The 129773-nt window shown below is 39.0% G+C and overlaps 12 protein-coding genes, 2 long non-coding RNA genes and 2 pseudogenes across 25 annotated transcripts; 10 read left to right on the plus strand and 6 right to left on the minus strand.

Annotated features, from left to right (window-relative positions):
* Positions 1–2293: 2293 nt before the first annotated feature.
* On the minus strand, positions 2294–3345 carry LOC126614567 (late embryogenesis abundant protein 2-like). The gene is made up of 2 exons (XM_050282220.1): positions 3223–3345; positions 2294–2923 (listed from the first exon to the last, which is right to left on the minus strand). The coding sequence occupies exons 1-2, from the start codon at positions 3274–3276 to the stop codon at positions 2537–2539; spliced, it is 441 nt and encodes a 146-aa protein (XP_050138177.1). The 5' UTR covers positions 3277–3345; the 3' UTR covers positions 2294–2536.
* Positions 3346–16661: 13316 nt separating this feature from the next.
* On the plus strand, positions 16662–20780 carry LOC126616205 (E3 ubiquitin-protein ligase SINAT2-like). The gene is made up of 4 exons (XM_050284224.1): positions 16662–17005; positions 18183–18501; positions 18955–19341; positions 20301–20780. Exons 2-4 carry the CDS (start codon positions 18283–18285, stop codon positions 20619–20621), a joined length of 927 nt encoding a protein of 308 aa, XP_050140181.1. The 5' UTR covers positions 16662–17005; positions 18183–18282; the 3' UTR covers positions 20622–20780.
* A 1178-nt stretch (positions 20781–21958) lies between these two features.
* Positions 21959–25436, plus strand: LOC126616195 (GTP-binding protein BRASSINAZOLE INSENSITIVE PALE GREEN 2, chloroplastic-like). The gene is made up of 3 exons (XM_050284203.1): positions 21959–23290; positions 23793–23960; positions 24597–25436. Exons 1-3 carry the CDS (start codon positions 22070–22072, stop codon positions 24942–24944), a joined length of 1737 nt encoding a protein of 578 aa, XP_050140160.1. The 5' UTR covers positions 21959–22069; the 3' UTR covers positions 24945–25436.
* A 1028-nt stretch (positions 25437–26464) lies between these two features.
* On the minus strand, positions 26465–31345 carry LOC126616199 (F-box/kelch-repeat protein At1g57790-like). Of its 12 annotated transcripts, none has more exons than XM_050284211.1 (6): positions 31057–31343; positions 30855–30972; positions 30657–30778; positions 30499–30562; positions 27951–28170; positions 26465–27849 (listed from the first exon to the last, which is right to left on the minus strand). In XM_050284211.1, exons 5-6 carry the CDS (start codon positions 28084–28086, stop codon positions 26606–26608), a joined length of 1380 nt encoding a protein of 459 aa, XP_050140168.1. In that variant the 5' UTR covers positions 28087–28170; positions 30499–30562; positions 30657–30778; positions 30855–30972; positions 31057–31343; the 3' UTR covers positions 26465–26605. The 12 variants fall into 12 exon arrangements, with proteins under 12 accessions (XP_050140168.1, XP_050140169.1, XP_050140167.1 ...); XM_050284212.1 differs by having other exon boundaries at positions 27951–28505; XM_050284210.1 differs by having other exon boundaries at positions 27951–28630.
* Positions 31346–33275: 1930 nt separating this feature from the next.
* LOC126616194 (formate--tetrahydrofolate ligase-like) lies at positions 33276–37423 on the plus strand. The gene is made up of 5 exons (XM_050284202.1): positions 33276–33603; positions 33997–34146; positions 35069–36244; positions 36425–36571; positions 36911–37423. Exons 1-5 carry the CDS (start codon positions 33301–33303, stop codon positions 37184–37186), a joined length of 2052 nt encoding a protein of 683 aa, XP_050140159.1. The 5' UTR covers positions 33276–33300; the 3' UTR covers positions 37187–37423.
* A 9372-nt stretch (positions 37424–46795) lies between these two features.
* On the plus strand, positions 46796–48671 carry LOC126616200 (protein trichome birefringence-like). The gene is made up of 5 exons (XM_050284219.1): positions 46796–47140; positions 47355–47547; positions 47656–47849; positions 47935–48093; positions 48169–48671. Exons 1-5 carry the CDS (start codon positions 46806–46808, stop codon positions 48545–48547), a joined length of 1260 nt encoding a protein of 419 aa, XP_050140176.1. The 5' UTR covers positions 46796–46805; the 3' UTR covers positions 48548–48671.
* Positions 48672–53959: 5288 nt separating this feature from the next.
* LOC126616206 (proline-rich receptor-like protein kinase PERK8) lies at positions 53960–54690 on the plus strand (annotated as a pseudogene).
* A 6184-nt stretch (positions 54691–60874) lies between these two features.
* On the plus strand, positions 60875–63837 carry LOC126616198 (protein trichome birefringence-like 1). Its single transcript, XM_050284205.1, has 5 exons — positions 60875–61727; positions 62342–62534; positions 62763–62956; positions 63041–63199; positions 63294–63837. The coding sequence occupies exons 1-5, from the start codon at positions 60955–60957 to the stop codon at positions 63664–63666; spliced, it is 1692 nt and encodes a 563-aa protein (XP_050140162.1). The 5' UTR covers positions 60875–60954; the 3' UTR covers positions 63667–63837.
* A 1445-nt stretch (positions 63838–65282) lies between these two features.
* On the minus strand, positions 65283–67443 carry LOC126616203 (peroxidase A2-like). Its single transcript, XM_050284222.1, has 4 exons — positions 67213–67443; positions 66261–66464; positions 66012–66177; positions 65283–65918 (listed from the first exon to the last, which is right to left on the minus strand). Exons 1-4 carry the CDS (start codon positions 67441–67443, stop codon positions 65464–65466), a joined length of 1056 nt encoding a protein of 351 aa, XP_050140179.1. The 3' UTR covers positions 65283–65463.
* Positions 65675–78336, plus strand: LOC126616207 (uncharacterized). Its single transcript, XR_007621056.1, has 2 exons — positions 65675–65821; positions 78251–78336. It is a non-coding gene; the product is annotated as an uncharacterized LOC126616207 (long non-coding RNA).
* Positions 75995–77281, plus strand: LOC126616208 (uncharacterized). The gene is made up of 2 exons (XR_007621057.1): positions 75995–76836; positions 76957–77281. It is a non-coding gene; the product is annotated as an uncharacterized LOC126616208 (long non-coding RNA).
* Positions 77703–80308, minus strand: LOC126616204 (peroxidase A2-like). The gene is made up of 4 exons (XM_050284223.1): positions 80024–80308; positions 78688–78891; positions 78439–78604; positions 77703–78347 (listed from the first exon to the last, which is right to left on the minus strand). Exons 1-4 carry the CDS (start codon positions 80249–80251, stop codon positions 77893–77895), a joined length of 1053 nt encoding a protein of 350 aa, XP_050140180.1. The 5' UTR covers positions 80252–80308; the 3' UTR covers positions 77703–77892.
* Positions 80309–87106: 6798 nt separating this feature from the next.
* Positions 87107–91621, plus strand: LOC126615376 (protein trichome birefringence-like; annotated as a pseudogene).
* Positions 91622–94243: 2622 nt separating this feature from the next.
* LOC126616197 (protein trichome birefringence-like 1) lies at positions 94244–97088 on the plus strand. Its single transcript, XM_050284204.1, has 5 exons — positions 94244–95096; positions 95595–95787; positions 96014–96207; positions 96292–96450; positions 96545–97088. The coding sequence occupies exons 1-5, from the start codon at positions 94324–94326 to the stop codon at positions 96915–96917; spliced, it is 1692 nt and encodes a 563-aa protein (XP_050140161.1). The 5' UTR covers positions 94244–94323; the 3' UTR covers positions 96918–97088.
* Positions 97089–98509: 1421 nt separating this feature from the next.
* On the minus strand, positions 98510–100721 carry LOC126616202 (peroxidase A2-like). Its single transcript, XM_050284221.1, has 4 exons — positions 100425–100721; positions 99519–99722; positions 99270–99435; positions 98510–99176 (listed from the first exon to the last, which is right to left on the minus strand). Exons 1-4 carry the CDS (start codon positions 100653–100655, stop codon positions 98722–98724), a joined length of 1056 nt encoding a protein of 351 aa, XP_050140178.1. The 5' UTR covers positions 100656–100721; the 3' UTR covers positions 98510–98721.
* Positions 100722–111696: 10975 nt separating this feature from the next.
* LOC126616201 (peroxidase A2-like) lies at positions 111697–114272 on the minus strand. The gene is made up of 4 exons (XM_050284220.1): positions 113993–114272; positions 112673–112876; positions 112424–112589; positions 111697–112334 (listed from the first exon to the last, which is right to left on the minus strand). The coding sequence occupies exons 1-4, from the start codon at positions 114221–114223 to the stop codon at positions 111880–111882; spliced, it is 1056 nt and encodes a 351-aa protein (XP_050140177.1). The 5' UTR covers positions 114224–114272; the 3' UTR covers positions 111697–111879.
* Positions 114273–129773: the final 15501 nt, after the last annotated feature.

Consider the following 129773-nt stretch of genomic DNA (forward strand, 5'->3'; position numbering starts at 1 on the left):
ATTTTTAACTATCTTTAATTGATCTGCTGGCTCAAAACGATGTTGTTTTGACAAGGTCATTAAAAAAAATAAAAAATAAAAACTCTTCTTCTTTGCTAAGTAAGTACTCAGCCATGGACTCCACAACCAACTGCCCTGGTATGATTCCATCGTGGCTTAAAAAGAGTAAATATTTGATGTGTTTGATGTCTAGTTTGTATTTATATGATTTATTTAGAAAGAAGAAATATCAAAGTGAGCGCTACATACATGTATGCACTAGCCTTTAAAAATTATGTGCCTCTCATTTTCCAATGTTACATTTTTGAAATTTTCATGCTCCATTACTAAAACAGTTATTTGCATTATACAATTTTATTACGGAGAACTACGTTAAAAATAATATTTTTAATTCCACCTCTATTAGGTAAGTGGGTAATGTTAGGTAGACCAATTTTTTAAAACTAAATTAATAAAATAAATTATGTGTCATCAATAATAAATAAATACGTTAATTTCTTTTATCAACAAAAAAAAAATTCAAAATTCCAGCATTAGAAAACTTCGACCACCCCATCTCTCCAAACCCGAACCATTCCCAATTTCTACCTATTCGCAACCCTCCACAACCACCTCCCCTACCACGCACAATGAAAACCCCAAAGATGTCAGACATCACTATCTCTCTCCCGACCTTTTTGATGCAGGACAAACCAAATGACCGAGGGAGATAACTCGGGAATCACTCAACCAGGGGCAACGGAACTCACTCGTGTTGCTAATCGTGGATTCGCTCACACGACCAAACCAAACGCTTGATTTTAGAAAGAGGAAACACTCACTTCAAATGCAAAAAGGCAAATATATTTTAATTCATTCCAGTCTTTCAAATGATTATATTACATCATAATTTAAAGGAAGCATAAATGAATTACAACTTCCTAAAAGACTCTCACCATATTCTAAATAGACTTAACAAATTTCTAAGTAATTAAAAGTGCACTGCCATTATATTATTCCAATTCCAATGCATGTGAGCAATTTCCAAGGTTGTATGCTTACCGCATCATTCTCCCTTTCTGAAAGAAAATTTGTCCTTGAATTTCATTTGGTCTTCCTCAATCTTTTGGATGCCCAACCAATTTTTCCCATAGTAGAGATTTTAGTAGGATAATCGCAATTCGTACAACATTGCAAAGAGCACAAAATTCATAATATATTTTTTGTTTCCATTGTGTATAGACTGATCCCCTTTTTCTTCCAAAAGAATTGTGATGCATATAGGCTTCCAAACTTATTGTTTATGGGAGACAGTAAATACTCATGAACGAGAAAAGAAAACTCCAATAATGAGCAAAAGGTAGTTCCTTATCCAAGAAATTTCTCTTAACCAAAGCACCATCAATGAATTCATCCCAAATATAATCATGAAAGCAGAATGCAAGAGATTTCACATTCTTTATAAGTTGTCCACGGGACTCTTCAACCACATCTTCATCGCCTTTGTAGTGATCATAAACTGGAGCGGAATTCCATTCGGCAAAGTTATCGACTACATCATTGCTTCCTATATGTTCCCCTTTTGTGTCAAACTCCATGTTGGAACGTTTTTCAACCTCAATACATGTACAACAAATCTCACACGAACCATCTGGACAACGATTGAATGCATGTGAGCAATTTCCAAGGTTGTATGCTTGCTACCGCATCACTTCTCCTTTCTAGGCCACACAACAACTCCTTTTTCCACGCAGTATTATGTCCAAACTCTGCCAAAACTATCAACCAGTCGAATCTAATTGGTCCAACCAGTATATATGTATAGAAACACAATTTTGATATTATCATGAATTATTCAAAAAAATACTTTCATGAACTCTGTTGGGTCTTTTTAATGCGGGTTGCTAGGGAGATATGATTCTAGTTTCCAAACTGTTGTTGGGGGGCGCGGGGGGGGGGGGGGGGGGGGGGGGGAAGTGATGAGAGTTAGGGAGGGGTAGCAATTGTGGTGGTTGGGGTTAGAGAGATGGAGATGGCCAGAGTTGTCTATTACTGGACTATTTATGTTTCTTTTTTTTTACTGGGTGTACAAGACATTTGTTAGGCACATTCAAATTTTCAAGATAAAAAAGATAATTAAGTATCAAAAAAGAATAAATGAGTCAAAATAAAATTCCCAGTTAGTAATCATCTTCGCCTTTTTAAGCTAGAGACAAATCTATTATGCTTCCGTTTAAGATGAATGAGGCTTGTATATTTTTAAAACAGACGAAAGTAACGAATCAGAATAAAATGGAGAAGCTGCATAGTGGAGTAAACAGAAATTATTCGGCAGATTGCATTTCATAAGTTACTGAAAATTACAATCTGATTCCTACAACACTATAAAACCAAGTGCAACAACATCCCCATCCCCATCTCACATAGAGTGGGAAGCACAGGACTTCAAATACTTGCCCTGACAACGACATAACAAACACGCTAAAACACACACACACACACACACACAACACATACTGAAGAAACAGACAGTAAACCAACATAAGACAACATCAAACTAGTCCCTCTCCTTCCTAGAGTAAACAACATCTTCTTCCTCGTCGTCCTTTGCCATGCCCAACGTATTCTTGACAGCATCAGTAGTAGTCTGTGCCATGTTCTTCACTTTCTCTCCGGTCTGCTGGAGGAACCCCTCCGACTTCTCCTTGCCAGCGTCCGCGGTGCCTTTGGCCTTCTGGCCTACCTCCGAGGCCTTCTCCTCGGTCGCCTCCTTGCTCTGCCGTGCCTTTGCCTTTGTAACTTGTCCCTTCTCTTGGCCCTTGTCTCTAGTTGTTTGAGTTGCACCCTTTGCTCTCTCCTTGGCTGCCTGGGCTGTCTCGTGGGTCTTGTCCTTTACTTCTTGGGCCTCCTGCCCAATTGTGTCCATCATCTGATTTGTCTTTTCCTGGATGTAAAAAACGAACGGAAGTGCATCAACATTATTCAAAATGTAATGATAAGATGTCAATCTGTTTAGACGACAACGATATAAATTAGATTGAAATGACATATCCAACAATTTTACAACATAAACAAGATAACCTAAAGTGTGACAGTTTAACATTCCTACTCTTCCTAATTTAGTTTCTGCCACTGCCTACAGAACTTCAAATACTCAAATTCGATGTGCTAAAAGCTAGACCGAGAGTAACCAATATCAATATATGTTATCAAATGTAGCTATACTATCATGTCAATGTATACCTGAGCTTGGCCCTTGGCTTCACCAGCTCGGTAGGTCTGTCTGTGAGACGCCATTTTTACTTTCGACACTGAGCGATACGTAAATTCTTTGAGTTATAACTGTAAGACTGCTCTTCTTTCTAAGTTTGTGATGCTGAGAAAGATTAATGCCTGCTATATACCTTTTCAAGTTTGCAACGTGATTGACATGTGTCTTACGTGCAGACAGTAGGCAACACGTGCCTTGCTCTAAGACAACCATTGACAGCACTGTAATACTAATATCGATGACTCATAACTTAGCGCCTACACCATGTTGACACGTGCTGATTCCCATTCAGACATATACGATTGTTTACTCGGAAGTTATATATTGGCTGCACTCAATCTTTGGAGCAAGATATTGTGTACAATCAAAACATGTACAGTACAGTAGTATTGTATCTTTGTAATTATATAGGATAGTGTTATTTATATACTCATTTTTATCTTTTAAACACTTTTTTCAAGTTCCAACCATCGGATCGTGTAAATTAAAGAAGATTAATGGATAAAAATTAATAAGGATGTATGAGATGTAAAATGAGGTGTATGAATAACACTTCTCATTATATATCTCCAGATTTGAACTATTGCTCTCAAATTACACAGTTGGTCTTTTCGATCCCATCTTTTAAGTTTTAGGCAATTTGCCATGGTCACATTTTTGTAAAACTCACCATGATCATGTGGTTGATTATCTTCTTTTAAATACGATTAAATGGGTGGACTACTATACACTTATAAATCAACCACTTTAATTTTTGGTAAGGGCACTTCTCCAACAAATATGCAGCTATATTATACACCTTCGTTGCAATTTTTTTTACATTTTCGTCACTAATTTGGTTTCTTATTGGAATTTTTAGTTATAATTTCTGCAACGAGAACAATGTCTTTCTTTTGGTATAAGCCACAGTAGATTGGTTGTAAAGCAAACACATGTGTAGAAGAAAACTGTTGCTTCTTTTTCTAATCTAGAAGCATATTTGTACGTTACAAATCATGATCAAAGTGATATGCATATATTGTCAGGGCCACATCAGCCTCCGCAATTCAACAAATTTGGGTTCATATTTATCTTATGTATGATGACGTTTTTGGTTTTCCACCTTTAGTTGTTTAATAAAGTAGCTAAGCCACCAACTCATGAACTTCCAAAACCCTAGTCCTCATTATCTTTCTAGACACATATAATAGTGGCATTTATAAGATTAAAAAAAAACCAATTCTTTAATTATTTTCAAGAAAAATTAGTGTGATATAGTTACACTGTAACATAGTATTATTGATTCAGATGTTATAATATAAAATGATTATATAATTAATATTTCAAGTTTGAAATGTAACATTAATAAATAAATACATGCATTTTATGAAGAGTGGGATTAGTAATAGTGAGTAACAGTGCAAATATCACATAGAATAATTTATGCGAAGAAAGAGAGAGAAGAAAGAAGTGAGGCCTTTGAAAGTCCTGTGCAGAGTCTATGCCACTGGCTAATTTATTATATAATTACGTATAATTAAGCATGTGTGGTCAAGTAACAACCTTTCTGCTGATTGGCCTAAAAAAGTCTTTAGGAAGCGGCGTCATGGCTGCTGCTCTCTTCCTTTTTCTCCTCCTATACATAGCAGATAATTGAGCAAATTGTATTCATTGCAAGCCTTCTCTCAAACTTTTCCGCAACTACTTCACTTAGAAAGGAAATTAAAAGGAAAACAATGGATGTTGAGATCACTTCCTTGGCGATGGTAAATAATACATTGATGAAGGTTGCTATGTTTGTGCTAGTTCAAGCTTTGGTTTATCTGATCCTTTCAAGTTCATCCAGCCTCTTCTCCAAGAACAAATTGAGGTCACTCAACAGCTTTCGGCCCATTCGTTCTGCTAGCATTAACCGGATTCTGGCTGTCATCTCCGACTTGCCAACCAGCAGCACTGCTGCTGATTAGCCTTCACCACGTACATGATCCCAGCAGGAAAAATTCTTCTATTTATAGATGATTCATGTCCTATATATCATTAATTCTTTTAGAAGCATATATATAATGTTATACAATATATTGATGATAATATTCAGTTTATTCTTTAATGTTACACATAAGCTGCTGTAATATTCCACATGTAACTCTGTAATATATGGTCTTCTTTTGTTGTGTAATTTCTTCTGAAGTATTGTTATATATATGTTCCTGTGATCTGAGGGACCTAGTTCGTAAGTCCGAAAAATCAACTAGGGTTTTCGGTAGAGAAGTTCAATTTTTTTTTTCTTGTACCCTGCGTTAATTAGTCTCTAAAACACATATATGTGAGCATATATAGACACCTTATTTTAAAGGAATTCCTGCCAAGATGACGAATCCTGCCATATGTGCTTCAAGATGAGCTTCGGGTAACTGGTACCATAGGAGACCTTGAAAAGAACAAATTATTGATGAATGCTTTAAAAGAGGGCAAAGAGTGAGCATGATTTCAAAGCCAAAATCTTGTTTGCGATCTAATTTAACTTAATAGATTAATTAGAGTAGCCTCTTCATTCCATTTTGTTTATCCATCAGTACACAAATTAAATGACAGCTGTTTAAAGTATCCCCATCAGTTCCGGTTACTTTAAAAGTGCATCAAAACCCGATCATCTTTTTCGGGAGGGAAAGAAATGATAATAGGAGAAGAGAGAGTCATATTCATTTCTAATTAGCCTTCTAGACCACTGTAAAATTTGGGGCATGCACCATATCATAGACAAAGATTGAAATCCAAGCCCAAAGGCCATAAAGAGCATACGTTTGGGGTGTTTAGGCAATTGGTGGCTCCCTTGCTTAATGCTTTGGTCACCGTAAAATCTCACTTCCTTATAACAACGCCAAAACATTATAACAACTCATTATTTAAGTCATTCTTTTAATACTTACATTAATGGGGTGGAGGAACAAATTGATTGCAAACTCGCCATTTTCGAGATATTAAAGAGGAATATTACTATATTGTAATCGTATAGTACCAAATGACAATTATTTAAGCTAGTTGAGATGCCATTCATATATATATATATTCCTAGAGATGCTAGAGATGGAGATGAAATCATGAAAAAACCAGAACCCTGTGAAACCACAAGCAAACTACCATATGCAATAAGTTCGACCCTAAATAGAAAAAGATTAGAACTTTTGTCATCGATGCGGGGACAAATGTTTCGCCACTGAAATTAGAAAGACAATTTCAATTATTTTGAATTCATGAAAACATTATTCATTCATATATTAAGAAACATTGACTTCGATCCATTACCAGTAAGGATTAGTGATGGCTACTACGATCCATCTTCCGCCCAAAACAACCAAATTACAACATGAAGGAGCAAACGTGGCAAGCACATCAATCGGTTGGCCGGCGGCGGCTTTTGTTCCAGGAACGTGGCATGAAATAGTCCAATTTTAATTATATTAAGATAAAGGAATTGTTATTAAAACTCTACAAATCTCATTTGACATTTCAAATTTTCTATAGTTAGAAAAAAAAAATACACTTGTGAGAAGTGTAGAATGAGATATTTGGAGTGCTAATAACACCTCCCTAGGCTAAACATATCTTCTAGCTAGTGACACATCTTAAACATTGATTTAACTGATATATGTTATCGATGAGAAAATGGATTTTGTATGAACTTATAAGTAAGTTGAATTAGTTTCCATACTGCCAATTGATTTTATGTTGGAACCTCAATTTTATTTATGGTATCAGAGCAGATTATCCCCTATGTGAAGTCCAAATACCACATGAGCTCTACGACACCCCATTTGTATTGTCCACATGTTAAAATTGAATATTTGCCACACATAAAAGGATTTGTTGATAATAAATTATACATTAATAAGAGGAGAGAACTTATATAGACTTATAAGTAAATTAAGTTACTCTTTACATTTTCAATTGATTTTTTTTTATAGAACATCAACATCAACTTTAATGTATAAAGTATAAACAATGCATGCATGTGTAGCTTTTTTCTCTCCGGGCGGCGTGAGAGTCCTTCCTCCTCTGTGAGCTTTCGCCATGGTGCGTGTCCTCGTCGTCTGTTCTCGTGGGTGTTTTGCTGCTGCTGTTTTATCTTGGAATCTCAGGTAGGTGGTTTCGTTTGGTTGCGCTTGGTTTTGTGGTTTGGTTTCTGATTCGTTGTCTTGGGGGAAGGTTTTGGTGGGTGTGTGGTGAAGCTTTTCTCTGGCCCGGTTCTTTGTTTCTGACAGGGGGGGCTTTTTTCTCTGCTGCGGCTTTAAATTGAAATCTCTGGTAGGTGGGTAAGATCGTTTTCTCCCTTCCGCATTGTTTGGGGGGGGGGGTCAATTTTCGTTGTTGTCTTGGGGGAGGGTTTTGGTGGTTGTTAGGTGGAGCAGTTCTCTGGCCCGGTTATTTACTTCTGTCAGAGGGGTTTTTTCTGCTGCTGCTTTTAATTGCAGTCTCTGGTAGGTGGTAAGCTTGATTCCTCCCTTCCGCGCTGGTTGGGGGGTCCATTTTTTGCTGATGAATTTGGGGGTTTTTTTCTCTGTCCTCATCAGGACTGCTCTTGTTCTGAAATTCTCTCAATGGAGTTTAGGGATGTTTGTTTGGCTCAGAGTGAGACTCGGCTTATTGAATATTGGTAGGTTCTCCTCCCGCATGGGCATTAAATGGATGCAGTTAAGGTGGGTGAAGCGATTTATCACTTTCACTTTTCAGAGTAAGGATTACCAAGGGTGCAGCGATTGGGTTGAGTTAACTCACTGGTATAGGTATTTGACTCCTTTCGACTTTCTGGTCATTTCAACGGTTGGTTATCAGCTCTTGCGTGGTACCTTCTGGAATTGTTTATTGAGGCGGTGGGCTTTCTCTGAGTTATTTCATTCTTGTGGGATACAGTGGTTGGTTTTGCTTTTCCTGGGGGACGGAATGACGAGTAGTGGGATTCCAGATCTTGTGATTCAGCTTGAAGAAGCTCTGGATTTGTCTGAAATGGAACAAGGCGTTAAGCTTGTGGGGAAGGTTCTTACGAAAAAACTCCTCAATAAGTGGGGAGTTAGGAATATTCTTAGATCGGCTTGGAAGGAATTTGGGGTGGTAGAGGTTAAGTGGGTGAAAGCAAATGTTTATGTTATCACAGTCGCGGACGACCATATGGCAAAAAGGATTCTTAACCAGGTTCCATGGGGAATCATAAAGAAGCACTTGTCGGTGATGAAGTGGCTTCCGCATCTGGCGTTGGAAGAAATTGTCATGGAGTTGGTTCCATTCTGGATTCAAATTAGAGGTGTGCCACTTGAGCTGAGTACGTTGGCGAACGTCAAGAAATTAACGCAAGCCGCAGGCGAGGTGTTAGAACTGGAGGATACGGCTAAAGCTCGAGGCTTTTTGCAGGTGCGCATTCTTGTTAACACTGTCAACCCTTTGTGTCTTGGATGTTGGCTCAGGAGGGGGTCCAATCGGGACACGTGGGTGGAGTTTCATTACGAAAGACTCCAAGATTTCTGTTATAGGTGTGGGCGTCTTGATCATATAAATACGGACTGCACCTTTGATGCTGCTTCTTCAGGGACTGTGGGGTATGGAGAATGGACTAAAGCGCCACCTATAAGAGAGGAAACGGTCCCATCGAGATCTCTTGTGGTGGGAGTAGGGGAGCGCAGATAAGCTGGAATAGCTCGGGCCTCTACTTTGCCCACCGGTCCTAGACCAGAACAAGGTCTTAGCCAGCAGTTGACAAGGGTGGGGTCCCCGACTAGTGAAGTTGTGGCAGAACCACAGAAGCGGCTTACATCGAGATGGAGGAGACGTGAGCGGGGACATGTCTCTAGTAATACAAGTGCGAATGCTGTTTTAAATGACGACAATCAAACGGTGCATGAGGTATCGACTGTTAGTTCGCTTGCTGGTGAAGAAATTGGAATTCCTCGGGGGGTCAACATGTGGGATTTTTCACCATCCGGGAAGGTTTTGAGGACATGGGCGATTATGGATCCCGCTTACATCGAGAGCAGTGGTTTGAAAAGGGGAAGGTTCCAAAGATGGGACTATCTTCACAACCCTCTTAAGAAAGCGAGAGGGATTGAGTTTTTGTGCAACCCTTCTACAGTGATGGCAGAGAATTGGATGGGTTAGAATTTACCCGAACGCTGCATACTGATTGAACGGGCCGTCTATAAGGAGGGTGAGACTATGGAGGGTTCAAGTGGCAGTCAATGTTTGGGGATAGAGCTGAAGGAAGGCTGTGTAGGGGATCAAGAATAGGACAAGCAATCGGAATCGAGCATTTAGGCTCGGGGTGGAGGCGGCTGGCCCTCAACAGCCGCAAGGTCGCCATGAGTTATATTTTCTGGAATTGCCGTGGTCTAGGGTCGGACACGGCAGTTCGAGCTCTTAATGGGCTCATTCGAAAACATCGACCCTCTATGATTTTTCTTTCTGAAACTAAAATGAAAAATCATAGAATCAATAATTTAAGAAGGCGGTTAAAGTATGCAAATGGGTTTAATGTTGAGCCCCTTGGGAAAGCTGGTGGTTTAAGCTTATGGTGGGAGGAGTTTTTGGAAGTGCAAATTGTTTATTCCTCTAGGCATGTGATTGATGCTATAGCTCGAGTTGAGGGTGAGCATAGTTGGGTGCGTGTTACTGGTATTTACGGTACGCCGTACAGAGGGGAAAAAACTAGTTTTTGGGATTGGATGTATTCACATTTCTCTCCTTCTGACATTCCTTGGTTGTGTGGGGGTGATTTTAACGAATTCCTTTGGGATCATGAAAAATCCGGGGGGGTGGAAGGTACCTATAAAAGACCTCGATTTTTGGCTGATTTCCTGAATAGGGCGGAGTTACTGGATCTTGATTTTCAAGGCCCAGCCTATACTTGGAGGGGTTGTCGGCGTGGGGAGTGGGTGGAAGAAAGATTAGATCGGGGATTAATTAATGGGCCGTGGCAGGAGGTTTGGCCTTCCACTTTTGCTGAGCATGGTCCTGTTCTTAGTTCTGATCATTGCCCAATTGTTATTCAGTCTGTTTTGGGTAGGCCTCTGGGAGGTAAGCTATTCAGGTTTATGGCGTTTTGGGCTCAGGAGGAGGAGTGCAAGAAGATTGTGGAGGAGTGTTAGGCCAGGCAAGGTGTCGGACCGATGCAGGGGCAATGGGTTCAGAAACTTAATGCCTGTCAGTTCTACCTTACCAGGTGGAGCCGGAACAAATTCAAACATCGGGGACAGCAAATTGAGGAGCTTACTGTGCGCCTTGTGGAGCTTCAAAAGCAGTGGGGACCTAATTTGTAGGCCATTCATGAGACGCAGAAGCTCATAGCTGATCTTCAAGCTCAGGAGGCCAGCTTTTGGCATCAAAGATCCCGCGTTAAATGGTTGCGTGAAGGGGACTTAAATACCAAGTTCTTCCATCAGTCTACTTTACAAAGACGGCGCAGAAACATGATATTGAAGCTTAAGGATGAGGATGGGCAGTGGGTTGAGCACCCTAGTCGGGTTCGTCAGATGGTGGAGGACCATTTTCAGAATTTATTTAAATCTGAGGGATACAGGAACTGGGGTGCCTTGTTAGATTGCGTTCCGACTGGGATTACTGAGGAGATGAATAGGGACCTGATTGCGCCGGTGTCTGATGATGAGATTAAGGTTGCTGTGATGAATATGGGAAGGCTTAAGGCTCCTGGCCCAGACGGTTTTCAAGGGATTTTTTACCAGTCTTTCTGGGAAGATTTGAAAACTGATGTTAATTCCTTGATTCGTGCTTTGATGCATGAGGAGATTGGGCCTAAGTATTTAAATGCTACTCATGTGGTCCTTATCCCCAAGGTGCCTAAACCGGAACAGGTTTCGCAGTTTCGACCGATCAGTCTGTGTAATTATTCTTATAAGGTTCTGTCTAAGGTGTTGGCCAATCGTTTGAAGGCGGTTCTGCCGAACATTATTTCTTCGTCTCAAAATGCCTTTGTGGAGGGGCGGCAGATTCACGATAATATTGGCATCGCCCATGAAATGTTTCATTTTTTGAAGGGGCGTAAAGCTAAAACTAAATATGAGTTGGGCCTTAAGATTGATATGCAGAAGGCTTACGATCGGGTCGAATGGGATTTTCTTGATGCTACTATGGGAAAAATGGGTTTTTGTATCAGGTGGAGGCAATTAATTATGGGTTGTGTTTCCTCTGTTCAATTTGCCATCCTTCTAAATGGCCAGCCTGGAAAACGTTTTGCTCCATCTCGTGGGCTCCGGCAGGGGGATCCTCTCTCTCCGTTTCTCTTTCTGTTGGTGGGGGAGGTTTTTTCCTGTTTAATTCAGAAAGCTGTGCACGATAAGCTGCTGGATGGCGTGCAGTTGGGTGCTTCTGGGCCTATAATTTCTCATATTTTCTTTGCTGACGACACTTTGCTGTTTCTTAAGGCTGATGGCAAAAATTGTCGGAATTTAGTGGATTTGATTAAGTTGTATTGTGATGCTTCGGGTCAACTAGTCAACTTTCAAAAATCAAGTGTTTATTTTGGTGCGAATATTCCTAAGCGGGTCTCTGCTGAGTTGGCCAATATTCTTCGTGTTCAGGTTGTGCTTGATCCTGGAGCTTATCTGGGTGTCCCTGCTATTTGGGGACGATCGAAGAAAAGGGGGTTGGCGTATATTAAGGAAAAAATTATGGCTAAGGTTCAGAGTTTGAAGCATAAACTTTTGTCCACTGGGGGGCGTGAAGTTTTAGTTAAGGCTGTGGTGCAGGCTATTCCTGCCTATCCCATGCATATTTTTAAGTTCCCTGCCTCGGTGTGTCATGATTTCGATTCGTTAGTTTCTGATTTTTGGTGGGGGAGTCAGGGTGCTAAGCGGAAAACTCATTGGGTCTCGAAAGAGGTTCTTGGCCTCCCTAAAGACATGGGCGGGTTGGGTTTCCGAAGCTTCTCTGATTTCAATGATGCTCTCCTAGCGAAGCAATGTTGGAGGTTACTTTCTGATCCGTCTTCTCTTTGGGCCCGTGTTATGAAAGCCCGCTATTTCCCGCATTGTTCCTTTTGGGATGCTGTGAAAGGAGGACGCGCCTCTTGGGTGTGGACTAGTCTTTTGGTGGGTAGGGAAGTTATTCGGCAGGGCTCTCATTGGCAAATTATGGGAGGGAGTGATGTTCGGGTGTGGGTGGACCGCTGACTCCCTTCTTTGCCTTCGGGTCATCCGCAGGTGCTCGGAGGTGTAGCTGTCTCTCCCAATCTGCGTGTTTCTTCTCTGATTTGCCATGAGTCGATGGAATGAGATATTGATTTTTTGGTGCCGTTTATTTCTGATGAGGCCCAAGTTGCGATTAAGGGTCTGCCTCTCGGTGATTTCAGGTGTAAGGATCGGTTAGTTTGGGAAGCTAGCAAGAATGGCAAGTACTCGGTTAAGTCGGGATATCGCTGGTTGCAAATGGGATCCTTTGCTTCTCGGGATCATAGACTGCCCAGGACTCGTAATATTCCTATTAAGCTGTGGAAGATGGTTTGGAATCTGGCTGCTCCTGCTAAGATTCGTCTTTTCGTGTGGCTGTCTCTGCATCGCGGTCTTGCTACTAGATATAATTTGTTTCGGATGAGGGTTTCCCTTACCCCCATTTGCCCAATCTGCAAGGGTCATGAGGAAACAATTGAACACCTTTTTCTTCAGTGTCATTGGGTGAATGTCATCTGGTTTGGTGGCGCCCTAAATTATAGGATTGATGGCGAGAGTATTTCTTCTTGGTCGGATTGGTTGCTGGAGGTCGTTGTTCGTTTACCGGGTTGCTCGGCGGAAAGGAAATGGGTCAGCGCCTATGTTGCGTTTACAATGTGGTTTATCTGGCGAACAAGATGCGAGTTTGTATTTAATCAGGTGCCTATTAATCCTTTTCTGGTCTTGTCGGGGCTGTCCTCTGCTTTCAGGTCCTACTGGGAAGCCATGGGGTGGTCGGGAATGGGTGCTACCAGGGCCTCTGCCCGTAATGTTCTAGTCTCTCATTGGATTCCTCCTCCTTCTCCTTTCTATAAAATAAATGTTGATGCTAGCTGGTCCCGTTCGTCTCATTCGGGCTTTGCTGGTGTGGTCATCCGAGATGCTTTTGGTCAGTTTAAGGCTGCAGCGAGATATGCCTTGTCGGCTTCTTCTGTTGCTGTGGCAGAAGCAAATGCGCTGCTGCGTGGTTGTGATTTGGGGTCTTCTTTGGGCTATCATTCGGTTATTGTGGAGTCGGATTCTCGCGAGTCCATTGATTGGCTTTCCGGAGTTGGTGATAATGGCAGTTGGGAAGCTTATCCAGTTCTGACAAGAGTAAAATTGGTGAGTGTAGCTTTTCAGTTCTGTCGCTGGTCTTGGGTGTCAAGAACAGCCAATGGTGCCGCTGACTGCCTTGCGTCGCGGGTTTTTCCTGAGGTGGATTCTCGGGTCTGGATCGACAGGCCCCCATCTTCTCTGGTCTTTGTTTTGAATAAGGATGGTCTTCCCTGCCCTCCTTAATGTAGTTCTGGTGGTGTCGGGGGTGACGTTCCTTGCCGGTGCGTCTGTGTGTTGGATCCCCTCTCATCGCTTTCCTTGTTGTTTGCCTCTGTGGTGTTAGCCTCCTGGTAGGCTTTCCTGTTCTGTTTGTGTTCCTTTCAAAAAAAAAAAAAAAAAAAAACATCAACATCAACTTTCTTATTGTATGCTGTTTTCTTATCTTCGTAAATTATGACCCACAGGAGACCACGATGACATAGAAATCTATAGCCTTCAATCCTAGCTGCCAACTGGTCCTCCAGGATTGGCTTAGGAACCCCAACGTGGAGTGGAGACATAAAATAGTATATATTATATCTTTACATATATAGCTACCATTGGCACAACGAAACGTGTATAAAAGTTCAAAAATTTACATTGTTCAATCACCTCTTGACTTTTTCAAATGTTGTTGTCGATCGCCTGCCGGTATTGTGACACCAGAGGCAGACATGGAATACAACAACTTTACAGGGATGCGTTTTATGTGGTATCCAAGGACAAAGATTTACATCGCTTTCAATGTGAAGGAACTTCTTGATGATCACTAAATCATGACATTTTATTGATGACAAGAAATGATTTATTAAAAAAATATAAAGGCCAAATGATTTTGTTTGTGATAATAATCACTCAAGCCTACGAGAAATTGGAAGTCAAGCATTAATTACTTTACTAAATTATACCAATGCAAGTCATATTATTATGTTAAAAGTTTATTTGGAAGAGTTTTTAAAATGACTGAAAACACTTTTAGTAAAATATTTTTAAAAACAATAATTAACAAAAATACAAGTGAGTCATGCAAAAACAATTAAAATACTTCCAGGAAGCACTTCAAAGTGTTTATGGAACACAAAAATATTTCTTTAAAAACGCTTTCAGTCATTTTAAAAACACTTCCAAACGAATCATAAATTGTCTAGATGGACCAGTGATCCTTGTTAACCTTAAAAAAAAACCTTTTCATGTATACTCACCGTATTTCCTTATACTATATACAAGCATAGGCATAATGAATATCTAATACCTTAATGGCGGAAGTAACAACAATTTTTTAAGTAGAGTTGTAGTTGCAACTTGCAACAGCTTTTTAGAAACTTAAACTAACGATTATAAGTCATTCGTAAAAATGACTATCAATTAATAGTACTTACATTAACGACTGAAAATCATTCACACACTAGCAAACACTGTCCCTAACATTTCTCTTCTATCAAATTTGCTCTCACATTGATTGCCTTAAATGTAAGAGAAATAACAAAAATGGAAAACCAAAATCAAACATTGGATTCGGGAATTCAAGACCACATGGTCTTTTATTCGGGCATTCATAATTCCACAAGCTCAAGTTCACATGAATTCCACAACCCATGAAACCACCGAGGACTGTCTCTCCTTCATAGGAGCTGTATGGATCCAGTGATTTGGGGCTGGTTTGGTATTGCTGTGCTTTAAAAAAAAACTGCTTCTGCTGTGCTGTGAGAATAAGCGGCTGTGAAATAAAGCTGTAGAGTGTTTGGTAAACTTTTTTGTAAAAATGCTTTTGATTTGAAAAAAAAAAAAGCAGTATTATAGTGTTTGATAAACTTTTATATAAAATAGATGTAAAAAAAACCGATTTTTCAAAGCTGGGTTTTGCAGCTTCTTGTTTTTGATTTTTTTTCACCCAAAATTGTGAAAAAAAACTGAAACTGAATATTTACCAAACACAAAAAAACTCCCAACTTTTTTTATACCATCTTTTTTCATAATTACATCAATACCAAACCAGATATTGGTCATGTTGACTCAGTTTCCCTTGGCTTTCTAGAACCACAACCATGACCACATCTCCCATGCACCCCCGCTGTTTGAAATCCACTTTTTTCAACTTTTAACGGCCCGATTGTCAGGAGAAAAACTGGGGTTTCGTTTGAAATATTCAAAACGTTGCGTGCGGGAAATGTCGGACAAGGATTGTCTGCCTCTACTTTCGGTGCTTTTTTCGTGGCCTTTTGTTTGTGTGGTCACGATTAAGCCACGTTAATATTTTATATTACTATTTATTTTTATCTTATTATATCTATAAAAAAACAATATAAAATATTGACGTGGCTTAACCGTGACCACACAAAACAGGAAGACGAGCACCGGAAGTGGAGGGCAGACAATCCTTGTCCGGGAAATGTCACCTTCCCCATGCCACACTGAGCCTGAGCCACCGTTAAGGGCAACAACAGAAAGAAATGAACGAAGAACTTACTTATACCGAATCCATTACAATAAGGTGGTTTAAAAAATAACACAGTATTATGTGTCTTAATTTACTTTTATACCAATGCATTATTGGTTCGGAACATTTATACTGACGTTTTTACAGAATGACACTGGTTGCTAATTTTCAATAAAAATTGGAACTTTAGGAATATTCAGACATCTATAAATGAAAAAGTACCATGATTTTTGTGTGTCTTATAGTCCATTCGTGGCAATTTAACTATATTTTTTATTAAAAGTTTGTAACGAGAGTCGACAATAGAGACATATTGTGGTATATACAAGTGAAACTGGTTACAAGAAAAAAAAAACCAACTTTGATTTGATATAGAAAATAGACTGCGGTATATAAACATGCTTACTTAACACAATTGAGTATACATGTTACTTCTTGTATTTACTATTTGTTTCGTTTACGACGCTGTTATTTATACAATCTGTTTTACCTTTTACACAATCTTATTAATTTTTATCAATTAATTTGTTTTTTTTTTATCGATTAATTTGTTTTAATTCATTCAATTTGATCGTTGAGAAGTAAAAGGGATTGTGTAAGGTATAGCACCATCCTTAGTTTAATGAAAAGTTTACACCTGTGTTGATTTCCTATTTATCAATCAATTAATCAATTATTGTATGGAAATACTATAAATATTGTCCGAAAGTGTGCTTAGGTGTCGGAGGCAGACGCAGAGAAAGGTCGCACTCTCACAAGTGGTGCTAGGCGGAAGGAAAGGGAAAGCAAATCCATAAATGAAAACCCATCTTCTTTGAGAGGGAGAGAGAGAGAGAGAGACGAGAGAGAGTTTGACTCTTGAAACTTGAGAGTAGGAAACTTTGTCATGCCCATATCAATCTAAAGACACGCCAAATCCGGGCCAGCTTTCACGGATTCTCCTCCACCTCAACACCTCCTTCTTCTGCTTGTCTTTCTTTAAGCATTTGGACTCAAAATCTCATCTGGGGATTCGGCAGTTTGCTTTTCCAAGCCATTGGGGTATAGCAGTTCTTGGTAAGGTTTTTTTCCCATTAATTTTTGTGTGTTTTAATTTAAATTTGGTAGTTTTTAGTTGGGAGAGTACAATTTTGGTTGATTTGTTGAATTGGGTTTTGGAGTATGCAATTTGTACTGTTAAATTTCCATTTCCTGGAAGTGCTTTTGTAAAAATGAACTGAAGAATGCCATGAAATTTGAAAAGTAGCAAAGCAGCTTCTGGATTTTGCTTCTGAGTTTTTCCACTTTTTGTTGCATCTTACCTGGAAATAATCACTACCAATCTTGTTTTCTTCCCCTTTTCAATCATTTATTTTTGCAGAGATCATCACTGTGCATATTAGCTTTTAGCCTGTTAAGGGATTCTCAAAAGCATTTGGAAGTTGTTTGATCTGATAATTTTACCTTTCTGATAAATCATGTGAAGCACAAGACTTGTATATGCTTTTTTAGGCTTCATGCTGGCAAAACAAGGCAACTACTTTTACAGTTTACTCTTTGTGCAAATTTTCTTACTTTCCAAGCGGCACGAGGGGTTTATTCTTCTGGTTTTCTTCACACGCAATTTAGGCATTTTTTACTTCTTTTGATAGGTTTTGTTTCTCAAGTAAAATACTTTTTCTCCAATTACTTCTGTTAATAGTTTTGATAGGTTAAGTTGTGAATAGGAAATACCATTGTAGCGGCAACTGCTATGGAATCATTGCTTATAACTTCCGTTCGAGAAAGATCTCGTTGACCATGCTAAATTTGGAACTGCCCTATCATCTGTCATCATCTCTTAGAGAATTTAAGATACTTGGTATATGTTTAGGGGTGGAGTTGTAATGAATCAAGAGGTGTTGTACTAAACAAGGAATTGGATCTCATTGTTTCATTTGCCAATTTAAAAGATGGGATTTTGGGCTTTAAACAATTCACAAATCTGTACTGAAGTTTTCCAAGTAGGATATCGTATCCCTTTCTCACCCGAAACCCTACCTCAAACTCTTCCGAATGCGTGAGAGTTTATGTTTTTTCACTTGCCTAAAGTTTAATTCAATGCTATTATATAGCTTTCTTGAAACTGTAGATTGGCATCTTTATTTCATGCCTTTTTTCTGACAAATACCTTGCTTTCCATTACATCAACTGCATGCATTTTGTTAAAAGAAAAGTTATGCAGAACACTAAACTTTTTAATGGGGGATGACAGGGTATTTTAATTGATACTTGTGGAATGTGACACAATTGGGGAAAAAGACTAATATTGATCCCAATCTGAGAGTACCGGGATTGACGTTTGAGGAAGAAACATGTCTCCTGGAGGTCGCTTCTTTGAGGATGTGGCCGAGTCTCATGTGGCATTTGCAGATTCTGATGTTGCAACTTCCACTGCTGATCTAAGGGCTTCTCCATTCAGAAAAGCGGCCCCTGGTTTGTTTGGAAATCCTGGAATGCCACCAAATAGTAATGTGCACGACCTACTCGAGTGTCCTGTTTGCATGAATTTAATGTGTCCTCCAATTCATCAGGTATGTTTTAGTACTTGTTTAAATTTGAATGATCATGAGGATTCACGTCTTTTTTGTTAATATCAATACGTATTTTCGTTTTGGTAGAAAGTGAAGATAAGTCGTGAAATTGATGCTAATAGGGTTTGAAGCATCTGGTATTACTATAAAGTTACACACATGAAATTTAAAATTCATTGTGCCGCCACAACTATATACAACTCAGAAAATATTCACAAAGTTGTCAATCTTAAAAATGATCTCCAAAACTGGATTTCTTAAGAAATGCTTACTCATCAAATATGAAGGATCAATTGAGAAATACCGTCACACAACATCTAGCATGATGATTATATGCACACCAACCTATTTTGTACATCAATTTCAGATTGGATTGCATGCATACAGGTCTAATATACATATTCTAAGTTGTAATTTTATCAAAATGAGAACTTATTGAAGCTTATATTGTAGTGTCCAAATGGCCATACTCTCTGCTCGAGCTGTAAGGTTAGAGTGCACAACTGTTGCCCCACTTGCCGGAATGAACTTGGAAATATAAGGTGCTTGGCACTGGAGAAAGTAGCAGAGTCGCTGGATCTTCCTTGTAGACACCAAATTTATGGTTGCCAAGATATATTCCCATACTACAGCAAGCTGAAGCACGAGAAAACCTGTAAATATCGCCCGTACAGCTGCCCTTATGCTGGAGCTGAATGTTCTGTCACTGGAGATATCCAATTCCTTATGATGCATCTTAAAAATGATCACAAGGTCGACATGCATGACGGGAGTACTTTCAACCATAGATATGTCAAATCCAATCCCCAAGAAGTTGAAAATGCTACATGGATGTTGACAGTATGTTTCTCTCTCCCTCTCTCTCTCTCTCTCTCTCTCTATATATATATATATATCCTACACGGTACAGACACACACGAATTGCGTTTCTATACCCTGTTAATAAGATTGCATCTTTTAAGCACTACACTCGATCCAGTTTTTGTTTTTGGTTATCTGTCAAAGTGCCTTCATTGATTGCAGTGTGGGAAATTCAACTGTTTAATTAAAAGCTACCCCTTTGTGGGAAATTCATGGGGCCAATGTTGGGACCATCAAAAGACCTACTGAGACAGCTTACTTTGTAGTTCCACGCTTTCTTAATCCCTAATTGCTGACTTTCGTGTTTTTCTTTCTCTATGACTTCTCCGTTTCACTTCTTTAATTCTGAGTAGAAATAGGGGTAAAAACTTTGCAGTCTTAGAAATATCTTTGAAATGGCTGCCTAATCCATAGTCAAATTTCATTCCCTTTCGCCCTTATCGGCAAACTTTGATCCTATTTGTTTGATTGTTTCCCTTTCCTCAGTAACTGGTTATGCATCCTGTTCATATATACACTAGTAGGCAACAATATCTCTTTTCAGTTTTACATGAACGTCATCCGGTTCTTTTGTGTAAGTATATATCTTGAAGTTTTTAAGACATCTTTCCGTAAAGGTCGTACCCAGTGCACAAGGCTCCCGCTTTACGCCGGGTCTGGGAGAGGTGAATGTCGGCTAGCCTTACCCCCATTTATGGAGAGGCTGTTCCCAAGTCTCGAACCCGAGACCTACCGCTCATGGGCGAAGGCACTTGCCATCGCACCAAGTGCGACCTCTACCAAGTGCGACATCTTTCCGTATTAAAAAAAAAATTAAAAATATCTTTTATGTTCTTGTTTAGCACTGAACAGTAACACAAATCGGTCTTCTCATATTTGGTTCCGTTCAACCTCCACCAATGTATTCAAACCCCTCTTTGATTTTGAATGTAGTGCAGATTTTCAACTGTTTTGGCCGTCAGTTTTGCTTGCATTTTGAGGCTTTCCACATTGGAACTGCACCTGTTTACATGGCCTTCCTAAGGTTTATGGGTGACGATGATGAGGCGAAGCAATTCACTTATAGTCTTGAAGTTAGTGGCAGTGGCAGAAAGCTTACATGGCAAGGAATTCCCCGGAGTATCCGAGATAGCCACCGAAAGGTCCGTGACAGTCAAGACGGATTAATCATTCAGAGAAACCTAGCACTCTTCTTCTCGGGTGGCAATAGGCAGGAGTTGAAGCTGAAAGTCGCCGGACGTATATGGAAAGAACACTGAGATATAAAAACTGGAAAACCTGTTCAAAGATATTGTAACCTTGTTACTGTGAAAAATAAAAGGTTGGAAGGAATTGACGGAGCTCTATGTGAAAGGCTGGATATGTATGTTGCTTGATCAAATTAATTTAAGATCTCTTTTGCTGAGTCTTGATATGAATCTCCTGTGTTTTGTCAGCTGCGCATATAATGCAACAGACTTGTAGCTCAAGTTGTTAAGAGCATGTACTGTTGACACACGACATTCTGTGTTCGATTCCTCCCTTATCGTATCGCTTCTTACACCCGAATCTAGAAAGTTCCTTTGATCAAGTAACAAAAAAGGCAGGGATTTCATTCAGATAAGTTTTAACCGAGTCATGGTCTAAAGTATATTTCCGTATCCAATGCATGCAGATAAGTCTTGATGAACGTGGAAAAAGATAAGTCTTGATTAACGTGGAAAAAGAAACTTTACTTGAGTCACGGTCCAAGTATATTTCCATATCACTATCTCATCGGCCGTCGCAGTATAGTGTCCATGACTATCTAGAACGATTATCGACTATTAATGTATGTAAAAGATTTGTCGGTAAAAATTATCTTTTTAAACATAATATATATTTGACTTAATCGTTTAACGATTCATTTTGACCTCCCGACTGCACGCCCGAAATACCGCACCAATATATTTTGGTTGCCCACTCCTGTATACACAGGCTCGAACACAAGAATTTCTCCATACCTAACTCATTCGCACAAAGAACACCAACGTAAGAAGTCTTACATCAGTAAGTGGGCTTGTATAATCCTAGAGCGCTACCTCACCAACTTTTTTTGTTAGTTCCAAGTACTGATCCATGTCTTTTCTAATATTTTTTTTTCAAGTCTTAATGTCTTTTGGCATGAGCCCCTATCTGTTAACCATATTTTCTAATTGGAGCTCTGTAGTAAGTTTTTGGATCATATGTTCAAATCAACTAAATCGATTTTTTTTCATTTTATCTTTAATTACGATTATTCATAATTTACCTTGTTCTTAATCTTGTCATTTCACACATCCACCAAAATATTCTCGTATGTTACGCTCATTTTTTGCATGTGAACCTAGCCCCTCCCCATTAAGGAAAAATTTGTACGACAAACTAGAAGAAGTACAAAGAAAATCTTACCTTCCAATTACAAGCTTTGATTTCTCAACCGTGTGGTTTGATGAAATACCAAAGCCCAAAATCCGAAGTGGCACTTTACCATGTTGAGCCTTTAAATAACAACGGTGTGAGTTCGAATTCCGTCAATTGTTAATCTAATATTTAATTTAACAAATTTACAGTTAAAAATATAAAAAAATCCACCGCCTCGGACACAAAACTCGGTGGTGACCTCCTCCGCCTAAACCCTAAACCTTACAAACTTCTCTCTCTTCTCTCTCTCTTCTCTCTCTCCTCCATCCCAAAATCAAAGAAAGAAATGCTACTGATAGCTCGAACTCACTCTCTCTCTAAGCTCAAACCCCTCCTTTCTCTCTCTCTCCTCGCCCAATCCTTCCCATCCCAAACCCCACTTTCAAATTTCACTTCAATCCTAAAACCCCATTTCCCAAGCCCCACAAATTCTCAACCTTTACCATTCTCCGCCATTTTCTTCAACCCATTTTCTTCGTCTCAATCTTTGCCCTTGGACCGCGAAGGAAATTACGATGAAACCACCACCGCAGCTCGCCATGTCTGCCGTGGGTGTGGGGTTCATATGCAGGATTCCGACCCCAAACACCCGGGATTCTTCCTCAAGCCCTCGAAAAAGGATCCGAGGGCGTATCGATTGGGGACCCATCTCGAGCACGTTGGGCAAGTGCCGGAATTCAACGATTCCCTCAAAAGGGGTCTAATAATCGACCCCGAAAACTTGAGTGCCGAGGTCGATTTGGTGGGAGTCAAGGGCGAAAAGCCGGTGGTCTGCGCACGGTGTCACTCTCTGAGGCATTACGGGAAGGTGAAGGATCCGACGGTGGAGAACTTGCTACCGGATTTCGATTTTGATCATACCGTTGGGAGGAAGTTGGCTTTGACGTCTGGGACCCGATCGGTTGTGCTAATGGTGGTGGATGCTGCAGACTTTGATGGGTCATTTCCGAAAAAGGTTGCCAAGTTGGTTTCGGATACAATCGAGGAGCATTCCACAGCTTGGAAACAGGGGAAGTCAGGGAATGTGCCGAGAGTGGTGCTTGTAGTGACAAAGATTGATCTTTTGCCAAGTTCGTTGTCACCCACGAGGTTAGAGCATTGGGTTAGGACTAGAGCAAGGGAGGGCGGAGCAAGTAAGATAACGAGTGTACATTTGGTGAGTTCTGTAAGGGATTGGGGGTTGAAGAATCTTGTTGATGATGTTGCTAGCTTGGCAGGACCAAGAGGGAACGTGTGGGCAATAGGGGCACAGAATGCCGGGAAGAGTACGCTGATAAACGCAATAGGGAAGCATGTTGGAGGGAAGATTACACATCTGACAGAAGCGCCTGTGCCCGGAACAACATTGGGAATTGTTAGAGTGGAAGGTGTTCTTCCTGGTCATACCAAGTTGTTTGATACTCCCGGGCTTTTGAATCCTCATCAGATTACAACTAGGTTGACAAGAGAGGAACAGAGTCTTGTAAACATTAGCAAGGAATTGAAGCCAAGGACATACAGAATCAAGGTAAGCTTACTTGAGCATCAAGTACCTTACAGTGATTTTTTGTGTATTTGGTTATTAGAAACCTTTGAATAAACTGTGCTGTAGTACTCATTGTAAACTCGCAGTAATGTGTTTCTACCAGTGCAAATAATTCATTAACACAAACCATGTTTATAGATTGTATCTAAAAGCTCAAGTTTTTGTTTGTATTGCTAAGCACCCATCGCTTCAATTGTTTAAGTATGATTCCTTTTTCTGTTTTGCTGGTCGAGGAAAACTCAAGAGGTGTCTTCAATTGTTTAAGTATTGGATGTTCATTTACCACTGACTAGTACTTAACTTTTGCTTCTGATTGTGTGTGTGTGTGTGTAAAGCTCTGCTTTGCTACTTTTTGGATTCTGTTAAAATGCATAGTTCATTGTCAATCTCAGAATATCGTTGTTGCAAAATTATATTCCATGTGATTACTTAATATTTTTTCCATTTATCATAGCTCATTTTTCTTGTCCTTTGGTTGTTACAGGATGGCTATTCAGTTCATATTGCTGGGCTTATGAGGCTGGATATAGAAGAATCATCAGTAGATTCTGTTTATGTTACGACATGGGCATCTCCTTATCTTCCGCTACACATGGGAAAAACCGAAAATGCCTGCACAATGGTAGAGGAACATTTTGGTCGTCAATTACAGGTATTAGCACTAGGTGACGAGTGATAATTCAACAAATTCTTGGTTTCTAGTCTAGTAGTCGTTAGTCTTATTGATTTTCAACATGTTACCGTTGGAGAGATTTGAATTCACAAATACCAATAAGCACAACACACACACACACACACACACACACACACACACACACACATATATATGTATATGTATATATGTAATACCAGTCTGTTTGCTGATTCTTTTTAATTTCTAAATTCAGGGTATAATTTTTCAGTTTTCCTAAATAGTATAAATTTGTTGAGAATCAAGAGATTTGTGTAGGCTTCGGGCTTCCTAACGGCATTAAATCTTGCGCCTAGTTATGATGCTTGAAATTCCATCTTTAGATACGAGGCTATGATAAAAATGAGGTGTGCTCTCCACACACCCATTTTTACTTCTCACACACCCTTCTAATTTTGAGTCATCAGATCGGATGAATTGAAGAAGATCAAATGACATAAATTAACAAGGAGAGTGTGAGAAGTAAAAAGAGGTGTGTGGATAGCACACCCCTAAAGATATGCTTATCATTAAATCTTTCAAGGGAACGCATGATATGGTTGCATACATATATGTAGGTGTAGTTCTGATGCCAAAATGAACTTCCCATTGTTTCAGCCACCAATTGGAGAGAATAGAGTCAAGGAGCTTGGGCAGTGGGTGAGAAAGGAATTTCGAATCAGTGGAAACAGTTGGGATTCAAGTTCGGTGGATATTGCTGCTGCAGGTCTTGGTTGGTTTGCTGTTGGACTTAAAGGAGAGGCAGTTGTGAGTGTTTGGACGTACGATGGTATTGATGTTGTTCTTCGCAATGCATTGCTTCCTCATAGATCATACACTTTTGAAGTTGCTGGGTTTACCGTCTCTAAGATCGTTTCCAAGGCTGACCAAGCTTCAAATAAGCCACAACACAAAAGTGAGAAGAAGAGGAAACAAAGCAACCAGAAGGAATCTGTTGCGTGCTGATTTGGTACTTAATTCCTAACTTACCACCCGAAGCAGGCTCAACTTATTTTGACAACTGGAAGTGTTAGCGAGTAAAAGAGAAAGTTCTTATGGAAATGGAAAACCAGTGTTGTGGCAATTTACAGTTGATATACTACCGGTGAGGAATATTTCAGTAAGCAACGTCAACCTTTTCTAGGAATGAAAAGGGTAGGCATCTTCTTGAGCCACCGACGAAACTGTCGATTCTTTCTCCGACCATGGAAGGGGTGGATGTTCCATATTGGGATGATCTTTCTGCAGTATTGATATTTAAGAATGACAACTCAAAGGCGGCGTTTCTTTTACAGGCCTCAGAACTACGGTGAAAGACGCAAAGGCTTTTGTGACTCACAAGTGCATGCGCCTTGTGTTGAATTTCTTATTCATTATTCTTCTCTCTGTAAATTGCAAGTCTGAAGAGCTGAGTTTAATCAGTTTACAGCTGTCTGGTATGAAGCTTTGTCATGATTTTGTACTGGCTTTTCATAATTTTGGCAAAATGGCCAAAATTTAATGACGTGGGCTAGTTTGGTATTGCTGAGCTTTGAAAAAAAACTGTTTTTGCTGTGCTGTGAAAATAAGCTCATTTTTGCTGCTTCACGTTTTCAAGTTTTTTTCACCCAAAACTGTGAAAATAAGCTGTTTTTTAAGTATTTACCAAACATTTTTTTTATCTCAGTTTTTTTTTATATCAATTGTTTATAAAAGCACCTCAGTACCAAACCAGAACTTGAAGACGTACAGCTTGTTGGCATGAAACTTTTTGTATATTTCATACTGTAATCCTCAAAATTATTTTCTTCTCCTTATTGCCTAATCAGAGGTCACACTTGATGCGATGGCAAGTGCCTTCGTCCATGAGCGGTAGGTCTCGGGTTCGAGACTTGGGAGCAGCCTCTTCATAAATGGGGGTAAGGCTAGCCGACATTCACCTCTCCCAGACCCTGCTTAAAGCGGAGCCTTGTGCACTGGGTACGACCTTTTTTTATTGCTTAATTGCAATAATAATTTCTTCTTAAGTTAAAACAAGCACAACTGTTTGCACAACTCAACACGAATACGTTCAGTTAGCTGACTTCGCATATTGACCTTATTTGCATGGATAATGCGCATAATTAAGGTTTAGCCTCAGTATATAATGTTCTTGCTGGGTTTTAGGTTCAGTCGCTCGCGCATCTGTGGGTTGATGTGTACAGTTGATGCTTCTTCCTAACACATCAACGACGCACAATCAATCATCACGAGCATAAGCGTTTCATAGTCACACAAATTGAACTTTCTTGAGCCGAATTTGTGAAACTACGAGATTAAATAACTTTCGCCTCAAAACGAAGCCCCTGCCGTGTTCACCTTCGCTTCGAAAGAAAATGAAACAAAACGAAATTAGCAGACAGAGACTCAAAATTTGCAGCCAAAATCTTTCTGCAAGCCATCAACTGAGAAGAAATCCTTCAAGATCTCCGGTGAGTGGTTTGCAACTTAAAAGAGGAGAAACTACGTTTTCGGAAATCACTTCCAACAAGAAACAGTAGTACTTACATAACTTTATGAATTGCAAAATACAACACTGGTAAAAGAAGATAAATAGTACATACTAGTAGCATGCACTGAAACAAAAGGAACACAATTTTCCAGCCAAGCTACTGTAAACTCGGACTGTACCAACTCACTCCCCAAGTGAATTCAGTTTCAATACTATCATAAAATTTTTTGGATCTTCCAAATTTCCGGCCATCTAAGTAGAAAGGATGAGAAAAATCACACATGGTGGTTCTACTATGTCCAGAATTCTCAACACAAAACATGTCGTCGTGGTCAATTCCTCCTAACTCCACAAAATAAATGCAGTTTGCTTCCGACCCGTTGGAATTACTCACTGGAAAGGAAAAGGAACAGCCTCGGCGTGTAACAAATAATATTTGATTCCCCAAACTCTGTACCTCGATAAAGCTTTCACCATTCTCCGGATCGATCTTGTAAACTAGAAAATCATGAGTCCTTGTCCAGGTATTCAAATCGGTTTTCATTTGATCCTTAATTTGACGGATCAACAAGACTGCGTTGCTGGTTGTTGATTCTATCAAATATGACTCGTCTTTGACCTTGACATCCAAAAAGTCACCTTCACCCCAGCAGTTGAATGAACCCTTTCGTGATTTTTCTTTGTCATACACCAACTTCAATTCCAGCTCATCACCATCTCCGAGGCATAATGTGCGAGTTACAACGTGTCCAGACTTACTGTTTTTGACAGTGTTTTCGACCAAGACATATATCATGCCACAAGACGAAAACAGTAGGCATGAAGGATACGTTTTTCTATCCCACATCCGAGATATGTTCCAACCTTTTTTTGGCCTGCACACACCAATTTCCCCAGAAGAAAAAATTGCTGCCACCGTACATTCTGATAGATTTGAACTCGATAGTGCAATTTTGTCAACAAATCGGTCGGCTTTTCCACCAAATTTCTTGAAATATGGGATTCTTCTCAAGGAAGGAAGTTCGTGTTTGGCTCCTGAAATAGGGTTTAGTAGAAATACTTCAGAGTGTTCTTCATTGACCATTATCAACCAACCTTTGGAGGAACTATGAAAGCACCCTTGATTTCGCTTAGGCAACCCTAGCTTGATAACTTTACCTTCAGGTGGGATGGAGAACTCTAAGTAACTGGAACTCGGTTGAGTTCCAAATAATAACCAGGAAGCTGCTTCAGATAGGCCTACTAACCATGGGAATGGCGGAGCACTGCGGATAATTTGCATAACAATCATTCTCCAGTACTTGCAGAGGATGCTTAAGCGAATCCGATCAAGTAAGTCGAGGCGTTGTACGATATTCTCCATGATATCCAAAGGTGGTCTCTGCCAACGCCCATCTACAACTAACCATAGCCATGCCAATCGATCAGTTCTAATCCATGAACAACAAAAACAATTCCAAAATTCAAAGTTTCAAAAGAAATAAAAAGAGCAATCGAATTACCTTCAACCTCGTTGACGCTGTTATTCTTCTTCTCCAAGCCCTGCATGCCGATCTCCTTCTCCTCGCCGACGTTGAGAACGGGGCACGCATCGTCGGGGAGAGCCAAGTCCTCGTTCGTCTCCTTCGGCGCCAGCATGTCTTAGTCCTCGTCTATTTTCTCGATAGCGCCAGATAATTCTGACGAGGATTATAGAACGAGTGGGTGAGGAAGACGAGGGTCCTATACATGGTGTGATTTTTGTGAGTTATAGGTTCCAGGTTTCATCCAACGGCCAGATTAATTAATGTTTTCCATGACGGCATGACCCAAAAATTTCGGATCAAACCCAAAAAACAAGAAAAAAAAAATTCTATGACCCCACAATGAACCCTAATTCATTAGCTCCCAGAATCTAGTCATAAACCCTAATTCCAGCTTTTTATACCATATTTAGGTATCACCAAACCAATAGAGCAAGGGTTAACTCCACAGCTGGTCCACATGTAGGTCTATTACGGCCCGCGTTTCAGAGATCACATGATGTGCATGTGTGGTTTCCTTCTCTCTAGCATCACCTAGAAAGAAAACATAAATACATCTATCCTTAAAAAGGCACTCTAAAACCCTAAACCCCCGGCTCATGACACGCCTCGATCCTGATATTCACCAAACACCAGGATGGGCACGTGTTGGCCGACACCTGAGGGCGACGAAACCATTTTAATATGTATGCAAGTTATAAAGAAAGAACGAACATAAATAAAATATATAAATTTATAAATAATGACATGCAAATGCAGAAACATGTTCAGAGCATACGACTAATCAAGAATGCTACAAAAAGAATATTATAAAAAGATATGAACAAAGGAATGGGTCCTACACTGAGAGGATTCGAAGATACCGATGCGTGAGTGCTAAAGACGTTGGGATTGTAAGTCTCGTTTCTAAGTCTTCTAGGATGCGTAAAACAAAACGTGAGTGGACTAATAATAATAATAATAATAATAATAATAATAATGAGAAAACCGTTTTTTCTTTCGAACATACTAACCCCCTGTTTTGAAAACACATATATTACTACATAGTAGGTTTTTTTGAAAACTCTAACATGCCATGAAAACGTTCGTATGATAAAATCATAACTTGAAGTGATATCAAAATCGCCCAAAGGCAAATCCATAAAAACTCGTAACTCAAAACACTAATGTACTCAAATAGGGGTATCATAGTCGCCCGAAGGCATATCCATCACCCGAGGGTGAAGCTGTACCACACTGGGTTACGTCACTAAAGAAATATGGTAGGCCCCATCATCTGAAGATGAAGCTGTACGACTCTGGGTTATGTCAGAGAAGAAAATGTACATAACACACTGACACTCAGTGGCGGATCCACAGTGGGGTCGTCGGGGTCGCACGACCCCTTGGAAACCATGGAAACAACCTTGAAGCTCCCATATGCGACCTCTTGGAGCTGGGGTCGTCGGGGTCGGAGGCACGCCAACTGTTCGACAAAAGCCCTGAACGAAAACTGGGCAGGAAGAGGAAGAAGAAGCAGCCCACTCAAATGAGCTTGGTTGTGTGCTTGGTTGCATGCCTGTTTTTGTCAAGTGAATGATATTTATACATGCTACTTTTTATAACTCTATCCAGTTTAATTGGTCTTTCTGATAAAGAAATGATAGGGGTTGGAGGAGTGCTATATGAGAACGAGAACATTAAGAAGATACGGAAATTAATTTGAAACATCAAGCTGTCAGGGAAAGCAAAAATTTGGATACGCCAGTAACAAGACAATAAAAGAGGAAGTTTAAGTGAATCTTACTTGCATGAATCCACATAAACGAATTATGATGTGATTTATGCCAGAATCTTGGGTCAGTCCCTATACTTTATTATTGTTCCATGCACAGATTAATTCGACACTGCACCAAACGCCCGACTAATGGAGTTAGTACTATCCGACGACTATTTATCTTATCCGACTGAAATAGTCAATACAGTCCGAAGTACCAAACGAGGCTAAAAAAAAATTTCGCACTGCGCGCGCTATGACCCCATAAACATTTTTTCCTGGATCCGCCACTGCTGACACTAGTCGTGGTTAGTGAAGCTGTCTGACACTAGTTTCACAAGTGAAACTGTGAGTATGTCATAAATATCTCACTTATCCTCAATTGTGTCCTATGGCCATATACGTATACATACTCGTGTTGTGTATATGTATCGTATGAATACCCACTAATTAAGCACATAAAACATAATTCAAAATCTCATACCAAGCTTAGAATTCAAAACCTCATCATTCGAAATCATAAGCAATCCGATAACCATGGTTTCCATAAATACAAATTTTCATAAACTTTAAACTAATAACTCATGAATATTTCATAAAAGCATTTTAGATAAATCATAAGTTCTCCATAAATTAAAAGTCCAGAAATTTGTAAAAACATATGATAAAACATAAATAATTCATGAATGTAGAATTATGAAATCATACTTTACGTGAATGCATACCTAATATTTTTATAAAAACATGCAATTTAAAAAGAGGCCCACTCACAAATATTCTGCTACCGGGGAGCTGATCGAACTAGGGAGGATGAGATCACTTCCAACCAACGCATCTACACACAAATAAGGACCATTTATTATAACTCTGTTAAAACGATCGAATTTGGAAAAACGGATGGCAGATTCGGATTCAGAACGTTGAAAAACCTAAGGAGGGATCTCGGGTTCCCCACGTGCCGCCACGAGGCGGCGGCCCTAGTCACCACGCACCACCCCACGATTTTCTGGAATTTTTTTCAGATTTTTCCTCCCAACTTCAAGAGCTGATTCTGAGCTCGATACATGTCCAAATTGAGTGATTCAGAAGCCAAAATGTAGTTAGGAATGTGGAGAAGAGATTCATACCCTTAGAAGGCTCAACGAAGATTGGAGTTGGCTAGAAAAATGGTAGGAAGGTGGCCAAACGACCACGGTTTCAGTTTTCCAGAAGTGAACAGTGACTTCTCTTGTGTTTTCCGAGTTCCTACGCCAGCAAAACCACCCAAAAACTTACTAATCATGAACCTCGACACGATCTACAATGATAGGGACCAATTTCGAGGCTTACCTTGGCCGAAAATGGCAAGAATTCGCCGGAGAAGTTCCTTGTACAGTAACCGCACTGTGCAGCGCGGGGAGGGAGTTTTTAAATGATTTTTCTCCTCTTTTCTGGTTCAAGAACTCACAGGGATTACAAGGGAAGGTGGTGGTGCAGTCTGGTTGTTATTGTAGGTGTGCGGGTGTGTGTGTGTTCGGCAAAGAGAGGGAGAAAGGGTGAAGGAGATGAGTGAGGGAGAGAAGAATGAGAGATTAAAAGAGAGAGGTACACGGGACAGAGAAGAAAACCACAGAAAATGAAGAATTTTTTAGTTGTAATGGGAACACGGTATATCACATGTTTTAATAGGAGTGGTGGAAAATTTTATTTTCTAAGTTATTAACTTTTTAGCACACATATCCCACCATTTGTATAATGACATGTGATGCACCGGTCACATTAAAAAATCTTTCCAAAAAATGGTGGAGAACCTACCACGTGTCATCCCATGAGTGGTCCAAGATGGAGAAATATCTCCTAAAGTGAAATTACATAAATGTCTTTGACGTTCAAAAATTCGTAGAAACTTCGTTTTAACTCTGAATTCAATTTCGTTCGCACTTACTCATTCGCATCGACAAGGGCTACATGAATAAATTAAAAGAATAATTCTTACATGTCATAGAGCGAGAGTCAACGGAAGTGAACGCTTTCATCGTTAGGGATATTTTCATAAATTTATCCACTTAGAACATAAAATTCAAGATGGAATGTTACAGCTCCTATTCGTTTTGATGATCTATACTCAACGTCTTCTACCTTTTCGAAAATTCTGCTGACAAGTGCGATGCAACATCCATTGTCTCTTTTATGACCAGAGGTGGCTACAGGTCTTGGTTATGCTTTTCTCCTAATTGCAGTTGTACTCTTGAACGACACCGTACTTTTGTTGCTAATCTTTTTGTTTGTCCGTCATCTGGTTGGTTGCTGTCGAAGAAAAGCCTTGTGCATAAATGGAGTAGTAGTTCCAGGTAGTGCCCTATTTGCTTGGAAGATTTTGTCGAAGGCGAGTCCTGTCGTGTTCTTGTGACGTGCAAGCGCACCTTCCATTTGATCTGCATCGATGGTTGGCTCAAATCTCAGCTAACGTGCCCTCATCGTCGTAATTTTGTCTGTACAACATAAGACTTGTTGATTAACTTTGAGGTTTTCGGTAACCACGATAGCTTCGCTGATCCATTCACGTGCTAGTCGAACTCAAGACATGCTTAGTCGCACCAAAACAAAGAGGGGCATTATATAGCGATGGCTTGATCTTTGTTTGGTATAGGTTTGTTATGTCTATCGTCATTGTGACAGATTTATAATGGTGCATTTGTTTTGTGTGGTAGTGGTATAAGGGTTTAATACTCTTAGGTGTTTGTGTGAATTTACCTCCAAATCATGATTTTGCTCACTAGAGTTTATGTACCTATGTTAGAACCGCTTGTAACTATTTGTTCATTGATGGAACCATGCTATCGATCGTTTTCTGATCAAATCTCATGCTCAAGGATAAATCTTGAAAAGGAACATTGGTTGTTCCATGTGTGGCAATAAGATGGGTGGTTTAAGGGCATTGGGGGCAATCTACGTATTAGCCAGTGATAATGTGATTGTTATTGTTATTTATTCACCTTTGTTGTATGGTATAATACCATTAGGCAAATACATTTTTCATGATTCTTTTAACACAAGGATATATTTACATAAATAATGTGGGACTAAACTGATTTCAAACTCGTGATTCACGAGATTTGAATCTTAAGATCCCTCACTTAAGTAAACATAAATTGATCATACATATGTGTAATGACTCACTGAGATAATATTTTTTTGATACAAAATATATTCTACTTTAAACTAAATAAACTTTAAACAAAAATATCCAAATTCAATGCATTAAAAAGAATACATCCTCTCTATCCAAATTTAATAATTTGAATGAAAGTATCACCGCTGCCGTGATAATATAGTATCACTGTGTAATTTCTCCCGGCGAAGAGGACTAAACTAAAGTCTGCATAAATTACTCATAATAAGTCATGACTGTGGTCCCTGGCAACACACCAAGACTGTGAAATTCTAATCTAACGGCTCGGATTTCATCTCACCCAAAAGACCTCATGTGACAAACGTTATCCGGGTTATATTTCGGCTCCATCTGGCCCAGTGACCTCCTTAGCCCAGAATCATGGAGTCCCAGATCAGCGTTAAAAAGCGCACCCAATCCAAATGCTCCTCAGAACCCAATCTCTATCGCTCTTCATCTTCAACCAATCAACAACCGAAACCAGAGCGCATAAAACCCAAGCATTTCAGATCAAACCCACCAAGCAAGATTCGAAATTTGACTTTTTCGACGACTCCACGATGAGTTCTTCATCCAAAACGGCGAGGAAGCTGCAGGTGGCGTCGCCGGTGCCGGCGGACATCGACATTGCCAACTCTGTCGAGCCTCTCCACATCTCTGAGATTGCAAAAGAGCTTCATCTCAGTCCCGATCACTATGATCTTTATGGAAAGTACAAGGCCAAGGTTGGTCATTTGATTCGTTTAGTTACTAACTGGTTAGCGCTCGAGCATGTCTGTATATGTAATATGTTCATTTTCTTCATTGGTATGGAATTTTTTTTTTGAAATTTGACTAATCTGGGTTTGTTGCCAAGTTTGGTCATTTTTTCGTTTTACTTATTAACCGATTAGCGCTCGAGTGCGTCTGTATGTGTAATATGTTCATTTTCTTCATTGGTATATAAACATTTTGAAATTTGATTACTTGGGTTTATTTGATGGGAGATACCAGGCCAAGTTTGGTCATTTGATTCGTTTACTTGCTACCTGGTTAGCGCTTGAGCGCTTCTGGATGCGTAATATGTTCATTGATTTGGAAGGATTTTGAATTTTGGATTTGCTGGGTTTGTTTTGTAGGTTTTGTTATCAGTGATTGATGAGCTGAAAGGATCTGGAGATGGGTATTATGTGGTGGTTGGAGGGATAACTCCTACCCCTCTTGGAGAAGGCAAGTCGACCACTACTGTTGGACTCTGTCAAGCTTTGGGTGCTTTTCAGGATAAGAAGGTGAAATTGTCTATTTGTTTTCTGTTTCAAAAGTTTTTTTATTTTTTTATATTTTTTTAATCGGTATCGAAAATTTTGGGCATACGTTGGTTTTCCCTTTTTTTCCTTTTATGGGCAGTTGATCTTGAACATTTAACTGAATAATCTAGAAATCTGAATTGAGTTTACCCCTCTTTCTTACGAAAATTCTCGAAACAAAAAGAATAAATTCAGAGGTTACATTGATTCTTGCTTTGTGTTATTGATTGCACTTGGTGTTGCTTGAACTTTTTATGCTGAGAAACTGAGGCTAAACGTTAAGGTTGGGGTGTTTAATTGATGAGGAATGCTCGTATGAAGGAAAGTGTCGCTGAGCAATACACTGACAATCATTACAAAACAAGATTCGTTGTGATTGTTCTTTGTTATTATGATGTTTTATATGCGTTTTTAACTTTGAATTTAGTTCATTCTGTTTTCCCCTTGTTTCTGTGGGTAGAAGTTAAAAGTTAAGTGGTCTCTGACACAGTCTCTTCTGACCAAGATGTTATCAAGCTGTTTTGAGGCACGGGCCTTGGCCCCTAGTCCTGTTTACTGCATCTGAAGAGAATTTGTTTTATGAGGAAAAAGCTAAACTTTTGGATAAGTTCGAACTTTAGCAGTTAATTTTCGACTTCGTTTTCAAAATGAAAAGCAAAGTATTTCAAGCTTGTCTTGTATTTGTCTACTTTGTTGTCAAGTTTTCTTGCAAGTATTGCAATTTATATGGAAGACTTAAAACCACAGTAGGTCCTGCAAAAGTAGACACATGCAGCTTTTCCGTATTACTTCTTGTTGCTAATGGAAATTTATATTGTTATGAAGACTTAGATAAATTTTATTTCACAGTTGACAGCTATATTTGTATGGTCCTGATCCTGTATTCTCTCCTTTGTGACAATAGGTTGTTACTTGCCTTCGTCAACCATCACAAGGACCAACATTTGGAATCAAAGGGGGTGCAGCAGGTGGTGGTTATAGTCAGGTGATCCCAATGGATGAGTTTAATCTTCACATGACAGGAGATATTCATGCAATAACAGCTGCAAACAATCTTCTGGCTGCTGCCATTGATACTCGGATTTTCCACGAGGCAACCCAATCAGATAAGGCTCTACTGAACCGGTTATGTCCACCAAACAAAGAAGGAAAACGGAGTTTCAATGACATCATGTTTAGACGTCTAAAGAAGCTTGGCATCTCCAAGACCACACCCGAGGAACTTACACCGGAAGAAGTTAAGCAATTTGCTAGGCTTGATATTGACCCAGATTCTATCACTTGGAGAAGAGTAATGGATATAAATGATCGGTTCTTGAGGAAGATTTCAATTGGCCAAGGCCCTGATGAGAAAGGGATGGTAAGAGAAACAGGATTTGATATTTCAGTTGCCAGTGAAATAATGGCAGTTTTGGCCCTTACAATATCTCTAGCGGATATGAGGGAGAGGCTTGGGAAAATGGTGATTGGAAACAGCAGGGCTGGTGACCCTGTAACTGCCGATGATCTTGGTGTTGGAGGTGCATTAACAGTGCTAATGAAGGATGCTATTAACCCTACTTTAATGCAGACTCTTGAGGGAACCCCAGTTCTTGTTCATGCTGGTCCTTTTGCAAACATTGCGCACGGGAATTCCTCTATTGTGGCTGATAAGATTGCACTGAAACTGGTAGGACCAGGTGGGTTTGTAGTCACAGAAGCTGGTTTTGGTGCTGATATTGGTACTGAGAAGTTCATGAACATAAAATGCAGATATAGCGGTTTAACACCACAATGTGCAGTTATAGTTGCAACTATAAGGGCCTTGAAAATGCATGGTGGGGGGCCTGATGTTGTTGCTGGGAAGCCTCTTAACAAGGCCTATGTAACTGAGGATGTGGCTTTAGTTGAGGCTGGTTGTGTGAATTTGGCCAAGCATATTTCAAACACAAAAGCCTATGGTGTGAATGTTGTTGTTGCTGTGAACAAGTTCTCGACTGATAGTGAAGCAGAACTAAATGCAGTCAGAAATGCAGCATTGGCTGCTGGGGCATATGATGCTGTTATTTGCACTCATCACGCCCATGGTGGAAAAGGAGCGGTTAGTCTCTTCATCCCATTAACTGATTAGTTTTCACTTCTCTTGTTTACCTGCTGCTGGATAGTACTCTTGGAAACTTCTGCTATAATCTCGTATTTGTTCCAAGTATTCCATCTTGTGTGTAGCCTTCAACTGCGGTAAATGGTTGTCATAATAAATGAAGTTTACCGTGATCTGCAGGTGGACCTAGGAATTGCAGTTCAGAAAGCCTGCGAGAATGTTACACAACCACTGAAGTTTTTATATCCTCTGGAGTGTAGTATTAAAGAGAAAATAGAAGCAATAGCCAAGTCATATGGCGCGAGCAGCGTTGAATACTCAGAGCAGGTAAGCTTACGTGTTATTATTCTTCAATTCAGTTGACACTATTTATTCAATCTCTCTTGCTCTCTGATTCATTCATAGATAGATGAGCATTCCAATGCCAATGAATACAACTATTCCTCTTGTTTTTCTCATTAAAGAAAAAAAAATATGTACTGTTTGCTGCAAACTGAACATCAACTTGATTCCTCTACAACCTTTGCAGGATAGACATTTTATTTTCTCTTTTCCCCTTTCTTTTGATACCACTGAAGCCAAAGTGTCTTAAACTTTAAACCAGCATAGAAGTTTACTCCACATGCTTATGCTTATTGATACGAGTTTCCTTATTTGTGTGAGTAGGCTGAGAAACAAATTGAGATGTACAGCAAGCAAGGGTTTTCTGGTCTGCCCATATGCATGGCGAAAACCCAGTATTCGTTTTCACATAATGCTTCTGAGAAAGGAGCTCCCACAGGATTCGTCTTACCAATAAGGGATGTAAGAGCTAGCATTGGAGCTGGATTCATCTATCCTTTGGTGGGAACAATGAGTACAATGCCAGGTCTTCCAACTCGTCCTTGCTTCTATGACATTGATCTTGACACCACAACCGGAAGGGTCATCGGTCTTTCTTGAAGATCGTTCTGCATTTGGCTCTCCATTTGCCCACCGAGGCAACTTACCTATACAGTTGTTCAAGCTTCTGTTGTTTGTGTTTTCTTGTTGTGCAAGTTTTCTGTATCACTAGTTATTGATTTTGCAAATAAAGAAATCTCTTGAGGTTAATAATTATCTTATTGTAATTTTACCCCGGATGAATAACTTATTGTAGGGCAAGAGTTGTTTGAATACAACCACGCATTGTTGTTTCAATACGTAGTTCAATCTCGTGACAATTCATAATATCAGTAAGAAACACTATGTTCTGTGAAAAATTAAACTACGAAAAAAGAAACCCCGCATGTGTATTGCAATAACAGTTGGATGGAAGTGCAGTTGGGCCGAAGTGCTTTCATTTTCAGAGCAGTGCTTTAAGTGCTTTTTAACTATAAAATAGTGTTGGAGGAGTACTTTTGAATAACTCATAATACAAGCAATAAAGTTAATTAGCGTGAAGCGTTATTATGCGTTAACTATAACGTAGTCATATATCAATCGAAAAAAACAGACAAACAGAAACAGTTGACTTTCCAACAACAACAACAACAAAGCCTTTTTCCACTAAGTGGGGTCGATTATATGAATCCTAGAACGCCAATGCGCTCGGTTTTGTGTCATGTCCTCCGTTAGATCCAAGTACTCTAAGTCTTTTCTTAGAGTCTCTTCCAAAGTTGTCCTAGGTCTTCCTCTACCCCTTCGGCCCTGAACCTCTGTCCCGTAGTCACATCTTCGAACAGGAGCGTCAGTCGGCCTTCTTTGCACATGTTCAAAATCACCGGAGCCGATTTTCTCTCATATTTCCTACAATTTCGGCTACTCCTACTTTACCTCGGATATCCTCATTCCCAATCTTATCCTTTCTCGTGTGCCCACACATCCCACGAAGCATCCTCATCTCCGCTACACCCATTTTGTGTACGTGTTGATGCTTCACCACCCAACATTCTGTGCCATACAACATCGCTAGCCTTATTGCCGTCCTATAAAATTTTCCCTTGAGCTTCAGTGGCCTACGACGGTCACACAACACGCCGGATGCACTCTTTCCATCCAGCTCGTATTCTATGGTTGAGATCTCCATCTAATTATCCGTTCTCTTGCAAGATAGATCCTAGGTAGCGAAAACGATCGCTTTTTGTGATCTTCGCTAGATTGTTCCGGTCATTAGTGTGGATAAGTATATAAATGGATAGAGATAGGAAAGCAAACACAAGATGTACGTGGTTCACCCAGATTGGCTACGTCCACGGAATAAAAGAGTTATCATTAATTGTGAAGGGTTTACACAAGTACATAGGTTCAAGCTCTCATTTAGTGAGTACAAGTGAATGATTTAGTACAAATGACATTAGGAAATATTGTGGGAGAATGATCTCGTAATCACGAAACTTCTAAGTATCGGAGTGTGGTGTCGTCTTGACTTGCCTTATCTGTCTCATAGGTAGATGTGGCATCTTCTCTGGAAGTACTCTTCCTCCATCCAGGGGTGGTATCTTTAACTGGTGGAGATGCACAAGGTAATGTATCAATTTCACTTGAAGCTTACTTGTAGTTTCAGGCTTGGTCAAGCGCGATACAAACCATGTAGTAGGAGTCCCCCAAGTCGCCGAGCTAGGGGGTCTGCTGAAAGAGGTGACAGACAAGGTAAGCAATCAGAGCTCCGACTGATTGTTCACCTTCTCCCCATCTTGCAGCAGCATGAAGGATAAAGAGAAGAAAAATGAGAAGAGATGATATGAGATACTTTTGCTTTTGAAGAAGTAACTTTCCACAGGCTTATTCTTGAACTGAGCTTGAGGGTTTTCTGGTTTCCTCCAGAGTATAAGGCCGACTGAAGAATTTGAGGGTCAAAACAAGTCCATCAAATCTAGAGTACGTTCCACCCTGCTGATATGGGATACTTTTGCTTTTGACAGAGTAATGAATGTATCGGCACGTGTGCTGTTACGCTTGTCTCCACATGCTTCCTTGTATCCTTCGCACTTGCCCTATCTGTTCCTCAAGCAGATGCGGAATCTTCCCTGGAAACATAAGATGTTGAAGATGAGTACTCGAGAGCAATGCCAGGTAAGTAATCAGGTAAGGGGTTCCAGGCAGTCAGTTCCTGGCTGGAAGCTTGATTCCAAGTGCTGACTGATTGCTCTCTTTCTCCTTGTCTTGCAGGTAAAAACAAGGCCAAAAGAAAAGACAGGGAAAAAGCATGATATGGGATACTCTTGCTTTTAACCCTGATGATATGAGATATTCTTGCTCTAGTATAGCTTGTTTGCAGAGGTATTATCGGGGGGAAAGAAAGCTGAATATTTCGAAAGGCTTCGTTGGGAGTGCCCTCTCAGATATGATGAAGGGTTGAGCATTTTTGCAGGTCTGCCTGTCCGTTGGGGATGGAGGTCGACATATATAGGAGTCTCCCTAACAACAAGTAGTAATGCTATTCCTTTACCCTGCTTGGTCATAGCACGGTAGTGGGAGCTGCCAGTTTCACATGTTTTAACTCTGTCAGAGCACTTTGAAAAAGTGGTCTGTGGTATCTGGCTCTCGAGATTCGGAGAACGATGCCTCTTCGATTTTTGAGAAAGCAATCATGCTGGGGGTATGACTCTCGAGATTCGGAGAGCAGTGTCTCTTCGATTTTTGAGGAAGTAATCATGTTGGGAGTCTGGCTCTCGAGATTCGGAGGGCGGTGCCTCTTCGATTTTGGAGCAAGCAATCTTGTTGGGAGTGTTGTCTCGAATGTGAGTAAAGGTTGGGCATGTTTGCTAGTCTACCTTGCCACGAAGCACAAAGGTTGACACACAGGGACTTTCCAATTATCCAGCAATGGTACTGTTCCTTTACCCTCTCTTCGATTTTGAGAAAGTAGTCATGTTGGGAGTCTGGCTCTCGAGATTCGGAGGACGGTGCCTCTTCGATTTTGGAGCAATCAATCTTATTGGGAGTGTTTTCTCGAATGTGAGTAAAGGTTGGGCATGTTTGCTAGTCTACCTTGCCACGAAGCACAGAGGTTGACACACAGGGACTTTCCAATTATCCAGCAGTGGTACTGTTCCTTTACAGTTGTGGGTAATAATATGGTAGCTAGACCTACAAAATTTATGTGTCTAAACTTTTGTTAGTGCTGTTTCTTTGCTATTCTTTTACCTTTCTTGATCAGAGCGATGTAGTGGGAGCTGCAAGCTTCACGTGCTCAACTTTGGCAGAGAACTTTGGCAAAGTTATTTGTGGTACCCATGAGCTATTGTTGCGTGTGGGAAGTGGGTGATTGAACAGTAAGATTCATGTGCTTTCTACTTCACCAGAAGTCTTCGACAGAATGCCCATAATTTCTGCAAAGCTGAGTGTGCGTGTGACAGGTGCTGACAAGGCTAGAAAAGTAGGTGCCTCTTCGATTTCTGAGATCGGCCCTCGTGGTCTCTGAGCAGCCCAGCTCTTGAGAAAGCGAGCGCCTCTTCGATTGATTCGGAGAACGATGCCTCATCGATTTTTGAGAAAGCAATCATGCTGGGGGTCTGGCTCTCGAGATTCGGGGAGCAGTGTCTCTTCGATTTTTGAGAAAGTAATCATGTTGGGAGTCTGGCTCTCGAGATTCGGAGGGCGGTGCCTCTTCGATTTTGGAGCAAGCAATCTTGTTGGGAGTGTTTTCTCGAATGTGAGTAAAGGTTGGGCATGTTTGCTAGTCTACCTTGCCACGAAGCACAGAGGTTGACACACAAGGACTTTCCAATTATCCAGCAATGGTACTGTTCCTTTACCCTCTCTTCGATTTTTAAGAAAGTAGTCATGTTGGGAGTCTGGCTCTCGAGATTCGGAGGACGGTGCCTCTTCGATTTTGGAGCAAGCAATCTTATTGGGAGTGTTTTCTCGAATGTGAGTAAAGGTTGGGCATGTTTGCTAGTCTACCTTGCCACGAAGCACAGAGGTTGACACACAGGGACTTTCCAATTATCCAGCAGTGGTACTGTTCCTTTACCCTTGTGGGTAATAATATGGTAGCTAGACCTTCAAAATTTATGGGTCTAAACTTTGTTAGTGCTGTTTCTTTGCTATTCTTTCACCCTTCTTGGTCAGAGCGATGTAGTGGGAGCTGCAAGCTTCACGTGCTCAACTTTGGCAGAGAACTTTGGCAAAGTTATCTGTGGTACCCATGAGCTATTGTTGCGTGTGGGAAGTGGGTGATTGAACAGTAAGATTCATGTGTTTTCTACTTCCCCAGAAGTCTTTGACAGAATGCCCATAATTTCCGCAAAACTGAGTGTGCGTGTGACAAGTGCTGACAAGGCTGGAAAAGGCTGGAAAAGTAGGTGCCTCTTCGATTTCTGAGATCGGCCCTCGTGGTCTCTGGGGAGCCCAGCTTTTGAGAAAGCGAGCGCCTCTTCGATTTTTGAGATCGGCCTTCGTGGTCTTTGAGCAGCCCAACTTTTGAGAAAGCAAACGCCTCTTCGATTTCTGAGATCAACCCTCGTGATCTCTAAGCAGCCCAGCTTTTGAGAAAGCAAACGCCTCTTCGATTTCTGAGCAGGCGCCTCTTCGATTTCTGAAGCTTCGTCGAGTGCAGATTTTTATAGGGGCTGGCATTAAGTTCCAAAGCACACTTGAATCTCCACCAGTAGAAGCTTCATTCTTGCACTTCTAAGATCTTGATTTGTCCGACCTCTTCTCTCTTCAACACCTTTGAAAATGTCTGGCCCCTCCGACCGTCGTTTTGACTTGAACCTTGTTGAAGAGGCAGCCCCGCCTTCTCCAGACAACATATGGCGCCCATCCTTCGTCTCCCCTACTGGTCCTCTTACCGTTGGGGATTCCGTGATGAAGAATGATATGACCGCTGCGGTGGTGGCCAGGAACCTTCTCACTCCCAAAGATAACAGACTACTTTCCAAACGGTCAGATGAGTTAGCTGTTAAGGATTCGCTGGCTCTCAGTGTTCAGTGTGCAGGTTCTGTGTCTAATATGGCCCAACGCCTATTTGCTCGAACCCGCCAAGTTGAATCATTGGCGGCTGAAGTGATGAGTCTCAAACAGGAGATTAGAGGGCTCAAGCATGAGAATAAACAGTTGCACCGGCTCGCACATGACTATGCTACAAACATGAAGAGGAAGCTTGACCAGATGAAGGAAACTGATGGTCAGGTTTTACTTGATCATCAGAGATTTGTGGGTTTGTTCCAAAGGCATTTATTGCCTTCGTCTTCTGGGGCTGTACCGCGTAATGAAACTCCAAATGATCAACCTCTGATGCCTCCTCCTTCTAAGGTTCTGTCCAGTACTGAGGCTCCAAATGATCCCCCTCCGGTGCTTTCTCTTTCTGGGGCTCTACCGACTGCTGAGACTTCTCCTAAGCAACCTTTGTGAAGGCTCCCTCTTGTGTGCTTATTTTGACTCATGTATATGTACATATTTGTAGCTTATCGGGGATATCAATAAATAAGCTTTCCTTCATTTCAACGTATTGTGTTAAATACACCAAAGCCTTCTTCGCTAAGTTCTTTGAATTTTCTTTTGTTAAAGCTTGTATGTTGAAGCTTTCTGAGTGGAGCATGTAGGTTGGGGTAGTGTTCCCTTAATTTCCCGAGTGAGGAAAACTTCTCGGTTGGAGACTTGGAAAATCCAAGTCACTGAGTGGGATCGGCTATATGAATCTTAGAACGCCATTGTGCTCGATCCTGTGTCATGTCCTTCGTTAGATCCAAGTACTCTAAGTCTTTTCTTAGAGTCTCTTCCAAAGTTTTCCTAGGTCTTCCTCTACCCCTTCGGCCCTGAACCTCTGTCCCATAGTCGCATCTTCTAATTGGAACGTCAGTAGGCCTTCTTTGCACATGTCCAAACCACCGTAACCGATTTTCTCTCATCTTTCCTTCAATTTCGGCTACTCCTACTTTACCCCGGATATCCTCATTCCTAATCTTATCCTTTCTCGTGTGCCCACACATCCAACGAAGCATCCTCATCTCCGCTACACCCATTTTGTGTACGTGTTGATGTTTCACCGCCCAACATTCTATGCCATACAGCATCGCCGGCCTTATTGCCGTCCTATAAAATTTTCCCTTGAGCTTCAGTGGCATACGGCGGTCACACAACACGCCGGATGCACTCTTCCACTTCATCCATCCAGCTTGTATTCTATGGTTGAGATCTCCATCTAATTCTCCGTTCTTTTGCAAGATAGATCCTAGGTAACGAAAACGGTCGCTCTTTGGTATTTCTTGATCTCCGATCCTTACCCCTAACTCGTTTTGGCCTCCATTTGCACTGAACTTGCACTCCATATATTCTGTCTTTGATCGGCTTAGGCGAAGACCTTTAGATTCCAACACTTCTCTCCAAAGGTTAAGCTTTGCATTTACCCCTTCCTGAGTTTCATCTATCAACACTATATCGTCTGCGAAAAGCATACACCAAGGAATATCATCTTGAATATGTCGTGTTAACTCATCCATTACCAACGCAAAAAGGTAAGGACTTAAGGATGAGCCTTGATGTAATCCTACAGTTATGGGAAAGCTTTCAGTTTGTCCTTCATGAGTTCTTACGGCAGTGTTTGCTCCTTCATACATATCCTTTATAGCTTGGATATATGCTACTCGTACTCCTTTCTTCTCTAAAATCCTCCAAAGAATGTCTCTTGGGACCCTATCATACGCTTTTTCCAAATCTATAAAGACCATGTGTAAATCCTTTTTCCCATCTCTATATCTTTCCATCAATCTTCGTAAGAGATAGATTGCCTCCATGGTTGAGCGCCCTGGCATGAACCCGAATTGGTTGTCCGAAACCCGTGTCTCTTGCCTCAATCTATGCTCAATGACTCTCTCCCAGAGCTTCATTGTATGACTCATTAGCTTAATACCCCTATAGTTCATGCAATTTTGTATGTCGCCCTTATTCTTGTAGATAGGCACCAAAGTGCTCATTCGCCACTCATTTGGCATCTTCTTCGTTTTCAAAATCCTATTGAAAAGGTCAGTGAGCCATGTTATACCTGTCTCTCCCAAAAGTTTCCACACTTCGATTGGTATATCGTCTGGGCCTATTGCTTTTTTATGCTTCATCTTCTTCAAAGCTACAACCACTTCTTCCTTCCGGATTCGACGATAAAAAGAGTAGTTTCTACACTCTTCTGAGTTACTCAACTCCCCTAAAGAAGCACTCATTTCATGTCCTTCATTGAAAAGATTATGAAAATAACCTCTCCATCTGTCTTTAACCGCGTTCTCTGTAGCAAGAACCTTTCCATCCTCATCCTTGATGCACCTCACTTGGTTTAGGTCCCTTGTCTTCTTTTCCCTTGCTCTAGATAGTTTATAGATATCCAACTCTCCTTCTTTGGTATCTAGTCGTTTATACATATCGTCGTAAGCCGCTAACTTAGCTTCTCTGACAGCTTTCTTCGCCTCTTGCTTCGCTTTTCTATACCTTTCACCATTTTCATCAGTCCTCTCCTTGTATAAGGCTTTACAACATTCCTTCTTAGCCTTCACCTTTGTTTGTACCTCCTCATTCCACCACCAAGATTCCTTTTGGTGTGGGGCAAAGCCCTTGGACTCTCCTAATACCTCTTTTGCTACTTTTCGGATACAACTAGCCATGGAATCCCACATTTGGCTAGCTTCCCCCTCTCTATCCCACACACATTGGGTGATTACCTTCTCTTTGAAAATGGTTTGTTTTTCTTCTTTTAGATTCCACCATCTAGTCCTTGGGCACTTCCAAGTCTTGTTCTTTTGTCTTACTCTTTTGATATGTACATCCATCACCAACAAGCGATGTTGATTAGCCACGCTCTCTCCTGGTATAACTTTGCAATCCTTACAAGTTATACGATCCCCTTTCCTCATTAGAAGAAAATCTATTTGTGTTTTTGACGACCCACTCTTGTAGGTGATCACATGTTCTTCTCTCTTCTTAAAGAAGGTGTTGGCTAAGAAGAGATCATATGCCATTGCAAAATCCAAGATAGCTTCCCCATCCTCGTTTCTCTCCCCAAAACCATGGCCACCATGAAAACCTCCATAGTTGCCTGTCTCCCTGCCCACGTGTCCATTTAAATCTCCTCCTATAAATAACTTCTCCGTCTGAGCAATTCCTTGCACCAAGTCCCCAAGATCTTCCCAAAATTTCTCCTTCGAACTCGTATCCAACCCTACTTGAGGTGCGTACGCACTAATCACATTGATAAGTTCTTGTCCTATTACAATCTTGATTGCCATGATTCTATCTCCTACCCTCTTGACATCTACAACATCTTGTACCAAGGTCTTGTCCACGATGATGCCAACACCGTTTCTCGTTCTATTTGTGCCCGAATACCAAAGTTTAAACCCTGAGTTTTCTAGATCCTTTGCCTTACTACCAACCCACTTAGTTTCTTGTAGGCACATAATATTTATCCTTCTCCTCACCATAACTTCCACTACTTCCATAGATTTTCCCGTTAAGGTTCCTATATTCCACGTTCCTAAACGCATTTTGCTCTCTTGAACTCTACCCTTCTGTCCTAGCTTCTTCACCCTCCCCCGTCTAATAGGATCAAAGTACTTCTTTTGTGTGTCCCGGGTAAAGTTGATAGGAGCATATGCTCCCAAACAACTTTGAGTGGAGTCGTTCGAAAAGAAGATCGTTCTAACCGGGGATTAACTAGGGGTGCTAAACACTTGACTCAAATAAATAAAACTAACTTTTAAAACACTAAGACAAACCAAAAGACTCAAAACAAGTTCAAAAGACTCCAAATACTTGCGTGCTTACATCCAAAAAAAGCCAATATTACCTAATTAATAATTAGTTAACTAATTAACCACAACGTTAACTGAAAAGTTGCAATAATTCTCACAACAATTGAATCAAACCAACTCCAAAAATTCCGTTGTGTCTTCTCTACCATCTCCTTCTCTCTATTTTGAGACAATTAGGGTTTGCAATTAAACCAGACTCACAGCATCCCTGTCCTCAGTTAGTTTTCATTGTAACTTACAGCACAAGTAATACCTTAACCGAAAACGAAACAATCCAAGTTATATAACAATGGCGGATTCTCCTCGGTCAAATTCAATCAGGCATCCTTTGCTTGCAAAACCAATATCAGAGTCAGTGACGGCGGTCTGTCCTCAGCCCTCAGCCCTCAGTCGCACACAGCCCGCCTTCCATGAAGCACTCATCACCTACGAAAGCAGAGCCGAAGGCCCCTTTGCTTTCAATCTTTTTCTCCAAAAGAAAATCCATGGCCCTCACTTATGTATTCATGTTTGCCTTCATTGCCTGCACTTTCTTTTTGGTTTTCAGCCCGTCTGGCCAAAACGGCCCTCTTCCTCTCCGCTTCAAGAACCTGCTTCATGCCTCCTTCCACTCTTCTTCTCAGAACCCTAATGCATATTTGGTGCTTTCTCGGAGAGACCCTTTTTCCGGGAAACCTAATTTTTCGCCACAGTTTTATGAGATTGCAAGTTTGAAGGGTCATAAGGTGGATAAGCATGAGATTGGTCTCTCTCAATTTCCGGAGAAAAACGAAAGCTTGAAGGGAGATAATAACAATGCTCAATCATCCAACCCCATTCTTTTATTGTCCAACAACACGGAAATTGAAAATTCTGGGAAAATGGAGGGTTCCAGGAGAAGAAACGAGACCAAGAAGCATGCACATTCGCATTCTCCTTCTTCGAAAGATTCAAATGGAAAACGTGGCTCGAAGAAGAAAACTGATAGTAAAAAGATGTCAACTAAGAAGCAAGGGAAACAAAGTGAGTTGAAGTCCAAGTTGACGAATGGCTGTGACATATTTGATGGAAGATGGGTGAGAGATGATTCGTACCCACTTTATGCTCCGGGGTCTTGTCCTTGGATCGATGAGCCTTTCGATTGTTTTCTGAATGGAAGGCCAGACAATGGATACGAGAGGTATAGATGGCAACCAAAACGTTGCAATATCCCAAGGTAATTAATTTGCGGACTTTTCTACTTATAATTGGAGTACGCTTTGTTCATACTATGTTTTATTTTCTTTTACTTCTAAACCAAGGCAACCTCTAAGAGTGTTTATACTTCAAGTTGCTCTAAGTTCAAACTGATTTTCGTAATGGCGTGCATTTATATTGCATTTGCTACATTGGTTCTGTTAATAAAGCTTCTTGGTTTCGGTGTTGTGCAGGTTGAATGGTAAGAAGATGTTGAGATTGTTGACGGGGAAGCGTCTGGTTTTTGTTGGCGATTCTCTCAACAGGAATATGTGGGAGTCTTTGCTATGTGTTCTTAGAAACTCAGTGGATGATAAGAACAAAGTCTATGAAGTTTCTGGTAGGCAAGAATTTCGCACAGAGGGCTCTTACTCCTTTGTTTTCGAGGTATGTTAGTTTCGATTTCATAGCCTCATAAATTCTTCCTTCTTACCTTTCGGCCTTGTTCATCTTATTAAGTAATATTAATGTATTTGTTGTTCAATGGATCAATAGGAGTACAACTGTTCCGTGGAGTTCTTTCAATCACGGTTTCTAGTTCAAGAATGGGAGATGCCGGAACCAAGTGGATCAAAGAAGGAAACGCTTCGCATTGATTTGATTGAGAGATCCTCTGACAACTTCAAAAATGCAGATGTTCTCATCTTCAACACAGGTCACTGGTGGACTCATGAGAAAACTTCCAGCGGGTAATTCTCCTGCTCACTCTACGTCATGGATTTTTTGGAAAGTAGTCACTACGCAGCGAAGTTAAAATATTTATAAATCTTGCAGGAAGGGTTACTATCAAGAGGGTAGCCATATTTATGGTGAACTGAATGTTGACGATGCATTTCGCAAGGCTTTAACGACATGGGCTCAATGGATAGACACCAATGTAAATCCTAAGAAAACTGCTGTTTTCTTCCGGGGCTATTCACCTTCTCACTTTAGGTACATTTTGAAGACATGAAATACTTCAACTTGGTTAACAAATGTATTGCATCTTGCTAATCTTTTTACTCACAGAGGCGGAGCATGGAATTCTGGAGGGCATTGCCATGGCGAAACAAAGCCAACTACCAGCTTGGAATCCACGGAATATGGAGGAGAGTATCCAACAAACATGAAAATCTTTGACTCGGTACTCAAGGGGATGAAGACGCCAGTCAACTATCTGAACATTACAACAATGACTGATTTTCGGAAGGATGCTCATCCATCGATTTACAGAAAGCCGAATTTAACTGAGGAGGAGCGAAAACGGCCTATGATCCAGGATTGCAGTCACTGGTGCCTCCCTGGCGTTCCTGATACATGGAACGAGCTTATATATGCTCAACTCCTCAAACATAACCAGAAACAGCATAGACAGAAGAAACAGCAAAATCAGAGGACAACTTCTTAAATATGGAGAAAAAAAATTATATAGTATACATGTTTTGTTGGAAAGCTCACCGTATGGAGAATATCGAACAAGTATGCTCAAACGAAGGATAAGAGCAATAGTTGTAGACTTGTAGTTAGGCAAAGAGGTGGGGCAATGTGGTCTAGTGAAAAATTGTGTTTCCAGTTGTGGGATAGAGGTGGTGAGGGAAACAGGATTTAGCCCTTGCGTCCTCTCTGGTGCATTTGAAGGAGAGGCTTGAAAAATCGGTGACTCGAAACAGCGAGTGCCGGTGATCATGGTGGTCGCAGAAGCTGGTTTTCGTATTGAGAAGGTCATGAATATAAAATTCTGGTATAGTACTGGTTTAACGCCACAATGTGCAGTTGTGGTTGCAACTTTAAGAGCCTTAAAATGCCTGCATGACTGAGACTGTGGCTCTGGCTGAAGCCGGTTACATGAAATTTTCCAGGCATGTCTCAAACACGAAACACTAGAGTGTAAGCGTGGTTGTTACTGCAAACAAATTTTCGATTGATAGTGAAGCAGAACTAAATGCAGTCAGAAATATGCAGCATTGTGCAGCCGGGGCATGTCAGCACTTAATTATACTCATCATGCACTTTGTGGAGAAGCGGTTAGTCACTTCATCCCATTAGTCTTATTATTGGCTAAAGGAATTGGACATCAATTTCTTGTATCAGAAGAAATGAGTCACTATTAATATCGACACATATGAGATCGCCAGCCCTTCGGGAGTTCCTCTATTTTCTTCTTGCTTGCATTGCAGATCCTACTAAAACTTTCAATCCCAGTTTTATATTGTGGTTGGAACAACGAGCACAATGCCGGATTTTCTGACTAGGCCTCGTGTCTATCACATTGATCTTGACACCACCTATCGGAAATTAGGTTATCAGTCTTGCTTGAAAATCAATGTATATGTTTGTGGTGGAATTTTCCCGTGGGGGATGTTTCCTGTCCGACGAGCACACAGCTCCCCGAGAGGTTTGGCGTCGGTTGAGGGCTGCTGTCGGGTTTCTGTTTCACTGTCGGGCAAGTCTCGTCGGGCAAGACTAGTCGGGCAAGTCTCGTCGGGCAAGTCTCGTCGGGCCGGGCTGAAAGAGAAGGACAGAGTTAACTTTGAGAGGTGCCTTTGTGGGGCCTTAGGTGTAGGCCTTGAGGCTCACAATCAAGGTTAACTTTTAGGTGCTCAGGCGTGCCACTGCCATCTTCAGTATGGCAGATGTAAAATGGATGTCGAGTTTTAGTTGTATATATGTATAGTATATATCCAAGAAACCGTGTTAGTTATAACATGGTGCCTTTGTGGGGCCTTAGGTGTAGGCCTTGAGGCTTCCCATAAATAACTAAACCAGTGCTTGCACACATAATATTTATTCTCGTGATTGTAGGAGCTTTATAACTATTATATTTCTGATTACCCGAATCTGAGAGGTAGAACGAACCCAAATAGGTGCCTTTGTGGGGCCTTAGGTGTAGGCCTTAAGGCTTCCCATCAGAATTCATTCTTATACTCAGACTCTCTAGATCGTAGAACGGAATGAATCCAAATGGGTGCCTTTGTGGGGCCTTAGTTGTAGGCCTTGAGGCTTCCCATCAGAATTCGTTCCATGGTCTAACGTTCTACAATAATCATGATATAATAGAAACAAAACTAAAGGTTAGGTCGATTACTTACGCCCCAAGTAACTTCGGACTTCTCGTTTATCAAGGACTGTCGTGGATGGGTTAAGTCCACATAAGGCTCTTTTTTATGCCTTGAGGCCAAGGACTTTTAACTGATCAGATTTACATGCTCGAGGGCTTAGAACTTGGATTTGGTTTGAACACTGAAGATATATTCAAATCGGATCCAAGTACTGAGAAAGCCTTTTAATAATCATTTTGCTAGAAACAACTTGAATATAACTGGAAGTATACAACATATTTCTAGGCTAATGAATGAAAAGACACAAAACAAAGAAGGTCGGGCAACATTTAACCTTATCGGGTAAGGCTGCTCGTCCTTCTGGTTCCTATCTTTGTGGTTTAAGGGTCTGTATCTTTGTGGTTTAAGGGTCTGAAAGCTTTAGAGAGAGAGAAAGAGAAAGTTTTACAAGAAATGAATCGATACTACAGCAAGGTTGAACAGGGTAGCAGAGCTATAACAGAGGTTTAAGAGAAGGTTTATCCCGAGAGGGATGAAGGCTTGGGCTGACTACAGCTTCGTTTTGAAGGCAAATCTGGCTTTGAGCAGAGTTTGTGCTTGCATTTGTTTGTTTGATTGAGTGTCCTCATTCCTGGTTTTTCCTTCTCCTTATATAGGCAACTCGGCTTGGCATTCTGTAGCAGCAGCTTTGCCCGAATGCGGTTTGAGGGTGATGACTCATCAGTTATTTTACATGTAATGCCACCATAAAGTACTTTATGGGTTGTGTAGCTGTTCAGTCTACACCACTTGGCCTTTGGGTAGGTAAGCAAGTGGTCTTTATGAGTTGTACCAAGTCAGGAAAGGCCTTGTCTGTTTTTCTGAATTTCGGCTGGGCTTCGGCTTCAGGCCCTTTTTTGGGCCAACCCCTTTCTTGAGCCCAAAGTTCAAGTTTTGATCCAAACAGTGCCCCCTTCAATTGATATTTAGCCTGGAATTCCAGGCGCCAATATTAATTGAAAAAGCTCTGTATTAAAACCCACAAATTCCTTGCGTTTGAACTCTCTAATCCCCTGTGTTCCTAGCAAGAAATTCCTCCGTAATTTTTAGAAATCTCCTAATCATCCCAGCCATTTTCTTCCTTTAAATTTTTCAGACTTTTCTTACTTTGTTGCTTGATAAGGTTTTTACCTTCATCAATTTCTTTGGTATCCCCTTTCTTGAACAACTGCATCAAATGGCTTCAGGATCTGGCCAAACCCAACCCTTCTATAAATCTGGCGAAGGAATCACCACTCTACGTCGTCTACTCAACGGGCTACATCGCCCTTGGGCAGGTTTGCATTCCGAGCTATTCTTTGAGGCGCATGGGGCACAATTATTGGGTCCCGCCTGGATTTCTCGGGTCCCTTCAGTGGTCGAAAGCAATATGCCCAGGGATAATTGGTTTTCCCCAAATCCCTATTCAACTAGGTTGGGCATCTCTTCATCCAAATGGTCATCATACCGACGAGGCTTTCCTCTGATGAACGACCCTGCTTGGGCTCAGTGGATTGACGAATTAGAGCCTATCTTTAAGAAGAAATGGATGGATAATGGTATCTATGAATTACTCATGCTCTCGAAGATTTCCATAATTCCTAAGCCTGAATTGCTTACTTCTGCCCTCCTCTTCTGGAATTCGGGCACGAATACCTTTGACTTCCGTATGGGCCCCATGTCTCCAACCATTCTTGATATGGCCCAGGTCTTTGGATTAAGGCCCTCGGGCAGGATAGTGGATGTCACCCAAGACTGGGCTCTTCCTTTAACTGCTGAAGGCTTGAGTTCCTCCTCATCTGTCCTCTCCCTGGAATATAACTCTGCAACCTTCAAGAGTTATGGAACCTCTTTCAAGGGATTTATCCCTTTTGTAAAGGAGAGCTTTGGGGCAGAGTCTTCTCATGCTGATAGAGATTAAGAACAAATGTACTTTCTTCTGTACTGGCTAAACAAGCACATTTTCCCCAACAAGTCAAAAGGAGTGAGGGTCGAATGGATCCCCTTAGTAGAAGCTCTCTATAATTTTGATGATATAGCTACAGGTCCGTTTCTCCTTTCCCATCTTTATCATCTCCTCTTCGAAATGACTCAAGACGAGCCATTTGAGACCAACCTGAATGGGCCAATCTGGATGATACAAACCTGGCTCTAATGGTACTTTCCGGCTGCAAATTTGGAGTTTTTGGAGGGTGTGGCCCTTGCCCGAATCTTGGCTGAAGCTGTCCCTGTAGACCATTCCACCTTTGCCTGCTTCTATTTCTTTAGAGTTTGTAGGACTCGATCAGATTTAGAATGGGGTGCATCGGTCTTGAGGAGATATCCTTGGTTCTCTGACCAAGTCTTCCAAGATGCCCCTGGTGAGGATGCTACCCCCTTTTGTAGGGAAAAATTTATTAGCTGCATTCAACCGAGAGACTTGGCCTGGGGAGTTCGAGGTAATAGATATGATCGAGGCTTGGAAGTGTACCATCCTAACTTCTGCAGCAGGCAGTTAGGATTTAGGCAAGCCATACCTGTCCCATTCTTCGACTCTGTCCATTGTGGCACCTCATTCCGGTTACCAACTCCACCTGAAGTGACATTCCGAGCCGTCCGACGCAGTCTTGATGTAATGAATCAAGCAGCCCGAAATTCCATCATTCTCAATTTTGAATGTATTTCGCTTTTTTCTTCTTGGTGGGAGGACAAATGGACTAGGAAGTATGGAGGAGATTTGAAAGAGACTCACGATCGCATCTTCAACCAGCTTTCTCTTAAATCATATCCTGGCTCGGGCGAGCTTGAAAATTGGAAGGAGATGATCCAAGAGAAAAACCGGTCACTTCTGATAGGTACTTCTTTTTCAATCTGATTTTGTTTTTTCTCTGATGTCCATCTTCCCTTACTTTTGCTTGATTCTGTAGCTCTAGTGGATATTGACTCGGAAGCCATTGAATTAGAGAATGACTCCGCTGATGCTGCAGTTCTTTATGGTGCTGCCGCAGAGGCTGATAGACGAGAAGCCAGGGAGGGGACGGACGTTTCAGGATCCATTGGGGATTCAGGAGCTGAAGAAACGCTCAAGGCAATCACTAAAGCCCACAAGCGAAAGAAAGCGGCCATGACTAAAACTTCAAATCCTGATCCTGCACTGCTTCGGACAACCCCACAACCAACTCTCACCAGAAAGAGTAAGAGGGCAAAGATTACTATTCCTCCTAAATCAACAGTCCCATCTGCTCCAGTTCCTGAGACAGGCAGAAAGAAGCAACAATCTTCAAGTGAGTTTCTATTTTAAACTGCTACCTTTCTCCTTTATCTAATTGTCTTTTCTATCGATCAACAGGACCTCAAGCATCTAAAAGGCCAATCCTTGCTTCCAAGGAGGGACCACTAAGAGCTGCTATGCTTAAAAAGGCAAAAGATTTGCAGAACACCACCCTTAGAGAACTTGAGGTATGATTTACATGTTATATGTTTGTACACTCCTTACTTTCATATAACTCCAAATCTGATTACTCTGACTCAGGCTGCAAGAAAGGAAATGCTCTCTTCGCCCGAGGCTTCTCCATAATTTACCCGAGAGACAAGTCTTTCCCCCTCTCAGACCAATCCTGCTGAGGTACTTTTTCTCCCTTTCTACTTCTTGGATAACACTCCAGTTTACAGACCTAATGGCTAAGTTTTTTCACCTCCTCTATTTGTTTTTCTAGGCTGGCGCATTTGCCCCCTTGCCTAGTCATGGCCCTCCTCTGAGATCTATGACTTCTTCTACTGCTCTAGATGCAACCCCCTCCTCTCAATTTGATCCGTCTACAGGAGTTATGTTGCACTTTGTGGATGAGGACAATATCTTAGTGAGCTATTTATTTTCTTATTGAAATTCTGCACATTACTACCCAACTAGCTATCATTCACGTTTTCTGCAGCCGTCCCCGGTATATGAGCCACCTCCCTCACTAGTGGTCTCGGATAAGGAACCCATAGTTCATGAGATCCCTGTAGCTTCAGATGCAGCAATTTCGCAAGTATTTGCTTGCCCGACAGTTGATGAACCTCCTTCTCCTCCTCAAGATCGGACTCAGGTACGGGAATATTTTCTTCTTGCTTCTCTCTTGTAATCTTTTTACTGACAATTACTGCTTTCTTTGGATATCTCTAGGACGCTGGTACAGGCTCAGGCGCAGCTCTTTCCTCTCCTGCTGGTGGTGAAGAATCTTCCCCCCAACAAAGAGTTAGTACATTCTCTGGTGAAACTCCGGGGCTGAGTCAGGTAGATTTCTTCTCTCTAGAGCCTCTTTTTGCTTCAACCTATATTCAGATTATCGTGACCTAGTCCTTTGGTTTTTGCAGCAAACTCCAAAAGAAGCTTCCCCTCCTCCATTGGCCTGTAAATCAAAGCGCCCCCATCCTCATTCATCTTCTGGAGGTACTGATACTTCCCCATCTGGAGTTGAGCAGGCTAGACAGTCAGAGATTGCCCCCTCAATAGCATTGTCTCATCGGAGGAAATTGTCACGCCGGACCCTCCTCCTTTCCCATCTTCTGACCCTGCTAAGTTGCCCAAACTCTTTGAAGCGCTCAGGCGACTTGAGACGCGGTTGAAATCTTCAAGGCAGCCTTCGGCAACCTCCATTTCTTCAGAGCAACAGTAAATCTTTCAGGAATGGGCAAAGAAAGAATTCACCGCGTCATTCAGTCTCAAGGCTCTTTGTGACCTTGAGAAAGTCATAACTGAATCTTTCAAAACCGGTCATTTATCCAAGTCTCAGCACGATTTTTTTCTCTCTTTCTTCGAGAACTTGAGGGCTCTCAGGGAACAATACCAGAGAGCGGACAGACAAGCTAACCGGGCAAAATGCTTTATGGAGAAAGAATCAAGCTCCTCTACTCAAGTTACCCGGTTGATGGAAGAAAGTTTGCAGACCAAAGAAAGGGTTAAAGTGGTTACTTCTGAAATCCAGAAGTTGGAAGAGCAACTGATTGCCCTTAAAGCAGAACAAGCAACTCTTCTTGACAACCTTGAACACCAAATCGAAGGAGTAGAGAAATCAACTTCAGAGTTAGAGCAAGCCAGGTCCCAACTTGTAAACAGCGATACTGTCTTGGCCGAACCTAGTAGGATTTTTGCCATCATGCGAACATATCATTCTCGAATAATCACCCTATGTGAAGATGTAAATTTTTTAGAATAGAATGATTTGTAACTCCTTTTGTATCGGAATGAACATGTAATTTGCTTCCTGCTCTGCTTTTAATGTTGTTTTGAATTGCCTTCGGGCAACTCTCTGTCCTTTTGCTTACTTTCCTCTTTCTTCTACTCTCCTTGTTAGCACCAATCTTGGGACCTGATCTTGATCCCCTGGTCCCCTTTATGGCATTTTTATTCATGCAGGGGTGTTGGGACAACCTGGGATCTCCCTTTCTCTGCAGTACCAAATGATGATCCTGGTTTCCCTAGAGTGAGGTTGATCATATTGACAGGCACCTCAGGGAAAGGGTTAGTATCCACCATCATACTGGCTTGAGGCGAGTCCAGTAACAGCTTTCCTTTCACTATAAGATCTTGTACCCAATCCCTAAACTGGACACAATTAACTATGGAGTGGTTGAAGGTATAATGCAGCTTGCAATACTTTTTCCCCCTGAGTTCTTCGGGTTTGGGCATCTTTTTGGCACTGTCGGGCAAAATTACTCTTGCCCGCACTAGTTCTTCGTAGATCTCAGGTGCCTTGGTTAAATCGAACGAATAACTCTGGTACTTTGGGGGTTTCATGGGGACGAAACCACCATCGTTCATCACGATCTTCTGATCTTTGACAGGTTGGACTAACCCTTTGATCGTCAGTGGTTTGAAAGGTGTGGTCATTTCAGCGGCACACACATCTATGTTTTCTTCATCATGGCCACATTCATGCTCTGGCCTGGTTTCTCCCACTTCCACATGGTGAATAGTGGCCTTGTTTTTTTAGAAGGGAGGAACCTTGGAAGTATGCTTCACTTGCTGTTCTTTTTGCAACAGCCTCTCATACTTCGTAGCAGCAATCACCAATTCTTGCAGTTCATTAAACTGCGCGTCATAAAACCTTTTTCTCAAAGGTAATTTTAAAGCCCTTTGAGCAATGGATATGAGCTGCGCTTGGTTGACGGGGAATTGGCATCTCATCCTTGTTCTCCTGAATCTCATCATGAAGTCCTCAGTGGATTCATGATCATATTGTTTTACTTCCACCAGATCATTGATGGTCAATTCTGGCTCCATTATGTAAAATTGTTCGTGAAAAGCCATCTCCATTTGCCCCCAGCTGGCAATAGAATTAGGGGGTAATAGAGAGTACCACTGAGATGCTAACCCTGCTAGTGAATTCCCAAACAACCTCAATTTGTAATTCGGGTTGTCTTCATATGCCACACAATGGTTGGAAAATTTGAATATGTGGTCTCTGGAGGACACACTGCTGTCTTCACCCGTGAAGGTTGGGAATGCGGGCATCTTGAAGTTGAGAGGAAATGGATTTAGTTCGTCAATATATTCAGGATATGGCTTTTGGTAAGTGACCCTGAACACTGGGCGAGCCCGCGGCTGGGCGTTTTGAGTCACTGTCCTTCTTAACTCAGCCAATTCCTCCCTCAGCTGCTGAGTGGCTAAATTATCATTATGACCGAGGATAGCAGATTCAATCTTCGGGCTCCGGTCGTTGCATGCACTTGCTTCTCTCCTTGTTTCGGGCTTCCTCCAGTTAGATCATCCACCTTTATTGACCAACGGGGGTGGCCTATAAGGTGGAGGTTTATCTGAAGTGGTAGTGCCCTCCTTCCTGCTGGTTTCTCCCATCATTGCTGGCATCCCGTACCTCGTTCTTTCTTGTTCGCTCGGCTTCCAATTATTAAATGATAATAATGGGAAGTTGGGAAACTCCTTCTCCAGAACTGGCTTTATTACCGGTTGACTCCCTTCAGGAATTACCTTCTTCTTTCCCTTATCTATTTCTTCTTCTAATAGTGGGAATAAAGGGATGATTGGTTCGTTTCGTGTGATAATCTGGCTCATCCCACTTCCTTGAACCCTTTTTGGAGTAGAGAACTCTAAATCAAGCATTCTCTGTAGATTCCCTGTTAGTGTACAGAGTCTGCTCACTTCTCCCTTAGTCTCCAAGGAGATTCTTTCCATGCTTTTTAATACTTGGATCATAGTAGCTTGTAGCTCTTCACTAGTTCCCTTTCCTTGTGATCTCTCCGATGCAGTCGGGCTATCTGAGACCACCTGTCCAGATGGGGAAGAAGGATTTTCTGCTTGTTCTGCCATTTGGAGAAGACCTTCCTTCGGATTCTTTTTGCCGAGTCTATGGTTTTTCTTTTTGGTCATGCAAGATCAAGAAGTTCAAGATCAGATCCCACTGGGCGTGCCAAAACTATGTTCGTGGTGGAATTTTCCCGTGGGGGATGTTTCCTGTCCGACGATCACACAGCTCCCCGAGAGGTTTGGCGTCGGTTGAGGGCTGCTGTCGGGCTTCTGTTTCACTGTCGGGCAAGTCTCGTCGGGCAAGACTAGTCGGGCAAGTCTCGTCAGGCAAGTCTCGTCGGGCTGGGCTGAAAGAGAAGGACAGAGTTAACTTTGAGAGGTGCCTTTGTGGGGCCTTAGGTGTAGGCCTTGAGGCTCACAATCAAGGTTAACTTTTAGGTGCTCAGGCGTGCCACTGCCATCTTCAGTATGGCAGATGTAAAATGGATGTCGAGTTTTAGTTGTATATATGTATAGTATATATCCAAGAAACCGTGTTAGTTATAACAGGGTGCCTTTGTGGGGCCTTAGGTGTAGGCCTTGAGGCTTCCCATAAATAACTAAACCAGTGCTTGCACACATAATATTTATTCTCGTGATTGTAGGAGCTTTATAACTATTATATTTCTGATTACCCGAATCTGAGAGGTAGAACGAACCCAAATAGGTGCCTTTGTGGGGCCTTAGGTGTAGGCCTTAAGGCTTCCCATCAGAATTCATTCTTATACTCAGACTCTCTAGATCGTAGAACGGAATGAATCCAAATAGGTGCCTTTGTGGGGCCTTAGGTGTAGGCCTTGAGGCTTCCCATCAGAATTCGTTCCATGTTCTAACGTTCTACGATAATCATGATATAATAGAAACAAAACTAAAGGTTAGGTCGATTACTTGCGCCCCAAGTAACTTCGGACTTCTCGTTTATCAAGGACTGTCGTGGATGGGTTAAGTCCACATAAGGCTCTTTTTTATGCCTTGAGGCCAAGGACTTTTAACTAATCAGATTTACATGCCCGAGGGCTTAGAACTTGGATTTGGTTTAAACACTGAAGATATATTCAAATCGGATCCAAGTACTGAGAAAGCCTTTTAATAATCATTTTGCTAGAAACAACTTGAATATAACTGGAAGTATACAACATATTTCTAGGCTAATGAATGAAAAGACACAAAACAAAGAAGGTCGGGCAGCATTTAACCTTATCGGGTAAGGCTGCTCGTCCTTCTGGTTCCTATCTTTGTGGTTTAAGGGTCTGAAAGCTTTAGAGAGAGAGAGAGAGAAAGAGAGAGTTTTACAAGAAATGAATCGATACTACAGCAAGGTTGAACAGGGTAGCAGAGCTATAACAGAGGTTTAAGAGAAGGTTTATCCCGAGAGGGATGAAGGCTTGGGCTGACTACAGCTTCGTTTTGAAGGCAAATCTGGCTTTGAGCAGAGTTTGTGCTTACATTTGTTTGTTTGATTAAGTGTCCTCATTCCTGGTTTTTCCTTCTCCTTATATAGGCAACTCGGCTTGGCCTTTTGTAGCAGCAGCTTTGCCCGAATGCGGTTTGAGGGTGATGACTCATCAGTTATTTTACATGTAATGCCACCATAAAGTACTTTATGGGCTGTGTAGCTGTTCAGTCTACACCACTTGGCCTTTGGGTAGGTAAGCAAGTGGTCCTTATGAGTTGTACCAAGTCAGGAAAGGCCTTGTCTGCTTTTCTGAATTTCGGCTGGGCCTCGGCTTCAGGCCCTTTTTTGGGCCAACCCCTTTCTTGAGCCCAAAGTTCAAGTTTTAATCCAAACAGTATATGGCTCTCATATGCTCACCGAAGCAACATTTTCCAACGTCCATCAAACAAAAGCCGGCCACCATCTCTTCCCCCTTACAAATTACACTTCTGCAAACTTCTGTTATTGTGCTCTTTGATTGTTATGTCAGGTTTTTGCATTACCGAATAACAATGTCACAAATAAAAACAAATTTTTGTGTCACCTTTTTTAGCTTGTTACGTATAAATGCTGTTAAAATTTTACCACATTATAATTTCCTCTTTCAAACATTGACTCCACTCTTTTTTTAACTATTATTAAGGAGAGAGAAGACTCGAAACTATTACATTAATTTAAGAGAGGTGGAGTTTCAAACCCGAAATGCATGTAAGGTTGGAAGCTTCTCGGGTTCGTAACATCGAATCCACTCTGCATGCCACTCTTACTACGAAAAGGGGAACCACTTTAATTTTGTTTTATTATCATTCTTGGCTGTTCATGATTTCACCTTAACTACATAACATTTAATTGATAATTACTCAAATCATAAAAATATTAGTCCAGTGTTAGAACATTTATCTTGGTATTCTAATGAAAGAAAAAAATAATTGACCTCATACTGCTATCATATTTATGATATGGATAAGTGTGTATAATAACTGTATATAAAAATCAGACAGCTTGAATTTAATATCTATAACCCTACTGATACACTAATGTTAGTTTACTTCGTTAATATCACACTTATGAGCGTTATTTATCACAAACATAAGTTCAATATATTGCTATCAAATTCAAATTTTTTGACCAACTGCAATGCAAGAGTGTGACTCCTATATATGTAAATATATTGGTACGACGCTCATCCTACTAGCCCAGTGATAAGATTGTTAATAAATGGATATACTGTTATAAACGAATGAATTGGTAAAATTATTAAATAATGAGCTGGTCACGCAGAAAAATTACTCCAAATCAAAGTGAGAGGGACGTGAGATTTTTTTCTTACAAAAAAAAATTAAAAAAATATGCCACTTGTTCATAAATTTTTATTACATCTGCATTTTTTTTAAAGGAAAACTAATGAAAAAGACTTGAAAACTTTGAGTTTTAATGATAAGGACAAAATAAAGGGTAAAGTAAATAGTACCAGGATTGACTTTTTAGTGTAAAAATGTGGTTTTTCGTTAAAGTGAACAGTACCGAGTGCTTTTCGTTAAAGTTCCATTTTTTTTATGGTCAATTACATATGCATTCTTATATTCAAAAATAGCAACTTTCAACCGTACAAGTAGACTAAGGGTTGATTTGGTATTGATGTACTTTGAAAAAAATTTACTTCTGTTATGCTGTGAGAATAAATAGTTGTGAAATAAAGCAGTAGAATGTTTAGTAAACTTTTTTGTAAAAGTGTTTTTGAAAAAAAAAATAGTATTATAGTATTTGATAAACTTTTATGTATGTGAAAAAAACTGTTTTTTCAAAACTGGACTTTGCAGTTTTATGTTTTTGGCTTTTTTTTTTTTACTCAAAACATTGAAAAAAAAAAAAACTAAATGTTTACCAAACATAAAAGCTTTTTTTGATAAGACATTTTTTTTTTTTAGAATGACCTCAATACAAAAGGGTAACCACCAAACTGAAAAGTGGTCTTCTCACAGCAGAAACTGTATGGAAAAGTAATTCTTCCACCGACACAGGTCACAGGCTCTCAAACAATGGCGGATTACCCAACCCAGACAACCACAAAACCCACCAAGCACCACCACTCCCCCACAATCCCAAGACCAGAGGCCTTCTCCAAGCCCTCTCTTTCTTCCCCAATCTTCTTCCCCTCCAGAAGAACCGCCGCCTTTGCCTATGGCTTCTCGTTCGTCTGCATGGCTTGCACTTTCTTCCTGGTTCTCAACCCATCTGGCTACTCTTTCCCTTTCGGCTTCAAGAACATCTTCAAAACCCCTTTTGAACTTTCCCGGGAAACCCCATTTTCCTGGAAAGCTGAATATTTCCCGCGTTTGGATGAGAGTGGAGGTTTGCAGTCTGATATGGCTAGTGCCCAACTGCCGAACCCAATTCTTTTCTTGCCCCAAGAATCCAATCAGACTTCGTCCCAGAACACTACGATTCAAGTAACTGGGAAAATGGGATTTTCCGGGAAACTGGAGGGTTCAAGAAAAAATGAATCTTTTGCTAAAGATTCTGATGGGGTTTTGGGGCAAGCAGTGGCATTGACCTCGAAAGAGAGTGATGATGCTAGTGAGGCATTGTCTGAATCCGAGAAGCAGAGCAATCAAACTCAGCCCGGTTATGAATTTTCGACGGATGATTGTGACCTGTTTGATGGAATGTGGGTGAGAGATGATTCGTATCCACTTTATGCGCCGGGTTCTTGTCCTCTTATTGATGAATCCTTCAATTGTTTTCTTAATAAGAGGCCTGATAATCGCTACGAAAAGTATAGATGGCAACCCAAACATTGCAATATTCCAAGGTGCAGGGCTGTTTTTACTTCTGATTTAAAAGCATGTTTTGTTTGTACACTGCATTGCATTTGGTTTTGCTTCTAAATTAAGGTAATTTTGCATGACTAGTTCGACTTCTAAAGTTAGCAATTTTAGGAATTTGTGCTTGTTATGGTTGTTTTTCATAAGTGCAAATTTACTTGTTTGCAAATTAATCTTGTGAAACTCCGCCTGTGTAAATTTATCTTACATTGTCGGTCCCAAGCTTGGATAAAGAAGGAGGGGGAGGACGTTAGGTAGTCGACAGCTGACATTCCTCGGTTACGTCGAATCCTTATGAAAATGAATCTAGAACGAAGTTCTAGGATTCATATAGCCGACTCCACTTAGTGGGAAAAGGCTTTGTTGTTGTTGTTTGCAAATTAGTCTTGTGAGGATCAATATAACAATTACTTGTTATGACAGTTTAAAATTCACACTGAATTTCTTTTTTTAAAAACAACGGAGTTTCGTTGTGTGTACTAATGTGTCTGAGTGTGTATGTTTATGTTTTATGCCTAAGCATTCGATGTATCGTTTTTGTTGAATAAAGCTTGTAGGTTCAGATTTGGTGATGCTGGTTTCTGGTTAACTTTTTGTGCAGGTTGGATGGTAAGAACATGTTGGGACTATTGAGAGGAAAGCGACTAGTTTTTGTTGGGGATTCTCTTAATAGGAATATGTGGGAGTCTTTGCTTTGTCTTCTTCGAAATTCAGTGGATGATAAGAGTGGAGTTGTTGAAGCCTTGGGTAGGAGCGAATTTCGTTCAGAGGGATCTTACTCTTTCGTATTCAAGGTATGTTCGCTGTCCATTGTCTCTGAATTGGAATTCATAGCCTGATAAATTCTTCCTTCTCTCCATTGGATTTGTTTTGTTGTTGAATTTCATTTTGACCAGAGTGAATTAGATAGTTCACAACACTAGACCAGATATAATTTGCTAATGACTTGAGATTTCCAATTCAAACAAGTAGAAATATTTACGTGTTGTTTTTTTTTTTTTTTTTCTGGAGTGGATGAATAGGAGTACAATTGCTCAGTGGAATTCTTTCGATCGCCATTTCTAGTTCAAGAATGGGAGATGGCAGATGCAAATGGATCAATAAAGGAAACACTTCGCCTTGATTTGATTGAGATATCCTCCGATAAGTACAAAACTGCAGATGTTCTCATCTTCAACACAGGTCACTGGTGGACTCATGAGAAAACTTCCAGAGGGTAAAACTCATTCTCCCTCTCACTCTATGTCATTAATTAATTTTCGGAACTCGGAAATACTAAACGAATATAAGAATCTTGCAGGAAGGGTTACTATCAAGAGGGTAGCTACATCTACGATGTATTGAACGTTAAAGAGGCATTTCGGAAAGCTTTAACAACATGGGCAAGATGGGTGGATACCAACATAAATCCTGAGAAAACTATTGTTTTCTTCCGGGGCTTTTCACCTAATCACTTTAGGTACATAGACCACATCCAGTACTTTTTAACTTTTAAAACCTCACAGTTCGTTCACAAATATACAGCATCTTCATAAACCTTTTACCCTTTGCAGAGGTGGAAGGTGGAATTCGGGAGGGCAATGCCATGATCTAATAGAGCCACTTGCAAAGGAGACAAATAGAGGAAAATATGCATCAAAATTGAGAATACTTGACTCGGTAATCACTGGAATGAAGACGCCAATATTCTATCTAAACATTACGAGAATGACTGATTTCAGGAGGGATGCTCATCCATCGATTTACAGAAAGCAGAATTTTACAGAGGAGGAGCAGAAATCGCCTTTGAGACACCAGGATTGCAGTCACTGGTGCCTCCCTGGTGTTCCTGATACATGGAATGAGCTTCTATATGCTCAGCTCGTTCGACATAACCAGAAGCAACAACAACAGCAGCGTCAAGACCCACAGCGACAGAAACCCTAGATAAATGATTAGACAGATGCCTTGTATAGATGGGATCATGTCAAAATAGTTTTGGAGAAAATGTTTTCTGTTGCATCTTTCTATAGGATTGTAGGAGGAAACAAAATGATGTGATATTCTTTGTAAAATTGAGTCTCGGTAATATAAGCTGATAATATCTTTTTGTGCAAATGGAAGTAAGATGATAATTGTGAGTTCTGTCATATGAGTTAGAAGATGAGATCGTTGCTCTCGTAGCCATGGTCGTCACAACCATCATACGAAGCAAAAGCTTAACTAGGTTTACGATTACACAACCTTAATTATTTCAAATAATGCTCAATACCAGAGTAGCAGAAGATACATATGTACGGTGTTAAATAAACAAACTGTTCCACATGAAGCAAGTGAATGAGATCAGTCGGTAGACTCAGCACAGCCTTAGGAGAAAGGCTTAACTACCACCAAATAGGCGATCGTGATGGTATTTCAAACTAATTTCGCACTACATGTGAGCGATCGATATTTATTTAGAAAATAGTCACAATGGCGTACACGTTGTAGCTGTAAGTCCTTCTCCACCCCCGTGCAAAGAACACGTGAAATATGCATATATGAATCTCTGCGGTGTGAAGGAAACAAAATGCTCCAATGAAGCAAGTGAGATCACTCAGCACGGCCCAGGAAGAAAGACTTGCCAACACCGAATGTGCACATCTGATCTGACCATTGTGTTAATTTAATTTGTAGAAATGAAACTAGGGGCTTCAAAAATTGAGGAATATTCAGCAGCATAAAGGTGATGTTACCACTAGTTGTAGAAACATGGGGGTCTTTGGATTGTTTGATGGATGTGTTTTGAGTCAAACAATTACTGGAAGAGCATAGAATTTCCGTTATGTTGGTTTATGATGAACTTCTTTTGCAGGTTGGATGGTAATGGGATTATAGTGAGGAAAGCGCCTAGTTTTTGTTGGTGCGTGATTCTCTTTGAGGGAATATGTTAGATCATCCATCGGTCTGTGTCTTGTTAGAAGTTCATTGGATGATGAGAGCGGAGTTGTTGAAGCCTCTCGTAGGAGCAAATTTCGTACACAAGGATCTTGCTCGTTCATATTCAAGGTATGTTGTTGAGTTGTTCATTAGCCATTTCGTTACAAGCAGAGTGAATGAGAAAGTTCGCACCACTGGATACAATTTGCTATGACTTGAGATTTCCAATTCAAACAAGTAGAAATTTATGTTTGTAGTGGAATGGATCGATAGGAGTATAACCGTTGGTTGTAATTCCTTTAATCACCATTTCTAGTTCAAGACTAGGAGATGCCTCCTAGTTAACTGAGCTTTCTTCTGCCATTCTTTGTAAGCTGAAAGAAACTCAAGAACAAGGACATGCAGAGACTGGCCTGAGGATACCCGCTCTGATACCATGTGGAAAAATGATAAAAGTGTGTGTGCGCGTGTATATATATTCAATAACATTTCAATTATATGTCACACTGATTGGAGGACGTTTAAGTTGCAACAAGGAGAAGATGTACACACCACAACTTTCTCCTTAAGTTAAACCTTGACTGCGGGATTTGTCTAAGCAACAAACATCCATGAATTAAGGCAAATGATTTCGAGAGTAAGAGTGAAACAAAGAAAACCCGAGTTTCCATGATATAAGCTGATAATACATATCTTCTTCAAATATATGTGGTTGATTACTGTGAATTCGATCTGTCTTTTTTCAAATATATGTAGTAATGATCATCACCATCATCACATGAAGCATCAAGCTTAACTAGTTTTACATAACCTTAATTAATTTAATTAATATGCAGCTACCAAAGTAGCAGCTGATCCATATGAATCTCCATTAACCCTACGGCAGTTCAATCGAATCTCTCCATCAGTACCGGTCAAGGGGCTTATATTCCCCATTTTAATCATGGATTCCACGAAACTCTCAAAGAATGCGCTCTGATTAGTGCTGAAGTCGTTGACAATGTCGATGGTATCAGCCCCGCTAGTTGAAAACAGCTCTTGATCGCTTTGGAGCAAGCCTTTCTGAACTTGAAGATTTGAGAAATAATTTGCATCAAAAGTGTCGGGAGTTACAGGATCAAAATTGGTTAGCACACTGCTATTCCCATTCTGCGGGCATATCTCACTCAGTGTTTCTAAGTAGGTTGAGTTCAAGGTTTGATCAGGACTGCCTGTGCCGCTGAAGTTATACAATCGATTGGTGAAAGATTGACATCTAGCACGCCCAAATGTGTGAGCACCTGTCAATTTTGCATGTCAAATTTTGTTAATATAAAGTAAAGCAACATAGTGAGGATATTTTTTTTTTGTAGCCGTGCGATCTGCTTGCTTACCAGATAATGCAACCAGATCAGTGGTGTTGAGGCCTACAGCTAAGAAGTTGGCCTTGAGTCCATCAAGTGTTAAAGTAGGAGCTGGAATGGCTGCGTTGGCAGCCGTGCGATTCGCTGTTGTGCTATCCCTTCTTCCTAGTAGCACTGTCCATGAAGGACCTCCAGACTGTAACCATAGATTAATTACTCAATTACAAAATCTCATGAAACAAAATGCTTTAAATTGTTGTTGAAGCTTGAAATATATACCAAAGCAACAGATTCTTCGGCAGCAATGGCGAGAATATCAGCACAGGAAACGATGGCGGGACAAGCATTCTCCAATGCAGTCTTGATACTGTCCACAACATCAAATCCTCTGGCTGAGTTGTTATTTGCAAATGCTGTTTTTTCGCTGTCTATGGTACTGGTAGAACTGGTACTATTGTCCAACAGAATTGATCCATCGCAACCCTGAAATAGAATCAACAAGTTCTTTTCATCTCAAAATTGCACGTTTGGAATTTTACTTCTTCTGAAGTTCTATAAATAAAGAAGCAGCTGCTAATAAAAGCACTTTTGTGCTTAGGCATTGTTCCGAAGTCCTGTAACATAGAAGCTGCCATATATACAAAGTAATCTTGGTTGGTATTTCAAAGTTGAATATGTTGTTCAGCTTAAATCTTTGAAGAACTAAAAGCATTGCATCTGATACTATGATATATTTTCAGGGAAAAAAAGGTCGTACCCAGTGCACAAGGCTCCCGCTTTACGCAGGGTCTGGGAGAAGGGAAATTAATATTAATAAGGAAAAGAAAACATGGGCAGATCTTTTTGTGCTCCAAGTACAAGTTCTATTGCTACATTTTAATTAAAAGGGTCCTTTACAACTACAGCCGTCAAAACCGTTGAGAATGAATCCTACATGGATGAGAAGATGGACCTTGCATAGATTTGTATGTAAGTTGGTTTATTCCCCATATTGCCAATTAATTTTATGATGAAACCTCAACTTTCTTAAAAAGCTATCTTAAATAGTCAAAGCACTTAAATCTCCTTGCACTATACACTAAATAAGCATAATACCATAATCGTATTGGTACACTGACTACCGAGGCCATTCTTAAAACCAAAATGCTGGACTGGAATTCGTGATAACAACACCGGCCAAAGAAAGATTTGTAACAAACAAAGGGATCAGAAGCAAAGAAGTGAATTATACGTTGACAAAGCAATCGTGGAAGTGAAGCCGAATGAGGCTGGCAGCAATCCGGGGATCCGTCTGCAGAGCCTCTTGAATGACTCCACGCACAATGCTGGTGGCATTCGGGCATGATTCATCATAAAACGTAGGAGTCAACTGAGCATCACCAGATCCTGCACTTGCACACAAGATTAGTAATATTACAAACATATATTTGTAACAAAATTGAGCGCTACAAGAAGAATGCATCATGTTCATCAATGCATATGTGAGCCAATTAGTAGGCCTATTTATGGAGTGACAGAAAGTGGATTGGCACCAAACTGACAAGCTTTATTGGATATAAAAATGAAAGGCGTGCGTTAGGTAGATAAGTCGAACATGGATTTTAAAGTTCTAATTTAACTTTGATAAATAAATATCTAAGCCCTTTTACCCCTTTACAACCATGCAGATACGCTGGAATCCAGAATGTGGTCCCTGGATGCAATATAATCTGCCATGTGAATGATAAAATGTTGCGCCGGAAAAAGTTGAGTTTTCAATTCAAAAAGCACCTAATAATTAGAGGCGTATTGAAATTGAAGTGTGTGCAGATAAAAAAAAAGTTTTTTGGTCAATATTGTATCTTGATTGAAATTCAAGCTCCACATTAGAAAACAATGTAATAACTATCACTGCAAGAAAATGAGACAATATTTGTAAATTATCTTTTCTTATTAAAAAAGAAAATGAGAGTAATTCTAACATTAGTTGAAGAAGTTGATATATAAACTAATGAGTTGAAATAAAGAAGTATCAAAGATATCGTTGCTCTATTAATTAAACAAAGATGTATAACATCTCTAGTATTTAACGTATATATACTGGGATAGGATCAAGGGACAAACATTTTTACACTTTTTATAAGCTCTTGGATATTTATTTACATCTAATGCTTCTAGTTAAGGTTAAGATGCTACTAAATGACGGCATTGCTTCAGGTAAAATATTTGATAAAGGAATTTCATGAAGTTAAACTAGGTCCAGCCTTCATCTTCCTCCTCTGCCATTTAGGTCAATAACTCTCCAACAGCAAAAAATAAAAGGTCTGCAATATGCCATTGACGAAATTCATCTTTATCTTTAATGCAGTGAATATTTCCTAACATGGCTATATAATACCATTTGTATTAGGGCTGGTTCGGGTCGGGATCCCGAACCGAAACCCCGAACCCGATTCCCAAACCAAAACATTTCGGGATGGGATTTTATATCCCGAAACCGAACCAAAACTATTGGAATCCCGAAATTCGGGATTCCCGAAAGTGTTTCGGGATTTTCGGGAAACTTCGGACCGAACCGATGAAATATTTAACTCAAGACAGTTTGCTAGTTCCTTGGCCCTACGGCTATTTCAAAGAAATTAGGGGGAAATTGTGTGTATAGATGATATACCTTTTGTTGGCTCTGTTAGTTACAATGCTCTGGAAAGAAGAGAAGCTTGCAAAGGAGGGAAAGAAGCTTGCAAGGTTGGGAAAGAAGGAAATAAGAGAGGTGCCCAATTGCAATCATCAGCTAAGGGTGCAGCAGCTACCCAAAGATCTCAGTCCACCCACATTGCTCGAAGAAATGATGTAGCACCTTCGGTGAACCCCACAAGTCAATCAGGGAAGACCTCGAGGCTTTCTTCTAGTGGAGGCCCTACTCCCCCTGCATATGATGAACAGGTACTTTCAGTAAGTACAGGAGGGAGAATTCAGTCAACAAATTCCGTGAAGAGAAGTTCATGATGATGAACAGGTACTTTCAGTAAGTACTGGGAAAGCTTCTAGGCCTACTAACCTGGATTTTGGGACTCGATTGGTGTCGGATTCGAGTGTGTGAGTGTGAGTCGATGGAGAAGCGTCAGTCCATGGAGAAGCGGCGTGAGTCAATCGACGACGAGGACCGGCATGGATTCGATGGAAGAGTGGAGCGGCGTGAGTCAATGGAGTGATGGACGATGAGGAGCGGCGTGGATTCGACGGAGGAGTGGAGCGGGGGGACTGTGAGAGTGACTGTGAGAGTGAGAGTGTGTGTGAGTGAGGCCAGTGAGGTAAGAGAGCGAGAGCGACTGAGAGAGTCTGATACCTAACAAACAAATGACCTAACTATGGACGGTTGGATTTGATTTTAACAAATCCAACGGTTCAAGTAATTTCTAATTAAAAATTAAAAATTAAAAATAAATAAATATATATATATATATATATATATAATATTCGGTTCGGTTCGGGATTCCCGAAAGCTTTCAAAGGTGTGGCCGAATCCCAAACCGAAACTTTCGGGTCGGGATCGGTTTCGGGAAATTCGGTTCGGGAATTTTTCGGGCTAATTTCGGGACGGGATCGGGACGGTTCGGGATTTTCGGGAAAAAATTCCACCCCTAATTTGTATGCCAAGAAAAAAAAAAGCTAAAAGCAAATCCAAACAAGAATATATCCCATTCCGAAAATTTATTCTATCTGCAAAGAAAATATGGGTTGCCTTCCTCATTCAATTATAATTTTCCTCGTGAAATATATCCAATTAACCATCATTTATCATATGGTTATTTATTTTTTAGAATTTTGTTGTAAAAAAATCCATGTGATAAACATTTTACATGCATATATGGTTATTTGTTTTCTAGTTTTTGTTGCAAAAAATCCATGTTACATGCGTATTGTGATGACTTACCACCAAAGCATTAATGGAGGGCTTCCTCCCTCCTTGTTTTTTTCTTTTGCTTTCCTCCCAATTTTAATTTTTTTGCAACAATATATTAAATAGCAAACAATAAACTACTCAACATTGTATCATTAATCACATAGTTGGAATTTAACTGAATCTCCATCCCCCAATCTCCACAGATGTACTAGACTTTGGCTGCGAATCCACAAGATCAGTCAAATAGGCTTCTAGGGTTTTTGTTGTTTGAGCGAAATTCCCAGTTTTAATCTTTATTTGTTTATATATTATATTAGTTATAATCCATGTCATCATTCATGTTATTTAAGACTAAAAGCCTCCACATTATTCTTAATCAAAACCTTTGGATGTTATAAAATTTAAAAGTTCAAAAGAAATATTAATGTAAAAAATATTTGTCTCTTGATCGTATTCCACATGTACATGAGTTATTTATATAGAAATTTAAACTGAATAAGCAAAACATGACTAACATCTCTAGAAATTTAACCTTTCTACAATAGCCACTACTTACTTTAATTTAGTCCTGCATCATGGTCTGGTTTCGTGATGTTATAAGGGGTGTAACGTCATTGCAACACATACCATGCCATTATTGAAGATGAAAGGGTTTCTGATGGCCTGCCATGTCCTCCCCTCCATTGAGTTTTTCAGGGCTTAGCTAGGTGGGAGGTTTAAAGCTTGACCATGTTGCTCTTCCCAGCTTTTCCCTCTTGCCTTTGTCCTTGGGAGCTGCTGTCTCTCTATTTTTTGCTCCTTTTTTCACGTTCTGTTTTTGTCGTTAGCTTGGTTTGGTCCGTATTATGTGACCTCTCCTAGTTGTTGTGGGATTTTTTACAATATTCCGAAATATGAGATATCTTGAATGTTAAAAAAAAAAAAAAAAAAAATCTAGCTGTTAAAACATTCGGAGTTCTATACTCCAAAGCACCCTAAAATTTTTGTTTGTTGTATGACTTGGGATTTGTGCCTTTTTTCCGATATTCTCTACGGACTCCATGAACAAACTTTACAATTTCCCCCTTCCATCACAAGAATACTACAGAAATTAGACAAATAAGGAGAGATATCATGCTAACCAAAGAAAATCATAACTTAATTACACATACGATTACCTCTAATCCATGTCCAAAGTACACTAATAGGAGCAGTCAAATTACTAAAAATCTGGATAATTAAAATGATATAATTTCTAAAATAGCCCAGGGGTATATAGTGTGTTCGGAAAAATAAATTCACAAAGCATAGCTTTAAAGTTGCCACATACTCATCACCACAAAAAAAAGAAAAAAAAAAGAAAAGGATTATATGGATCAAAGTCAATGAACTTAAATTGATAAGTAAGTTTTAAGATTAAACATAATAATTTTCATAGGAATTGGTTCTGTATCGAATTATCACAAAAATATATGCCTTGACTTTAAAGTTTAAACTAGTGGGAATTCGTAGTATACTGGAATATCTTAGGAATTTATACCTCGACTTTAAACTAGTGTACTAGCCCCGCCCACAGAGTTGTGAGGGGTCTCTGGCTGCTTTTAGGTCATGCAACATTTCTACACGTGAAAGTGTAGTGCTAGCTTTACTTAAAGGCGGGACTAAAAGTCTTTCCTCATAAAAAGGGGGCAGGCCCACTTATCGAGTCTCACCTAAAGTAAGAATCATGCCTCAGGTGTCTGTTGGATAAATATTAATAATCAATAATAAATTTATATGTGTTAATAAATAATAAATACTAATAAATAATTTAAGAGAATATGAAAAAATCAAAATAATATTAGCAGATAAACTGAAGATCGAGGCTTGCGTAATGCAATGTCTTTGAAACAAAATTTTCGTCCCTACTCAATACTTGTAGTTCTACGGATGTCTGCTGTTTCACCAAGATTCAACAATCTAAGTTAGAATTCCAACATCGGAAAACTTGATTTTTGGCGAATTTCTTTGTGGTTCTCTTAGTAAGAATGTTTGGGATTGTAGAAGAATTTTATTTTTCTGTGTTCTAAATACCATGCAGATAGATGTCTATATAATAAGCTTCACCAAGATTCAACAATCTAAGATGTATATATAATAAGCTTCACCAAGATTCAACGATCTAAGTTAGAATTCCAGCATCGGAAAACTTAACTTTTGACGAATTCCTTTGTGGTTCTCATAGTAAGAATGTTTGAGATTGTAGAATTATTTTATTTTTCTGTGTTTTAAATGTCATGCAGATGGATATATATAATTTTATTTTTATGTGTTCTAAATGACATACAAATGGATTTATAAATAATAAGTTTATGAGTCCGTTGATATATTAATTATATTATATATTAATTATCAATTAATTAGTACACCTCAAAGCCCAATCTCAAGGTTGAGCCTAATTTTCTTCTTCATGTTCCATCACTTGAATCACTTTCTATAAAGAACAAAACCTTATAAAGTAAGGTAACCTTTTGATAGTGACCAATGTGGGACAATGAAATTTCTACTTAAAATTTCCAACAGTATCCTTGTTAAGAGAGTTTCTTAGTACGTATTGTGTAACAAACGGAGCATAACTGTAAAAGGAAAATATATATCTCATGATTATATAATTGGACGGTGATTAGCTAGTCGAGTATATATCTTTATAGGTTAATTACATAATACCCCCTTAGGTTTGAGGTCTATTACAATTCCATACAACATTTTAAAAACATTTCACTTTCATACATAACCTACTATTTTATTTCAATATAGTACCTCTGTTACATTTTCCATCCATTGATCCATTAAGAGCTGATGTGGCAGCCACATTTGTACCACATGGCTGCCACCTATGTGCCAAGTGGCAAAAAAAATAATATTTAAAAAAAAAAACCTGAATCTTCTCAACCAAAAGAAAAAAAAACCATATCTTCTTCCCCGTGCCCTTCCCCTTCCCTGCAATCCAAACACCCCATCCCCCCCACCCAAAACCAACCCGTCTCCTACCTCATCACCCAAAACTAGAACCACTCCCCCACCGCCGTCCTCTCCTCCTCTATCTTCGATTTGAGCTCCATTTTAAAAAATTCCTCCCTAAATCGACCCAGACAACCACAAAAAGCAACGGCAATAAAGGTTATAAAACCTCAGATCCCATGCCAGAACGAGATTCGGGAGATGATGGAAGAGGTCCGGCGGAGTATGTTATTCGTCTCGTCAAAGGAGAAGAAGGCGTGTACAGACGAGTGGGAGGAGGACAACGCAGGGTCGTTGGAGGAGATGGAATCGTTGAGGTCGGTGAGGCGATGGTGGAGGAAGACGACGAAGGAGAGGTGCGTGTTGCACAACCAGGTCTTGAGGATCAAAGAAGATGACTCACATCTCGGTGAGAGTACGGTGTCCATCCTGCCAAAGGCGATGAGGCGCCAATAGAGGTGAGGCAGTCGGCGGCCCTGTGGGATCTAAGGAGGAGGGCGCTATTTTTATGGGTGTGAGTTCTTCTGGGCGTCGGCTGTGGAAGGAGGGAGGTGGGGTGCAAGAGAGGGAGGTGAGTCGGAGGGGGGAAGATGGGTTTTGGGGATTATATATATATTTTTGATTTTTTAAATAATTTTTCTTTAATTATTTATTCTTAAATGTATATAATAAAAAAAATTTGCCACCTGACATAAATTTGGTAGCCAAGTGGCACAAATGTGGCAACTATGTTAGCTCTTAACGGATCAATTGATGGAAAATGTAACGGGGGTACTATATTGAAATAAAATAGTAGGTGAGGTATGAAAGTGAAATGCTTTAAAGATATTGTATGAGGTTGTAATAGACCTTAAACCTGATGAGGTACTATGTAATTTACCCTATCTTTATTGTAAGACAATTTGCGTATTTACCTATTTAGTTCTGGATTAGACATGCATGCATGCACATTTGTGGAAAAGGTTTGTTCGAAATAATTAATGTGTTGAAAGGTTATTTCGGAATCTTGAAATGCATGCATGGGAAGCAGCAGGGAGTACTAAAATTATAAGGGGGCGTTTGTTTGCCTTCACTAAGTGTTATTGGATTAGATTGGACTAACTATTAGACCAGTTGTTTGTTCCGTAGTGGTATTATGTTTAATGAGATTAAAGGGGACTCGCATGGACAAACTCCTTCACTAGGAGTTCTTAGCGAGACCCCCCATACCCATGGGATTGCTAAGACCTCGTCTGATCTGTTTTCGTATGCTCCCTCTCATCCTTTTTCTGCTCTTTGTTCTCTTGAGCACCGACAACCACCATCACACCACAACTCGCCAACTCTAGCAAGATCACACCAACAGCCCACCACCACTCTTTCCCTCTCTCCTCACCTTGAACCCAGAATTTCAAACTGAGGAAGATCCCGCTCTTATCGTTGTCCATCCAACTCTAGCCGTTTGCTTCGCTGCGCTTTGAACTTGACCTCGGACTTGTCGGCTTCGCACAATTGATCGGATCTTGTGAACCCAATGGTGGGTGAGCCATCCAATGCGCTTGAAGGAATATGGGAGGCCAAAAACGCCAGAGCCACAGCGGCGTGTTCTCCGCCAAGGGCAATGGCTTGGGATTCTTGTTTTCATTTGGTTTTGATTTAAATTGGGTTTTGATCTCGAACTGGATTTGATGTGATCTGGAATTGGCATTTGATTTGCTCTGTAATTGTTTGAATGATCTGTAAGTGTGGAATGAATTTTCAGGAGAGAAGAAGAGAATTTAGAAAAAAAGAAAAAGAGACTAAATAATAAAATATTAATATATATTAGATTAAATAATATTATATTAGAATATGTTATTATTCAGTTTTTTAGTCCGACACTACACCAAACGCTTCATTAAGTTAGTCCAGCTTAGTCTAGTATAAGTCAGCCCAGCTTAGTCCATGAAGCTAGTTCAGTCCGAAATAATGATCAGGTGCAACAAACGCATCCAATAGTATAGAATTTGTTTCGTACTAAAGTCAACAAAGGCATGCATGCGTGTCTTCGGTTACTAGTACTAGCTCTTGGGCAAATTTGGCAGTCTCTCTCATCTCAATGAGAGAGAACATTGTCTATGGGTCTTAAATCCTGTTATATTATAATTAATTGAGTTTTTTTATTAACACCCCACACGTTGTTGAATATACCTTACTTTAAAATGTAATACTAAACAACTTGTAACTCTAATATGAAATGACTATTCGAGCCCTTAGAGTTACTCTTACTCTCCATTGTAGAACAAAACCCTAAAAACACAAACAAGTTGATGAAAATATATCTTTTGATGAATGGAACAAAAAAATTGAGTTTTGCTCCTCGTTCATTCGTTGGTTTTCATATTCAAGAAATTATTTAAACAATGGAATAAAAATTTGACTTTTTGCAAAGCCCTGCTCTAGTTGGAATCCAAGAAATAGGAAGAAAACTGTAGAATGTTGTAAATTTTTAAGATGTAATAAATGTAATATTCTTGTGGTTGTTTGATGATGAAGAAATTCAATGTTTTTTGGCTGGTTGGAACTGACATGACCTTATAAGAACAGTTCATACCATTTGTCCTTCAGGTTTCTTAGAATCCAACGTGATTGTTCAAGAAAATTTGATGGATGTTTATAAATCAAACGACAAGATGGAGATTTTATACAATTTAATTCATCTTTCTTGTAATGTGGATTATTCTATTGTGTGAAAGAGATGAAGAGTTTGACGTGTGGTTAATTAGTTGATGATTGTGGGGGTGTGTGAGATGTGAGGTCTGGGGTGTACGAGATGTGAGGATAGTATTGGAAAATATGTGGCATGTGTTAAAAAAATTTAATTTAAAAAGTAAATATAGAGTGTATTAAGTATGTGAGGTATAGTCAACAAATTGTGAGGTGTTAATAAAACAAGCCTAACTTTTCAAAAGTGTATTTATTTTTTTATATAGAAAGTTTAGAGTGCAAAATGAGATTTTTAGAGTGTCAATAACAATTTCCTTAATTGAATAGAAATTCTCTTTGTAATTATAGCATGTATTATAAAAATGTGATTTTCAATTGTAATTAGTGTAGAATTTCTACCTCAATAGGAATTAATATATCGTATATATATTGTAATATTGTTCACACATCAATACAAAGAGTAATTATTCTACATGGTATCACTCGTCTAAGTTTTCTTAAGTCCTAGGTTTCTGCTCTCCCCTTCTTCCCTGGACGTCCCACCATTATTCCTCATGGCATCACCTTCTTCCTCTTTATCCGATCAAAACGCTGCAACCTTCCTTAAACTTTCTATCACCAAGTATATTGTTTGGGTTAGTCAACTTATCTCATTGGTCAAGATCTCTGGAAATATGTCTATGGTTCTTCTCCCTCTCCCCTCCTTTCCCTAAACGGCCCCATGTCTGCTTCAAGGCCCACGCCCTTCATTCAGCATCTGCGCCTGCCTCTGCTGCTTCATATGCGCCACAATCTGGACCTGTGCCCGTGCCTATTGGACCTTGTGCATATGCGCCACTATTGGATCCGTGTCCACCACACCTCCAACCAGCTCAATCTCCAGGTCCGTGCCTCCATATGAGCCTGCTATCGATGATCCTCCTCCACTGCTTCCTCGGCTGTCACGTCTACTCATTCAATGGTCACTTGCCGTACTAGATGAGCTATAGCAAGTTTTCTCCTCTTAGATTTAATTTTTACAGGATGTCTGCCATCCAAATAGATTTGTTGACAGTTTTAGCTTTCTCTCTGACTTCCTTTTTAGCCTATGTATCATGGGTGGCATGAATTCAACATTTTACAAACTATGCCTACTTATCACAAAAATGTTCTTTCGTTATGCTTATATTTCTTCGACCCTTCAGACATAGTAGTTTCTTAGGTTTTAAACCTTGCAATATATTTAGACATGTTAAAGTCGCCATCTTGTCCATGGCTGGTCAAGTTTTAGAAGCATAACATCCTTCCATTATGTCGTCATGAATCCAGGTTAGGTGATTCATTTATGTATTCTTTCTAAATTGCTTGATACGATACTATTTACAATAATATAAGCTAACTTGGATAGTTATTGAATATTTGTTTCTGGTTTCCTTCTCGATGCTGAAGATCTTCATTCACAAAAGAAGTGAGCTATGGAAGAGTTCATGATGGATTGCTGCGAAGGATTAGACATATACATATATTTATATTTTTTTTGGGCATTCCATATCTAAAGTTACCTGATGCACAGGCCATAAGAACCTGTTTTATTATTTTGTTTTTACTTTTTTTGCAATTGCTAGCACGACAACAGAGCTTGCAGGACATGTATTTTGTCATGTTGCATGCACAAACAAAATTTATGTGAACTGCGTGCTACTTTTATTTCTGATGCAAAGAAACTATATTTTATCATTGCAACTTTTGTTAATAGAAACTTTCGAATTCACCATTTTGATTGTATATTGGCTCTTGATGTCAACTTAATAGAATGTAAATGCAAACTGAACTACTTATTTTACTGTTTCGATTCACCTATCTCTTGGTTTTTCAATTATTTGGAGATGACCGTGTTAATTTGTGGTTTTGTGGTAATTACTCAAGTAAAATGTGCGTCATCTAGATTGCTGCATTTGAAAATGCGAGTATGTTGTTGCTGCCATTTGAGTGATTTTTTTAGGATATTATTCATTGCTATTGTTATTATAGTTTGAAAACGCCCAGCAGAGCGCTGACAGTTTTTCTAGTAAGTACTTAAGTTGTAATTAGGGAAGGGGTGGGGTGATTGCCTCATGATTGTTGCATTGTAAAATTCACATTCAGTCTCTAGTTAAAATAACACAATCCTTCGAAAACCCTGAGATCCCGTGATATAAGCTGATAATATATATCTTCTTCAAATGGATGTGAAGTCGATCTGTCTTTTATTTAAGTTTACTGAGCAAAGGGGACTAGCCATAAAAGCTCGAAGGTGAGCTCGGTACTCGTAGTCATGATCATCACAATCATCATATGAAGCATAAGGCTTAACTACTTTTCCATAACATTAATTTATTTAATTAATTAGTACTCAGCTACCAAAGTAGCAGTTAATCCATATGATTCTCCATTAACTCTACGGCAGCTCAATCTAATCTCCCCCTCGGTTCCGGTCAACGGGCTTATATTACCCATTTTAATCATGGATTCCCCGAAATTCTCAAAGAATGCGCTCTGATTAGCGCTGAAGTTGTTAACAATGTCGATGGTATCAGCCCCGCTAGTTGAAAACAGCTCTTGATCGCTTTGGAGCAAGCCTTCCTCGACTTGAAGATTCGAGAAATACTTTGCATCGAAAGTGTCAGGAGTTACAGGATCCAAATTGGTCAGTACACTGCCATTCCCATTCAGTGGGCATATCTCACTCAATGTTTCTAAGTAGGTTGAGTTCAAGGTCGGATCAGGACTGCCTGTGCCGCTGAAGTTATACAATCGATCGGTGAAAGTTAGACATCTAGCACGCCCAAATGTGTGAGCACCTGTTAATTTTGCATGCCAAATTTTGTTACTATAAAGAGAGGGAACATAGTTAGATATATTTTTTTGCAGCCGTACGATTTGCTTGCTTACCAGATAGTGCAACCAGATCCGTGGTGTTGAGGCCTACAGCTAAGAAGTTGGCCTCGAGTTCGTCAAGTGTAAAAGTAGGAGCTGGAAGGGCTTCGTTGGCAGCCGTGCGATTAGCTGTTAAGCTATCCCTTCTTCCTAATAGCACTGTCCATGAAGGACCTCCAGACTGCAACCATAGATTAGTTACTCAAATTCCAAATCTCATGAAACAAAATGCTTTAAATTGTTGTTGGAGCTTGAAATGTATACCAAAGCAACAGATTCTTCGGCAGCAATGGCGAGAATATCAGCACAGGAAACGACGGCGGGACAAGCATTCTCCAATGCAGTCTTGATATTGTCCACAACATCAAATCCTCTGGCCGAGTTGTTATTTGGCACTGCTGTTTTTTCGCTGTCAATGGTACTGTTAGGATTGGTACTGTTGTCCAGCAGAATTGATCCATCGCAACCCTGAAATATAATCAACAAGTGTTTTTCAACTAAAAATTGCATGTTTTTGAATTTTGCTTACGTCTTCTGAAGTTCTATTAACAGAGAAGCAGCTGATAATAAAAGCACTTTTGTGCTCAGGCATTGTTCCGAAGTCCAGTAACTTAGAAGCTGCTAATATATACAAAGTAATCTTGGTTGGTATGTTTTCAAAGTTGAATAAGTTGTTCAGCTTAAATCTTTGAAGAACTAATTAAACTTCGCATCTGATACCACGGAGATATTTTCAGGGAAACTAATATTAATTCCATTTGGATAAAAAGAAAAGAAAACATGGACAGATCTTTTGGTACTCCAACCAAAGTTCTAAAAGACGTTAGGCGATAGTCGAGCGGCGGGCTAGAGCCTAACAGTTAGGCGGGGCCCTACGAGAACTAGACCAATTTAAGCAATTTATTGTATATTGTATAAATAAGTGTCTATTTATACTTCAAAAGACACATAATTGTATTGGATATGTAAATTGCTAGATAAAATAACATACAAATTATAAAGTATTAGGACATATTGTAAATATTGGAAACAAACATATAATAAGTGTTTATCCAAGTATTCAATGAGTCTCTTACATTTTATTGACAAAAATAAAATGCAAAATGAAAGTTATCAATTTTATGTCTAGGTGGAGTCGCAACCTAGGCGATGCATAGGCAGGTTTAGGAGGGCTAAGTGGGCGCCTAGGCGGACACCTAAGCGGGTTTAGGCACACTTTCTTAATTTTAAAACGCCTAGGGACTAATTGGGACGGTAACCAGTTGCCTAGTGTATAAGCAGGAATTTTCAGAATAGTGGCTCCAACTACAAGTTCTACTTATTTTAATTAAAAGGGTTCTTCACAAATAAGCTCCCTCAAAACTATGTTAGGTCAAAGGCACTTAAATCTCCTTGCACTATACACTAAATAAGCATAACACCATAAATCGAGCTGGTGCACTACTACTGAGGCCATACTTAAAAACCAAAATCCCGGACTGGAAATTTCCAAAAAAAAAAAAAAAAAAAATCCCGGACTGAAATTCGTGATAAGAACACCGGCCAAAGAAATATTTTTTTTACAAACAAAGGGTATCAAAAGCAAAGAAATGAATCATACGTTGACGAAGCAATCGTGAAAGTGAAGCCGAGTGAGGCTGGCAGTAATCCGGGGATCGGTCTGCAGAGCCTCTTCAATGACTCCACGCACAATGGTGGTGGCATTCGGGCATGATTCATCATAAAACGTAGGAGTCAACTGAGCATCACCACATCCTGCACTTGCACACAAGATTAGTAACACTGCCAAAACATATTTGTAATACAATTGAGCACTATAAGGAGGCATTTTTCTCAGGTGGTGTTCGATTTTTCTAACATATGTTGATCAATGCATATGTGAGCCAAACGGTATAGGTCTATTTATTGAGTGACAGAGTGAACTGGTAGATGAGAAACCCGCGTTAGGTAGATGTCAAATTAGGTTTATTTTTTTGGTAAAAAGTTCAAATTAACTTAAATAAATAAAAATCGAAGCCCTTTTCTCCCTTTTCTCCCTTTTTCTTCTTTACGTGAAGTGAACCATGATGATATACTGGAATCCAGAATGTGGGTCCCTGGATGCAATATAATCTGTCATATGGAGTATCTGTGGAGTATGATTTTCTCTCCTCTTATTCTCATCTTATTCCTTCTCCTTCTCTCACATATTGTTTTTTGTCTTATTGTCTTTATAAAAAAATCAATATAAGATGTTGACGTGATTAAACCGTAACCATTCAAATAAAAGAAAAGGAAAAGGGAGAGAGATTAGGAGGGAGGGAACCTCCTAAATGTTACTACCCTTCCCGCGAAAAAAGGTGAGGTTTCAATCCAAAAGTTAGTTAATAATTAGAAGTGTCCCGAACTTGAAGTGTGTTTAGATAATAAGTTTTTTAATTCGATCAATATGGTATCTTGATTAAAATTCAAAGTCCAAATTAGAAAACAATGTATAATAATCACCGCAAGAAAACGAGACAATAATTGTAAATTCTCTTTTCTTATAAAAAATAGGAAAAAGAGAGAAGAATAACATTAGTTGAATGGGCGGATGAATAAACTAATGAGTTGAATAAAAGAAGGGATAGTGCTATTCACACTTTTGTTTTTATTTTTCACACATTCTTCGTAATTTTCGGTTGTCAGATCAAATAAATTGAAAAATATCACTAATAAAAAACTAACACGGGTGTGCAAATGTAAAAATAAGTGTGTGAATAGTACTTTCATAAAAGAAGTATCAGATATATCATGGCTTTGTTAATTACACAAAGACATACCTAATTATAACATCTCTAGAAATTTAGGACTTGTTTGGAATTTTTTTTAAAAATGACTGAAAATAGTTTTAGAAAAAAATATTTTTGAGTTTCAAAACAACTTGAAGTGTTGCTTCTTGGGTTTATTTATAGAAATTATACCTATACCAAAATTGGGTTGAAAAACGTTATTCACCAAAAGTGTTTTGACAAAAATACCCTTTGTTTTTCTTTCCATTCCTGCTTTGTTTTATAATGTGGAACATGTTGTAAAATCGACAGTGGGTGCAGTGGAATAAATGAAACAAGACACAAAATTTACGAGATTCCTCTACAGTCAGTGTGACTGGAGTACGTCCTCGGGACAGCAGTGGTGCTTTCATTATAATTTAGAATAATAGGAGTACAAAGATAACTCTCTCTATTATCTCCTCTCCTCTTCCTCTCCTTTCTCTCTTCCTCTCATTTTCTCTCATCCTTTCTTTCTTCCTATCTCTCCGTGAGTCTTCCCACTTTGATGTTGTGTGAGGTTTGTATTTATATAGAAAATAGGAGTAGTGTGTAGCAAGCTTCAGCAACCAAAATGAAGGGCCAATTATTTAATTTTTTAAATGGACATCCACTGTTCTACAACACTCCCCATTGGATGGCCATAAGTCTTCGATTGACTCGTTAAAATCTGGATCTGTTTTGAATGCTTCCCCTGATGAGTATCTCCCCTGATTTCAAATCATTTAGGCTGATCGTTGATCATTCTGCTTCAGTCTCTTAGCAAAAAGAGTTTCCAAAAGAAGTGCTTTACTTGTTGTTAACTTTCCACAGGCTTGTTCTTGAACTGGGCTGAAGGGCCTTCTGTTAGACTTCCTCCAAATGTTTGAATTTACTTTTTTTATTTGGAGCTAAATTTAATTCAAATGTGGTGGACACTTGATCTTGAATCGGACTTGTGATTTCTTCAAGGACTTCGAAACTTGATCTTGAATGAAGTTATACCGTGAGAAGCTTCATGTGGCAAATGATCTTCGGCTTTGTCGGGGATGAATTAGCACGTGTTTGTTGCGCTTGTCTCCACATACTTCAATGTATCATTTTCACTTGCCTTACTTGTTCCCCTTGCTTAAGTAGTATTTTCCCTGGTTTTCCCCTATGCATGTGTGGCATATTCTCCTGTAGTATTTGCCTTTTGATGCAGGAGTGGAATGCAACCCTTGCATTTGGATGGTTCATCACTTCTTGGTGACTGGAGACCCAGCTCCAACAACAGTTGAAGATGGCTACTCGAGAGCAATACTAGGTAAGCAATTAGGAAAGGTTTCAGGCAGTCGGTTCCTTACTGGGAGTTGGAGTGGAGGTTCCGACATATTTATTTCTTTATCCTTGTCTTTGCAGGTAAGAACAAGGACAAAGGAAAGGACAAAGATATTGCATGATATGAGACACTCTTACTCTCGTCCATGAAGATATGAGATACTCTTGTTTCGGTGTGACTTGTTTGAAGAGGTATTCTCGGAGAGGAAGAAAACTGAGTATTTCGAGATGCTTTATTGAAGATGCATTCTCGGAGATGAGAGAAAGTTAGGAGTTTTGGATGTGTGCCTTGCCATGGACGATGAAGGTCGACTTATATAGGGATTTCCCCAATAGCAGGTAGTGGTGCCTTTACTCTTGTCAGCAACTGTGGTGTAATTAGAACAGTAAGATTTACGCGTTTTCAACTTTGTCAGAGATCTTTGACAAAGTTGCACGCGATAGCAGAAAAAGCTGAGATTGTGTCTGAAAAATACCAACGAACTTTATTCAGGAAAATCTGGCTTTTGAAATTCGGATAGCAGTGCCTCTTCGATCTCTGAACAAGTAGTTCTGTTGCCTCTTCTTTTATCGAGATATCAATTATGTTCAAGAGTATGCTCAGAAAGTTGCTGCCTGTAGAAATTTTCCCCTTCTTGCACTTCTGAGATTTTATTTAACCTCTTTTGTTTTTCATCATTTCTGAAAATGGCTTACCCATCTAACATTTGCTTAGATTTGAGTCTTAGGAGTGATACAGACGAGCAGCGTCAGGATAACATATGGCGCCCGTCCTTCTTATCTTCTAATGGTCCTCTTACAATTGTAGACTCTGTGATGAAGAATAACATAACCGCTACTGTGGTAGCTAGAAATTTTCTCACTCCAAGGGATAATAGAATCATTTCAAAACGATCTGATGAGTCGGCCGTTCAAGACTCTTTAGCTCTCAGTGTTCAGTGTGCTGGCTCTGTTTCTAATATGGGTCAACGCTTACTTGCTCAAACTCGCGAAGTTGAATCATTGATGGCTGAGGTGGCAAGTCTTAAATAAGAGATTAGAGGGCTCAAGCACGAAAATAGAGTGTTACACGTGCTTGCAAATAATTACTCTACGAGCATGAAAAGAAAGCTCAACCAGCTGCAGGAATAAAAAAGTCGAACTCAAAACAGTCACCAAAAGTTCGTTGCTAGATTTCGAAAGTAACTGATGCCTTCCCCTTTTGGTGTTTTGCCGAGTACTAGGGTGTCATATGATCAATCTCCAGTGCCTCCTCATTATGGGGTACTTCCGAGTACTGAGGCTTCACATGAGCAACCTTTGTGAAGGCTCCATCCTGTTTATTTGTTTTGACTCATGTGTATGCACATATCTGTAATTTCTCGGAGATATTAATAGATAAGCTTTATTTCATTCAGTGTATTGTGCCAAATACAATAAAGCATATACTTCACTAAGATGTGGTACTTTTGGACCAAACATTAATTTATCTTTACCCTCACGAAGATAAATGATCTTTCTTAGTGTTTACATCATTTGAGTATTCAACTCATAATCTTTAATCCATATGGTTCTTTTAATATCATAGACATCATGGATAAGATTCGTGTTGGTATATTGTTTGATCTGCAGCTCGAGACAATATTTCTCTCAACACTTTATAATCTTTCTTGACTCTTTAGGAGTCTCAATTTAATATCATCAACTCTTCAGGAGTTCTAATTTAATGTCATTGACTCTTGCAAGAGATTTTAGTATGTTGCAACAATATCATAATGATAGTACTCACTAAGGCAATTTATACCATCCATTGGTATTGAGTACATAATTTAGGCTTTACCCTTCGGGGGCTTACTTCAAGCAATTTGAATCATTCAGGGATTTTCTACACTTTATGACACATTTTCCTTTGGAATTTATACAGTGCAATTTGCTCCCATGTATACTTGAGGGATTTACTTATGGAGATATGATGTGGGTGACTCACAACCCTTCGTATATAATTCTCCATTCATATGAACTCGTTTACAAGAGTATAATTAGTAACCTTGTGTCATATCATGTAAGTGTATTTCATTGTATTACAAATGCTTATATGTAACCTTATTGGTTCAACATATTTTGGCTATTCAAATATATATAGGTCCATTTTTCCACGTTCTTACAAAATTGTAATGGAATCGCCTTTCTCCATTTTTGGCCAATAATTTTGTTGACGAAAAAGAATGAGACTCAATATCAACACAGCTCATTGATGAATTTAGTAGCTACTTATAAAAACCAAAATTACCATTGGTTATCATCAATCCGTGATCCCATATTCTCATGTGCATGCGCATGCATAAAAACTTTTCATTTATTTGGATATCCATTGCCTCTCCAAGGGCATTACACTATCTATTTCAGGATAGTCATAATTTAGAGAATGCGGATCATAACCTCTTCTTGAGCGTTATAGAGCTTGAATTTTAATTTCCACTTCTAGGAGTTGAGTCATTGGAACCTATGCATCTACCATGCTTCATGCATGAGACATTAATATTCCCATGTCCGTGGATTGTCCTTTTTGGGACGTATATCCATACGGCGACTGTCATGCTTCTGGCATGCAACAATTATGCTTCGGGAATGCAATAGTTCAATAGTGCCATATTCTTCTTCTTTCGAATGACTGAACGTTTTGAGTCTAAGGGTCTGCCATGCTTCAGGCGTGCAACAGATAAATCATTTATCGCCTCATTATATTGTCTAACAGGGACATTAATTCTTGTAGGCACATTTGCAGCAAGTATATGTGATTTTATCACTTTCGTTGCATTATTAAATGCATCTGGCATTTGATTGAAACATCGTTGCATCATTCAATTATTCTTACTTCATTTTCATATTGATTGCTTCGTGAATCAAAATAAGACAAATTCTCTTCGTTCTTCTGGAACGGTCTTTTCTTATCATTCTTCTGGAATGATATAACAGCGGGAATATTGTCTTATCAAAATGACAGTCTGCAAACCACGCGGTAAACATATCCCTAGTCAAGGGTTCCAAATATTGAATGATAGATGGTTAATCAAATTCAACATAAATTCCCAGTTTGTATCGATGCCTTATTTTAGTACATTATGACAGTGCAATAGGAACGTAGATAATATAACCAAAAACTCGTAAATGTATAATGTTTGGCTAGTGCCTAAACACGAGTTGTACTAAGAAATATCGATGGTTGGTAACTGGTCTCAACCAAACTTAATAGTGAATTATGTAAAATGGCATGTCCATAAGTAGAAAACTTGCAATTTCGTTTTCATGAGCAGAGCGTGGGTAATCAATTTCATCCGCTTAATAAATGCTTCTACTAAACCATTTTAAGTATGGACATAAGGAACTTCTGGTCCTATTAAATAGTTTGTGGATTGAGACTTTTATGACCTTTATTACAATTAAGTTGAGGCACTGCGGCACTTCAAACTTAAGGTAATTATCAAGAAACTTCATGTCCGATCTTGAGGATCTAGGGATTTCATGCCTGATCTTTTTGCATGATGGAACTTGGGGTTCAATCATTTTATGTGATGAGGATCAAGAAACTTCAGGTTCTGATCTGATCAAGGAACTTTGGGTCTTATATATACTTATCGTAACAAAAGGTAAGTACAATAAATAAATTAAAGCAATAGGCAGTAATTCCAGACATAGTAAATAAATTGCATTTAAGTAAATAAAGCTTGTGACAAGGGCTTTAATTTAACACCATTCATATAAATCAAAACTTAAAGCAGTAGGCAGTAAAACTGTCCATGATAAATAAATTGCTTTAAAGTAAATAGAACTTGTGAAAGTGTTTTAAACCAACACCATTCACATAAATAAATAAATATATATATATATATATATATATATTTTCTTTCTTTTCTAATGGTACAACACCATCCAAAAGCTTTTATGTCACATCCCGGCCTGGGGTGGACCACTTCCCAGGCCCGCTCCACCACCGTAGCACGATATTGTCCGCTTTGGGCTTACCACGCCCTCACGATTTTGTTTCTGGGAACTCACGAGCAACTTCCTAAGGGGTCACCCATCCTGGGAGTGCTCTGGCCTCATTCTCGCTTAACTTCGGAGTTCCTACGAAACCTAAAGCCAGTGAGCTCCCAAAAGGCCTCGTGCTAGGTAGAGATGAGAATATACATTTAAGAATTACTCCCCTAGGTGGGTGATGTGGGATGTTACATTTTATCTTTTTTGTTTTTATTATTTCTTTTTCACATGTTGTGTCGGCATTATGCAACGAGATTCCACCCTTTTTTCATATAGCACCAAAACCCTTTTTATTATTTTTCATTCAAATGGTGCAGATGCATCATTAGAAACCTTTGTCCAAAAAGTCCACTTTTCCAATTCTTTTTCACACGGTGCTTGAAACACCATTCCATAATCCTTCCTTCATTTTTCTTATCTGTCTGTCTGTACTAGTCTTAAACCCAGGGCCATTTGGGTTGTTGTGGAGGTCACACAGAACCTATTCAATCCAATAAGGCTACCAGAGACTGGCGTTATTCTTGCATGGCCCAGAGAACATGGCGTCGCAAAGCAAGAACTTCCCTATAGGGACATAGATGACAGCGGAGTTGATGGAGGTACAAGAGAGGGAGGCATGTGTGGAGTCAGTCATGCCATCACCATCTCAGACAACCGATTATTCATGGGAGTTCTCGAGATCTGTCAAAAACGACGCTATCTGGGTTTCCAAGTCTGATGAGATTCTTCTGGATCTCTGGAAACCAATTGTCAAGTACGAGTTTTCTCATCTCGTGACGACTTCAGGTCGTTGTAAATTTCAATTCTTACTGGAATTTGGTGGGGCGCTTCAGGCGCAGTGGAGAGACAGAAAATGGACATACCTTTTATTATGTGATATTTTGGCTAGCAGAGGTAAGAGGTAGGTAACGCTTTACCAGATTTATGGCGTTGTGCTTTCCATTGACATGAGAGCTTCTCGTGCTGATAACGTGTTGTAAAATCGACGGTGGGTGCAGTGGAATAAATGAAACAAGACAAAAAATTTACGAGATTCCTTTACAGTTAGTGTGACTGGAGTACGTCCTCGGGGCAGCAGTTGTGCTTTCATTATAATTTAGAATAATAGGAGTACAAAGATAACTTTCTCTATTATCTCCTATCCTCTTCCTCTCCTTTCTCTCTTCCTCTCTTTTTCTCTCATCATTTCTTCCTTCCTATCTCTCTGTGAGTCTTCCCACTTTGATGTTGTGTGGGGTTTGTATTTGTATAGAAAATGGGAGTAGTGTGTAGCAAGCTTCAACAACCAAAAGGAAAGGCCAATTATTTAATTATTTGAGTGGACATACACTGTTCTACAACATAACATGGTATTTAGAAATTTTCCCTTTGATACATGTTGGCTACGTGTGCCAACGTGGGACTTCCAGACATCATTGATAATCTCGGAAGGGAGAAATTTTTAATTGTGATATGAACATGAGTGGTACATCATGTGTTTTTATGTAACTGATGAGAAATTTTACTTTTTAAGTTAGTAGCTTTTTAACACACATATCCCACTATTTGTATAATGACACGTGGTGTACCACCTCGTGTGTTGGTCACAATGAAAAATCTATTGAAGTAAGGGGTATTTCCCCCTTTTTTTTCTCTCGAATTCTCTCTATAAAAAACTAAACCACGGCCGCCACTTTTCTTATCCCCCAACCGCCGATCTCGTCACAGTTTGGTATGAACCAAATGGATTTCTTTTTAAAACAAATCGACATGACTATGAATATATCAACCGACTTGAAGGATTCGATGGTCACATACATTATTTGAGTATATCATGTGTGTGTTTTTTTTTTATTGGTGAATTATCATGTGTGTGCTTTAAGTAATAGTTGGATCACCTGCAAAGAACTCTATGGTCTCATTTTCTAGAAAGTAATGACAACTATCATGCATAAGACTAAGGGCTGGTTTGGTATTGCTGTGCTTTGAAAAAAAGCTGCTGTGGGAATAAGCGGCTGTGCTGTGAGAATAAGCGGCTGTGAAATAAAGCCAGTAGAGTGTTTGGTAAACTTTTTTGTGAAAGTGCTTTTGAAAAAAAAAGCAGGATGATAGTGTGTCTTTTCATTAAAGGAGCACTGTAACTCCGTGTGCTTTGAAAAAACTGGCTTTTTTTCAAAGCAGCAAATAGCAGCTTCACCTTTTCCTTTGATTTTCAGCTTATTCTCACAGCAGCTTCCAAAATAAGCTTTTTTTTTCAGTTTACCAAACACAAAAATGACCCTCAGCTTTTTTTCACAGTGGCTTTTTTTAAAATCACCTCAATCCCAAACGAGGCCTAAAAGCAACCACACAAAAGTCTTTTTAGCCACCCACAAGTCGAAAACTACTATTGTGCATGTCACATAAGCAAAATTTTCACTCTTCCAACTTTATAGCCAATCGTGCAAATTATTGGTAAATTTGACGCTGATCGCATTAACCTTCTCTTCAATGCATGACATGTGGAAAAAATCATCATCAAACAGAAGTTTGATATTATGCACGTGTCCCATCTTTATTTGCGCGTTTGTGTTTGTTTTTTATTTCAATAGGTTGAAGAAAAAAAGCACTGGCTCGAGCAAGAAGGCTGCAAGGGTCCGAACAAGCTTAAGAGGATTGCAAGTTGCAAGTACCTTCTTCGTTTTCATGTATGTTTCACTTTTACTATAATTTAGTTTTTCTAGTTATAATTGTATAAATTTTTCGTTCAATTTAATATAAAGGTTCAGCTCAAAAGTTTAAGATTTATAATCCACTTTGTTTCGATTTTTGATCTCTTGGTGTTTCAAAGACAAAAAACAACACACGATCCACATATCAATAAAAGGCTTTTAGTCCATTCCCATTTATAGAATTTTGCCGACTCTACTGCTGTAAAAGGGGCTTAATAGTGCAAAAGTACGAAACGAAACAAAAAGAGGAAGGGCGAGAGAGAGATGCAATTGGGTATTTGTCGGATCGAAGCTCTTCCATACCCTTCCATTATCTCCACCGACTCCTTGACTAAAAGAGAGTGTTTTTTGTCTCATTTTCTCATCATAGCTAAAGCTAGAAAGTATGTTTCATATTTTCCCTGTCCGCAACTGGGATTAGGAGAAAGAGATTGAGAGAACAGAGGTTGATCTAAATCATCAAACACAAGCATATGCCTGATTCCATTTGTCAACTTACAATTTGAATAGCTTGGGTAACGATTCTGTTGATCCTAAAAACTATCAGGTTTACGTGGCTCACAGACCGAGTAATTAATAAGCTAACTACGTCATTCGGTTATGTGCAGGGCGTGCCAACTCGACGGCCAAGCTCGATCGGGAAGTAAAATGTGTTGTTGTGTTGGGCATTGCTGACTTCTTGATCCTGCTATTGCGGCCGAGGTAGAAACACATCTAGCCTTTTGGGTTCCAGAGCCTGAAGACACGGCTGCTAGTTCTGTGAGTTCACAAATCGTCAGCGCCGGGTTCGGTCATGGTGATTATATTCGTAATAGTATAACCACACCGAACTAGCACCAGACTATATGGACACAAGTACTCGAAAGTGACGTATGTCTTGATAGTAAATGTGGTTCAACCGTCGGAATGTCGGACTCTGAATCTCACTTGCGAATATCCAATCATAAAACAACTCGGCGTTCAATGTGCCGAGCCTAGTAACCTGTAACACCTCACTTCGTTGAGAAGGTTGATGAGATGACCTCTACCAGCAAGAACTCGAAAGTCACTATCGACCGGGACTTGGATAAATAACCAGTAGGTCTCGAAGCAGTGCTGTTTATCCAAACTGAAGGAGGTGCTCCTCGGTCGGTTGATTCTACGGCTCCAGTACTGTGCTACATTGGTTCTGTTAATAAAGCTTCTTGGTTTCGGTGTTGTGCAGGTTGAATGGTAAGAAGATGTTGAGATTGTTGACGGGGAAGCGTCTGGTTTTTGTTGGCGATTCTCTCAACAGGAACATGTGGGAGTCTTTGCTATGTGTTCTTAGAAACTCAGTGGATGATAAGAACAAAGTCTATGAAGTTTCTGGTAGGCAAGAATTTCGCACAGAGGGCTCTTACTCCTTTGTTTTCGAGGTATGTTAGTTTCAATTTCATAGACTCATAAATTCTTCCTTCTTACCTTTCGGCCTTGTTCATCTTATTAAGTAATATTAATGTATTTGTTGTTCAATGGATCAATAGGAGTACAACTGTTCCGTGGAGTTCTTTCAATCACGGTTTCTAGTTCAAGAATGGGAGATGCTGGAACCAAGTGGATCAAAGAAGGAAACGCTTCGCATTGATTTGATTGAGAGATCCTCTGACAACTACAAAAATGCAGATGTTCTCATCTTCAACACAGGTCACTGGTAGACTCATGAGAAAACTTCCAGCGGGTAATTCTCCTGCTCCAATTCACTCTATGTCATGGATTTTTTGGAAAGTAGTCACTAGGCAGCGAAGTTAAAATATTTATAAATCTTGCAGGAAGGGTTACTATCAAGAGGGTAGCCATATTTATGGTGAACTGAATGTTGACGATGCATTTCGCAAGGCTTTAACGACATGGGCTCGATGGATAGACACCAATGTAAATCCTAAGAAAACTGCTGTTTTCTTCCGGGGCTATTCACCTTCTCACTTTAGGTACATTTTGAAGACATGAAATACTTCAACTTGGTTAACAAATGTATTGCATCTTGCTAATCTTTTTACTCACAGAGGCGGAGCATGGAATTCTGGAGGGCATTGCCATGGCGAAACAAAGCCAACTACCAGCTTGGAATCCACGGAATATGGAGGAGCGTATCCAACAAACATGAAAATCTTTGACTCGGTACTCAAGGGGATGAAGACGCCAGTCAACTATCTGAACATTACAACAATGACTGATTTTCGGAAGGATGCTCATCCATCGATTTACAGAAAGCCGAATTTAACTGAGGAGGAGCGAAAACCGCCTATGATCCACGATTGCAGTCACTGGTGCCTCCCTGGCGTTCCTGATACATGGAACGTGCTAATATATGCTCAACTCCTCAAACATAACCAGAAACAACATAGACAGAAGAAACAGCAAAATCAGAGGACAACTTCTTAAATATAACAACAACAACTTCTTAAATATGGAGAAAAAAAATTATAAAGTATACATGTTTTGTTGGAAAGCTCACCGTACGGAGAATATCGAACAAGTATGATCAAACGAAGGATAAGAGCAATAGTTGTAGACTTGTAGTTAGAAAAAGAGATGGCGCAATGTGGTTTAGTGAAAAATTGTGTTTCCAGTTGTGGGATAGAGGTGGTGAGGGAAACAGGATTTAGCCCTTGCGTCCTCTCTGGTGCATTTGAAGGAGAGGCTTGAAAAATCGGTGACTCGAAACAGCGAGTGCCGGTGATCATGGTGGTCGCAGAAGCTGGTTTTGGTATTGAGAAGGTCATGAATATAAAATTCTGGTATGGTACTGGTTTAACGCCACAATGTGCAGTTGTGGTTGCAACTTTAAGAGCCTTAAAATGCCTGCATGACTGAGACTGTGGCTGAAGCCGGTTACATGAAATTTTCCAGGCATGTCTCAAACACGAAACACTAGAGTGTAAGCGTGGTTGTTACTGCAAACAAATTTTCGATTGATAGTGAAGCAGAACTAAATGCAGTCAGAAATATGCAGCATTGTGCAGCCGGGGCATATGAGCACTTAATTATACTCATCATGCACTTTGTGGAAAAGAAGCGGTTAGTCACTTCATCCCATTAGTCTTATTATTGGCAATAGGAATTGGACATCAATTTCTTGTATCCGAAGAAATGAGTCACTATTAATATCGACACATATGAGATCGCCAGCCCTTCGGGAGTTCCTCTATTTTCTTCTTGCTTGCAATTGCCTTCGCCTATGAGCGGTAGGTCTCGGGTTCGAGACTTGGGAGCAGCTTCTCCATAAATGGGGGTAAGGCTAGCCGACATTCACCTCTCCCAGACCTTGTGTAAAGCGGGAGCCTTGTGCACTGGGTACGACCTTTTGCATTGCAGATCCTACTAAAACTTTCAATCCCAGTTTTATACTGTGGTTGGAACAACGAGCACAATGCCGGATTTTCTGACTAGGCCTCGCTTCTATCACATTGATCTTGACACCACCTATCGGAAATTAGGTTATCAGTCTTGCTTGAAAATCAATGTATATGGCTCTCATATGCTCACCGAAGCAACATTTTCCGACGTCCATCAAACAAAAGCCGGCCACCATCTCTTCCCCCTTACAAATTACACTTCTGCAAACTTCTGTTATTGTGCTCTTTGATTGTTATGTCAGTTTTTTGCATTACCAAATAACAATGTCACAAATAAAAACAAATTTTTGTGTCACCTTTTTTAGCTTGCTACGTACAAATGCTGTTAAAATTTTACCACATTATAATTTCCTCTTTCAAACATTGACTCCACTCTTTTTTTAACTATTATTAAGGAGAGAGAAGACTCGAAACTATTACATTAATTTAAGAGATGTGGAGTTTCAAACCCGAAATGCATGTAGGGTTGAAAGCTTCTCGGGTTCGAAACATCGAATCCACTCTGCATGCCACTTTTACTACGAAAAAGGGGACCACTTTAATTTTGTTTTATTATCATTCTTGGCTGTTCATGATTTCACTTTAACTACATAACATTTAATTGATAATTACTCAAATCATAAAAATATTGGTTCAGTGTTAGAACATTTATCTTGGTATTCTAATGAAAGAAAAAAATAATTGAACTCATACTGCTATCATATTTATGATATGGATAAGTGTGTATAATACCTGTATATAGAAATCAGACAACTTAAATTTAATATTTATAACACTACTGATACACTAATGTGAGTTTACTTCGTTAATATCACACTTATGAGCGTAATATATCACAATCATAAGTTCAATATATTGCTATCAAACTCAATTTTTTTGACCAACTGCAATGCAAGAGTGTGACTCCTATATATGTAAATATAGGGATGTGATATCTACACACCATTTTTTACTTCTCTCACACCCTTTTAATTTTCGGCCGTCGGATCGGATGAATTGAAGAAGATTAAAGGACAAAAATTAACAAGAGGTGTGATACCCTGTAAATAAAAAAAGGTATGATAAGATTGTTAATAAATGGATATACTGTTATAAACGAATGAATTGGTAAAATTATCAAATAATGTGTGGTCACGCAAAAAAATTACTCCAAATCAAAGTGAGAGGGACGTGAGATATTTTTCTTACAAAAAAAAAAAAAAATATGCCACTTGTTCATAAATTATTATTACATCTGCATTTGTTTTTTATGTTCAATTACATCTGCATTCTTATATTCAAAAATAGCAACTTTCAACCGTGCAAGTAGACTAAAGGTTGATTTGATATTGCTGTTATTTGAAAAAAAATTACTTCTGTTGTATTGTGAGAATAAATAGTTGTGAAATAAAGCAGTGTTTGGTAAACTTTTTTTGTAAAACTGCTTTTGAAAAAAAAAACAGTATTATAGTATTTAATAAACTTTTATGTAAAACAGATATAAAAAAAAGTTGATTTTTCAAAGTTGGGTTTTACAGCTTTGTGTTTTTGATTTTTTTTCTACTCAAAACTGTAAAAAAAAACAAAAACCAAATGTTTACCAAATATAAAAACATTTTTTTATAGCCATTTTTTTTCACAATTACCTCAATACAAAGAGCTAACCACCAAACTGAAAAGTGGTCTTCACAGCAGAAACTGTATGGAAAATTAATTCTTCCACCCACACAGGTCACAGGCTCGCAAACAATGGCGGATTACTCAACCCAGACAACCCCAAAACCCACAAAGCACCACCACTCCCCCACAATCCCAAGACCAGAGGCCTTCTCCAAGCCCTCTCTTTCTTCCCCAATCTTCTTCCCCTCCAGAAGAACCGCCGCCTTTGCCTATGGCTTCTCGTTCGTCTGCATCGCTTGCACTTTCTTCCTGGTTTTCAACCCATCTGGCTACTCTTTCCCTTTCGGCTTCAAGAACATCTTCAAAACCCCTTTTGAACTTTCCCGGGAAACCCCATTTTCCTGGAAAGCTGAATATTTCCCGCGTTTGGATGAGAGTGTAGGTTTGCAGTCTGATATGGCTAGTGCCCAACTGCCGAACCCAATTCTTTTCTTGCCCCAAGAATCCAATCAGACTTTGTCCCAGAACACTACGATTCAAGTAACTGGGAAAATGGGATTTTCCGGGAAACTGGAGGGTTCAAGAAAAAATGAATCTTTTGCTAAAGATTCTGATGGGGTTTTGGGGCAAGCAGTGGCATTGACCTCGAAAGAGAGTGATGATGCTAGTGAGGCATTGTCTGAATCTGAGAAGCAGAGCAATCAAACTCAGCCCGGTTATGAATTTTCGAGGGATGATTGTGACCTGTTTGATGGAATGTGGGTGAGAGATGATTCGTATCCGCTTTATGCTCCGGGTTCTTGTCCTCTTATTGATGAATCCTTCAATTGTTTTCTTAATAAGAGGCCGGATAATCGCTACGAAAAGTATAGATGGCAACCCAAACATTGCAATCTTCCAAGGTGCAGGGCTGTTTTTACTTCTGATTTAAAAGCATGTTTTGTTTGTACATTGCATTGCATTTGGTTTTGCTTCTAAAAAAGGTCGTACCCAGTGCACAAGGCTCCCGCTTTACGCAGGGTCTGGGAAAGGTGAATGTCGGCTAGCCTTACCCCCATTTGGTTTTGCTTCTAAATTAAGGTAATTTTGCATGACTAGTTCGACTTCTAAAGTTAGCAGTTTTAGGAATTTGTGCTTGTTATGGTTGTTTTTCATAAGTGCAAATTTACTTGTTTGCAAATTAATCTTGTGAGGATCAATATAACAATTACTTGTTATGACAGTTTAAAATTCACACTGAATTTCTGTTTTTAAAAACAACGGAGTTTCGTTGTGTGTACTAATGTGTCTGCGTGTGTATGTTTATGTTTTATGCTTATGCATTCGTGTATTGTTTTTGTTGAATAAAGCTTGTTGGTTCAGATTTGGTGATGCCGGTTTCTGGTGAACTTTTTGTGCAGGTTGGATGGTAAGAACATGTTGGGACTATTGAGAGGAAAGCGACTGGTTTTTGTTGGGGATTCTCTTAATAGGAATATGTGGGAGTCTTTGCTTTGTCTTCTTCGAAATTCAGTGGATGATAAAAGTGGAGTTGTTGAAGCGTTGGGTAGGAGCGAATTTCGTTCAGAGGGATCTTACTCTTTCGTATTCAAGGTATGTTCGCTATCTTGGAATTCAAGGTATGTTCTCTGACTTCGAATTCATAGCCTGATAAATTCTTCCTTCTCTCCATTGGATTTGTGTCGTTGCTGAATTTCATTTTGACCAGAGTGAATTAGATAGTTCACAACACTAGACCAGATATAATTTGCTAATGACTTGAGAATTCAAACAAGTAGAAATATTTACGTGTTTTTTTTTTTCTGGAGTGGATGAATAGGAGTACAATTGCTCAGTGGAATTCTTTCGATCGCCATTTCTAGTTCAAGAATGGGAGATGGCAGATGCAAATGGATCAATAAAGGAAACGCTTCGCCTTGATTTGATTGAGAGATCCTCCGATAAGTACAAAACTGCAGATGTTCTCATCTTCAACACAGGTCACTGGTGGACTCATGAGAAAACTTCCAGAGGGTAAAACTCATTCTCCCTCTCACTCTATGTCATTAATTAATTTTCGGAACTCGGAAATACTAAACGAATATAAGAATCTTGCAGGAAGGGTTACTATCAAGAGGGTAGCTACATCTACGATGTATTGAACGTTAAAGAGGCATTTCGGAAAGCTTTAACAACATGGGCAAGATGGGTGGATACCAACATAAATCCTGAGAAAACTATTGTTTTCTTCCGGGGCTTTTCACCTAATCACTTTAGGTACATAGACCACATCCAGTACTTTTTAACTTTTAAAACCTCACGGTTCGTTCACAAATATACAGCATCTTCATAAACCTTTTACCCTTTGCAGAGGTGGAAGATGGAATTCGGGAGGGCAATGCCATGATCTAATAGAGCCACTTGCAAAGGAGACAAATAGAGGAAAATATGCATCAAAATTGAGAATATTTGACTCAGTAATCACTGGAATGAAGACGCCAATATTCTATCTAAACATTACGAGAATGACTGATTTCAGGAGGGATGCTCATCCATCGATTTACAGAAAGCAGAATTTTACAGAGGAGGAGCGGAAATCGCCTTTGAGACACCAGGATTGCAGTCACTGGTGCCTCCCTGGTGTTCCTGATACATGGAATGAGCTTCTATATGCTCAGCTCGTTCGACATAACCAGAAGCAACAACAACAGCAGCGTCAAGACCCACAGCGACAGAAACCCTAGATAAATGATTAGACAGATGCCTTGTATAGATGGGATCATGTCAAAATAGTTTTGGAGAAAATGTTTTCTGTTGCATCTTTCTATAGGATTGTAGGAGGAAACAAAATGATGTGATATTCTTTGTAAAATTGAGTCTCGGTAATATAAGCTGATAATATCTTTTTGTGCAAATGGAAGTAAGATGATAATTGTGAGTTCTGTCATATGAGTTAGAAGATGAGATCGTTGCTCTCGTAGCCATGGTCGTCACAACCATCATACGAAGCAAAAGCTTAACTAGGTTTACGATTACACAACCATAATTATTTCAAATAATGCTCAACACCAGAGTAGCAGATGATCCATATGTACGGTGTTAAATGAACAAACTGTTCCACACGAAGCAAGTGAATGAGATCAGTCGGTAGACTCAGCACAGCCTTAGGAGAAAGGCTTAACTACCACCAAATAGGCGATCGTGATGGTATTTCAAACTAATTTCGCACTACATGTGAGCGATCGATATTTATTTAGAAAATAGTCACAATGGCGTACACGTTGTAGCTGTAAGTCCTTCTCCACCCCCGTGCAAAGAACACGTGAAATATGCATATATGAATCTCTGCGGTGTGAAGGAAACAAAATGCTCCAATGAAGCAAGTGAGATCACTCAGCACGGCCCAGGAAGAAAGACAACTACACCGATTGTGCACATCTGATCTGACCATTGTTTTAATTTAATTTGTAGAAATGAAACTAGGGTCTTCAAAAATTGAGGAATATTCAGCAGCATAAAGGTGATGTTACCACTAGTTGTAGAAACATGGGGGTCTTTGGATTGTTTGATGGATGTGTTTTGAGTCAAACAATTACTGGAAGAGCATAGAATTTCCGTTATGTTGGTTTATGATGATCTTCTTTTGCAGGTTGGATGGTAAGAACATAATGGGATTATAGTGAGGAAAGCGCCTAGTTTTTGTTGGTGCGTGATTCTCTTTGAGGGAATATGTTAGATCATCCATCGGTCTGTGTCTTGTTAGAAGTTCATTGGATGATAAGAGCGGAGTTGTTGAAGCCTCTCGTAGGAGAAAATTTCGTACACAAGGATCTTGCTCGTTCATATTCATGGTATGTTGTTGAGTTGTTCATTAGCCATTTCGTTACAAGCAGAGTGAATGAGAAAGTTCGCACCACTGGATACAATTTGCTATGACTTGAGATTTCCAATTCAAACAAGTAGAAATTTATGTTTGTAGTGGAATGGATCGATAGGAGTATAACCGTTCGTTGTAATTCCTTTAATCACCATTTCTAGTTCAAGACTAGGAGATGCCTCCTAGTTAACTGAGCTTTCTTCTGCCATTCTTTGTAAGCTGAAAGAAACTCAAGAACAAGGACATGCAGAGACTGGCCTGAGGATACCCGCTCTGATACCATGTGGAAAAATGATAAAAGTGTGTGTGCGCGTGTATATATATTCAATAACATTTCAATTATACGTCACACAGATTGGAGGACGTTTAAGTAGCAACAAGGAGAAGATGTACACACCACAACTTTCTCCTTTAAGGCAAATGATTTCGGGAGTAAGAGTGAAACAAAGAAAACCCGAGTTTCCATGATATAAGCTGATAATATATATCTTCTTCAAATATATGTGGTTGATTATAGTGAATTCGATCTGTCTTTTTTCAAGTTTACCGAGAAAAGTGGACTAGTAGCCATAGAAGCTCAAAGATGAGCTCGGTACTTGTAGTAATGATCATCACCATCATCACATGAAGCATCAAGCTTAACTAGTTTTACATAACCTTAATTAATTTAATTAATATTCAGCTACCAAAATAGCAGCTGGTCCATATGAATCTCCATTAACCCTACGGCAGTTCAATCGAATCTCTCCATCAGTACCGGTCAAGGGGCTTATATTCCCCATTTTAATCATGGATTCCACGAAACTCTCAAAGAATGCGCTCTGATTAGTGCTGAAGTTGTTAACAATGTCGGTGGTATCAGCCCCGCTAGTTGAAAACAGCTCTTGATCGCTTTGGAGCAAGCCTTTCTGGACTTGAAGATTCGAGAAATACTTTGCATCAAAAGTGTCGGGCGTTACAGGATCCAAATTGGCTAGCACACTGCTATTCCCATTCTGCGGGCATATCTCACTCAGTGTTTGTAAGTAGGTTGAGTTCAAGGTTGGATCAGGACTGCCTGTGCCGCTGAAGTTATACAATCGATTGGTGAAAGATTGACATCTAGCACGCCCAAATGTGTGAGCACCTGTCAATTTTGCATGTCAAATTTTGTTAATATAAAGTAAAGCAACATAGTGAGGATATTTTTTTTTTGTAGCCGTGCGATCTGCTTGCTTACCAGATAGTGCAACCAGATCAGTGGTGTTGAGGCCTACAGCTAAGAAGTTGGCCTTGAGTCCATCAAGTGTTAAAGTAGGAGCTGGAATGGCTGCGTTGGCAGCCGTGCGGTTCGCTGTTGTGCTATCCCTTCTTCCCAGTAGCACTGTCCATGAAGGACCTCCAGACTGTAACCATAGATTAATTACTCAATTACAATATCTCACGAAACAAAATGCTTTAAATTGTTGTTGAAGCTTGAAATATATACCAAAGCAACAGATTCTTCGGCAGCAATGGTGAGAATATCAGCACAGGAAACGATGGCGGGACAAGCATTCTCCAATGCAGTCTTGATACTGTCCACAACATCAAATCCTCTGGCTGAGTTGTTATTTGCAAATGCTGTTTTTTCGCTGTCTATGGTACTGGTAGAACTGGTACTATTGTCCAACAGAATTGATCCATCGCAACCCTGAAATAGAATCAACAAGTTCTTTTCATCTCAAAATTGCACGTTTGGAATTTTACTTCTTCTGAAGTTCTATAAACAAAGAAGCAGCTGCTAATAAAAGCACTTTTGTGCTTGGGCATTGTTCCGAAGTCCTGTAACATAGAAGCTGCCATATATACAAAGTAATCTTGATTGGTATTTCAAAGTTGAATATGTTGCTCAGCTTAAATCTTTGAATAACTAAAGCATTGCATCTGATACTATGATATATTTTCAGGGAAATTATTATTAATTCCATATGGATAAAAGGAAAAGAAAACATGGGCAGATCTTTTTGTGCTCCAACTACAAGTTCTATTGCTACAATTGAATTAAAAGGGTTCTTTACAACTACGCCAGTCAAAACTGTTGAGAATGAGTCTCATATTGATGGAATGAAGGATATTGCATGAGCTTATAAGTAAGTTGGTTTATTCCCCATATTACCAATTAGTTTTATGATAGAACCTTAACTTTCTTAAAAAGCTATCTTAAATAGTCAAAACACGTAAATCTCCTTGCACTATACACTAAATAAGCATAATACCATAAATCGTACTGGTGCACTGACTACTGAGGCCATTCTTAAAACCAAAATGCTGGACTGGAATTCGTGATAAGAACACCGGCCAAAGAAAGATTTATAACAAACAAAGGGATCAGAAGCAAAGAAGTGAATTATACGTTGACGAAGCAATCGTGGAAGTGAAGTCGAATGAGGCTGGCAGCAATCCGGGGATCGGTCTGCAGAGCCTCTTGAATGACTCCACGCACAATGCTGGTGGCATTCGGGCATGATGCATCATAAAACGTAGGAGTCAACTGAGCATCACCACATCCTGCACTTGCACACAAGATTAGTAAGATTACAAAAATATATTTGTAACAAAATTGAGCGCTACAAGAAGAAGGCATCTTCTTAGGTGGTAATCGATTTTTCTAACTTATGTTCCTAAATGCATATGTGAGCCAATTAGTAGGTCTATTTATGGAGTGACAGAAAGTGGATTGGCACCAAACTGACACGCTTTATTGGATATAAAAATGAAAGCATGTGTTAGGTAGATAAGTCGATCATGGATTTTAAAGTTCAAATTTAACTTTGATAAATAAAGAGGTGTGTTATCCACATATTTATTTTTACTTCATACACATCTTCTTAATTTGCAGCCGTCGGATCAACTGAATTAAAGAATATCAAAAGGCAGAAATTAACAAAGAGTGTCTGAGAAATAAAAAAATATGTGTGAATAGCACACTCCTAAATAAATATCTAAGCCCTTTTATCCCTTTACAACCACGCAGATACGCTGGAATCCAGACTGTGGTCCCTGGATGCAATATAATCTGCCATGTGAAGGATATAATGTTGCGCAGGAAAAAGTTGAGGTTTCAATTCAAAAAGCACCTAATAATTAGAGGCGTATTGAACTTGTAGTGTGCAGATAAAAAACGTTTTTTGATCAATATTGTATCTTGATTGAAATTCAAGCTCCACATTAGAAAACAATGGAATAACTATCACTGCAAGAAAATGAGACAATATTTGAAAATTATCTTTTCTTACTAAAAAAAGAAAATGAAAGATTCTAACATTAGTTGAATAAGTGGATATATAAATTAATGAGTTGAAATAAAGAGGTATCAGAGATATCGTTGTTTTGTTAATTACACAAAGACTTATAACATCTTTATAATTTAACGTATATTTACTGGAATAGGATCAGGGATAAACATTTTGACAAATATTTTTACATTTTTTATAAGCTCTTGGATATTTATTTACATCAAACACTTTTAGTTAAAGTTAAGATGCTACTAAATGACGAGATTGTTTTACGTAAAATATTTTGATAAAGGAATTTCGTGAAGTTAAAATAGATCCAGCCTGCATCTTCCTCCTCTGCCATTTAGCTCAATAACTCTCCAACAACAAAAAAGAGGTTTGCATTATGCCATTGACGAAATTCATCTTTAACTTTAATGCATTGAATATTTCTTAACATGGCTATATAATACCATTTGTATGCCAAGAAAAAAAAAGAAGCTAAAAGCAAATCCAAACAAGAATATATCTTATATCCCATTCCGAAAATTTATTCTATTTGCCAGGAAAATATGGGTTGCCTTCTTCATTCAATTACAATTTTCCTCCTGAAATAATATCCAATTAACCATCATATATCATATGATTATTTATTTTGTAGAATTTTTTTGTCAAAAATTCATGCGATAAACATTTTACATGCATATATGGTTATTTGTTTTGTAGTTTTTGTTGCAAAAAATCCATGTTATAAACATGTTACATGCGTATTGTGATGACTTACCACCAAAAGCATTAATGGAGGGCTTCCTCCCTCCTTGTTGTTCACTTTTGCTTTCCTCCCAATTTTTTTTTTTTTTTTTTTGCAACAATATATTAAATAGCAAACAATAAACTACTCAACATTGCACCATTAATCACGTAGTTGGAATTTAAGTGAATCTCCATCCCCCAATCTCCGTAGATGTACTAGACTTTGGCTGCGAATCCACAAGATTAGTCAAATAGGCTTCTAGGGTTTTTGTTGTTTGAGCGAAATTCCCAGTTTTTATTCATTTTAAGTTTTAATCTTTATTTGTTTATATATTATATTAGTTATAATCCATGTCATCATTCATGTTATTTAAGACTAAAAGCCTCCACATTATTCTTAATCAAAACCTTTGGATGTTATAAAATTTAAAAGTTCAAAAGAAATATTAATGTAAAAAATATTTGTCTCTTGATCGTATTCCATATGTACATGAGTTATTATTTATAGAAATTTAAACTAAATAAGCAAAACATAGCTAACATCTCTAGAAATTTAACCTTTCTACAATAGCAACTATTTACTTTAATTTAGTCCTGCATCATGGTCTGGTTTCGTGATGTTATAAGGGGTGTAACGTCATTGCAACACATACCATGCCATTATTTTTCAGGGCTTAGCTAGGTGGGAGGTTTAAAGCTTGACCCGTTGCTCTTCCTAGTGGCGGAGCTAGAATTCTGAATGAGGAGGGGCATTTCACAAATATGTGTGTGTGTGTGTGAGTGTGTGTGTGTGTGTGTGAGTGTGTGTAAAAAGTTGAATTCATAACATGTTGACATATGCAATTTGTGTAATCCTCACAAAACTGAAAAAAAATCTCTTAAATTCAATACTAAGAAGAAAAAAATGTAAAAATCTAGACAACCAAGTAAGAGGTAGGTTGTGGAAGGCTAAAGAAAATACAAAGAAGTAGAAAAGGAAGGAAATGGGGGAGAGGTTTGCAAATCAAGAATGTGGGTTGCCTTAGAAAATTATAAGGTGTCTATTACTGTTAGGTGAGAGAATCGAACCAGAAGTGAGGTTGCTTTTTCCATTAAAATTGCACATCTCCTTTAAAACTTCCCTGCCAAACTTATCGTTTCATTAGACAACCGAAAAAATTTAAAATCAAAACAGCTTAACGACGTTGTTTGCTTCATCTTCTTCTATGAGATTCACACCTCAGATGAAGTCAGGATGGGCCGGGACTACCCTAGTCCCTTTGTGGCTCCGCCCCTGGCTCTTCCCAGCTTTTCCCTCTTGCCTTTGTCCTTGGGAGCTGCTGTCTCTCTATTTTTTGCTCCTTTTTTCACGTTCTGTTTTTGTCGTTAGCTTGGTTTGGTCCGTATTATGTGACCTCTCCTAGTTGTTGTGGGATTTTTACAATTTTCCGAAGTACGAGATATCTTGAATGTTTTAGATTTTTTTAAGAAAATACAAAAAAAAAAAAAAGAAGATCTAACTCTATACTTCAAAGCATCCTAAAATTTTTGTTTGTTGTATGACTCGGGATTTGTGCCTTTTTTCCGAGATTCTCTACGGACTCCATGACAAACTTTACAATTTCCCCCTTCCATCACAAGAATACTACAGAAATTAGACAAATAAGAAGAGATATCATGCTAACCAAAGAAAATCATAACTTAATTACACATACGATTACCTCTAATCCATGTCCAAAGCACACTAATAGGAGCAGTCAAATTACTAAAAATCTGGATAATTAAAATGATATGATTTCTAAAATAGCCCAGAGGTATATAGTGTGTTCGAAAAAATAAATTCACAAAGCATAGCTTTAAAGTTGCCACAGACTCATCACCACAAAAAAAAAAAAAAAAAAAAAAAAAGGATTATATGGATCAAAGTCAATGAACTTAAATTGATAAGTAAGTTTTAAGATTAAACATAATAATTTTCATAGGAATTGGTTCTCTATCGAATTATCACAAAAACATATGCCTTGACTTTAAAGTTTAAACTGGTGGGAATTGGTAGTATACTGAAATATCTTAGGAATGTATACCTCGACTTTAAACTAGTGTACTAGCCCCGCCCACAGAGTTGTGAGGGGTCTCTGGCTGCTTTTAGGTCATGCAACATTTCTACACGTGAAAGTGTAGAGCTAGCTTTACTTAAAGGCAGGACTAAAAGTCTTTCCCCATAAAAAGGGGCAGGCCCACGTTTTGCTTATCGAGTCTCACCTAAAGTAAGAAATGCCCCAGGTGTCTGTTGGATAAATAACAACAATTAATAATAAATTTATGTGTACTAATAAATAATAAATACTAATAAACAATTTAAGAAAATATGAACAAAACGAAATAATATTAGCAGATAAATTGAAGATCGAAGCTTGTATACTGCAATGTCCTTGAAACAAAATTTTTGTCCCTACTCAATGCTTGTAGTTCTACGAACGTCTACTGCTTCACCAAGATTCAACAATCTAAGTTAGAATTCCAGTACCGGAAAACTTGATTTCTAACGAATTTCTTTGTGGTTCTCTTAGTAAGAATGTTTGGGATTGTAGAAGAATTTTATTTTTCTGTGTTCTAAATGCCATGCAGATAGATGTCTATATAATAAGCTTCACCAAGATTCAACGATCTAAGATGTATATATAATAAGCTTCACCAAGATTCAACAATCTAAGCTAGAATTTCAGCACCGAAAAACTTGACTTCTGACGAATTTCTTTGTGGTTCTCTTAGTAAGAATGTTTGGGATTGTAGAATAATTTTATTTTTATGTGTTTTAATTGTCATGCAGATGCATATATATAATTTTATTTTTCTGTGTTCTAAATGTCATACAAATGGATTTATAAATAATAAGTTTATGCCTGAGTCCGTTGATATATTAATTATATATTAATTATCAATTAATTAGTACACTTCAAAGCCCAATTCCAAGGTTGAGCCTAATTTTCTTCTTCATGTTCCATCACTTGAATCACTTTCTATAAAGGACAAAACCTTATAAAGTGAGGGAACATTTTGACAGTGACCAATGTGAGACAATGAAATTTCTACTTAAAAATTCCAATAGTATCCTTGTTAAGAGAGTTTCTTAGTATTGTGTAACAAACGGAGCGTAATTGTAAAAGAAAAGTATACATCTCATGATTATATAATTGGACGGTGATTAGCTAGTCAAGTATATATCTTTATGGGTTAATTATATAATATTCCCTCAGGTTTGAGGTCTATTACAATCTCATACAACATCTTTAAAACATTTCACTTTCATACCTCACCTACTATTTTATTTCAATATAGTACCTCCATTACATTTTCTATCCATTAATCTATTAAGAGCTGGCGTGGCTGCCACCTGTGTGCCAAGTGGCAAAAAATTAATTATTTTTTATTTCTTTTAAAAAAAACCTGAATCATCTCAACCAAAAAAAGAAAAGAAAAAAAAACCACATTTTCTTCCCCGTGCCTTTCCTCTTCCCTACAACCCAAACACCCCATCTCCCCCCCCACCCAAAACCAACCCGTCTCCTACCTCATCACCCAAAACCAGAACCACTCCCCCACTGCCGTCCTCTCCTTCTCCATCTTCGATTTGAGCTCTATTTTAAAAAATTCCTCCCTGAATTGACCTAGACAACCACAAAAATCAACCGCAATAAAGGTTATAAAACCTCATATCCATGCCAGAATGAGATTCGGTAGATGATGGAGGAGGTATAGCGGAGCATGCTGTTCATCTCGTCGAAGGAGAAGAAGACGTGTACAGACGAGGGGGATGAGGACATCGCGGGGTCGTTGGAGGAGATGGAGTCGTTGAGGTCGGTAGGGCGACGGTAGAAGAAGACGACGAATGAGGGGTGCGTGTTGCATAGTCAGGTCTTGAGGATCAGAGAAGAGGACTCCTATCTCGGCGAGAGTACGATGTCCATCCTGCCGAAGGCGATGTGGCGCCAATGGAGGTGAGAGGAGGGCGCCATTTTTATGGGTGTGAGTTCTTCTGGGCATCGGCTGTGGAGGGAGGGAGGGAAGGAGAGGTGCAAAAGAAGGAGGAGAGTCGGGGGGGGGGGGGGGGAAGATGGGTTATGGGGATTATATATATTTTTAATAATTTTTTTTAATTAATTATTCTTAAATGTATAAAAAAAATTGCCACGTGGCATAAATTTGGCAGCCACGTGGCAGCTATGTCAGCTCTTAACGAATTAATTGATGGAAAATGTAATGGATGTACTATATTGAAATAAAATAGTAGGTGAGGTATGAAAGTGAAATGTTTTAAAGATATTGTATGGGGTTGTAATAAACCTCAAATTTGATGGGTACTATGTAATTTAGGGCTGGGTTTGGTTCAAAACGGTTCGGTTTTTTGCCAAAATCGAAACCGAACCGAAATTTCGGTTCAGTTCGGTTCGGTTCATTTTTTTCGGTTTCGGTTTTTTCCGGTTCGGGTTCGGTTTTTTTTCGGTTTTTTATTTTTATTTTTTAAATGATGTAAATGGAAGGAACCTCCCTAGCAACCTCCCAGTTCTCATATATCAGAGAATTGAGAGCCTTAAAATCCTGAATATATTCAAGTAATTCAACTTTATGATCATGAAATAATACAGAAACATATATTCAAAATTCTCAAAACTTAAGCAAATACAGAAACATATATTCTTCAAGGAAATGTACATCGTCATGATTCAAAATTCTAAAACTTTAAAATTTACAAAATCATGAAATAATTCAACAAATTAGTTGATTGATGCAGATCGAAACAAAAAAAAAAAGCAAATGGGTTCGTCTAAATGCCATAATCGGACTCCAATATTGCATGCCCAGGGCCCACATTCAAATTCATAGTCAAGTCCACAATAGATCTAGAAAATTCCAAAACTTATTCAGAGAAAAATACAAACTTTTTCACCTTAAATTACATAAATTTCAAATGGGTAACCATAAAATTAAAAACCCATGAACTGACAAATAAATTAAACCCTCAACCTTTGCTGCAGCGATATCACCATGACCGTCGCAAGCTCTTACAATTCCTCTTTTCGTCGGGTCTCGAAATGGGCGAGGGAAAATCATGGTTTGGAAGAAGGAATCCGCGAGGAGGATAGGAGAGGACTGGAGAGAGAGTGATTTGGAGGAAAAGAGGAAGGAGAGAGAGAGAGAGAGAGAGAGAGAGACTGAGGAAGCATAGGTAGAAAGGAAGCAGCGAACGGACAGAGAGAAATAGAGAAGTGTTTGAGATCTAAAATGAAATGGGAGTGAGACGGCTAGGGTTTGCAAAGTTAGAAAATTTTATAAAGCATTAAACATAAGAAACCTATAAATATTTTACTGGTACAATTATAACCACAAGGAGCCTACAGCAAGTTGGCTTGCACCAGCTAACCCCAACCTACAGGTTCAGGGTTCAAACCTTGATGCCGACATGTATTTTTTTAGTATTTATATATGATTTTTTTTCGGTTCGGTCTGGTTCGGTTTCCGGACCTCAAAAACCGAAACCGAACCAGTTAGTTTCGGTTCGGTTCGGTTTGACAATTTCGGTTCGATTTTTTTCGGCCTCGGTTCGGTTTGGTTTTCGGTTTTCGGTTTTTTTAACCCACCCCTAATGTAATTTAACCTATCTTTATTGTAAGACAGTATACGTATTTACCTATTTAGTTATGGATTAGACACGCATGCATGCACATTTGTGGAAAAGGTTTGTTTGAAATGATTAATGTGTTGAAAGGTTATTTCGGAATCTTGAAATGCATGCATGGGAAGCAGTAAGGAGTACTAAAATTATAAGGGGGCATTTGTTTTCCCTCACTAACTGTTATTGGATTAAATTGGACTAACTATTAGACTAGTTGTTTGTTCTGTAGTGGTATTATGTTTAATGAGATTAAAGGGGACTCGCATGGACAAACTCCTTCACTAGGAGTTCTTAGCGAGACCCCCAATACCCATGGGATTGCTAAGACTTCGTCTGCTCCGCCTTCGTACGCTTTTTCTCATCCTCTTTCTGCTCTCTATTCTCTTGAGCACCGACATCCACCATCACACCACAACTCGCCAACTCTAGCGAGATCACACCATCAGCCCACCACCACTCTTTCCCTTTCTCCTCACCATGAACCCAAAATTTCAACCTGAGGAAGATCTCGCTTTTACCGTTGTCCATCCAACTCTAGTTGTTTGCTTCGCTGCGCTTCGAACTCAACCTTGGACTTGTCGGCTTCGCACAATTGACGGGATCTTGTGAACCCAACGGTGGGTGAGCCATCCAGTGCGCTTGAATGAATATGGGAGGCCAAAAACGCTGGAGCCACAACTACGTGTTCTCCGCCAAGGGTAGTGGCTTGGGATTCTTGTTTTCATTTGGTTTTAATTTAAATTGGGTTTTGATTTCGAACTGGATTTGATGTGATCTGGAATTGGTATTTGATTTGCTCTGCAATTGTTTGAAAGATCTGCGGGTGTGGAATGAATTTTCGGAAGAGAGTAAGAGAATTTAGAACAAAGAAAAAGAGATTAAATAATAAAATATTAATATATATTAGATTAAATAATATTAAATTAGAATATGTTATTATTTAACTTTTTAGTCTGACATTACACCAAACGCTTCATTAAGTTAGTACAACTTAGTCTAATATAAGCCAGTCCAGCTTAGTCCCTGAAGCTAGTTCGGTTCGAGATAATCAGGTGCAACAAACGCATCCAATAGTATAGAATTTGTTTCGTACTAAAGTCAACAAAGGCATGCATGCGTGTCTTCGGTTACTAGTACTAGCTCTTGGGCAAATTTGGCAGTCTCTCTCATCTCAATGAGAGAGAACATTGTATGTGGGTCTTAAATCCTGTTATATTATAATTAATTGGGTTTTTTTATTAACACCCCACTTAAATATGTAATACTAAACAACTTGTAACTCTAATATGAAATGACTATTCGAGCCCCAAAAGCTACTCTTACTCTCCATTGTAGAACAAAACCCTAAAAACACAAATTAGTTGATGAAAATATATCTTTTGATGAACGGAACAAAAAAATTGAGTTTTGCTCCTCGTTCATTCGTTGGTTTTTAAATTCAAGAAATTATTTAAATAATGGAATAAAAATTTGACTTTTTGCAAAGCCCTGCTCTAGTTGGAATCCAAGAAATAGGAAAAAAACTGGAGAATATTGTAAAATTTTAAGATGTAATAAATGTAATATTCTTGTGGTTGTTTGATGATGAAGAAATTCAATGTTTTTTGGCTGGTTGAAACTGACATGACCTTATAAGAACAGTTCCTACCATTTGTCCTTCAGGCTTCTTAGAATCCAACGTGATTGTTCAAGAAAATTTGATGGATGTTTATAAATCAAACGACAAGATGGAGTTTTTTTACAATTTAATTCATCTTTCTTGTAATGTGGATTGTTCTATTGTGTGAAAGAGATGAAGAGTTTGACGTGTGGTTAATTAGTTGATGATTGTGGGGGTGTGTGAGATGTGAGGTGTGGGGTGTACAAGATGTGAGGGTAGTATTGGAAAATACGTGGGGTGTGTTAAATTTTTTTTTTTTAAAAGTAAATGTAGAGTGTATTAAGTATGTGAGGTGTAGTCAACAAATTGTAAGGTGTTAATAAAACAAGCCTATAATTAATTACGAGAATTGTTATTTTAACATTTCAAAAATTTTATTCTACACTTTTCATAAGTGTATTTTTCTTTCTTTATATGGAAAGTTTAGAGTGCAAAATGAGATTTTTAGAGTGTCAATAACAATTTCCTTAATTGAATAGAAGTTCTCTTTGTAATTATAGTATGTATTATAAAAATGTGATTTTCAATTGTAATTAGTCTAGAATTTCCACCTCAATAAGAATTAATATAATGCATATATATTGTAATATTGTTCACACATCAATACAAAGAGTCAATAATTCTACATGCTATCACTCGTCTAAGTTTTCTTAGGTCCTAGGTTTCTGCTCTCCCTTTCTTCCCTGGACGTCCCACCATTATTCCTCATGGCATCACCTTCTTCCTCTTTACCCGATCAAAACGCTGCAACCTTCCTTAAACTTTCTACCGCCAACTATATTGTTTGGGTCAGTCAACTTATCTTATTGGTCAAGATCTCTGGAAATATGTCTATGGTTCTTCTCCCTCTCCCCTCCTTTCCCTATTCGGCCCCATGTCTGCTTCAAGGCCCACGCCCTTCATTCCACAATCAGCATCTGCGCCTGCCTCTGCTGCTTCATTTGCGCCACAATCTGGACCTGTGCCCGTGCCTATTGGACCTTGTGCACAATCCACATGCTCCTGTACTGGACCCGTGTCCACCACACCTCCAACCAGCTCAATCTCCAGGCCCGTGCCTCCATATGTGCCTGCTATCGATTATCCTCCTCCACTGCTTCCTCGGCTGTCACATCTACTCATTCCATGGTCACTTGCCGTACTAGATGAGCCATAGCAAGCTTTCTCCTCTTAGATTTAATTTTTACAGGATTTCTGCCATCCAAATAGATTTGTTGACAGCTTTAGCTTTCTCTCTGACTTCCTTTTTAGCCTATGTATCATGGGTGACATGAATTCAACATTTTACAAACTATGCCTACTTATCAGAAAAATGTTATTTCGTAATGCTCATATTTTGTCGACCATTCAGACATAGTAGTTTCTTAGGTTTTAAACCTAGCAATATATTTAGATATGTTAAAATCGCCATCTTGTCCATGACTGGTCAAGTTTTAGAAGCATAACATCCTTCCATTATGTCATCATGAATCCAGGTTAAGTGATTCATTTATGTATTATTTCTAAATTGCTTGATACGATACTATTTACAATAATATAGGCTAACTTGGATAGTTATTGAATATTTGTTTCTGGTTTCCTTCTCGATGTTGAAGATCTTCATTCGCAAAAGAAGTGAGCGATGGAAGAGTTCATGATGGATTGCTGCGAAGGATTAGACATATACATATATTTATATTCTTTTTGAGCATTCCATATCTAAAGTTACCTGATGCAAAGACTGTAAGAACCTGTTTTATTTTTTTATTTATATTTTTTTTGCAATTGCTAGAACGGCAACAGAGCTTGCAGGACATATATTTTGTCATGTTGCATGCACACACAAAATTTATGTGAACTGCGTGCTACTTTTGTTTCTGATGCAAAGAAACTATATTTTGTCATTGCAACTTTTGTTAATAGAAACTTTTGAATTCGCCATTTTGATTGTATATTGGCTCTTGATGTCAACTTAATAGAATGTAAATGCAAACTGAACTACTTATTTTACTGTTTCGATTCACCTATCTCTTGGTTTTTCAATTATTTGGAGATGACCGTGTTAATTTGTGGTTTTGTGGTAATTACTCGAGTAAAATGTGCGTTGTCTAGATTGCTGCATTTGAAAATGCGAGTATGTTGCTGCCGCCATTTGAGTGATTTTTTTTTAGGATATTATTCATTGCTATTGTTGATTATGGTTTGAAAACGCCCAGCAGAGCGCTGACAGTTTTTCTAGTAAGTACTAAAGTTGTAATTAGGGAAGGGGTGGGGTGATTGCCTCATGATTGTTGCACTGTAAAATTCACATACAGTCTCTAGTTAAAATAACACAATACTTCGAAAACCCTGAGATCCCGTGATATAAGCTGATAATATATATCTTCTTCAACTGGATGTGAAGTCGATCTGTCTTTTATTTAAGTTTACTGAGCAAAGGGGACTAGCCATAAAAGCTCGAAGGGGAGCTCGGTACTCGTAGTCATGATCATCACAATCATCATATGAAGCATAACTACTTTTCCATAACATTAATTTATTTAATTAATTAATACTCAGCTACCAAAGTAGTAGTTAATCCATATGATTCTCCATTAACTCTACGGCAGTTCAATCTAATCTCCCCCTCGGTTCCGGTCAACGGGCTTATATTACCCATTTTAATCATGGATTCCCCGAAATTCTCAAAGAATGCGCTCTGATTAGCGCTGAAGTTGTTAACAATGTCGATGGTATCAGCCCCGCTAGTTGAAAACAGCTCTTGATCGCTTTGGAGCAAGCCTTCCTCAACTTGAAGATTCGAGAAATAATTTGCATCAAAAGTGTCAGGCGTTACAGGATCCAAATTGGTCAGTACACTGCCATTCCCATTCAGTGGGCATATCTCACTCAATGTTTCTAAGTAGGTTGAGTTCAAGGTCGGATCAGGACTGCCTGTGCCGCTGAAGTTATACAATCGATCGGTGAAAGTTTGACATCTAGCACGCCCAAATGTGTGAGCACCTGTCAATTTTGCATGTCGAATTTTGTTACTATAAAGAAAGGGAACATAGATATATTTTTTTTTGCAGCCGTACGATTTGCTTGCTTACCAGATAGTGCAACCAGATCCGTGGTGTTGAGGCCTACAGCTAAGAAGTTGGCCTCGAGTTCGTCAAGTGTAAAAGTAGGAGCTGGAAGGGCTTCGTTGGCAGCCGTGCGATTAGCTGTTAAGCTATCCCTTCTTCCTAATAGCACTGTCCATGAAGGACCTCCAGACTGCAACCATAGATTAGTTACTCAAATTCCAAATCTCATGAAACAAAATGCTTTAAATTGTTGTTGGAGCTTGAAATGTATACCAAATTAACAGATTCTTCGGCAGCAATGGCGAGAATATCAGCACAGGAAACGACGGCGGGACAAGCATTCTCCAATGCAGTCTTGATATTGTCCACAACATCAAATCCTCTGGCCGAGTTGTTATTTGGCACTGCTGTTTTTTCGCTGTCAATGGTACTGTTAGGATTGGTACTGTTGTCCAGCAGAATTGATCCATCGCAACCCTGAAATATAATCAACAAGTCTTTTTCATCTAAAAATTGCATGTTTTTGAATTTTGCTTACGTCTTCTGAAGTTCTATTAACAGAGAAGCAGCTGATAATAAAAGCACTTTTGTGCTCAGGCATTGTTCCGAAGTCCTGTAACTTAGAAGCTGCTAATATATACAAAGTAATCTTGGTTGGTATGTTTTCAAAGCTGAATAAGTTGTTCAGCTTAAATCTTTGAAGAACTAATTAAACTTCACATCTGATACTATGGAGATATTTTCAGGGAAACTAATATTAATTCCATTTGGATAAAAAGAAAAGAAAACATGGACAGATCTTTTTGTGCTCCAACCAAAGTTCTAAAAGACGTTAGGCGATAGTTGAGCGGCGGGCTAGAGCCTAGCGGCTAGGCTGGGCCCTAGGAGGACTAGACCAATTTAAGCAATTTATTGTATATTGTATAAATAAGTGTATATTTATACTTCAAAAGACACATAATTGTATTGGATATGTAAATTGCCAGATAAAATAACATACAGATTATAAGTATTAGGACATATTGTAAATAAACAAACATATAATAAGCGTTTATCCAAGTATTCAACGAGTCTTTTTCATTTTATTGACAAAAATAAAATGCAAAATGAAGTTTATCAATTTTATGTCTAGGTGGGAGTCGTGACCTAGGCGGTGCATAGGCAGGTTTAGGCAGGCTAAGTGGGCGCCTAGGTGAACACCTAAGTGGGTTTAGGTGCACTTTCTTAATTTTCAAACGTCTATGGACTAATTGGGACGGTGACCAGCTGCCTAGTGTCTAAGCAGGAATTTTTAGAATAGTGGCTCCAACTACAAGTTCTACTTATTTTAATTAAAAGGGTTCTTCACAAATAAGCTCCCTCAAAATTATGCTAGGTCAAAGACACTTAAATCTCCTTGCACTATACACTAAATAAGCATAACACCATAAATCGAGCTGGTGCACTACTACTGAGGCCATACTTAAAACCAAAATCCCGGACTGGAAATTTCCAAAAAAAAAAATCCCGGACAGGAATTCGTGATAAGAACACCAGCCAAAGAAAGATTTCTTTACAAACAAAGGGTATCAGAAGCAAAGAAATGAATCATACGTTGACAAAGCAATCGTGAAAGTGAAGCCGAGTGAGGCTGGCAGTAATCCGGGGATCGGTCTGCAGAGCCTCTTCAATGACTCCACGCACAATGCTGGTGGCATTCGGGCATGATTCATCATAAAACGTAGGAGTCAACTGAGCATCACCACATCCTGCACTTGCACACAAGATTAGTAACACTGCCAAAACATATTTGTAATACAATCGAGCACTATAAGAAGGAGGCATTTTTCTCAGGTGGTGTTCGATTTTTCTAACATCTGTTGATCAATGCATATGTGAGCCAAACGGTATAGGTCTATTTATTGAGTGACAGAGTGAACTGGTAGATGAGAAACCCGCGTTAGGTAGATGTCAAATTGGCTTTAATTATGGTTTTAATCATGATGTTATCTTTTAATGGTGAATTATTTTGACATTTTCTAATACGGGATAAATGAGTTTCAAATTATCTCCAATTTAGAAGCAATAACATAGTTCAAATTAATTGGGGTTTGCTGGCAGAACGTGCAGAGATCAGCGCTTGGCGTGATCAGATAAGTCTTGAAGAATGGGATGGCATGATCAGATGGGCCTTGAAGGGATAATGAAAGAATATTCTTTTATTTTCCTATTTGGTCAAACAAATTTGTCAGATAAGTAAGTAGGTGATAGGTTTTAGCTTATCATGATGGGACAAGGATTGTCTGCCCTCCATTTTTCCATGCCCTTTTATGCCCTCCTGTTTATGTGGTCACGGTTAAACCACGTCAACATTTTATATTAATATTCATTTTTGTCTTATTATCTTTATATAAAAAAATAATATAAATGTTAACGTGGCTTAACCGTGACCACACAAAACAGGAGGGCATGGAAGGGCATGGAAAAAGGGAGGGCAGACAATCCTTGTCCATCATGATGACCACGTGGAATGCATCCAAAATATAAGAAAGGAAAAATAGGTTTTTGGATAAAGGTGATAATACTGAAGCAAAGTTAGGCTATCTATTTATGTTATTTGCTAAAGGATAAGCTCTCGCTTGTCTAGTTGGGATTGAAGTCAAATTCTACTCGAGGATCATGCCGTGCCAAGCAAGCATACAGTCACTATAAATACAGATGCAATGACAACGGAAAAAGGCCCTCAAACTCAACATACAAACTGCCCTGCGCAAACCCTCGCTCTACGCGAAACCTTTCAAACATCTTGAGATTTTTTATTTTCTTTTTTGCCAACACATCTTCAGTTTGGATAAACAGCACTGTGAAGGTAATCGGCGAACATCTTCAGTTTGGATAAACAACACTATTGCCGTAGAATCAGCCGACCGTGGAGCACCTTCAGTTTGGATAAACAGCATTGCGTCGAGGCCGACTGGTTATCTATCCAAGTCTCGGTCGAGAAGGATTTTCGAATCCTTATTGGCAAAGGTCATCTCATTAGCTTTTTCGGCGAAGTGAGGTGTTACAAGTTATTACATTCGGCACATTGAAAGCCGAATTTGATATTAAACTTCGCAGAACTAGCAGTCTTGTCTTCAGGCTCTAGAACCCGAAGGCTGAGAGTGTTCCTTCCTCGGCCGCAGTCGCGAGATTCAAAAGTCAGCAGCGCACCTAACACAACATCAACAAATTTTACTCCTCGGCCAAGCTCAGCCGTCGAGTTGGCACGCCCCGCACACAACTGAATAACGTAGTTAGCTTATTAATTACTCGGCATGCGCGCCACATAGTTTTGGTAGTTTTTAGGATCAACACGGTCATAATGAAAAATATCTCGAAGTTAGGGGTATCACCCTTTTTTTCTCTCGAATTCTCTCTATAAAAAACTAAACCACGGCCGCCACTTTTCTTATCCCCCAACCGCCGATCTCGTCATAGTTTGGTATGAACCAAATGGATTTCTTTTTAAAACAGATCGACATGACTATGAATATATCAGCCGACTTGAAGGATTTGATGGCCACATACATTATTTGAGTATATCATGAGTGTTTTTTTTTTATTATTGGTGAATTATCATGTGTGTGCTTTAAGTAGTAGTTGGATCACCTGCAAAGAATTCTATGGTCTCATTTTCTAGAAAGTAATGACAACTATCATGCATAAGACTAAAAGCAACCACACAAAAGTCTTTTTACCCACCCACAAGTCAAAAACTACTATTGTGCATGTCACATAAGCAAATTTTTCACTCTTCCAACTTTCTAGCCAATCGTGCAAATATTCTTGGTAAATTTGACGGTGATCGCATTAACCTTATCTTCAATGCATGACATGTGGAAAAAAACATCATCAAACATAAGTTTGATATTATGCACGTGTCCCATCTTTATTTGCGCGTTTGTGTTTGTCTTTTATTTCGATAGGTTGAAGAACAAAAGCACTGGCTCGAGCAAGAAGGCTGCAAGGGTCCGAACAAGCCTAAGAGGCTTGCAAGCTGCAAGTACCTTCTTCGTTTTCATGTATGTTTGGCTTTTACTATAATTTAGTTTTTCTAGTTATAATTGTATAAATTTTTCGTTCAATTTGATATAAAGGTTCAGCTCAAAAGTTTAAGATTTATAATCCACTTTGTTTCGATTTTTGATCTCTTGGTGTTTCAAAGACAAAAAACAACACACAATCCACATATCAATAAAAGGCTTTTAGTCCATTCCCATTTATAGAATTTTGCCGACTCTACTGCTGTAAATGGGCTTAATAGTGCAGCTGCATACAAAAGTACGAAACGAAACAAAAAGAGGAAGGGCGAGAGATTGATGCAATTGGGTATTTGTCGGATCGAAGCTCTTCCATGCCCTTCCATTATCTCCACCTACTCCTTGACTAAAGAGTGTTTTTTGTCCCATTTTCTCATCATAGCTAAAGCTAGAAAGTATGTTTCATGTTTTCCCTGTCCGCAACTAGGATTAGGAGAAAGAGACTGAGAGAAAGAGGTTGATCCAAATCATCAAACACAAGCATATGCCTGATTCCATTTGTCAACTTACAATTTGAATAGCTTGGGTGACGATTCTGTTGACCCTAAAAACTACCAAGCCTACGTGGCGCACAAACCGAGTAACTAATAAGCTAACTACGTTATTTGTTATGTGCAGGGCGTGCCAACTCGACGGCCGAGCTCGACCAGGGAGTAAAATGTGTTGTTGTGTTGGGTGCGTTGCTGACTTCTTGATCCTACTATTGCGGCCGAGGAAGGAACACGTCTAGCCCTTTGGGTTCCAGAGCCTAAATACAAGGCTGCTAGTTCTGTGAAGTTCACAAATCGTCAGAGCCGTGTTTGGTCATGGTGATTATATTTGTAATAGTATAAGCACACCGAACTGGCACTAGGCTATATGGACACAAGTACTCGAAAGTGATGTATGTCTTGATAGTAAATGTGGTTCGGCCGTCGGAATGTCGAACCCTGAATCTTACTTGCGAATATCTAATCATAAAACAACTCGGCGTTCAATGTGCCGAGCCTAGTAACCTGTAACACCTCACTTTGCCGAGAAGGTTGATGAGATGACCTCTACCAGCAAGAATTCGAAAGTCATTGTCAACCGAGATTTGGATAAATAACCAGTCGGTCTCGAAGCAGTGCTGTTTATCCAAACTGAAGGAGGTGCTCCTCGGTCGGTTGATTCTACGGCTCCAGTATTGTGCTGTTTATCCAAACTGAAGATGTGTTGGCGGAGGGAAGGATAAAATTTTAAGGGTTGTTGAGAAGCTTTGCACAGGGTAATTTATATGTTGATTTGGAAGAGGCCTTCATATAGTTTGCAGCTTTGTATTTATTGTCGATTCTCCTTGATCGCTAATCCAAATAGAATCATTTTCCGAATATACCCCAAAAAACAATATCAAAATAACTAATATTATCTTTTGACATATTTCGGCAAAAATCCCGCTAGTCTCCTTGTGCCCACAGATTTTCACAAAAGGACTTTGAAATTTAAAAGTACCCTTATCATTTCAAACCCAGACAACATCCACCACATTGCAACACAAAAAGCCTAGCCTACCTAGGTTTCCTATGTCATCATTATCCAGGAACATTATTTTTCTTTAGGGGATGTCAAATCCCACGTGCTGATCTCCTATCAATCTACACGTCCACTGCCAGCAAATCCAAGTTAATTCGAACTCTGTTGTTGTTGCTTCCCATTGGAAATAAGGAGAATCTCATTTATTCCGTTGTATAAGAAAATATCAAAACGAATCATATTAAAAGATAATTATTACGATAAAAATCATAATATTATCTTTCAATAATAAAAAATTATCTTCACTCTTCCGTCCGACGGTTGGGAATTATGCCTACTTAATTGCCTTGATTGCACAGGCCGATGATGTAATTTTGGATCCAAACAGATTCACATATCTCTACTGTTTTGATAATTATTTATGTCCTGTCCTGATTGTTGAAGTTATGTTGTAGTATAATTTATCTATGTTGTAGATTACCTATTTTGGTAATATATGGAAAAAGGGGTACACGATATCAGTTTGGTTTCTAATTAATTAGTTTCAAAGGAAAGTCCATTTTGAAGAAACTACTTAAGTGGAATGTGTTGATCTAATCCCTTTTGTACATAAATAGGTTATATACAATTTTTATGTGGACTGATCGATTAATTTTTTTGCATATGTACAAATCTTCCTAATTTTTTCAATATAAATAGTATTAATTGTTGGCGTGAGTCAACATTTTAGGAGGATTAGGAATATAGGCAATATCCTAGGAGGATTAGGAATATAGGTGTGTTTCCTACTTTGATTGTAAATCATTTAATATTCCTTGTATCAAGGATTGGAGTTGTATAAATATTACCTCCCAACGGGAGAAGAATAACAAGAATTATTAGAACTCTAAACTACAATTTTATCTTTAATCTTCTATGACATAATCTTTCGTATCTTTCAAATGTAATGTTCTAGACAATTTCTGTTTCCACAGCAATGCGCGCAACATTTTTATTAACATTTCTAATAATTTATACTGTAACCTGGCTACTTTATTAATATCTCGAGAAATTTAACCTGGTTAGAAATTTATACCGTAGCATGGCTACTTTATTAATATCTCGAGAAATTTAATTTGGCTACCGTATGATAAGTGGTGTAACATCTTCAGGGCTTAGCTAGGTGGGAGGTTTAAAGCTTGACCATGGTGCTCTTATGGGTCTTCCCAGCTTCTCCCTCTTGCGTTTATCCTTGGGAGATGCTGTCTCTCCATCTTTTTGCTGATTTTTTCATGTTATGTTCTTGTCGTTGGCTTGGTTTGGTCCGTCTGTGACCTCCCCTATTTGTTGTGGGATTTTTACATTATTTCGAAGTATGAGATGCTCTGAATGTTTTAACTGTTAAATTTTTGTTTAAAAATATTAAAAAAATCAAAATCTAATAGTTAAAATACCGAAATATTTATTCTATACTTGATAGCACCCTAAATTTTTTGTTTGTGGTTTGGCTTGGGGTTTTTGCCTTTTAGTAATGGAATCTCTTTTTGGGACTCCAATAGAAAAAAGGGGTTTCTGATGAACAAACTTACATTTTCTTCCTTCCATCATAAGAATAGTATAGAAATTAGACAAATAAGGAGAGAATATCATGCTAACAAAAGAAAAAGAGAAATTTTATTTAAACCCATTTAACCTCTTTTTACACCCCACTTAAATTTTAAATGTTAATTGTCTATTTTACCCTATTGCATAATTACTATTAAGTACAAAATGAAATTAATAATAAAACTCAAATTTATCAATAAACCCAAACACTATAATTAAACCATACGATCACTCTTTGTTTATCCTACGTTCATTTTGGCTAAAACCCTAATAACTCTCATAGAGAAAAATAAGTTTTTTTTATTGATAGACAGTGATTTCGAAGTTTTGAATCCTCCAACTAAGATATGACTTACTTTATGAATTTTTTGTTCGGTTGATGCCCAATTTCTTTTGTCGACTGCTCGAGGGGGACATCAGTGTGGTAATACCGGGCTTGTATGCTGCAAGTACCTTCTTCGTTTTCATGTATGTTTCGCTTGTACTATAATTTAGTTTTTCTAGTTATAATTGTATAAATTTTTCGTTCAATTGAATATAAAGGTTCAGCTCAAAAGTTTAAGATTTATAATCCACTTGTTTCGATTTTTGATCTCTTGGTGTTTCAAAGACAAAAAACAATACACAATCCACATATCAATAAAAGGCTTTTAGTCCATACCCATCTATAGAATTTTGCCGACTCTACTGCTGTAAATAAAAACCAAGGGGTTTAGCAGTGCAGCTGCATATAAAAGTACGAAACGAATCAGAAAGAGGAAGGGCGAGAGAGAGAGAGAGATGCAATTGGGTATTTGTCGGATCGAAGCTCTTCCATACCCTTCCATTATCTCCCCCTACTCCTTGACTAAAAGAGAGTGTTCTTTGTCTCATTTTCTCATCATAGAAAAAGCTAGAAAGTATGTTTCATGTTTTCACTGTCCGCAACTGGGATTAGGAGAAGGAGACTGAGAGAACAGAGGTTGATCCAAATCATCAAACACAAGCATATGCCTGATTCCATTTGTCAACTTACAATTTGAATAGCTTGGGTAACGATTCACAGACCTATAGTCTTTGGTAATTATTTATGTCGTGATTGTCGAATTTATGTTGTTGTATAATTTATCTATGTCGTAGATTACCTACTATCAGCATAAATATATGGCTATTTTGGTAATATATGAAAAAGGGTTACATGATACCAGTTTGGTTTCTAATTGATTAGTTTCAAGGGAAAGTCCATTTTGAAGAAACTGCTGAAGTGGAATGTGTTGATCTAATCCCTTTTGTACATAGATAGGTTTATACAATTTTTATGTGGACTGTATGGATTAATTTTTTTGCATATGTACAAATCTTCCTAATTTTTTCAATGTCAATAGTATTAATCTTCTATGACATAATCTTTTATATCTTTTAAACGTAATGTTCCATACAATTTCTGTTTCCGTAGCAATGCACGGGCAACATTTTTATTAGCATCTCTACAAATTTATACTGTAGCCTGTCTACTTTATTAATATCTCGAGAAATTTAACATGGCTAAAAATTTATACTGTAGCCTGGCTACTTTATTAATATCTTGGGAAATTTAACCTGGCTACAGTAGTCGCTACTTACTTTAGACTTGTCCTGCATCATGGTCTGGTTTCATAGTCTTATAATGAGTGCTGTAACATCTTCAGGGCTCAGCTAGGTGGGAGGTAAAGCTTGACCATGGTGCTCTTATGGGTCTTCCCAGCTTTTCCCTCTTGCCTTTATCCTTGGGAGATGCTGTCTCTCCATCTTTTGCTCATTTTTCATGTTATAGTCTTGTCGTTGGCTTGGTTTGGTGCGTATGTGACCTCCCCTATTTGTTGTGAGATTTTTTACAATATTTCGAAGTATGAGATGCTCTGCATGTTTTAACTATTAAATTTTTGTTTAAAAATATAAAAAAATCAAGATCTAACGGTTAAAATACCGGAATATTTATTCTATACTCTATAGCACCCTAAAATTTTTGTTTGTGGTATGGCTTGGGGTTTTTGCCTTTTAGTGGAATCTCTTTTTCGGACTCCAAAAGAAAATGGGTTTCTAATGAACAAACTTACATTTTCTTCCTTCCATCATAAGAATAGTACAGAAATTAGACAAATAAGGAGAGAATATCATTCTAACAAAAGAAAAAAACATAATTTAATTACATATATGATTACCTCTAATCCATGTCCAAAGCACATTAATAGGAGCAATCAAATTACCTAAACTCAGGATAATTAAAATCATTTATTCATTTAATACACTAACATCAGCCCAAAGGGTAATAGCGTATTAAAAAATAATAATCCACAAAGCAAAGCTTTAAAGTTAGGTACTGACTCACCATCACATATGATTTTAATTAGTGTAGTAAGTGATTATATAATTTTAATTATCCTGAGTTTAGGTGATTTGATTGCTCCTAAACTCACCATCACGCAAAAAAAGGGATTTGCTTAATTGAATCAAAGTCAATGAACTTAAATTGATACGTAAATTTTTTAAGATTAAATTTAATAATTCTCAAAGGAATGAGTAAATTGTACAAATGGTCCCTCAACTTTAATCAAATTGGAGCAATGGTCCCTCAACTAAAAATCCATTACCATTGGTCCCTCAACTTATCAAAATGTGTAGCTATAGTCCTTTTCATCAATTTTGTCAAAATTTTGTCAAAATAAGCTATGTTGGAATGGCTATTTATATAATTAGGGTCCCTTAACTCATCAAAGTGTATAATTATGGTTCTTTTCGTCAACTATGTCAAAAAATTTGTGAAAACGAGTTATATTGGAAGGACCATTGCTACAATTGGGTTAAAGTTAAAGGACCATTTCTCCACTTGAATTAAAGTTCAGGGACCAATGGTAATGGATTTTTAGTTGAGGGACCATAGCTGCACGTTTTGATAAGTTGAGGGACCAAAGGTAATGGATTTTTAGTTGAGGGACCATTGCTCCAATTTGATTAAAGTTGAGGGACCATTTGTACAATTTACTCCAAAGGAATTGGTTCTATATGGAATTATCTTAGGAATATGCCTCGACTTTAAACTAGTGGGAATTGGTTCTATATCGAATTATCTTAGTAATTTGTTAATCATTAATGTGTTGAAAGGATATTTCAGAATCTTGAAATGCATGCATGGGGAAGATGCAGGGAGTACTAAAATTGTAATTGTATTGAATTTATTTCGTAGTAAAGTTAGCAAAGGCATGCATGCGCGCATATTGAAATGGTCTTTGTGTTATATTTATTCGGTTGATTTGGTTCTCGTGCTTTTAATTTGACCGATTGAGTTTTTGTGTTTCACTCTATCAGTTAATTTAGTACTTTCCATCCAGTTACTGTTAAAAGAATTTATAAATATGTTTCGAATTGATTAACAAATAAGAATAAAAGATAAGAAAATAAGAGAATTCAAAAATAAAAGCAAATTTTGAAACCCCCCTAACACCGCCATCATCAAACATACCCAAACAACTCCAATCACCGACCACCGACACTCCTTCTCGTAAATTTTCAACCAACGGTTCCGAAGACGACGTCGCGTTGATCATCATCCCTCATTTGTGTCATCTTCGTAGCATCAATCTGCACCTCTTCCCTGATCTCCCTTTCCTCGTACCCCTCATGGGTATGATGATTTTTGGATTGTTTTATATCTAAACTTTTATTTATTTTTGGCAAAAATCTTATCATTTCTGTAATTGGAGTCTATTTCTTTAAATAAATAGAGTTTTTAATGTTTTAAAATGGATTTTTTAACGCTAAGATAAAGAAATGAATTATATTGGCCAACGGTGTAAACACAAATACTAAATTGGTCAAATTTAACATATGGAAGTTAAATTAACTATAGGATTAAAACACAAGGACGATTGTGACATGTAAGCCTAGTAAAGTTGTTGCTGCATAGGTTTTAAAATTAGTCTTCGGTAACTGGTACTAGCCCTTGATCAAATTTGGCCGCTCTCTCATCTCAATGAGAGAGAATATTGTCTTTGGGTCTAAAATATACATCATATAGGTGTGTTTTTATTTTTTTGAGTAAAAATACGATATTCATTGAGAAGAAAATAAACGTATAATAGGAAGATAGTGGTGTATGACGATCCGTCCCGAATAAATATTTATTTTATCACCGAAAGCGTGGAAATGTCGATTTTACCCTTGAGCGGTTGGGTTGTGAATGTATAAATGGGCTAAGAAATGGACCAATTATCTTATGTCCTATTTCTTTGGACCCAATGAACAATTTGTAGGGTTGTTAGGACTAAATTTGGTAGCCCAATTGGAATTTAAGTTGGTTTATATGTGTGCCCAATCCAGTCCATCACACGCACACTTACACGTGCACACGTTGACTTCACCATCTCTCTCTCTCTCTCGATTCTTCATCATCCGTACAATATGTACTGTCATTCACCCAACCACCCTCAAAACGTTGCAAATCGAGTTAGACTAGGTTGTTTCTGGACTCCTTGCAAGCTCAGGAGTCAAACCATACCTTTAGTTTGACGTGAGGACTTCGGAAACTCGAGATACCCAAGCTCCGGCAAAGGGTGCAAATTGCTCCGTGGTGATCGCGAGTGTTTCGTGGAGTTTTAAAGTTCTAGGAGGTCTTAAAACTACTTCACGAAGTTTGTAGAGGAATTTTGGAAGGTTTTGGACATCGGGACACTCGAGTTCGTCGAGTTACAGGTGTGGCCTAACTATCGAGACTTTTTTGGCCAGTTTCCGTTGGGTTTAGGACGTAAAAGTGGTAAGACATTGTTCTCCTTATCTAGAGCTTCATTTTGGTACAAATTTCATGGAATTTGGTTGAGAAATGAGTGAGATATTAAGGTTCAAAGTTTTTCCAGAAACCGGCGAGTGCAGCGGTGGCCCGCGCTAGACTTCGTCGAACCAACGAGGGAGAAGGAGAATATTTCGTCAATTTTGACGGAATATGCTAACGACGTCAGGTAAAATAAACGGAATATGTTGTTATTTAACGGAATAATCCCTAATGCTGTTAGGGAATCCGTCAATGTGCCAGGCACGTGCTTGCGTGTGGGCGGGGTGTGTGGCTGTGCCTTGGCCGATGCGTGAGAGCTTGTGGGAACTTAGAAATTTTTTTCTAAAAATATGAGGATGTTCGTGAGGTTGAGTAGGCCACGATGGTACATTCAAATACCCTAATTGAGCAATATATGAGAATTTATTTCCTAGTTTTGGTTATGTGCTTAAAATAACGTTAAAATAGTTGTTTCACATATAGGCGAGACGTTTCCAGAGGACGAGCGCAGTCAAGCGAGACTCGGGGACTACGACCCTTCCACATATCAGTGAGTGGGCTTTTGGTTTTTAGTGTGTATATATATATATATACACACACACTTGGTATTTTTCCCAGAAAACTTAGTTAAGTGGTTTTATGTTTTGAATGCCATGCCAAATGTTTTATACTTAGAATATGCATTTAGTAGTTGCATATATTATTGTTGGTGCTGCAAAAGCTCAGGTAAGTTCCAGGTAAGTTTATAGATTGTGGATGTGAGTTGCATGGTTATGATTACATTTGATGCATTTAGAGCTCATAAACCTACACCCCGGTGTTAGTGCTCCCGCCCGTGGACAGGGTACAGTCCTTCATGTGATGTTTACCTTCCGCACCGCATGCTTACCTTGGATCCAAGTTAGGTGCACAGTCCTGTCGTACAGACCACTATAAGTGGTTCCGACTGGTAGGTGACCCACGATTATTCGCACAGTCTTCACGTGATCGTAGCACTTGAGCATATTTATTTACACCCAATCCTGTTGTATAGACCACTCTAGGTGGTTCTGACTTGTGTGCAGGCATATTTGATGAGCTATAGGTTCAGCCGTACAGGCCACAATAGGTGGATCCGGCTGATATACTACTTTTCATTGATTTACTTCACCTGGTTTACTTATTTCATTATGTTGAGATATTTGGCATGACATACATGTTGATTTGGCTATTTCAAGTATGGTTTCAATATAGATATGTATTTTATTTTCTGGGAAATTATATGGGTTTTACGGCGAGGGGTTATTACTTTTAATAAGTGAAATGGTTTTGAAAAGCTTTGTTTTTGCCCACTCACACTTTCTGTTTTGTGCCTTTCTAGGTTCTAGATAGGTGTGCTTGTTGGTGGCTTGCGAGGAGTTGACGGCAGTTCTGATCGACTGTAATTAATGTAGGACCATCTCTTTGGTATTGTATAATTAGTATTTGTCATGCTGGACTGCACTTAGGTTACCTATGCTCTAGTTATGTGTAATTATACTTAAATCTTGTCTCTAGCACCTATATTTTCGTTTAGTGTAAATTAGTTAAATTGGTTTTTTCTTTATTCGCATTCTTATATCATTATCACTTCCGCACTGCGCACATGGCTACGTCACCCTCATGTGACGCCCAACATGCCTTGATTTAAGTCGAGGTGTGTCAATGCATGGGTCTCAATAAAAATTTGTCAGGACTTTCAACCTGGTCAAAGAGAAAAAAAGTGCCTCACACCTAACAAACAACTCAAAGTTAGCTATCCTCACATTGCAAAAAACCATTACAATTTAGTTGGAAGCATCCTCAAATAGAGCATCAATTACTTTATACTCAAGAAATAAGAGGGTTTGATCTCAAAATATAATGAATCAAAAATAAAGATTCCAACCACTAGAACAAAACTCAGATAGCCTAACTAAAAAGAAAATAACATATATGTGTGTGTGTGTATATATATATATATATATATATGTATGTATGTATATAAACACACATATATAGGAATCCATTCTTCACTAAAACTTGTAGCCATTATGCATCTTAGACTTGTACGTAATTGTAGCAATATGATTTCTTGCCATTTGTAATTCTCTGTACAACACAAGTGTGTGTGTGTATGTACCTATGAGATATCCATATAGCAAAGACTCATCAAGTCATGCCCAGTGTTCTAAAAATTGGTTTAGGCGGCCGCCTAGGCGTTGGGCGGCGGAGCTCCGACTCGATTTAGACCAAAACATTCAGTTAGGCGGGGAAGACATAGGCAGCAATCTAGGCGCTTACTAGGTACCTGAGGCGGGCTAGGCGGCAGTCTAGACGGTTTGAATCTCACTGTAAATCCTAAACTTGCTGCAATTTTCGCAGAGGATCTACAACTTCCGATCTCGTACGTAGGAGCAGAGCTAGGCGAATTTCTGCAGCTCGTCTCTGTGAAGATGAGGGAAGGGAGAGTGCTAAGAGAGAAAGATAGAGAGATTGCCAGTGAATTTCTACAGCTTGTCTCTATGAAGATGAGGGAAGAGAGAGTGTTGCCAGCGAATTTTTGCAAATCGTCTGTGAAGATGAGGGAAGAGAGAGTGCGAACAGGGAGAGACTTAAACATCTTTATTAATTAATGAAACCCTCTTTGTCAACAAAAAAAAAAGGTGAAAAGACTACTTAGTCTTCTATCACACAAAAAAATGATAGGCAATAATGTAATTTCGTAGGTACAAATTTTACTATTTTTTATTGAAGCATCACCTACAGGTGATGTTAAAATACCTATAATATTAAAAAAAAAACAAAAACAAAAACCTCTCACTCCCCCCCACGTTATCTCTTTCTCCCTCTCTCATTCTCATTTTCTAGAAAAAAAAGGTGTTCATACACACAAAATGTGTAGGCAAATGCTAGTTTCAATTATGAAAACCACTCAAGGTGGACAGGTGATGTGACAACCACCCAAGGTGGATGGGAGACTTAAACATTTCAATTATGAAAACCATGGACTCTGATGTTTTTAATCATAAAAACCACCTAAGGGGGACAAGTGATGTGAAAGAGGTGAGGTGGACAACTGATGGTTTTAACTTTTAATAATGTTAACCACCCACCATGTGGACTTTTTATATTTTTTAAATTTTCGAATATATATATATATATATTATATAAATTATTTAGATAATATTTTGTTTTTTTTCCTAGGCAAGCATATTATATATGTACATAAAACATTCATATATGTATGTTCTTCTATAAGAAATAACATATTAGTCAATAATTATTTACATTTGATATAATAAATTTAATTAATTCATAAATATATATAAGAAATTTACCTAAATCCATCTAAGCTGCCTAGGCGTCCACCTAGACCCTGCCTAGCCACCTAGGCACCCAGCGCCAGCCCGTAGCGTCTAGAGTTTTTTAGAACCTTGGTCATGCCACTTAGTAATACAGTCTAGTGGTATTCTTTTTCACTTGTAAGTGAGAGATCTTAGGTTCGATTCTCCCCAATAACAAAGTTGAACCACATATTATGACTGACTTAGTATGAGGCTTAGCCCATTCTCCCACTCTCCTTAGTATAGATACTATCGTTTGTTTAAAATAAAAAAAATAAAAAAAAGTAAAAAAATAAAAGACGACTCATCGAGTCATATACATCAAATTATCTACCCTAACCTGCTTCCCTGGTCCTAATCTAATAGAGCAAACCTTGTGTGATATGCACGTCAAAGACGTTGTCCTAAAGTCGTTGCAGCCTCCCTGTGTCCAAGTACGTACACTAACAACTTACAAGACTTGAACATATGACTCCATAAACAAGCTCAAAGTCCGTTGCGAAGGAGAGTCTTCTTAATCAACTAAGAATTCTAGTAACCTCCTCTCATAAAGTATTTTAGTAAGTTAGTAACCTTCGTTCAAAAAAAAAAAAAAGGAAGTTAGTAACGCCCACAGACTAAATGTAGAAATTAAAATATTAATTATGTAAATTGAAACTCTCATAATCCTCAAAATATTATGTGTAAATAAATTATATCAGTTAAACATCAAAATAAAACAAAACCAAACTGAAATTTCAAATTAAAAGAATTATATACCTTTCAAATTACAACAACTATATATAGTAACTGTTTGGGTTAATATTTGAACATTAGGCTGCAAATGTATGGAAGCCCAGATATGCCCATTGAAAGAAGACTTGCCCGAAGCCCAGCACTGAGCCCAGAGACAAGTTGGTGTTTCCCCATTAATGCATAGGTAAATGCCAAAGTGATGGAGACTAACTTACAATCAGCCAAAAAACACTTTACAGTGGCAATACAAGTAAAATGCTGATGAGTCATTACCCTTCAAATACGTTCAGGAAAAAAGCAAGGTCACAGTAGTCGGGTTAATTTGCCTATAAAAGGAGGAAGAGGCCCCAAAGACAAGGACACTTAACCAATCAAACAAACAAACATACAAACTCTGCTCTCAAGCCAGATTTGCATCCAAAGCTGTAATCAGCCTAGATCTCAGATCTTTTTTAGCAACAAGCCATCTCTTGTTTAGATTTCCCCACAAAAGCCATCTTTTGTCTAGTTTAAAGCTTTGCTATCATCCATAGTGGTGTAGTATCGATTCCCTTGTGTAAACTTGTTTACCATCCATCCTTTTTTAGCATATAACCCCTATAAACTCTAAGAGAAGTGATCGCAAGAAGTGCAATCTTGCCCAACAAGGTGAAATCTTGCTCAAAAGCTCTTTGTTTGTTTTATAAGTTAATAGATATGCTGCTTAATGTATTCTCCAGCATGTATTCAAGTCATATCCATCTGTTTTCCTACTTCAATAGTCTAATTTATATCTAGATCTGGTCGCTTTAATGAATACGCTTTCACTTAAAATCAACCAAGAACCTAGTAAATGACTTAAGGGGATCTGGACTCCCTTCATTCGAACATACAAGACTATGAACTAGAAGTCCTTGTTCGGAAGGTAAGAAAAAGAACTTAATGTGGACTTAACTCATCTAAGACAATCATTTGATAACAAGAAGTCTGAGTAACTTGAGGCGCAAGTAAGTGACTAAACACACTTGTTCTACATCTGCTATATTGAGATAGCAGTGGCACACCTAGCACTTACTTAGTTTTGATTGCGAGCCTCAAGATCTACACCTAAGTCCTCACAAAGGCACATTTCAAGGCTAACTTTACCCTCTTCTTGTAGGACACTAGCAAGCAAGAGTCCGACTACACATCCTAGTTTCATTATTCTAAAACCTTTCTGGAGCTAAAGGGGGCTTAATTAGTCTTCTTTTCTCTGCCTGATTTTGCATCCTTCTTGTGTACGTTCGACACCACCTTTGATTATTTTCTATTTGTTTCCTGTTCTTGGATTCCCTCCCTCTTTGGAGGTTTATTGAAGCTTCACCATGAGCAAAAAGAAAATGAATCACGCATCATGC

Source organism: Malus sylvestris, chromosome 3 (genome assembly GCF_916048215.2).
Source record: "Malus sylvestris chromosome 3, drMalSylv7.2, whole genome shotgun sequence".
Classification (NCBI taxonomy): Eukaryota; Viridiplantae; Streptophyta; class Magnoliopsida; order Rosales; family Rosaceae; genus Malus; species Malus sylvestris.

Coding starts and splice junctions, on each gene's coding strand:
- LOC126614567 (XM_050282220.1), bottom strand. CDS start 3,276: ATGGCGTCTCACAGACAGACCTACCGAGCTGGTGAAGCCAAGGGCCAA. Junction 2,924..3,222: donor AAGCCAAGGGCCAAGCTCAG/GTATACATTGAC, acceptor TTTTACATCCAG/GAAAAGACAAATCAGATGAT.
- LOC126616205 (XM_050284224.1), top strand. CDS start 18,283: ATGTCTCCTGGAGGTCGCTTCTTTGAGGATGTGGCCGAGTCTCATGTG. Junction 18,502..18,954: donor TGTGTCCTCCAATTCATCAG/GTATGTTTTAGT, acceptor CTTATATTGTAG/TGTCCAAATGGCCATACTCT. Junction 19,342..20,300: donor ATGCTACATGGATGTTGACA/GTATGTTTCTCT, acceptor AATGTAGTGCAG/ATTTTCAACTGTTTTGGCCG.
- LOC126616195 (XM_050284203.1), top strand. CDS start 22,070: ATGCTACTGATAGCTCGAACTCACTCTCTCTCTAAGCTCAAACCCCTC. Junction 23,291..23,792: donor CAAGGACATACAGAATCAAG/GTAAGCTTACTT, acceptor TGGTTGTTACAG/GATGGCTATTCAGTTCATAT. Junction 23,961..24,596: donor ATTTTGGTCGTCAATTACAG/GTATTAGCACTA, acceptor CCATTGTTTCAG/CCACCAATTGGAGAGAATAG.
- LOC126616199 (XM_050284217.1), bottom strand. CDS start 28,086: ATGCTGGCGCCGAAGGAGACGAACGAGGACTTGGCTCTCCCCGACGAT. Junction 27,850..27,950: donor CAGCGTCAACGAGGTTGAAG/GTAATTCGATTG, acceptor GGCTATGGTTAG/TTGTAGATGGGCGTTGGCAG.
- LOC126616194 (XM_050284202.1), top strand. CDS start 33,301: ATGCTCCTCAGAACCCAATCTCTATCGCTCTTCATCTTCAACCAATCA. Junction 33,604..33,996: donor ATGGAAAGTACAAGGCCAAG/GTTGGTCATTTG, acceptor TTTGTTTTGTAG/GTTTTGTTATCAGTGATTGA. Junction 36,572..36,910: donor GCGTTGAATACTCAGAGCAG/GTAAGCTTACGT, acceptor TTGTGTGAGTAG/GCTGAGAAACAAATTGAGAT.
- LOC126616200 (XM_050284219.1), top strand. CDS start 46,806: ATGGAGGGTTCCAGGAGAAGAAACGAGACCAAGAAGCATGCACATTCG. Junction 47,141..47,354: donor AAACGTTGCAATATCCCAAG/GTAATTAATTTG, acceptor GGTGTTGTGCAG/GTTGAATGGTAAGAAGATGT. Junction 47,850..47,934: donor CATGAGAAAACTTCCAGCGG/GTAATTCTCCTG, acceptor TAAATCTTGCAG/GAAGGGTTACTATCAAGAGG.
- LOC126616198 (XM_050284205.1), top strand. CDS start 60,955: ATGGCGGATTACCCAACCCAGACAACCACAAAACCCACCAAGCACCAC. Junction 62,535..62,762: donor CTTACTCTTTCGTATTCAAG/GTATGTTCGCTG, acceptor GTGGATGAATAG/GAGTACAATTGCTCAGTGGA. Junction 63,200..63,293: donor TTTTCACCTAATCACTTTAG/GTACATAGACCA, acceptor TACCCTTTGCAG/AGGTGGAAGGTGGAATTCGG.
- LOC126616203 (XM_050284222.1), bottom strand. CDS start 67,443: ATGCATTCTTCTTGTAGCGCTCAATTTTGTTACAAATATATGTTTGTA. Junction 66,178..66,260: donor CCGAAGAATCTGTTGCTTTG/GTATATATTTCA, acceptor CTATGGTTACAG/TCTGGAGGTCCTTCATGGAC. Junction 65,919..66,011: donor TGATCTGGTTGCATTATCTG/GTAAGCAAGCAG, acceptor CAAAATTGACAG/GTGCTCACACATTTGGGCGT.
- LOC126616204 (XM_050284223.1), bottom strand. CDS start 80,251: ATGCCTCCTTATAGTGCTCAATTGTATTACAAATATGTTTTGGCAGTG. Junction 78,892..80,023: donor TTCACGATTGCTTCGTCAAC/GTATGATTCATT, acceptor ATTATATTTCAG/GGTTGCGATGGATCAATTCT. Junction 78,605..78,687: donor CCGAAGAATCTGTTGCTTTG/GTATACATTTCA, acceptor CTATGGTTGCAG/TCTGGAGGTCCTTCATGGAC.
- LOC126616197 (XM_050284204.1), top strand. CDS start 94,324: ATGGCGGATTACTCAACCCAGACAACCCCAAAACCCACAAAGCACCAC. Junction 95,097..95,594: donor AAACATTGCAATCTTCCAAG/GTGCAGGGCTGT, acceptor CTTTTTGTGCAG/GTTGGATGGTAAGAACATGT. Junction 95,788..96,013: donor CTTACTCTTTCGTATTCAAG/GTATGTTCGCTA, acceptor GTGGATGAATAG/GAGTACAATTGCTCAGTGGA.
- LOC126616202 (XM_050284221.1), bottom strand. CDS start 100,655: ATGCCTTCTTCTTGTAGCGCTCAATTTTGTTACAAATATATTTTTGTA. Junction 99,723..100,424: donor TCCACGATTGCTTCGTCAAC/GTATAATTCACT, acceptor ATTCTATTTCAG/GGTTGCGATGGATCAATTCT. Junction 99,436..99,518: donor CCGAAGAATCTGTTGCTTTG/GTATATATTTCA, acceptor CTATGGTTACAG/TCTGGAGGTCCTTCATGGAC.
- LOC126616201 (XM_050284220.1), bottom strand. CDS start 114,223: ATGCCTCCTTCTTATAGTGCTCGATTGTATTACAAATATGTTTTGGCA. Junction 112,590..112,672: donor CCGAAGAATCTGTTAATTTG/GTATACATTTCA, acceptor CTATGGTTGCAG/TCTGGAGGTCCTTCATGGAC. Junction 112,335..112,423: donor GGATCTGGTTGCACTATCTG/GTAAGCAAGCAA, acceptor CAAAATTGACAG/GTGCTCACACATTTGGGCGT.